This window comes from Schistocerca cancellata, chromosome 12 (assembly GCF_023864275.1).
Source record: "Schistocerca cancellata isolate TAMUIC-IGC-003103 chromosome 12, iqSchCanc2.1, whole genome shotgun sequence".
Classification (NCBI taxonomy): Eukaryota; Metazoa; Arthropoda; class Insecta; order Orthoptera; family Acrididae; genus Schistocerca; species Schistocerca cancellata.
In genome coordinates this window covers 68,768,757-68,912,935 of record NC_064637.1, presented here as the reverse complement: position 1 = coordinate 68,912,935, position 144,179 = coordinate 68,768,757, and positions in this window count along the sequence as shown.

The following is a 144,179-nucleotide window of genomic DNA, read 5'->3' as shown; positions in this document are numbered from 1 at the left end:
TTGTTTTGCTGGTCTGCGTAACATCCAAATGTACACTCCTGGAAATGGAAAAAAGAACACATTGACACCGGTGTGTCAGACCCACCATACTTGCTCCGGACACTGCGAGAGGGCTGTACAAGCAATGATCACACGCACGGCACAGCGGACACACCAGGAACCGCGGTGTTGGCCGTCGAATGGCGCTAGCTGCGCAGCATTTGTGCACCGCCGCCGTCAGTGTCAGCCAGTTTGCCGTGGCATACGGACCTCCATCGCAGTCTTTAACACTGGTAGCATGCCGCGACAGCGTGGACGTGAACCGTATGTGCAGTTGACGGACTTTGAGCGAGGGCGTATAGTGGGCATGCGGGAGGCCGGGTGGACGTACCGCCGAATTGCTCAACACGTGGGGCGTGAGGTCTCCACAGTACATCGATGTTGTCGCCAGTGGTCGGCGGAAGGTGCACGTGCCCGTCGACCTGGGACCGGACCGCAGCGACGCACGGATGCACGCCAAGACCGTAGGATCCTACGCAGTGCCGTAGGGGACCGCGCCGCCACTTCCCAGCAAATTAGGGACACTGTTGCTCCTGGGGTATCGGCGAGGACCATTCGCAACCGTCTCCATGAAGCTGGGCTACGGTCCCGCACACCGTTAGGCCGTCTTCCGCTCACGCCCCAACATCGTGCAGCCCGCCTCCAGTGGTGTCGCGACAGGCGTGAATGGAGGGACGAATGGAGACGTGTCGTCTTCAGCGATGAGAGTCGCTTCTGCCTTGGTGCCAATGATGGTCGTATGCGTGTTTGGCGCCGTGCAGGTGAGCGCCACAATCAGGACTGCATACGACCGAGGCATACAGGGCCAACACCCGGCATCATGGTGTGGGGAGCGATCTCCTACACTGGCCGTACACCACTGGTGATCGTCGAGGGGACACTGAATAGTGCACGGTACATCCAAACCGTCATCGAACCCATCGTTCTACCATTCCTAGACCAGCAAGGGAACTTGCTGTTCCAACAGGACAATGCACGTCCGCATGTATCCCGTGCCACCCAACATGCTCTAGAAGGTGTAAGTCAACTACCCTGGCCAGCAAGATCTCCGATCTGTCCCCCATTGAGCATGTTTGGGACTGGATGAAACGTCGTCTCACGCGGTCTGCCCGTCCAGCGCGAACGCTGATCCAACTGAGGCGCCAGGTGGAAATGGCATGGCAAGCCGTTCCACAGGACTACATCCAGCATCTCTACGATCGTGTCCATGGGAGAATAGCAGCCTGCATTGCTGCGAAAGGTGGATATACACTGTACTAGTGCCGACATTGTGCATGCTCTGTTGCCTGTGTCTATGTGCCTGTGGTTCGGTCAGTGTGATCATGTGATGTATCTGACCCCAGGAATGTGTCAATAAAGTTTCCCCTTCCTGGGACAATGAATTCACGGTGTTCTTATTTCAATTTCCAGGAGTGTAGTTATTTATTTATTTTATTTTATTTAGCGTATGGCTATACATGCAACATTAATACATCAAGTGTTAGACATTAAAATCTTATAACAATCATGAATATAATTTATGTTTATATTGGTCAGTTAAAAGGTTATATCGAGGTTTGAGATCCATTCTAGCGCCGATGGGGATGCCTCCAGGAAGTCGGACCAGTTCCCTGCATATGATCGCAAGGAGCATTCACCGTGGATGTGTTGGATCGTCTGTCTAGGGGCACCGCAGTCGCATTCTGGTGACATCGCTCTTCCCCATTTGTGTAGTGAATCCGCACACCTGCCATGTCCAGTACGTATTCGATTTAATGCGGACCATGTTTTCCGTGTTAGGTCTGTAGTTGGTCATTTGTCTTTTTGTTCCAATCTAGTCTCCATTGTTAGATTGGAGTGTAGTGTAAGTTTATTAGAGGACGGGGAGTATGGAGAGTCGGAGGTGAAACGAACGAGTTGCAGCACGTAGTGTGTCCAGAGATTCTGCGTTACGTGGGAAAGGGAACGAAATTGTGCGAGTAATAACTTTCGCGGGAAGGACACGGCGAACTGGGGCGCTTCGCCATGAGCGTACCGTGATACTGGCCGTGGAAGCGGACGCCTCTCTGTGTGAATAAACGGCCACATCAAAACACGAGAATTCCCTTAAGCCCTTCCCTTCACCCTACTGCACCTGAATGGACGCTCTTGTGTATTCTAGGCTGAAAGGGAGCGGGGCAAAAAAAAAAGAAAAAATTCCCAAGAGGTAATTTTGCGGAGTCGCGGGACCTATTCGCCGGACGCGCAGAGGTCGTGCGGTCTGCGTTTGTGCTACGCATTCTTTTTCAATTTCTTTCTCTCCTTTTTTTTTTTTTAATAGTATTTAGTCTGAAAGAGTTCATGCCCGGCCGCCATGCGTCCTCTTTGATGCCACTAACTGGTCACCGTGGTGGGGCTAACAGTCTCGCTAGTGAGGGACGGAATTGCTCCACACATTTCGACTGTGTGCATTGCAAAAGTGAAAATGTAAATTAATAAATAGGTAAAAAAAAACATTAAAGGGAAATGCAGCTGCCGTTCTGAGAGGTATGGCCTCGCCTGACCGAAGAATGGGGGAGCGGCGATGTTACCAACCATTTAACAACTCTCTCCCCCGACCTGTGACGGACTTCCCTTTGATGAAGACGCTCTTCTGTTTAAGCTCCCCCCCGCCCCCAGGACAACCACTGCCCCAGCAGGACGGATCTGAAACCGCGGATGTTGCGCGAATGGCGCCCTTTTAATGGCTTTCGCTGCAACTCTGCCCAAGGGACGAGAGGGGAACGTAGCATCATACAGACAAGAGCCGAAAAAATACCTCTCGGTAGCCTGTAGCGGTAACCTCCGAACGACTTTTGGAACAGGAAAATCGTATACTGCAGTTTCCAGACGTCAGACGCGTTGCTGGGAAATTGCAAACGGAAAGATAGCTCACGTGGAGGAAGGTTTCGATGAACGCAGAACTACATCTACACTGTATGGTCGCACTGTCCACTCGCATTAAGGGGGGTAGGACGTGAAACGGGCCGACTTGGAGCAGCAGAGGCAGCACGGGACATTTCAATTTCAACTGTCTATACTTTTACAGATAAATTCATGTTCAAAATGTGTGGATATCTTATGGGACTTAATTGCAAAGGTCATCAGTCCCTAAGCTTACACACTACTTAACCTAAATTATCCTAAGAACAAACACACACACACCCATGCCCAAGGGAGGACTCGAGCCGTTCGGGATTAGCCGAGCGGTCTGAGGCGCTGCAGCCATGGACTGTGCGGCTGGTCCCGACGGAGGTTCGAGTGCTCCCTTGGGCATGTGTGTGTGTGTGTGTGTGTGTGTGTGTGTGTGTGTGTGTGTGTGTGTGTGTGTGTGTGTGTGTGTGTGTGTGTCCTTAGAATAATTTAGGTTAAGTAGTGTGTAAGCTTAGGAACTGATGACCTTAGCAGTCCCATAAGATTTCATACACATTTGAATTTTTTTGAGGACTCGAACCTCCGCCGGGACAATAAATTCATAAAACTAGGTCAGCATGATTAGGAAGGATTCAGGATTCACACTCATAGCAATGGAAGTTCAAAAACGTAACAAAGTTTTACGTGTGAAATTTCATCATTTTTTGACTTACTGTTTGCTGCATTTGTTGCTTTAGGTACACATTTCTTCATAAGTAAGAGAGATTCTTCGATGAATTTTGCACAGCATACAAATCATACAAACCATAGTTACAGGTGTCTGAAACTCTAGAATTTATTGATTTTAAGGGAAAATGAATGAACAATTACATTTTAAACTTCGTGTTTAGAAAAACTCAAATTTTATACTTATTTATCTCCATATTTTACCACACTTCAATAGATTTGGAAAATTCTAGAGTTTCATACACCTGAAAGTATGGTTTGCATCCCTCCCGGCTAGCCGAGCGGTCCAAGCACGGCTTTCCGGATTGGGGAGAAGTGCCTGGTCGCCACCACGAATCCGCTCGGTGGACTTGGGTCGAGGTTCGGTGAGCCGGCCAGTCTGTGGATGGTTTTTAGGCGGTTTTCCATTTGCCTCGGCGAATGCGGGCTGGTTCCCCTTATTCCACCCCAGCTACTTTATGTCGGCGATTGCTGTGCAAACAAGTTCTCCACGTACGTGTACACCACCATTACTCTTCCACGCAAACAGGGGTTACACTCTTCTGGTGTGAGACGTTCCGTGGGGGTCCACCGGGGGTCGAACCGCACAATAACCCTGGGTTCGGTGTGGGGCGGCGGAGGGGTGAAGTGGACTGCGGTAGTCGTCGTGGGGTTGTGGACCATTGCGGCTGCGGTGGGGACGGACCCTCTCCGTCGTTTCTAGGTCCTCGGTTAACATACAGTACAATACATACAATGGTTTGCATACTGTGAAAAATCCATTGAAGAATCTCTCTTACTTACGAAGAAATGTGTACCTATAGCAACAAATGCAGGCAATAGTAAGTGAAAAAATGATGCAGTTACACATGTAAAAAAAATTTACTTTGCTATGTTTTTGAACTTCCACTGCTATAAGTGTGAATCCTAAATCCTTCCTGCTCATGCTGACAGTTTCATGATTTTATTTGTAAAAGTATGCCGGCCGGGGTGGCCGAGCGGTTCTAGGCGCTACAGTCTGGAACCGCGCGACCGCTACGGTCGCAGTTTCCAATCGTGCCTCGGGCAGGGATACGTGTGATGTCCTTAGGTTAGTTAGGTTTAAGTAGTTCTAAGTTCTAGGGGACTGATGACCTCAGAAGTTAAGTCCCATAGTGCTCAGAGCCATTTTTTTGTAGAAGTATAGACAGTGGAAATTAAAATCTTCTCTGTTGCCTCTCCTGCTTCAAGTTGACCTGTTTAACGTCCGACCCCCCCTCCCCCCGTTAATGTGACCACCTGTCAAAAGCCTTAATGAACACCTTTTCCAGCACGGGTCTCTAAAGGATGCACAAAAAAATGGCTCTGAGCACTATGGGACTTAACATCTGAGGTCATCAGTACCCTAGAACTTAGAACTACTTAAACCTAACTAACCTAAGGACATCACACACATCCATGCCCGAGGCAGGATTCGAACCTGCGACTGTAGCAAAAGCTCGAGATGACTGGGTGTTTGTGTTGTCCTCATCATTTCATCATCATCCGGGAAAGTGGCGAAATTGGACTGAGCAAAGATTGGGTAATTGTACGGGCGCTGATAACCACGCAGTTGAGCGCCCCACAAACCAAACATCATCATCATCATCACATGTAGCAAAAGGACGCACAGGTAGATTATCATTGCGATATTCTGAGAGGTACCGACAGAAATGTGGAGCCATGCCGACTCCAGTGGCGTGGCAAACTGCGCTAGGTTCCTCAATTGAGGATCCTCGGCGCGAACAGCCCCATCGATGTGCCCCGTACATTCTCGATGGCGCTTAAATCAGGGGAATGTGGTGGACAGAGGAGTACGGTAAAGTCATTCTGGTGCTCCTGGAACCACGCATTATCCTGCTGGAAGATGCCATCGTGTCAAGGTAAATCAAACTGCATGTATGGGTAAGCATCTATACCCAAAGATTGATGCATGCTGGTATTGATCGGTTGTGCCTTCAACAACGACGTGATCACCCAGGGGCGCCCTCTGTCCTGGACCCTTCCGACGATTGATGCGAGGTGTTTGCTTTCTGACCCTTCACGCCGTGTGTGGCAACCGTCATCTGTCACATGGAGCATAAAATGTGATTCATCGGATAATTCCTCCTGTCGACAGTTTGTGAACGTCCAGTTACGGTTGTAACCTCCCAACAGAAAAATTCCGAAACCTCCCAACAGTAAAAAATATAATTATATAACATTGGCATTTAGCGTAACCTCCCAATAAATAAATTCCGTAACCTACCAATAATAAAATGTGACTAATCTCTCAATAAAAAATTGTCGCTCACTTATAACCTTTCAATAATGACTGTGAATGTAAACTGGTGAATTTTGGACGTCAGCAGTGCTGCGTCATGGCCATGAAAAATCATTCTGAATAAATAGAAAATTCTTACCTCAATTAGGTCGCCGGATAACGCGTATATATCTGCTCCTCTTGTTGCGTCTAGACAAGACAGCCTAGACACAATGAGAGGAAGCCGAAAGGCACGCGCTTAAACTCACGCAGGCTGGCGTGAGGTCTGAAACAGGATACGTAATGAATGCTATAAAGAAAAGTACGTAGCTTCTGGAATACTTAACTTTAATCCACATTTGTAGAACATCGCTCTTGATGATACATGAATAGAATCTCAATATCAACTGAATACGGCGCCTTGCTAGGTCGTAGCAAATGTAGCTGAAGGCTATGCTAACTATCGTCTCGGCAAATGAGAGCGTAGTTGTCAGTGAACCGTTCCTTGCAAAGTCGGCTGTACAACTGGGGCGAGTGCTAGTACGTCTTGAAAGGTGGCTACACTGAGCCACAGCGCCAGAAATCGCGCCAGAGAGTATTGTTCCGCCGCCTCCACTGGCAGTGCTTATTGAGACGTAGCGGCAAGCAGTTCTTGCCGAGAAGTTGTGGTGGACACTGCTTGTAGCTGAAGTTGGAGTGAGATGGGGTAGTAATGAGTGTTTGTTCCATGTTTTATGCAGCTATGTGATGGGAGAGATGATTATGTTCTAATGGAGATATTGTAATGGTCAGAGTGCATGTCGTCAATATATATGGAGGTATTTTCTTTTATTCTTTTATTCTTTCAGTGACCTGAATAATGTGTCATTACAGGTTCAGTCAACAAAGCATCTGGCGTGTGTTCTTGTATTAGAGTGTAATTTTGGTTTTCTTGCACAATTATAGTATTTGTAATTTTCTTTTATCACGTCAGTATAATTGGTATTTAAAAATTCTTGTCTTGTTGAAGAAGAACCGTGCCAGATGTGCGTTGAGTCATACTACCACATACAGAACAGCTACACTTGTGTTTGTTGTATCGTAGGTTTTATAGTTGCTGGGGACTTAATTAATTAATTGTATTAACTGAAATTTTCATTTCATTCTTTGTTGTTGTTCTATGCAGTCAGATTGCGTACTAATACTAGTCAGGGCCAGCCGTTTACGAGACTTGCGTAATCGGACATACAGCTACTAAAAATATTTGCATTCATATTTATTTTAATTGAGCCCCCATGCAGTCTCTCTAGACCTGCCGTGTGGTGGCGCTCGGTCTGCAATTACTGACAGTGGCGACAAGCGGGTCCGTCGTATACTAGCGGACCGCGGCCGATTTAAAGGCTACCACCTAGCAAGTGTGGTGTCTGGCGGTGACACCACACCTATAAGAAATTTTTCTGGCGCAGCTCAGTGCAATGCTGGCCGATAGATTTGTCATGTATAAAAGGAAACAACATTTTTTTTCTTTACAATAATGAGGATGACCAAGGATTGGAGAAATTAGTAGAATCTTTAAATTGAGTTGAATGATTGTCGAAAGTTAATTTTTATAATAAAATTATTATTAAGAGATTTCTTTTTAAAAGCATTTACATGGGACTTGATATAACAATACTACATATGCGCGAGGCTGCTTTCACCTTATACTACAACGTTCAGGCTCCGCCATCGCTCCAAAGACAGGACCAGCCAACTCCACGCACAAGACTGCTCGCTACTACTACAGAGTTCCTACTCCATACAACACTGCTCTCTGGTCTGAGATTCTCTTACAGCTTACATATCGCAGGCAGCGCGTGAGCAATCCATCGAAATTACATCTGCTCGAGTGCGCTAGCAACAAATTCTTTAATCATGGACATCTTACACGGTATTCCAGCCTTCGTTGCAGGTAAACAGCGGTCAGCATGGGTGTATGGAGCTGGTGTCCACTGCAGTGGCCCACACGCAGCAATGTTCCTGAACGGTCGTTGACGACAGACTGTTGGTAGCCTCTTGGTTCATCAGGGCGTTCAGTTGTTCAACAGTTGCACGTCTATTCGGCCCTAAAAATCTCCGCAGCTGTCATTCACCCTAGTGATCTATGGCCTGTGGTTCACCACAGTGGACTCAGTGCCGGTTTTGAATAGCGCCACCTTGCCATGCACAGTATAACCATGGCAGCACGCGAACAGTTTGCAGACTTATCCTTTTGGAAATTAATCCATCCTTGGCCGGAAAGCCAGTGGTCATGCCAGTCTGGGCGTCAAATAAATCGCTCAGTTTGTGCGTTACCGCAACGCCTCTATTCTTTTCCGTGAACCCCGCCCCCAGATGCGCTTTATATAATACATTTACATCTGCGTGGATACTCTACAAATCACATTTAAGTGCCTGGCAGATGGTTCATTGAACTACCTTCACAATTCTCTATTACTCTAACCTCATACAGCAGGCGGAAAGAACGAACATCTATATCTTTCGTAGGAGTCCTGATTTCCGTTACTTTATCGTTGTTATCGTTCCTTGCTATGTAGGTCGGTGACCACAAAATATTTTCGCATACGTAGGAGAAAGGTGGTGATAGGAATTTCGTGAGAAGATTCCGTCGTAATGAAAAACACCTTTCTTTTAATGATTTCCAGCCCAAATCCTGTATCATTTCTGTAACACTCTCTCCCATATTTCGCGATAATACAAAACGTGCTGCCTTTCTTTGAATTTTTTCGATGTACTCCGTCAGTCCTATCTGGTAAGGATCACACACCGCGCAGCAGTATTCTAAAAGAGGACGGACAAGCGTGGTGTAGGCAGTCTCCTTAGTAGGTCTGCCACATTTTCTAAGTGTCCTGCCAATAAAACGCAGCGTTTGGTTAGACTTCCCCACAATATTTTCTATGTGTTGTTACCAATATAAGTTGTTCGTAATTGTAATATCTAGGTATTTAGTTGATTTTACACTGCTAGTGCTACCTCCTGCCCCGTGTGATTGGTTATTGCACGTTGCCTTCCAACACTGGCTGTCGTCACATTACTGTGCCTGACCACGTGGGAATTGTTATGCGCCAAGCACCACTTCAAATTTTATCAAATTTTGTGAAGATGTTCATCATATAAGGAATATTAAATGACGTAAGTGCTAGCTACGATGCTATTCTCGCCCTAATTACCTGGAACAATTCTTCGTCTTAGTCCTTAACACAATGGATCGTGTGATGCAGAGACCCCCATGAACATAGTGGTGATTAGTGTTACCCCTAAGGAAACGCTCTCACGTTGGTGAGATGTAAACTGACGATGAAGCAGCAACTCAGATGTGCGGGAGAGTGGTATCACAAGACAGTTGTGAAAAAATCAATGAGGATTTGCAGAAAATAAACGCGTGGTGTAATGACTGGCAGTTATCTCTCAATATAAGTGAGTGTAACCTACTACGTATAACAAGGCAAAAATCCCCATTAATATCCAAGTACAAAATAAGTGCCCAGTTTTTGGAAGCGGTAACATCCGTCAAGTATCTAGGTGTGACTATTCGAAATGATCTCAAAATGGAACGATCAGATTACACAAGTAACGGACAAGGCGAACACCAGATTGCGGTTTATTGGTAGATTCCTGAAGCGATGCAGTCCTTCTCAAAAGGAAATCCTGTCTTGGAGTACTGTTCGTCTGTATGGGACCCTAACCAGTTGGGTCTGATTCAAGAGAATGAGAAGGTCCAAAGAAGAGTGGCAAGATTCGTGACTGGTACATTTAGCCATCGCGACAGCGTTACAGATCTCATAGAAAGTTTGAAGTGGGACACACTTGCAGATAGACGACGCGCTAAACGGAAGGGACTGCTCACTAAATTGAGAAATCAGATCTTCGCCGAGGATGCAGAGCATACATTATTACCTCCAACTATCAAATCGCGCAATCATCACCATTTTTTTTTTCACTAGCTGCTTATATTTTATGACCCACCGTCTAATTTCTTATGGTGGGTCGTATGTTGCCACAAGGCATTTCCGTATCAGTTTTCCTCTGGCAGTGTAGAACCAGCTGTTTTCCTATTAACTCTGTCAGCTACGTTGCAGTCTGTAACCTCAGCAAGCCAAACAACAGAGAGTGAAGATGGACGCCAGATTTCGCATTTGGCACTCCCCTCTGATAAACCAGTTGCGGCGGCTTTCTAAACGCCGTTTGAAAAGCGAAAAGGAGTGATAAGGCAGAGCCGGGGACTATCTCAAAGCGACCCGTGCTTCAATAGGCGCACCTTGCTGTGAAAGCCCCCCCCCCCTCCCCCTCTTAGGCAGGAGTTACAGATAAGTCTGCGGTCGCGTTTTATGAAAGGACAATGCAGATCAAATGAATCCGGAGAGGAGACCAGGCGCTCTGCTTTTCAAAGCAATCTCTCCTACCGATTTTCATCTACGGAGCTGAAACCGTGTTACCTGCGTATTTCACTTCAGACGCGTCGCCGTTCTGAAGCCGCTCTCCGGATGAAACTGGCTTCTGATCTCAAAAGCCCCTACAGTGAACTGTCGCTTATTTCCGCACGTTTCTGAACACGAGATCTTAAAAAAGCGAATACACCTTGTTCACAGATGACCTCGGTACGATAACGCTCTTGTCTACACCTACGCCTAAGTACGCGGTCTGAAAACAATTGCGAAGTGGTCGAAGAGAATATTCATCACGCTACTACATACTGGGGTCTCTATGCGTACATACCGCGCGGGAAGTGCCGGAATATTAGCTGCTAAAATGCCTATGTGAGCGCTGTCTGATATTTTCTTCATTTAAACCTGTCTCCCGAAAATTTCAGTACGCTTTCTGGAGATACTTACCTTGTATGTGTCAGCCTCTGAACCTCCCACACCGTTTGGTATATACCTACCATCGATCGTGTTCAAGTATACCTAATTAACGGAAATTTAATCAGTTCCTTTTTTTTAATTATCGCTACCAGTGACAAACTTTGTCAACTATTGCATTACTTATTTAGCGACATGTTTCGAATAGTACCTCATCTTCAAGCTAAACGGCATTACAAAACCAACTTTACAATAAGGCCATACTGATGTTACATCGTCTTTTCGTAAATGCTGTGGTCATCCTGTGGAAGAAGAGAAAACTTGGTAAGAGGCGGTGTCACTTTGGAAGCTGGACTGATGTTCGCACAAAAATCTTTTGTAACGATCACTAACTTTTTTCTTCAGGCGTGGCAGTCTCTTTGTGATGCACTGAGGTGTTTCCATTTCCGTGGCTCTCTTGGTCACTGTTCACAAATTGTCACTAACATAGCAGGAACTTGGAAACACGATCACAGACACTTCTGAAACACAGTGGACAAGATGACGGTCGAAATACAGCTGGTTTCGATTTGTATTTCGACCAAGACCGCCACGCCTGAAGAAAATAGTGAGTGACCGCTACAAAACGTTTTCGTGCAAACATCAGTCCAGCTTCCAAAGTGACATCGCCTCTTATTAAGTTTTCTCTTCTGCCAAGGATGACCACAGCATTTACGAAAAGACTATGTAACATCAGTATGGTCTTATTGTAAAGTTGTTTTTGTAATGGCATTTAGCCTGAAGATGAGGTGTTACCTCGAAACACGTCGCTAAATAATTAATAGAATAGTTGACAGAGTTTGTCACTGGTAGCGGTAATTTATAAAAATTTTTACATATTTCTTGAGACAGTCACAGTCGAAACATAGTTAAGAGAGCTTCAAATTCAATCGACTCTGTCTGCAGCTCGTGGTCGCGCGGTCGCGTTCTCGCTTTCCGAGCATGGGGTCCCGGGTTCGATTCCCGGCGGGGTCAGGGATTTTCACCTGCCTCGAGATGACTGGGTGTTCGTGTTGTCCTCATCATTTCATCACCATTCATAAAAGCGGCGAGTTGGACTCAGCAAAGATTGGGAAACTGTACGGGCGCTGATAACCGCGCAGTTGAGTGCCCCACAAACCAATAATCATCATCATCATCAATCAGTTGCGAGGAAGTTAACCCAAGATGATGCGGAAAACTGAACATCTAATCGTAATTATGTGACCTGTGGATATGTTGCCCTAATAACAATGGGGTACGAACGAGTGTAATTGTAAAGATTAATTTTCGTCAGATACTCGGGTTAGTTATTAATTTCGAAATTGCAGTTGACTAAAAATTTGATTATTGGGCTAAATAGCACGGTCGCTAGTCGTAAGACGGACAACAGCTTCTTATACCAAGTGAGTTAAACTGAACTGAACTCAATAATTTACAATTTTTACAAAAAATGGCTCTAAGCACTATGGAAGTTAACATCTGAGGTCATCAGTCCCCTACGTCGAACCACTTAAACCTAACTAACCTAAGGACATCACACACATTCATGCCCGAGGCAGGATTGGAACCTGCGACCGTAACGGTCGTGCGGTTCCAGACTGTAGCGCCTGGAACCGCTCGGCCACCCTGGCCGGCCAAATAAAAAGGATTTAATTTACGTAAGATGAGTCAAAATCAGGTACTTTCTCACGTAAAAATAACACAACAAACGTCCTCTCTCAGAATCACGGAAAACAGTGGTAGTGTATATTAGAATCAGTGTGACCACTTCTAAACAGACAGCAGCGCTGTTAGGGACAAAAAAATACGCAATGGCCACTGTTCCCGCCCTGCCATTTTACCTCACTTTACCCTAATTACCGAGCATTATCTCTCAGTAATTTTAACTGTCACTGAATTTAACTAAACATTTCTTCCAAATGAGAAAAATGTGTTGCTTGAAACATAATAATAAAATTTAAATATATGAAGGCAACGTCGAAATCAGATAGACCAGAGATCGAGACATGACATTACTAAAGACATGAAATTGAATAATGTGTGAATAGGAGTATAAATCTCATTATCGTTCACCAGAATCAAAACTTTCAATAGTAAATGAACTTTCAAAAGATTAATTGTTGCTGAACAACAGGTATGTAATGATACTAAAATGTAGACTTTCACGGCCGGAAATATCATGTCCATTATAATTATCCGGGCTGTTATGTCGTGGTCGGTTGATGAATTTTGTCTCAATTCCCAACGTTTCGTCTCCTACTGCGGGAGACATCTTCAAGGGGGTCCGTAGGTCGATGGAAGGTCCAACACACCCACTGGCTCGCTACTGACTCGGTAGCTACTGACTCAGTAGCTACAGGTATTCATTGAAAAAATATATTATACTAGAACTGACACGTCATAACATTTTCACACAATTTGGGTGCATAGATCCTGAGAAATCAGTACCAAGAACAACGAACTCGGCCGTAATAACGGCCTTGATACGCCTGGGCTCGCTACTGACTCAGTAGCTACTGAGTCAGTAGCGAGCCAGTGGGTGTGTTGGACCTTCCATTGACCTACGGACCCCCTTGAAGATGTCTCCCGCAGTCGGAGACGAAACGTTGGGAATTGAGACAAAATTCATCAACCGACCACGGCATAACAGCCCTGATAATTATAATGGACAAGGTATGTAATGACTTTTAAAAATTGTTTCTCTTGTGCATAACCTGGTACCCGATTTTTGGGATGATAGGATATAGACCCCCTGATGCTAATAATGAACTAGGTAAGTAATTAGCCTGGGATTAAGAGTCATTACCTCGCCCTCAACTTTTTGTCCTAAGAAAATGCTGCGTCAGTCGCTTATCTTTCACAGTAGGGGAGACTGTTGTACCTTGAGTATACTGTATCTGAGATCACATGACGGTTCCTAGTTAAGTGTTTCAATCTACTGGCTGATTTTAAAGTTACGTGAAGGACTGCGCACTAGAAAGTGCCATAAGCAGTTTGCGGCGAATTTTACTGGTTTTGTTGTGAGACATGAGGTTGTGTGTCGTGCGGCATTTGTAAATATTTTGATTTCTGCGCATTTAATAACTATAGGACAGGGTTCCCAAACTTTTCCTCTGACTGAGCTCTTCGAGAATCCTGGTATTTCAGTGGAACACCATGATTGCTTTCAAGGTTACCAAAATTTAAAAAAAATTATAAACTTGTTTTATTCAGTGATTACTGCGATGGTGAGTCAAATGAAACCTTAAATATCTTTTTAAATATTATTTATTGTGCAGAAGTGGTACAAAGGTGTATCACCTTCCAACATAATCTCCCCCACGCTCAGTGCACGTCCTCCAGCGCTTAAAAAGTGCATAAATGCCTTTAGCAAAAAATTCTTTTGGTAGTCCGCGCAACCACTCATGCACGGCGTGGCGTACCTCTTCACCAGAACGGAAATTCTTTCCTCCAGTTGCGTCTCTGAGTGGTCCAAACATATGGAAATCACTTCGGGGCAAGGTCTGGTGAGTATGGTGGATGAGGAAGACACTCAAAATGCAGGTCTGTGATTGTTGCAGCTGTTGTACGGGCAGTGTGGGGCCTTGCACTGTCATGTTGCAAAAAGGACACCTGATGACAGCAATCCACGTCGCTTTTATTCAATTGCAGGCTGCAGATGATTTTTTAGGAGATCTGTGTATGATGCACTGGTGACAGTGGTCCCTCTAGGCATGTAATGCTCCAAAATGACGCCTTTTTCGTCCCAAAAGAGTGTCAGCATAACCTTCCCTGCTGATAGTTCTGTCCGAAACTTCTTTGGTTTTGGTGATGAGGAATGGCGCCATTCCTTGCTCGCTCTCTTCGTTTTCGGTTGGTGGAAGTGAACCAAGGTTTCGTCCCCAGTAACGATTCTTGCAAGGAAGCCATCACCTTCTCATTCAAAGCGCTGAAGAAGTTCTTCACAAGCATCAACACATCGTTCTCTCATTTCAGGAGTCAGCTGCCGTGGCACCCATCTTCCAGACACTTTGTAAAACCGGAGCACATCATGCACAATGTGGTGTGCTGACCCGTGACTAATCTTTAAACATGCTGCAATGTCATTCAGTGTCACTCGGCGGTTTTCCTTCACTATGGCTTCAACTGCTGCAATGTTCTGTGGAGTCACAACTCTTTGTGCCTGATTAGGACGAGAAGCATCTTCCACTGAAGTCACGCCATTTGCGAGCTTCTTACTCCATTCGTAGACTTGCTGCTGTGACAAACGTGCATCACCGCACTGAACCTTCATCCGTCGAAGAATTTCAGTAGGTTACACACCTTCACTACGCAAAAACCTAACAACAGAACGCTGTTCTTCCCTGGTGCAAGTTGCAAGTGGGGCGGCCATCTTTATACTGACACTGCGACGGTAGGTGTGCGTCTGCACTGTGCTGCCACCTACAGACCATTCTGCACGCTGTTTGTAGCACGCTTACCAACTTACAGGACAACGGCGCGAAATTGCGATTTGTTGTTACAAATTTAAGGTTTCCATTTCACTCACCCTCGCACAATTTAACATCATAATTAATAAGACAGAATTCATAATAAAGTTCTAAAATAATAAGGAAAGATTTTGAAAAAATGGCATGTTGTTTATTGTTTATCCCGGAGCACTTACTGACTATTCGCGAAACGCTACTGAGAAAATTTAGAGAACCAGTATTTGAAGCTGACTCCAGGCGACTCTGCTCCCTGAAAACGGTACTGACAGAATTCTGTTGAACCTTTCTAATCTCCTCCGCTCTCCACATATTCCGACAATACACTACTGGCCATTAAAATTGCTACTGCAAGAAGAAATGCAGATGATATACGGGTATTCATTGAACAAATATATTATACTAGAACAGACACGTCATAACATTTTCACACAATTTGGGTGCATATATCCTGTGAAATCAGTACCAAGAACAACGAACTCTGGCCGTAAGAACGGCCTTGATACGCTTGGGCATTGAGTCAAACAGAGCTTGGATGGCGTATACAGGTACAGCTGCTCATGCGGCTTCAACACGATACCACAGTTCATCAAGAGTAGTGACTGGTGTATTGTGACGAACCAGTTGCTCGGCCACCATTAACCAGACGTTTTCAATTGGTGAGAGATCTGGAGAATGTGCTGGCCAGGGCAGCAATTGAACATTTTCTGTATCCCGAAAGGCCCGTACAGGACCTGCAACAAGCGGTCGTGCATTATCCTGCTGAAATGTGGGGTTTCGCAGGGATCGAATGAAGGGTAGAAATAATGGTTCAAATGGCTGTGAGTATTGCTGAGGTCATCAGTCCCCTAGAACTTAGAATTTATTAAACCTAACTAACCAAACGACATCACACACATCCATGCCCGAGGCAGGATTCAAAGCTGCGACCGGTAGCGGTCACGCGGTTCCAGACTGTAGCACCTAGAACCGCTCGACCACTCCGGCCGGCTGAAGGGTAGAGTCACGGGTCGTAACACATCTGAAATGTAACGTCCACTGTTCAAAGTGCCGTCAGTGCGAACAAGAGGTGACCGAGACGTTTAAGCAATGGTACCCTATACCATCATGCCGGGTGATATAACAGTATGGCGATGACGAACACACGCTTACAATGTGCGTTCACCGTGATGTCGCCAAACACGGATGCAACCATCATGATGCTGTAAACAGAACCTGGATTCATCCGAAAAAATTACGTTTTTCCATTCGTGCACCCAGGTTCGTCGTTGAGTACACCATCGCATGCGCTCCTGTCTGTGATGCAGCGTCAAGGGTAACCGCAGCCACGGTCTCAGAGCTGATAGTCCGTGCTGCTGCAAACGTCGTCGATCTGTTCGTGCAGATGGTTGTTGTCTTGCACACGTCCCCATTTGTTGACTCAGGGATCGAGACGTGGCTGCACGATCCGTTACAGCCATGAGGATAAGATGCCCGTCATCTCGACTGCTAGTGATACGAGGCCGTTGGGATCGAGCACGGCTTTCCGTATTACCCTCCTGAACCCAGCGATTTCATATTCTGCTAACAGTCATTGGATCTAGACCAACGCGAGCAGCAATGTCGCGATACGATAAACCGCAATCGTTAGAGGCTACAATCAGACCTTTATCAAAGTGGGAAACGTGATGGTACGCATTTCTCCTCCTTACACGAGGCATCACGATAACGTTTCACCAGGCAACGCCGGTCAACTGCTGTTTGTGTATGAGAAATCGGTTGGAAACTATCCTCATGTCAGCGCGTTGTAGGTGTCGTCACCGGCGCCAACCTTTTGTGAATGCTCTGAAAAGCTGATCATTTGCATATCACAGCATCTTCTTCCTGTCGATTAAATTTCGCATCTGTAGCACGTCACCTTCGTGGTGTAGCAGTTATAATGGCCAGTAGTGTATATCAGAGCATACACACCCTCCCTGCAACGAAACGGAAAGAGAAAAACTCAAGGCGACTCTGCTCCCTGGAAAGGGTACTGACATAATTCTGTTAAACCTTTCTAATCTCCTCCGCTCTCCACATACTCCGAAAAATGTCTGGAATAACGTTTCAAAAAGCGTTAGCCTGTTGTTACTTCACCTCCGAATAAGTTGGTGTAAAATTTGTACTAGCTCTGAATATCACACTATAGCCTACCATTTTCTTCATAAATGCGTTATGTGTGTTCTTTCATCCTTACAAGACCTTCACTAAAAATTTATCTCTTTCTTTTTCAGGTAAGTCTGCCTCGTACAGAAAGGACGCGGCCGCTCCTTCCTCCTCGGCAGGTAAATACAGCTAACCAGCGAACATTTTTGTAGCTGCTATTCCATTTTCTAATGCCATCTCCTAATATAATGTTCCCGACTACCATGGTGTACTCTACATCAACATTCATGGTCTGCAAGCCACAGTGAAGTGCATAACAGACGGTACGTAAAGTCGTTTCACGTATTAGGATTCCTTCCCCTTTCATTGGCGTATGGTGCACGTGAAGAAAAACTGCCTACATACCTCCTTGCACGCTACTGTTGATCTAATCTTGTGTCCGCGGTCCCCAAGTGAGTGAAATGTAGGGGCTTGAATTTCATTCCTAGGTGACACATACCCGATGCATCGTGAACCTCTGTAACTTTATCGGAATAATTAGCGTCTTGTTAAAAGTGTGGCAAGTTATATTGCGGACGCTCTTGCATGAGTGCAACAGACCTGCGACCATTCTTCGTGTTCAACTTTCAGCTTTGATGTACTTATTTGTCTTCAGTCGGACGCCTTAAACATTTGACATACTCCGTCACGCATAGTCGTGCAACGGAGTCAAATTGGTCTGGCAGACCAGCAAATGGGCCCAGCTGCACACTGGAATGCACTTGGGTTTCAGAGGCTCATAGTAAAGTATCTGCTTTCAGGATTAACCGAACATGACACAGCGTACTTGCAATATTTCGGGCGCGCGCCATTAATAACAGATTGCTGCCGTCCATGACTTCAGTCGTCGAACGCATCGCAGTGTGACCATCAGAAGGGAAAGCTATTAGCTGCCTCGACGTAGGGCTCCAATAAATGTTTCTCGGCACCCTGTTCTTTCGAACTAAATTTTTCTCCTTGGAATAGTAGAGTACAGACGCTTGGTGGTAGCACAGTTTTTGTGTCATACCCTGAATTCACGTGTTTGAAGTCAGATAAAGCGTTTAGTGTTGTGGATTGGCAAGACAGCCAACCCACTATTACAGGAAGCCGAAAGGCACACGTTAAGCTCACACAGGCTGGCGTGAGGCCTGGAACAGTTAAAGGAATTGAGACTAGTAAAAAAAGTACGTAGCTGCTGGAATACTTGACTTCAATCCACAATTGGTGAACATCGCTCTTGACGGCACATGTTTTACAGCATCAGTAGTAACTGGTAATGGCGCCTTGCTAGGTCGTAGCAAATGACGTAGCTGAAGGCTATGCTAACTATCGACTCGGCAAATGAGAGCGTAATTTGTCAGTGAACCATCGCTAGCAAAGTCGGCTGTACAACTGGGCCGAGTGCTAGGAAGTCTCTCTAGACCTGCCGTGTGGCGGCGCTCGGTCTGCAATCACTGATAGTGGCGACACGCGGGTCCGACGTATACTAACGGACCGCGGCCGATTCAAAGGCTACCACCTAGCAAGTGTGGTGTCTGGCGGTGACACCACAGTTAGTGTTCTGGTTAGTGTTGTGTGTCGACCCCCAGCCGATCACTTTGTCCACCCTAGATCCAATATTAGTGAAAGCGTTTGTCAAATGAATATGTTTGTGATGTTTCTTTCGCCTTTTTTTGTCTTGTTGTCTTGTGATGTCAAGAATGAATAAAGCTATTATTATTTTAGATCACAACTCTTCCCTGTGTTCTGATTAACATTACCTTTGGCATATTTGTTAAAGTCATTATTACAAAAGAATGTAGCAAGCTTGCAACCAGACAACGGTTACCAGAGTCTAGGGGCGTGAAAGACAAGCAGTGGTTGAGTACAGGGCTGTAGCCTATCCCCGATGTTACTCAATCTGTATATTGAGCAGGCAGTAAAGGAAGCAAAAGAAAAATTTGGAATAGGAATTAAAATCCATGGACCAGAAATAAAAACTTCTAGGTTTGCCTATGACATCGTAATTCTGTCTGAGACAGTAAAGGACCATGAAGTGCAGCTGAACGGAATGGACAGTGTCTTGAAAGAAGGATATAAGATGAACATCAACAAAAGCTAAACGAGGATAATGGAATGTAGTAGAATTAAATCAGGTGATGCTGCGATAGTCAGATAAGGAAACGAGATACTGAAAGTAGTAGAAGAGTTTTATTATTGGGGCAACAAAATAACTGATGGTAGCCAATGTAGAGAGGATATAACCTGTAAGCTGGCAATAAGAAGAAAAGAGTTCATGAAGAAGAGTATTTTGTTAACTTTGACCATAGATTTGAGTATTACGAAGGCTCTTCTGAACGTATTTGTATGAAGTATAGCCATGTTTGGAAGAGAAACATGGACGATATACAGTTTAGACAAGAAATGAACTTAAGCTTGTGATTCCACAGAAGAATGCTGAAGATTAGATGTGTAAATCTCGAAACATCTACATCTACATTTATACTCCGCGAGCCAACCAAGGTGTGTGGCGGAGGCCACTTTACGTGCCACTGTCATTGCCTCCCTTTCCTGTTCCAGTCGCGTATGGTTCGTGGGAAGAACGACTGCCGGAAAGCCTCCGTGCGCGCTCGAATCTCTCTAATTTTACATTCGTGATCTCATCGGGAGGTACAAGTAGGGGGAAGCAATATATTCAATACCTCATCCAGAAACGCACCCTCTCGAAACCTGGACAGCAAGTTACACCGCGATGCAGAGCGCCTCTCTTGCAGAGTCTGCCACTTGAGTTTGCTAGACATATCCGTAACGCTATCACGGTTACCAAATAACCCTGTGACGGAACCCGCCGCTCTTCTTTGGATCTTCTCTATCTCCTCCATCAACCCCATTTGGTATGGATCCCACACTGACGAGCAATACTCAAGTATAGGTCGAACGAGTGTTCTGTAAGCCACCTCCTTTGTTCATGTCCTACATTTTCTAAGGAGTCTCCTAATGAATCTCAACCTGGCACCCGCCTTGCGAACAATTAATTTTACATGATCATTCTACTTCAAATCGTTCCGTTCGCTTACTCCCAGATATTTTACAGAAGCAACTGCTACCAGTGTTTGTTCCGCTATCATATAATCATACAATAAAGGATCCTTCTTTCTATGTATTCGTAATACATAACATTTGTCTATGTTAAGGGTCAGTTGCCACTCCCTGCACCAAGTGCCTATCCGCTACAATTTTCTAATGCTGCAACTTCTCTGTATACTACGGCATCATCCGCGAAAGGCCGCATGGAACTCCCGACACTATCTACTAGGTCATTTATATATATTGTGAAAAGCAATGGTCCCATAACACTCCCCTGTGGCACGCCAGAGGTTACTTTAACGTCTGTGGACGTCTCTCCATTGAGACCAACATGCTGTGTTCTGTTTGCTAACAACTCTTCAATCCAGCCACACAGCTACTCTGATATTCCGTAGGCTCTTACTTTATCAGGCGACAGTGCGGAACTGTATCGAACGCCTTCCGGAAGTCAAGGAAAATAGCATCTACCTGGGAGCCTGTATCTAATATTTTCTGGGTCTCATGAACAAATAAAGCGTGTTGGGTCTCACTACGAGATACTGAATAGAATTGGGGAGGAAAAAAAAATGGTGGCGCAACCTGACTAGAAGAAGGGATTGGTTGCTAGGAAGCATTATGAGACGTGAATGGATCACCAATTTAGTACTGGAGGGAAACGTAGAGGTAAATCGTAGAGGTAGACCAAGAGATGAATACACTAAGCAGATTCAGAAGGATGTAGGTTGCAGTAGGTACTGGGAGATGAGGCAACTTGCACAGGATAGAGTAACATGTAGAGCTGCGTCAAGGCAGTTTTCGGACTGAATACCACAACTACTGCCACACATTAGTGTCATGGAATATATGTTTTCAGTTGGTTCATTTATTCTCGTAGTTGAGACTGCTATAAATTTGTTCAGGTCCTTTTTCAGTACGCTCACGTCGTCAGCTAACATGAAATATTCTGAGGAATCTTCCAGTGTCATTATTAAATCATTGATGTTTGTGATGATCCAGAGTGATGTAAGTATCGAACGACACGATACACGGTGTACTTTTCTTCCACGCTCCAAATATTAAATGCCATGAGAGTCCGTCAAAAGCTTTCCAGGACCAGATTTACCTGTCCGTAGCTACGCTTAAAACTAAACCGTTTCTATCGGCCGCGAAAACGTTGTAAAGGGACAGCCTTGTGTATCATAGCTACGCTACCCCATCGCGGCGAGTGGGCAATGTTTGCGGAGGTTTTATAGTGTCCTGAGTAAACGGTTGGAGCGGTCCAGGGAGACATTTTCGTGCGCGAGCGGTCACAGCAAACAGGCCGTCGCTCGACATTTTCCTCTTGACACTGTCGCCTGTCGCAAATTTCTAAAAGCGGCGGAAAACACAGGAGACGATTCCATCCATCGAGGTTTCGAAATAATGTTGTTCGGACGGATAAAAAAGAAAACAAAAATCCTTTTTGTAGCGATCCGGACTGATTTTGACGGCAGTGTCCGTATCCGTTCGGCTTACGTTATAACAATATCAACGGTCTTCCACAAACTGAAATGCCCTTTATGTATTCATACTGGAAGCATTCGCCCTTTTCACAGACTGTATATTCAAGCCGTGTGCCCATAGCGCCCGCGATAATATTTGGCCTTCTCTCTGTTATTTGGGCCAGAGAGACGGATAAAACTGTTCGCTTCGTGGCAAACTGGGATTGTTTCTTGTCCTCTGCTAATACAATTGGAATTTCTGCAGTAATTCATATCGCTATTGCCCATTCATCATGTCTGACAAAAATAAACACTGAAAAACCAACACCTATCATTCATTATGTCCGCAGCTAGCCGGCGCTTCAGTCTGAAACCGCGTGACCCCTAGGGTCGCAGGTTCGAATCCTGCCTCTGGCATGGATGTGTGTGATGTCCTTAGGTTAGTTAGGTTTAATTAGTTCTAAGTTCTAGGCGACTGATGACCTCAGAAGTTAAGTCGCATAGTGCTGAGAGCCATTTGAACCATTTGTCCGCAGCTCGTGGTCGTGCGGTAGCGTTCTCGCATCCCTCGCCCGGGTTCCCGGGTTCGATTCCCGGCGGGGTCAGGGATTTTCTCTGCCTCGTGATGACTGGGTGTTATGTGATGTCCTTAGATTAGTTAGGTTTAAGTACAAGGCTATTACAAATGATTGAAGCGATTTCATAAATTCACTGTAGCTCCATTCATTGACATATGGTCACGACACAATACAGATACGTAGAAAAACTCATAAAGTTTTGTTCGGCTGAAGCCGCACTTCAGGTTTCTGCCGTCAGAGCGCTCGAGAGCGCAGTGAGTCAAAATGGCGACAGTAGCCGAGAAAGCGTATGTCGTGCTTGAAATACACTCACATCAGTCAGTCATAACAGTGCAACGGCACTTCAGGACGAAGTTCAACAAAGATCCACAACTGCTAACTCCATTCGGCGATGGTATGCGCAGTTTAAAGCTTCTGGATTCCTCTGTAAGGGGAAATCAACTGGTCGGCCTGCAGTGAGCGAAGAAACGGTTGAACGCGTGCGGGCAAGTTCCACGTGTAGCCCGCGGAAAATTGGCTCATGCCACAACTGGAGACCGACTGCGCCGACTTCATCTTTCAACAGGATGGTGCTCCACCGCACTTTCATCTTGATGTTCGGCATTTCTTAAACAGGAGATTGGAAAACCGATGGATCGGTCGTGGTGGAGATCATGATCATCAATTCATGTCATGGCCTCCACGCTCTGCCGACTTAACCCCATGCGATTTCTTTCTGTGGGGTTATGTGAAAGATTCAGTGTTTAAACCTCCTCTACCAAGAAACGTGCCAGAACTGCGAGCTCGCATCAACGATGCTTTCGAAGTCATTGATGGGGACATGCTGCGCCGAGTGTGGGAAGAACTTGATTATCGGCTTGATGTCTGCCGAATCACTAAAGGGGCACATATCGAACATTTGTGAATGCCTAAAAAAACTTTTTGAGTTTTTGTATGTGTGTGCAAAGCATTTTGAAAATATCTCAAATAATAAAGTTATTGTAGAGCTGTGAAATCGCTTCAATCATTTGTAATAACCCTGTAGTTCTAAGTTCTAGGGGACTGATGACCATAGATGTTAAGTCCCATAGTGCTCAGAGCAATTTATTATGTATATTACGTCCAGGGTGACAATTATTCAACTTCATGAAAAAGCGTAAATTAGTTGCAAACTACGGCGTGCTCACACTTTATTCGACATGTAAACGTGACTACAGATATTCGGATTTAGGTTATGACATGTTAGATATGCCTCGCATCATTGGCGATGATGTGGGGCAGACGAATAGCGAAACTCTGCACGACCCGCCGAGCTGCCGGAACATCGATGATGTCGGTGACCTCCTGAATGGCTGTTTCCAGCTCAGATACAGTTTTGGGGTTATTGATGTACGTCTTGTCTTCAATACAGCCCAACAAAAGGAGTTGCATGTGTTCAGATCCTGAGAATATGGAGGCCAATCAAGGCCCACGCCAGTGGCCTCTGGCCAGAATGCGGTCCTCAACTGCTCCTCCAGGACATCGAATACTGTCATGCTTGGATGGGGTCGAGCTCCATCTTGCATGAATAACATCTTGTAGAAGTCAGGATCACTTTGGATAATGAGGATGAAATAATTTTCCAAAATCTTCACGTACCGTACGGTAGTCACTGCGCCACCAAGGAATATCGCACCGATTATTCCGTGACTAGACATTGCACACCACAGAGCCATCCGCTGATGGCGAAGAGACATATCGATCCTGAAATGCGGATTCTCAATGCCACAAATGCGTCAGTTTTGCTTACTGACAAACCCATCCAAATGAAAGTGGGCTTCGTCGCTAAACAAATGGTACTAACTCCTATCATGCCCCACGGCCAACTGTGCAATTTGAATGATCTACATCTACATATATACTCCGCTAGCCACCAGGCGGTGTGTGGCGGAGGGCACAGTTCGCTCCAAAGTCATATTTCCCCCCCTCGGTTCCACTAGCGGATCGCGCGAGGGAAAAACGACTGTCTGAACGCCTCAGTACGAGCTCTAATTTCCCTTATCTTTAAATGATGATCATGACGCGATTTGAAAGTTGTAGTAGTAATTTATCATCTACATCCTCTGTGAAGATTGGATTTAGTGAGCAGCCCCTTCTGTTTAGAGCGTCGTCTATCTGCAAGTGTGTCCCACTTCAGACTTTCTGTGAGATTTGTAACGCTCTCGCGATGGCTACTTGAAACAGTCACGAATCTTGCCGCTCTTCTTTGGACTTTCTCAATCTCTTGAATCAGACCCGACTAGTAAGGGTCCCATACAGACGAATAATACTCCAAGACTGGACGAAGTAACGTATTGTAAGCTATTTCCTTTGTTGAAGTATCGCTTCAGGATTCTACCGATAAACCGCAATCTAGAGTTCACTTTACCCATTACTTGCGTAATTTGATCATTACATTTGACATCATTTCCAATGGTCACACCCAGATACTTGACTGATGTTACCGCTTCCAAAGACTGGGCATTTATTTTGTACTCGTTCATGAAGGGGGATTTTCGCCTTGTTATACGCAGTAGGTTACACTCACTAATATTGAGAGAAAAGTGCCAGTCATTACACCACGCATTTATTTTCTGCAAATCCTCATTGATTTGTTCACGACTTTCGTGTGATACTACTTTCCTGTAGACTACAGCATCATCGGCAAACAGTCTAATGCCGCTGTCAATACCATCAACCAGATCGTTCATGTAAGTCGTAAAAAGCAGAGGACCTATTACACTGCCCTGGGGCACAGCTGAAGTTACTCTTGTTTCTGTTGAAGTTACCCCGTTCAGGACTACATACTGCTCCCTGTCAGAAAACTTTCTATCGAATCGCCTATGTCATCGGATAGACCGTAAGCGCGCACTTTTTGTAGCAAGCGACAGTGCGGAACTGATTCGAACGCCTTTCGAAAGTCGAGAAATATGGCATCAACCTGGGAGCCGATATCTAGCGCTTGTTGTATATCATGCACAAAGATGGCCAGCTGTGTCTCGCATGACCGCTGTTCCCTAAAACCGTGCTGGTATCCGCAGATGAGCTTGTCAGAGTCTAGAAGGGTCATTATCTGTGAACACAAAATATGTTGCATGATTCTAAAACAAATCGATATCAGTGAAATTGGCCGGTAATTATGTGCATCCGGTTTTCTACCCTTTTTATAGATTGCTATGACCTGGGCCTTCTTCCACTCCCGTGGAACTTTCCGCCGCTCCAATGATCTCTGATAGATGACGGATAAGAATGGTGCTATATTTGCAGCATAGCCAACATAAAATCTTACGGGGATACCGTCTGAGCCAGATGCCTTTCTAAAGCAAACCGTTCAGAATTTATGGCGATTTTACGTCATATAGTTAAATGACTGTCACCCTGGCAAAGGGAACTCGGTAATATTGCTGTTCTTGCAAGATAGTACGAAAAAAATCAGCTGAACTGTAGGAATGCAGGAAATATGTGTTCAGTATTCCTTGATTGCTCCGGAACAACAGTTGAGTTACTATTGTGACCGCTACGTGAAACTGATTCATTTTTTCAATCATCTCGTGATTAATTTTCATTTAGAAGGTACTGCACACATTTTCTAGGCGGAAAAGTTGGTTGTTTTTCTCACTGGGATGTTCTCCCGGTGTGGTATCTGGCTCCTCGTTGTCAGTAAGAGGAGGTCAGTGAATCTCATGGCTGCTCGGCAGTTTCTGTGGTACGGAGTCTGCGACCTGCTTCAGGCTCTTCTCGGCAGAGCCGATGCCTATCCCAGCCATGAGCGGAAGACACCGTTCTGTCGCTGCCGTCCCCAGAGAATAAGTGAGCACGCCTTTTTTGCCTGTCTGTCTGAATATCGAAGAACGTGGCAGTGTGGGAAGGTCTATTGCTCTCGCTCCAAAATTTGGTGTACCAATTCGAATTGAGTCGCCCCACATCTATAGCTGGCGCGAAGAAGCGAAATAATCGATGTCGCACTGCACCATCGTAGCACCAACTTCTTATTCCTTAAGATTAATTTTGTACGCCAAGAGTGTTAAGTATCTGCAGTGTCCCCCATTTTTGCAGCAAAATAAGGTATATTCTCGTGTGCCGCATTGGCATAAGCTCAAAAAATGGTTTAAATGGCTCTGAGCACTATGGGACTTAACATGTGAGGACATCAGTCCCTTACAACTTAGAACTACCTAAACCTAACTAACCTAAGAACATTACACGTGTGGTGTCACCGCCACACACCACACTTGCTAGGTGGTAGCCTTTAAATCGGCCGCGGTCCGCTAGTATACGTCGGACCCGTGTGTCGCCACTGTCAGTGATTGCAGACCGAGCGCCGCCACACGGCAGGTCTAGAGAGACTTCCTAGCACTCGCCCCAGTTGTACAGCCGACTTTGCTAGCGATGGTTCACTGGCAAATTACGCTCTCATTTGCCGAGACGATAGTTAGCATAGCCTTCAGCTACGTCATTTGCTACGACCTAGCAAGGCGCCATTACCAGTTACTATTGATGCTGTAAAACATGTACCGTCAAGAGCGATGTTCACCAATTATGGATTAAAGTTAAGTATTCCAGCAGCTACGTACTTTTTTTGCTAGTCTCAATTCCTTTAACTGTTCCAGGCCTCACGCCGGCCTGCATGAGCTTAACGCGTGTCTTTCGGCTTCCTGTCATAGTGGGCTGGCTGTCTTGCCAATCCACAACAACGCGCATCCATGCCCGAGGCAGGATTCGAACCTGCGACGGAAGCGGTCGCGCTGTTCCAGACAGAAGCGCCAAGAACCACTCGGTCCCACCAGGCGGGCTTGGCATAAGCATCGAGTCTTCTGCTGCACCTAGTGTTTTCTTGAAAGTAGATAGTTGTGGAGGTATATGTCTCTTCTGATCATTCTATCACTGCCCGCCATCCAAGCCGCTGTTTCGTGTTGATGGGCACACGTTTCTCTGATTTTGGGGAAATGTGTGTTCGCAATTGCAGTTTCGTACCTCCCGACAGTATTATTGTCGTTTTTTTAATTTGATATGAGTTTCAGAGGTCATCATTCTCTGGTAATTTTTGTCGTGATTTTTGTCAGTCCTAAATAACTTGCACTTACTCGTCGCATCCGATCCAGAAATGCGATGTAACTGAAAATCTCACTTGTGTCTCACTGTATGAAAACGTAAAGGGATTGGAAAACTATTTTGTTGTGCCTTGAGTTCTTTGTACACGGCTATAAAGAGTAATAATTGTTGTTTAGATGTTGTCAAGTTACCATGAATTACGAATACAACAACAATGAAAATGGTTTTATTTCTTTTTTGTGTCACCCTTCTTCCTATGCTGACCAGCATCTAATGGGTTTCTAACCTTAAGACGATTTCCCTATTACTCATTTTTCTACCGTGTTATGTTGAAATTATTGCACGTGTTACAGACTCTATTCTTACAGGTCACCTTCTTCTCTTTTCCACATGCTGTGCAACTGCATGGAGCAGATAAGAGTAATGTCTCCATTATTCTGTACATAAGGAAAGATTACGTGGTGGATTTCTCATTTGAAAGTCGGTTAATTGTGAGGGGATCCTGTTACGCCTTGTTATACTTCGTGTCGTGAGGTTCATTGTTCTGTGATATTGGTGTTCGCATTGGCTGGTTCCTAACCTACGAGGATTACCTAATTACTCACGTTTCTACCGTGTTACGTTAAAACTGCTCCAGTACCATACTTAGCCGGTCAGTGTGGCCGAGCGGTTCTAGGCGCTGCAGTCTGGAACCGCGCGCCCGCTACGGTCGCCACTTTGAATCCTGCCTCGGACATGGTTGTGTGTGACGTCCTTAGGTTAATTAGGTTTAAGTAATTTAAGCTCTAGGGGACTGATGCCCACAGATGTTAAGTCCCATAGTGCTCAGAGCCATTTGAACTATTTTAACCATACTTAACGCCATGCAGGATCCCAATAGTATCTACATCTATATCTACATTTATACTCCGCAAGCCACCCAACAGTGTGTGGCGGAGGGCACTTTACGTGCCACTGTCATTACCTCCCTTTTCTGTTCCAGTCGCGTATGGTTCGCGGGAAAAACGACTGTGTGAAAGCCTCCGTGCGCGCTCTAATCTCTCTAATTTTACATTCGTGATCTCCTCGGGAGGTATAAGTAGGGGGAAGCAATATATTCGATACCCCATCCAGAAACGCACCCTCTCGAAACATGGCGAGCAAGCTACACCGCGATGCAGAGCGCCTCTCTTGCAGAGTCTGCCACTTGAGTTTGTTAAACATCTCCGTAACGCTATCACGGTTACCAAATAACCCTGTGACGAAACGCGCCGCTCTTCTTTGGATCTTCTCTATCTCCTCCGTCAACCCGATCTGGTACGGATCCCACACTGATGAGCAATACTCAAGTATAGGTCGAACGAGTGTTTTGTAAGCCACCTCCTTTGTTGATGGACTACATTTTCTAAGGACTCTCCCAGTGAATCTCAACCTGGTACCCGCCTTACCAACAATTAATTTTATATGATCATTCCACTTCAAATTGTTCCGCACTCATACTCCCAGATATTTTACAGATTAACTGCCACCAGTGTTTGTTCCGCTATCATACAATCATACAATAAAGGATCCTTCTTTCTATGTAATCGCAATACATTACATTTGTCTATGTTAAGGGTCAGTTGCCACTCCCTGCACCAAGTGCCTATCCGCTGCAGATCTTCCTGCATTTCGCTACAATTTTCTAATGCTGCAGCTTCTCTGTATACTACAGCATCATCCGCGAAAAGCCGCATGGAACTTCCGACACTATCTACTAGGTCGTTTATATATATTGTGAAAAGCAATGGTCCCATAACACTCCCCTGTGGCGCGCCAGAGGTTACTTTAATGTCTGTAGACGTCTCTCCGTTGATAACAATATGCTGTGTTCTGTTTGCTAAAAACTCTTCAATCCAGCCACACAGCTGGTCTGATATTCCGTAGGCTCTTACTTTGTTTATCAGGCGACAGTGCGGAACTGTATCGAACGCCTTCCGGAAGTCAATAAAAATAGCATCTACCTGGGAGCCTGTATCTAATATTTTCTGGGTCTCCTGAACAAATAAAGCGAGTTGGGTCTCACACGATCGCTGTTTCCGGAATCCATGTTGATTCCTACATAGTAGATTCTGGGTTTCCAAAAACGACATGATACTCGAGCAAATAACATGTTCTAAAATTCTACAACAGATCGACGTCAGAGATATAGGTCTATAGTTTTGCGCATCTGCTCGACGACCCTTCTTGAAGACTGGGACTACCTGTGCGACTAGCGCCCTTGAGAACAGACTTACTGTTCACTCGTCCGTGCAGCATCATGCCGTCAATTTCACATACCTTGAGTAAGGAAATTGACTTTTTCCAACAGGACAAGTTCAAACAGGTATGTCAATTAGAACCGCGTGCCGGACCGAGACTCGAACTCGGAAGTCCGCAGCTAGTGGTTTCGCGGTCGCGTTCTCGCTTCCTGAGCACTGTGTCCCGGGTTCGATTCCCGCCAGGGTCAGGGATTTTCACCTGCCTCGAGATGACTGGATGTCTGTGTTGTCATCATTTCATGATCATTCCTGAAAGTGGCGAGTTTGGACTGAACAAAGGTTGGGAATTTGTACGGTCGCTGATAGCCGTACAGTTGAGCGCCCAACAAACTCATCATCAACATCATCATCATCATCGAACTAGGGACCTTTGCCTTTCGCGCGCAATTGCACTCCATCCAGAGCCTGGAAGGTAGGAGGCGAGGTACTCGCAGAACTGAAGCTGTGAGGACGGGTAGCTCACAAGGTAGAGCACTTGCACGCAAAAGGCAAAGGTCCCGAGTTTAAGTGTCGGTCCGGCACACAGTTCTAATCTGCTAGCAAGTTTCATATCAGCGCACACCCAGCTGCAGAATGAAAATCTCATTCAGGTCAATTAGAGTTTTTCAATTAACTAACGGATTGGTTTAGTTAGTTAGTTAGTTACGTGTTCCACTGATCAATCTCACGGTAATCGTTACGATGTGGAGCGTATCAAATGCATAAGAAATGCACACCTGAATCTAGGTTTTCTTCTTTTTTTTTTCTTTTTAAGCTTAAAATTTTTATTACCTATGCCATTCCATTAAATGGCACAAAACGTGTGTTTTATACCTATAGATTTATTTATTCCTATCCAAGAATTCATCTGTGGTATTGGAAGAGTTGTCAAGGACATATGATGTCAATTTATTTTTGAAACTATTACTGATGTCTGTCGGACATTTTATGTCATTTGCTAATTGATCGAAAAGAGTTACAGCAGCATATTTTATCTCTTTCTGTGCTAAAGATAGGTTAAGAAGTGGATAGTAAAATTCTTTCTTTCTTCTGGTATTATAATTATGAATGTTACTGTTGGTTTTAAACTGGGCCATGTTGTTGAGAATAGATTTCATCAGCGAATAAATGTACTGTGGGCCTGTTGTAAGAATTCCTAATCTTTTCAACAGATGCTTACGAAATGTGCGACTACGAGCAGCACACATTATTCTAACCTCGTTCTTTTGAGCAGTGAATACTTTTTGCCTAAGTGTTGAGTTACCTCAAAATATTATTCCGTATGACAGCAGAGAGTGAAAGTACGAAAAAACACGGTTCAAATGGCTCTGAGCACTATGGGACTTCACATCTGAGGTCATCAGTCCCCTAGAACTTAGAACTACTTAAACCTAACTAACCTATGAACATCACACACATCCATGGCCGAGGCAGTATTCGAACTTACGACAGTACCAGTCGCGCTGTTCCAGATTGAAGCGCCTAGAAACGCTCGGCCACCGCGGCCGGCGAAAGTACGAAAAGTATGTCAGCTTGCTAACTTCTATACTCTCAAAATTAACAATTATTCTGATTGCAAAAGTTGCTGAACCTAATCGTTATAGGAGATCCGGATATGAATTTCATACTACACTACTTACATCACCGTAATAGTGAAATAATGAGAACTGCCGTCATGACTGACGTAAACAGTAGCAAGAGATCGATCAATAGTAGCTCATATGCGGTTGTGAGGCATCACTTAAACAATTTTTATCAAAGTTAAAACAGATTTAGTAAACAATGTGAAACACAATCAAACACTTCAATTTAGATATGGTAAAATAGTCTAGATTAAAACTGAGTGAAAGTCGAAATCCGCGATAGCTTTTCGTGTTTTCACCGTATGACGACTGATTTCGTACCTTGGAGATATCTCTTCAGGTCACGAAATTGAAGCAGTGGTTGGGAATGGTGTTAGACAGGGTTGTAGCCTCTCCCCGATGTTATTCAATCTTTATATTGAGCAAGCAGTAAAGGAAACAAAAGAAAAGTTCGGAGTAGGTATTAAAATCCACGGAGAAGAAATAAAAACTTTGAGGTTCGCCGATGACATTGTAATTCTGTCAGAGACAGCAAAGGATTTGGAAGAGCAGTTGAACGGAATGGACAGTGTCTTGCAAGGAGGATGTAAGATGAACATCAACAAAAGCAAAACGAGGATAATGGAATGTAGTCGAATTAAGTCGGGTGATGCTGAGGGAATTAGATTAGGAAATGAGACACTTATAGTAGTAAAGGAGTTTTGCTATTTGGGGAGCAAAATAACTGATGATGGTCAAAGTAGAGAAGATATAAAATGTAGACTGGCAATGGCAAGGAAAGCGTTTCTGAAGAACAGAAATTTGTTAACATCAAGTATAGATTTAAGTGTCAGGGAGTCGTTTCTGAAAGTATTTGTATAGAGTATAGTCATGTAGGGAAGTGAAACATCAACGATAAATAGTTTGGACAAGAAGAGAATAGAAGCTTTCGAAATTTAGTGATACAGAAGAATGCTGAAGAGCAGATGGGTAGATCACGTAACTAATGAGGAGGTACTGAATAGAATTGGGGAGAAGAGGAGTTTGTGGCACAACTTGAGAAGAAGAAGGGACCGGTTGATAAACAGGGGATCACAAATTTAGCATTAGAGGGCAGCGTGGAGGGTAAAAATCGTAGAGGGAGACTAAGAGACGAATATAGTATGCAGATTTAGGATGATGTAGGTTGCAGTAAGTACTGGGAGATGAAGAAGCTTGCACAGGATAGAGTAGCATTGAGAGCTGCATGAAACCAGTCTCAGGACTGAAAACCACAACAATAACAATACCTGTATACAGAATAAAACTTCCTAAGCACTTGTAGTCAACATACCCTACCGACCGAAGTAGGCAGTGAAGCGAAGTACTCAAAAAACTAATACTTGGTGTGTGACAAATACTAAGGTGCAAGTGCGCAATCTGGGGTCATCGTTTGCTATGTTTCGGAGACGTATTAGTACCCATGCATAGATCTGATTGGTTGCCAGTCTGTCGTTTCATCCAATGCTTTACCGAGGAGTGACACGTGGGGCTTGGTTTGTGGAGGCTGAAGGGTTCGGACTACAAAAGCCATCGGTCCTGGAGTGATATGTTCCTATGCGCACTTCTACTTTGGAATTTGCGGCACACGAAGTATTAGTTTCGTGAGTACATCGATCAGCGGTGTTCCAGTAACAATGTCAACAGAAACGAGCGACAAAAACATGGGATAAGAATTGGTACAGCATTGCTGGACAATGATGTCTGTTGCCGTTGGTCGTGACTGAAGGTACGCAGTGTACATGCAGTGTGCAGGACTTGCCCCCAGCTGGTCTATACGGTAGTTTCTCTCTGTCGTCGTCTGCATCTGTTGTATTTTAGAATGGCAACAACTCTAGCTTGGAAACAATTCTACGAAATGACGTAGCAATGAAGTACAGTGCTTGATCTGCCTTGAAAGGTTAAAGATTTGTCTGCTGTCTCTGTGAAATAATAAGAGGAACTTAGCAGTAAGGTCGCGTCCTACGTGAGCGACAGAAGCGAGCCACAGTGAGCGACTTCTGGATACGCGACACTCCAGCGACAAACAGCAGCAGTGAGCGAAAAGCTCGGGTGTCGTGTATGCGAGCGACCATGTCGCGCTACAAGATGGCTGCTTACAAGGGAAGATTTAGTTATAAGTTGGCACAGTGGCATTGAAAAACTGAACACAGACCAATCGAGAAAACAGGAAGAAGTTGTGTGGAACTGTGAAAAAAAATAAGCAAAATATATAAACTGAGTAGTGCATCCGCAAGATATGCAACATCAAGGGTAATGTGAGCTCAGGAGCGCCGTGGTCCTGTGGTTAGCGTGAGCAACTGCGGAACGAGGGGTCCTTGGTTCAAGTCTTCCCTCGAGTGAAAAGTTTATTTTCTTTATTTTTGCAAAGTTACGATCCGTCCGTTCGTTCATTGACGTCTCTGATCACTGTAATAAGTTTAGTGTCTGTGTTTTGCGACCGCACCGCAAAACCGCGCGATTAGTAGACGAAAGGACGTGCCTCTCCAATGGGAACCGAAAATATTTGATCGCAATGTCATAGATCAACCGATTCCTCCACAGGTAAACACGTCTGATATATTCTATACGACACTGGTGACGGCATGTGCGTCACATGACAGGAATATGTTGTCGCCCCACCTAACTTGTACACTTGGCGAATGGGTAAAAAGATTCTTCTACCATGCCCGATTTAGGTTTTCTTGTGGATGTGATAACCACTCCCAAAAAAGTGATGAAAACATAAGAGTTTGTCACATCAACTGCAACAAATGAATGCAACAGTTTCACAGTCGCACAGTTTTCCCTGTGCTCTGTCAAAATATATGTTTTTAACGTTTTCAAATTTTTTCTCTGTGTAGACTGTCAAATTCTGCATTTGTCCAAGCAAATCTGAACATGTCCTGGAATTTTATAAAGCGAAGTTGATTATACAAAGAATTAAATTTTTCGATCGCGGGAAGACTTGAACCAAGAAGCTCTGGTTCCGCAGCTGCTCACTCTAACCACGGGACCACGGCGCTCCTGAGCTCACATTGTCCTTGATGTTACGTATCTTGCCCATGGACTACTCAGTTTGTATATTTTGCTTATCTTTTTCATAGTTCCACACATCTTCTTCCTGTTTTCTCGATTGATCTGTGTTCAGTTTTTCAAGGCCTATCCACTGTGCCAACTTGTAACTAAATCTGAGTGGGATGCGATAGGGAGGTTCCCTTGTTAGAGCCAAACAGCTGTTTCTACAAAAACGGCGCTCCTAAACTGTATAATACTGTAGCAACAGAATTAGGTTTACTTAAGAAAATAAAACTAAAAGAAATGCTGTGCATGAAATTTACGAAGGGAGGAATGTCCATGGAGAATTTCATAAATATCAACAACTACTAAGATTACCAGACAAATTCTTTGAATACAGTTGAATGACCAGAGGAGCATTTGACTATCTCATCAGTAAATTAAACACGATTTTTTTTTACATGATCAACAACTTTTAACAGCCAAGAAATGCAGAAGAATGACTGACTACATGAATAATAATAAGAATAATCAGCGTATGGCATAGGTGACCGGGGCGATTCGGCCGCCGCTACACGAGTTCTTTAAGGGGCTCCGGAACGCCCTATACTTGCAATGTTAAAATAACGCTTATAAATTACATCTTTCCTCACAAAGTATTTGAGGTATGAAGTTGAACTTTTTACAGATTATTTATTGGAATATGGGCTACGACTTAGCACAGGGATTTTACAAAATTTTAGTTCAGTTATTAAAGATTATTTTTTTTTCAATTGTAATGAAAATTCACAACATTTTTTTGCAATTTTTTATTTATATATTCAAAAATATACAGTTTTTTGGAAAAAGGCTGTGTTAAATTATGCAGAAGGTACTGTGTAACATTCACTGAAAGTTTGAAACAAATACGTCTGGAAGATCCTTAGAAAACATGTAATTAGTATGAGAAAAAAGTTTTGGGAATCGAGCGACAAAGATTGGATTAACTTTTTCGTGCATTCCAGGTCCATAGGATGGATTATCTTCATCCTCTGCAAACTCCTCCTCCAGCTTCCTCTTGTTCCTCCTCCTGTTTACTCTTGCTTGTATTTATAGACTCTTTACAGCCCTGTCTGCAGCCCGAAGGCGTTCCTTGTCTAAAGCAAGCATCGCTCGCACCATGTTAGAACCGATCTTCATTCCCATATTTCTAAATACCTTGCACCTTACAATGTTGCCATCATTGAAAGTCGCAACAGAATCATACACACCAAAGTGAAGTGTTTCTATTCCAACAAATACAGTCTTGGGGATTCTCGACCATATAACACTATTTACACTTTCATTGGGGTTTTGAGTTTTTCCGTGAATACATTTTTTCAACAGTTTAGGTGCTGCTAAGTTTCTGAAAATAGGTTAGCCACAACACATACTTTATCTCACATCACTAAAATGTACCTGATGAACACGGACGTTATTAATAACACCATTTGACAGCAGTTTAACAGCGCCACAGTGGGTCACGCCCATGTAGAACACATTTCAAAAAAAATTTAAAAATAGTTGTAGTATTCGGAATTGAATAAATTATATATCTATTAAAAGGTAATAGTCTGCAGATTCAGAAAACGCAAAAAAGTAAAAATTGAACTTTTCATGATTTTGAGCCTTTCCGGAGCCCCTTAACGCCACTACGGCGACTTGCGAGTTAATGAGGATGAAATGATGGTGAAAGACACACAACATCCAGTCATTTCGAGGCAGAGAAAATCCCTGACCCCGCCGGGAATCGAACCCGGGACCCCGTGCGCGGGAAGCGAGAACGCTACCGTAAGACCACGAGCCGCGGACACGAAATGAATGACTACCCTAAATAGAAACTTAAATACAGACTTGATTTCCCAATACGAATATGGTGTAGCGGTAGTGTTATAGTTTCGTGGCTGAGTACAGCGGGTTTTTTATTGTATTTGAACTGACTCAATTACAATTCCGTATACTAATTTTTGTATATACTCTTTACACTGCATCGTTAAGTACATTTTTAAGGTCTTGCCAAACAACTTTATCTGTAAATGTATACACACTTATCGCAGTTAAACACACACATTAAATTCCTAATAAATTACAATGAACAATGAAATTTCACAGATGTTTGATGTTGCGAACATAATTCATCATCAGTCAGTGTTAATGCCAAGCGTTTCAAGTAATCTAAATAATCTGTAAAAGTAAAGCATGCAAAATTTTTGAAAGGAAAGTCAAGCGTTTTGTCTAATGATTTGTCTAAAATTGTAAAACAAAAAGTATTATGGAAGCGTTTGGTGCACCTCATTTTCTGTTGATGATTTAGAGCATCATTCAGAGGCACGTAGAACGCATCTCTGACTACTTATTTCTTTTACACAGATCATTTCATAAAATATTTGACTGACGTCTTTCTACTTTTATTTTCAAGTTATATTCAGAAAGCATGATCTTACTGACTCCACGTTTGCTTTCCTAACGTACTTAATTCGAAGGAAGCCTTTTTGACGTTTAGTTACCGCACTAATGTATCTTTTTATGTGCAAAGTAGCTAGGCCTTGAACAAATGAAATTTTTGACACTACAGTTACGTAGCTTGGCAGCAGCTTTCCGTGAAATATTTCGATTTTTCCTCTGCTTATTAAGTTTTCGTTAATTACCCTGATTACTTTCAAGCAGGGAAATATTTTCATGCAAAACTAGACGCTGGTCACTTTGATACCCCGTTCACCTGTTTCTTTCCCTTTGTTTGGCTATGAAAATTCGGACGAAACCTCATGGTGTAATGTGTAGCGAGTCTTGTTTTCGCCTGCTCACGCGTTTACGAGCACGTATCGGTTGTTAATCATACGATAAAATAGTCCATTCTTCGTGATTTCATTTCTAAAAATCATCGTTTCGATGTCTTGAACCGTTTATGAGATACGACGATTTTTACGACCACTTGATTCCCGAAACGCAGGAAAGATTCTGACGCGCCGCAACCGACCAGTCCGTGGATATAACAGCCAATATCTCAAGAATGAAAACAGATATCATTCCGGTGTCAACTTTAAACACAATTTAGATATATTGGTTGCATTTCATACGCAGTAATGTATGGCCTTAAATGAACTATACGAAAAGTCTACGCAATGTGATTTCACTACAGCAAATTCTTAAAAGTTTCGTGCAGCCCATCCACTCAATTTCGTGCAGCACGGTAACTATGACGAATAACGAAAATAAATTCAGAGCTTTATCGTTTAAAGATATCAAGCTATGGGTTGCAGAAGAATCAAATTATTTCACCGCATAGTTTTCTTCTTACAATCGGATAATAAGTATTTCATAGCTGCCGTCGCGTCCGCTCCACTGCTTTGCCGAGAAGACACGTGGCTGTCGCTCTCTGTCGCGCTTCAGGCAGCGACAAGATTCAAACACGTTTGAATTCAATGGTCGCCAGTTGCATCGGGAGAAAGGGAGCGACACAGGGTTCGCTCACGTAGGACACTTCTGTAGCCATAACTGAGGTTGTGTTTTGTCGCCTGAAGCTGTCGCTCGCTTCTGTCCCTCACGGAAGACACGGGCTAAGTAACAGCAATAAACTAAAAACACAACAACACTTCATTCGTAGTATACATTAGAAACAGAAAGTAGCTGATTTACTGCCTGTGTATACATAATACGCCTTTTGTCCGCTTGTGGCCCTTCGAAACGGACAAATTAACACGAAAAATAGACTTTCGACAATAGTTTTCACCCTTTAGCATTAACTGTAATGTCCAAACAGTGGTACGGTCCCCGTAAAAACATGAATTTTGAGCCGAGTTTCAAAAAATTTGTATCAAGTTTCCATCCATTTGCCAATTTAATATTTTGATTCTATGCATCTTGAAACGGAGTAAGTCAAATTTTTTCAGTTATCGTTCGATTTCCACGTTTATTACAGGGAATAATAGCAATAAAAGAAACCGAGAAACTGTTATTTCGGAAACCAGTCATTTTAAGCGGTTTCACCAATCAGGTTGAACTGGCGTGAAAAGAAACGATACAATCAGAAACAGGTTGTTCCATTCACAACCGCCACCTCTGTCTCTCACACACTGGACACATCGATGTAGTTTCCGAGAATCGCGCTGTAGTTTCGGATACTGTCGGAGTGAAACAGGAAAGTAAAATAGTTTGACACGGTGTATCCCTAACGAAATACTGTTAAAACAAAATCACAGGGTCTGTGGTTACACCAGGCCCCCACAACCGCTCGAGTGGTCGACTGTGAAGCGCGGACAAATTGAATAGCTGGCCGGCGGCCATTAGAGTGGTAAACTGACGCGCGGAGTTCGAATATTTATACATCGCTTTTGGTTATAAAATGCCTTCCCTTGAGTTAGGTCGCAAACATAATGCCTCATTTAAATACGTTACTACGATATACTTTTTAATTTATGAACAAACAGCAACTAGTCACTGTTTATGAATTTATCTTACGTACTACATGGAATCTGCCGTAGCTAAAAGTTATGTACTGGACCCCTAGCATTTTTCGTAGTTCATTTACGATAGATGTACGCAAAATGCATCAAAATACTCGAAAATTTGCCCAGTATATTAATAGATATTTTCTGATTCTACCTTGCTTTAGATTTTATGACGAGAAGTGCGTTTTATATGGCATAGTGCTTTGGCAACTCACGACCAAATTATCAAGTTTCAACCTAACCTAGACCATGAAAACACTACCGATCAGCGAACTTTCTTCAAAATGATCAGTACATATAAAATGGTATTCTGTCGGTCGGAAATCTTGCCTCCTGACAGCGTGTAACCATTTTTGTAACAGCTGCGGTTTTGAGAAAGGAAACCTGCAAATAGATGCACAGCAAATATGCTAATACCGTGTTACAAAAACATTTATTAAGCAAGTGCACTGACATACAAAACAACTTGAAATATTCACATATCTGTGAAATGTAATATTTTCTCGAATTTATTTGTACAATTAATAGCTTAAAACACTTCACCATTGTACTTCTTTTGATTGGAATGTACAGACAGTAGAATTACGAGTAACAAATACTGTATGTACGCCCCAACAAATATACAACGTTGAATCTGGGTCTTCATAAACAACAATACAACACAACACATCAGACTACAACCACTGTAATGGCGTCCAGCCGAAGGTTCAAATTATCCCGCGACTGCAGCGCCATCAGTGAGTCTAGTTATTTTTTACACGGTCTTTGGGTTACACCGCGCCGAGCACCCGGTACAGTGGTGACCTCGGCCCCGGTGGCAGCTTTGTGTACTAACCTCACGCTAAACAAAACACAAACGCAATGATACACCGGCGCGGCACGCGGCATCGTTGTACGCCCCGTCACACTGTGAAAATATGAATCCTTTTACTGTAACAAGTCATCATGCCCGTGGGCATATATAAATAAGCCGACATGAAAAATTTGCGTCATTTCACCTGCGCTGTTAGAGATTTTTTTTTCTTTTTTGCTCGTTATTTTCCCCCTTTTTTTCCCGTAGTCGGAGGCAGTTCGCCGCGAGCTTTTTGCAGAGCTTTTTAGTGGATTGACTTTCCGTATGGCGGCGCTAACAGCGCATCAGCGTCCACTTAGGTTAATTGGCTGCCGGCAGATTAAACCAAACAAATCTCACAATTATGTGATTAGCGGCGCGCGAGCGCTAACAGCGTGGAACGAGACCCTACTCCAAACTGCCCCACCCAAGCTCCGGTGCGAAGAAACGTAGAGGTGAAAACGATTGTGTATTTATACCGTCCAAGCGCCAATACGAGATAATAGTCACCATCGAGCAGTTACGATTAGTGACGTGAGGCGCAGAACGGTAAACTTGGCACACAAGAGGAAACCTGAATGTTGGGTTTAGAACTGGTTTGCTGGCCAGTCCTAGCGTCCACTGTGTGACTAGAAAGCTATGAGGCACACACTTTTACTATTATTGTTTTCTTCAGTTGGAAATGTGTTTTGATGGAGCTCTACACTCCGCAAACCAACCTGCGGTGTGCGGCGGAGGGTTCTTTATGTACCACGATTGCTGATAAGTCTCCGTGTGACCTCGAATGTCCAATTCTACCTTCATGGCCTTCTCGGTAGATACAGGGTGGTCCATTGATAGTGATAGGGCCAAATATCTCACGAAATAAGCATCAAACGAAAAACCTACAAAGAACGAAACTCATCTACCTTGAAGCGGGAAACCAGATGGCGCTATTTTTGTCCGCCGCTCGTGGTCTCGCGGTAGCGTTCTCGCTTCCCGAGCACGGGGTCCCGGGTTCGCTTCCCGGCGGGGTCAGGGATTTTCACCTGCCTCGAGATGACTGGGTGTTTGTGTTGTCCTCATCATTTCATCATCATCCAGGAAAGTGGCGCAATTGGACTGAGCAAAGATTGGGTAATTGTACGGGCGCTGATAACCACGCAGTTGAGCGCCCCACAAATCAGACATCTCAGATGGCGCTATGGTTGGCCCGCTAGATGCCGCTGCCATAGGGCAAACGGATATCAACTGCGTTTTTTTTTTAAATAGGAACCCCAATTTTTATTACATATTCGTGTACTGCGTAAATAAATATGAATGTTTCAGTTGGACCACTTTTTTCGCTTTGTGGTAGATGGCGCTGTAATAGTCACAAACATATATGTACGTGGTATCACGTTACATTTCGCCAGTGCGGACGGTATTTGCTTCGTGTTAAAAAGGACCATTTACCAATTGCGGAAAAGGTGGATATCGTGTTGATGTATGGCTATTGTGATCAAAATGCCCAAGGGCGTGTGCTATGTATGCTGCTCGGTATCCTGGACGACATTATCCAAGTGTCTGGACCGTTCGCCGGATAGTTACGTTATTCAAGGAAGCGTGAAGTGTTCAGCCACATGTGAAACGTCAACCACGACCTGCAACAAATGATGCCCAAGTGGGTGTTTTAGCTGCTGTCGCGCCTAATCCGCACATCAGCAGCAGACAAATTGCGCGAGAATCGGGAATCTCAAAAACGTCGGTGTTGATAATGCTACATCAATATCAATTCCAGCCGTATAATTTAAAAAAACCTGTTACCAACTGTTCGTCTAAAATTGTCAGCCACATGTTTGTGACTATTACAGCGTCATCTATCACAAAGCGAAAAAAGTGGTCCAACTAAAAAATTCATATTTCCTTACGTACTACACGAATATGTAATAAAAATGGGGGTTACTATTTTTAAAAAAACGCAGTTGATATCCGTTTGACCTATGGCAGCGCCATCTAGCGGGCCAACCATAGCGCTATCTGGTTTCCCCCTTCAAGCTAGACAAGTTTCGTTCTGTGTAGTTTTTTGGTTTGACGCTTATTTCATGAGATATTTGGCCCGGTCACGATCAATGGACCACCCTGTATACGTCGGAGGAATGTAAGCTCTAGGAACTTCGACCGTAAACCCCAATGTGGATCAGAACCTCTCTCTTTCAAACATCTTGGCTGAGCATCTACTGGACGCTTTCGTGCTTACTAAAAAAAAAAATAAAAATAAAAATAAACTTTGACAACTTTGCTCTCCTTTGTAGCTTCTCAATTTCCTCACTTGGTCCTATATGGTGTGCATCCCTCAAGTATCGATCGAATGAGGATATTATAAACTACATGTCTTGTTGACAGACAAAATTTTGAGTATTTTCCCTATGAATTTGCCTGGCATCCGCCGTCCCTGCAATCGTTCCGTACGCATACTCCTCGATACTTGGACTGCATCCAGTAATTGTTCTCCAAGTGTGTCTACATCTACATCGATACTCTGCGAACTACATTTAAGTGTGTGGCAGAGGGTTCATCGAACCACCTCCACAATTCTCTATTATTCCAATCTCATATAGCGCACGGAAAGAACGAACACCTATATCTTTCCGTACGAGCTCTGATTTCCCTTATTTTATCGTGGTGATCGTTCCCCCCTATGTAGGTCGCTGTCAACAAAATATTTTCGCATTCGGAAGAGAAAGCTGGTGATGGGAATTTCGTGAGGAGATTCCGTCGCAACGAAAAACGCCTTTCTTTTAATGATGTCCAGCCCAAATCCTGTATCATTTCTGTGACACTCTCCCATATTTCGCGATAATACAAAACGTGCTGCCTTTCTTTGAAGTTTTTCGATGTATTCCGTCAGTCCTATCTAGTAAGGATCCCACACTGCGCATCAGTATTCTAAAAGAGGACGGACAAGCGTAGTGTAGGCAGTCTCCTTAGTAGATCGATTTCATTTTCTAAGTGTCCTGCCAAGTGTCTTTGGTTAGCCTTCCCCACAACATTTTGTATGCGTTCCTTCCAGTTCATGTTGTTCGTAATTGTAATGCCTAGGTATTTAGTTGCATTTACGGCTTTTAGATTAGACTGATTTATCGTTTAATCGAAATTTAACGAATTCCTTTTAGCACTCATGTGGATGACCTCACACTTTTTGTTGTTTAGGGTCAACTGCCACTTTTCGCACCATTCAGATAGTTTTTCTAAATCGTTTTGCAATTTGTTTTGATCTTCTGATGACTTTATTAGTCGATAAACGACAGCGCCGTCTCCAAAAAAACCGAAACTGGCTGCTCAGATTGTCTCCCAAATAGTTTATATAGATAAGGAACAGCAAAGGGCCTATAACACTACCTTGGGGAACGCCAGAAATCGCTTCTGTTTTACTCGATGACTTTCCGTCAATTACTATGAACTGCGGCACTTCTGACAGGAAATCACAAATCCAGTCCCATAATTGAGACGATTTCTGTCTTTGTATTCGCGATGCGATACGTTTATTTATGTTGAAGTTCAATCGCCTCTTCCTGCACGAAAAGTCGATCCTCTAATGGTCTCCCTGTAATTCGCAGTAATTTCGTAGCGTTGCAATTCCTGTTTATAAAACAGCGTCATCTGTGAAAAACCTCATGGAACTTCCTTTGTTATCCGCCACGACATTTACATAAATTGTGAAAAGTACTGGACCTATAGCACTGCCTTGGTGTACGCCCGATGTCAAGTAAACTTCTGATGACTTCTCTCTGTTGATAATAACGTGCTTTTGCTGGGAACTCCTCATTCCAATCACACAGTTGCTCTGCTCTTTCGTACACTCGTATTTTGTTGAACGTACGGCAGTACGGAACTGCATGGATGCCTTACGGAAGTCAAAGAACACCTCATCTACCTGGTCACCTGTATCTACTGTCTGGTTCTCGTGGACGAATAGAGCGAGCTGGATTTCACACGACCGTTGTTTTCGAAACACATGTTGGTACAAACAGGGGAGATTTTGTGTGTCCAGATGCGACACAATAGGTGGGCATGAATGTTTTTCAAAATCCTACAACGGATAGATGGTCTATCCTGAAAAAGTCATTTCATCTCTACAAAAGCTAACGCAACATAAGTCAATTTGAACTGACTTCGAGAGTCAAGCCTTGTTTCTCCTCATTCGTCTTCACCTGGAACACTTCCGTCCACCACTAAAAAAAAATGTGTGAAATCTTATGGGACTTAACTGCTAAGGTCATCAGTCCATAAACGTACACACAACTTAACCTAAATTATCCTAAGGACAAACATACACACACACACCCATGCCCGAGGGAGGACTCGAACCTCCGCCGGGACCAGCCTCGCAGTCCATGACTGCGGCGCCTAAGACCGCTCGGTTAATCCCGCGCTGCACTACTGAATTAACTGTTCATTTATGCTTCAGAGGTGTCTATGAATCTATCCCTGCTGTCAGTCAGTTTGTACCATAGAGCTGCGTACTGCAGCAAAATCTTCGCGCCGAGCGAGATGGCCCAGTGGCTAGCACACTGGACTCGCATTCGGGAGGACGACGGTTCAAACCCGTGTCCAGCCACCGTGATTCAGATTTTCCGTGATTTCCCTAAATCGTTTCAGGCAAATGCCGCGATGGTTACTTTGAAAAGGCATGGTCGACTTCCTTTCCCATTCTTACCTAATGCGATAGGACCAATGCCCTCGATGACTGGTGCCCTCCCCCAAATCAACAAACCAACGAAGATCTTCGTGTACGCTTACAGTTTTCAACCCGGTATTTCCATTCTTGAGCAAATTAAATTTCTTTCATGCTACAGAACGTGACCTAAAAACTTACTTCTTCGTTTAGTCAAGTTCTACCACAAAAATCTTTAACCTTGCAGTTGGTAGCTACACTTGCTGACAAAAAAAAAATGAACCACCACTGAGGCGGCGCAGTTCTTTTCGTCCCTTTACGACGGACCTGCAGCTACCTGTGAACATTGTCTCAGCATATCATCAGTAGGGAAGCCGAGCGAAACCTACTGTACTTCGACGTGAACCAGGATGCAATTAAAGTCACTAATCTACGTTTCGGGAGAAAGTTTTCACACGAAATGAAAGGTTGGAAATTTTGTCCTTAATTAATATATTCTGCAACTTAGGTGCACAAGTATCTCTGCCAAGCCCGTGCTAGTCTTAACACAGTCACTCGCAATCCCTTTGACGCACGTTAGCAAGTTTATGGTGTTGCATTTCCCGAAAACGTAATAGCTAAAAATACGGATTGTTTTTGATTGAGAATACTCGACAAATACTAAGTCTGTCGGTACCTAATGCAGTCACAGTTTTTAGCCACCGACCTGCCCAATACGCCATTCGGAATTTGTCTTTTCTCGTCACAAAATTCACTTAAAAACTCTGAAATTTCTACACACCCATCGGAATAATTACGCCGTCACTTTACAACACTTTTGATGACGTATGAATGAAACACTGCTAGATCCGGCAACTTATAATTTCCATCGGAAATACTACTACACACGTCCGTATTGTTGCATTTCTAGGCTCCGACTCCTCTCTAGAATGCTGTCTACCAGCCAAGAAAGACGCGCGAAGAATATTGCTTTACCATTGGTCAGTTTACTCAACAGCCAATAGCAAAACAACATTCTCCCGCGTCAGTCAGCGCTTTTCATCAATAACCAATCGCAAAATAGTAAACCTAACGACTGCACAGTTTACCGATGTAATTATCTAATATTCTGAAGTTTTATTTATGCATTTAATGTTACTTATACCTGAATTAACTTTCCCTTTACCATAAACTTACTTTACAAATCTGTTCTACAAAAAATCCCTTTTGTCCACATCCATACTTCTTCGAAATGTTCCCACACTAAATCCCACTACATAACTCGTTAAACAATTATCTTCATATAACCTTAAACCACACTCACGCATCATTCATACTGCTAAAACACATTTATAACATACACAAAAAGACATAACACTTTATGAAAATACTAGAACAGTTTATGAAAAACATTCTACTACTTTAGTGCTCTCTAGTGGGCACAATCGAAACTACATCTCAGTGCACTTACCAATACTGTCCTCTATCGGCTGATGCATAAACTACGTGCGCGTCCAGTCTCGCGTCACCATCTGTCACTATCCAGCTGTGAGACACATCTCCCACTTAACCGCCTCCAAGGCAGGATCGGTATACGGCGCTACGCCTCACCACGAAAACATGGTCGAATGTCGGTTTAACTATGCACTTGCAGACACAGTCGGTGGGCATGTAAATGATTAGTGTTTCTGTTCTCTATGTCACATAGAAACGTCACCAGAGTTTGTGCTATTCGTGCTTAGTGTTATCAAGCCAGGTAGGGTGTACACGGCGTTTCAGAGGTGATGGTCAATATTCAGGAAAACGGCAGGAATAATCATTGGAAACAAAAAAGTCAAACATGGGGCTCTAAAACGCATACCTTAAAGCTGTAAGCACTTGTTCATCTTTGGTATTTGAGTCAAGACTCTTCTAATGAAAAATTCCTCATAACTATTAAGTTAGGAAACTTCCTGGCAGATTAAAACTGTGTGCCCGAACGAGACTCGAACTCGGGACGTTTGCCTTTCGCATTATGCATTGTCCGTAGCTCGTGGTCTTGCGGTAGCGTTCTCGCTTCCCACACACGGGGTCCCTCGTTCGATTCCCGGCGGGGTCAGGGATTTTCTTCGCCTCGAGAAGCCTGGGTGTTGTGTGTCCATCATCATCATCATTGACCCGCAAGTCGCCAAAGTGGCGCCAACTAAAAAGGACTTTCAATACGGCGGCCGAACTCCCCTGCGTGGTGCCTCCCGGCTAACAATGCCATACGATCATTTCATTTCAGGTACGCATTTTAGAGTTCAAAAAATGTTCAAATGTGTGGGAAATGTTATGGGACTTAACTGCTAAGGTCATCAGTCCCTAAGCTTAACACTACTTAACCTAAATTATCCGAAGGACAAACACACACACCCATGCCCGAGGGAGGACTCGAACCTCCGCCGGGACCAGCCGCACAGTCCATGACTGCAGCGCATTAGACTGCTCGGCTAATCCCTCGCGGCCCCCAGTAAGGCCCAATGTATGTCTTTTTTTTTGTGGTTTTAGGGCGCCCAGACTACGTTAGGAATGCACCGCGAGGCACAAGTTTAAAACAGCAACTAAAAGGGAAAACACGATAAAAGACAGATTGACAGGCATAGGATTAAAAAAACAGCATTATCAAATGTCCTTAGACAGGTGTGTCAAGTTGATAAAACGAAGAACGCGAGCAGCTGCTCGTGGGTCATCCGCTAAAATGGCATCTAGAGTACATGGCAGGCCAAGATCAAGACGCAGTGTATTAAAATCCGGACAGGACGTTAAAATGTGGCGGACCGTCAGCAATCGTCCACATGGGCAGAACGGCGCCGGCGCAGCCGTCAGCAGATGGCCCAATTTCTGTGCACTAGCGTGTAAATTACCTCGCAACACGTCGATGTATCTCATATGACCCATTGCACCGTGGATTACAGCTAGATTTCCAACGCCGGACGCCGCCATACACCCCCATACCGCGATACCGCCCCCACCGTACTTGACTGTGGGATGCATGTGTTTGATGTCGAGGTGCATATTCGGCTTGCGCCAAACTTTCTTTCTTGCATCAAATCCAAAAAATGGTTCAAATGGCTCTGAGCATTATGGAATTTAACATCTGTGGTCATGAGTCCCCTAGAACTTAGAACTACTCAAACCTAACTAACCTAAGGACCCCAGAATGAGATTTTCACTCTGCAGCGGAGTGTGCGCTGATATGAAACTTCCTGGCAGATTAAAACTGTGTGCCCCACCGAGACTCGAACTCGGGACCTTTGCCTTTCGCGGGCAAGTGCGAGGTACTGGCACAAGTAAAGCTGTGAGTACCGGGCGTGAGTCGTGTTTCGGTAGCTCAGATGGTAGAGCACTTACCCGCGAAAGGCAAAGGTCCCGAGTTCGAGTCTCGGTCGGGTGCACAGTTTTAATCTGTCAGGAAGTTTCATAACCTAAGGACATCACACACATCCATGCCCGAGGCAGGATTCGAACCTGCGACCGTAGCGGTCACGCGGTTCCAGACTGAAGCGCCTAGAACCGCAGGGCCACACCGGCCGGCCATCAAATCCAAACACATTACTTCGTTTCGTCTCTAAATATCAGTGTTCCAAAACTCCATCGGCTTGCTGATGTAGTCCTTGGCAAACTGCAGGCGTTTTTGCCGGTTGATTTCCGATATGTATGGCTTTTTCCTGGGAGAACGTCCGTGTATGTCAGCCTCATTCAACACATTTCGTATAGTTTGAACACTAACCGTCTTGTCGGACGTTGTCTGAACAACCTCGGCAATAGCTGCTGCACTTGTAGCAGGTTCCTGCCGAGCAAATGAAATGATACGACGATTCTCGCGCGTATAAGCGCTTTTGGACGTCCAGCACGACACTTACTCACTGTTGTTCCACTCTCTTTATATTTACGAATGATGGCTCGTACCTTGGTGTAGCTAACAGACACCTCTGCTCCGGTTTGTCGATAGCTTCTCCCTCGTGAATGGAGGAATACCACTCTCTCACGCAACGCCACTGAATGTTCCTTCTACTTCGGCCCCATGCTGACCACTATCGCGCAATACTAGCACACACTGTCTATAGCAGGCTGTTCCAACCGAGCTCCAGGGAGCCGGAGCGCTCCGGAGCGCTCACTGCGGCAGTTCGGAGCCCGCGTGGAGGGGGAAAGCGAACTCACTGCCCCCTGGCCGCATACAGCCGCAACTGACGCAATAATCCGTGTTCAATGACAGCTATGATTAGCCGCGGGAGCCCTGTACCTCTATTGGAGGATACCTTTCTGTTCATTGAGAGGGGTGCTCGTACGCAGTGTCTTGTATGCCATAAAGTATTTAATTCTGCGAAGAGGTAAAATATACAACGACATTATACACGTCTTCAAGTAGCGCACTACGATCAGGTAGAAGGCGTTGCACGCAGAGAACTGGTAGCCAGGCTTAAGAACGACGTACCAGGAGACCTAAGTCTAAAAACGGTTTCGTAATATGGAGGGTATCAAAACGTGCAACATAGTTCGTGTTCTGTAATGCGTTTATAATTTTCAGGCGAATGAGAGTAGAGAAAACACTACTGAATGTGCCATTCGAGTAAGCTACAGGGTCGCTCACATCACTGCGAGGTCGCTGCAGGAAAAAGGCGGAGAGCTTTGTTGCATTTTCGCTGGCGCTTGACGAAAGCACCGACATATCGGACTGTGCTCAGCTTGCAGTCTTTGTGCGTGATGTCGACATGGAGCTGCAAGTAAATGATGAACTCTTGGATGTGGTACCATCCGATTACAGCGCGACAGGACGTGACATTTTTAAAGCTGTTTATGAATCAGTGGACAATATCAATTTGCCGTGGGATAAGCTCCATTCTGTAGCGAGAGACGGTGCACCAAAAATGATCGGGCGTCACCCAGGTTTTGCTTCTCGTTTGAAAAATAAACTCGGGGACGAACTCGGGAAAGACATTTTGACTCTTCATTGTTTTATTCACCAAGAGGCACTGTGTGCTGAAACAGTAGAGCCTGGTGGCGTAATGAAAGATGTCGTGAAGTGTGTGAATTCTGTGCGGCGTCAAAGTATGAATCATCGCCAATTCAAAGGATTCCTGAAAGATATGGAAGCGGAGTATGGGGATATACCTTACCACAGTACAGTTCGTTAGCTGAGTCGGGGAAAAGTTCTTGATGTTTTCTTTGCCATTTGTGAGGAAGTATCCCTTTTTCTCGAAATGAAAGGCAAAGAAATGCGTTGTCTGGAAGGTATAAAATGGATATCAGACCTGGCGTTCCTAGCTGACATAACTATGCATCTCAGTAATTCAAATCTGTCATTGCAGGGCAAAGGGCAGCTAATCGTTGACATGCACGACCAGATCAAAGCGTTCATGGAAAAGTTACGTTTATTTGAGAGGCAGATGAGTAATGGACATTTAACGTTCTTCAATCGTCATGCTTCTTTAAAACTACCTGAAGGTACTACTTTCGGCGATTACCAAGCAAAGTTAAAGCAGCTCATCACGTCGTTTGAAACACGATTCCGAAACCTCACTAGTTTGGAAATGGAACTTACGGTGTTCAGCACTCCTTTTTCAGTTTCCCCCGATGACTTGTCATCGTCACTTCAATAGGAGATTATTGATTTGCAAAATTCAACTTTGTTGAAAGAGAGGTACTGCAACACGTTGAACTTGTCACGATGGTATCGTACATTACAGCAAAAACCATTTCCCAAGCTTCACAACAATGCCGCTCAGATCATGTGCATGTTTGGATGTATGTATTGTTGTGAGCTGCTTTTCTCAGCAATGAAGAGTAAAAAGTAAGGAACAATCGTTTCTTCAGGATGCAACAATGAAGGCCATCGTCAGCATTAACGCTGCCAACACTTTGACGCCTGATATTTCCGATCTTGTAATGAAAAGAAAATGTCAAGCTAGAGAGGCCCAATAAATGTAGTATGCAATTTCTTGTAAAACAGTTGTTTCTTATTTATTTCGTGAACATCGTATATATTCTGGTGTAGCAAGTCACAACGTCTTAGCAGCTAAGAGTATGAGGTTGTCGGCCTTGTAAGACGCAGCTGGCACATCAGAACGCTTGCCTTGCCGCCTGCCCCAGCCAGCCGTGCCACGTGCAGGCGTGCCGGCCCACTTGAATGGTCACAGCGAGTGACACGGCTCCCTGCAGCAGGGAGCGCTCCGCGGCTCACGACGGAGCCGACGAGCTGGAACAGCCTGGTCTATAGCGTCAGCAGATGGCGTTCCGGTACCTGGAAACCCAGAAATGTACCGAGAAGCCACGCTCTGTGCAGTACTTTTTGTGTGCAGAGGAGATACATGTTTGCACTTAACACTGCATTTCTTTGTTAATGGTGGGCACTGTGGGCAGAATTGTAATGTCTGGTATGTGAGGTAGCACGTACATGTGTTGTGTACCGGAAGATGTGGGGTTTGTAACCAGTGAAACGTCCCCTTAGAAAAATTATAAACGACTGTGCTTAAACTGACACACAGTACTTTTAGCGCAACGCAATCTTGACTTTCAATAATCCCTACAAAAGAATGGCCCTGACTAACAATAACCTGTACCTTTCATGAATCACTTACCCCACAAAAATCTTCGTTACTCAAACTACTGCAATACAACGGGCGCCAATACTGCTAACTAAATAAAAGATTCTAACTAGTGAAGGCACTTCAAATGGTTCAAATGGCTCTGAGCACTATGGGACTTAACATCTATGGTCATCAGTCCCCTAGAACTTAGAACTACTTAAACCTAACTAACCTATGGACATCACACAACACCCAGTCATCACGAGGCAGAGAAAATCCCTGACCCCGCCGGGAATCTAACCCGGGAACCCGGGCGTGGGAAGCGAGAACGCTACCGCACGACCACGAGCTGCGGACACTGAAGGCACTAACTAACTACTGATAGACACAGTTAGCAAATGTGTAGAAAAACAATCCTATAAATACAACAGTGTCCAAAAAAGTTACAGTCACGCACGTACACACATTTCATAACTCCTAAAGTACGATTCTTGGTTTCCAACATCCTTTTTCACAAGTCAGAGTCCCTGACCACTACTCATTATTCCTTACCTTATTACACACATACATATGCGTCGATACTTCTTCAATATTTCATCATAATAAATACATAGCATAATCAAATTCCTCATATAGCATCAGCTTATTGATCATAAACATACCACAGCATAATACGCATCGTCGTCGTAATAATATCGTAAAACCTCAGCCAAATCTCAAAATCGTCGTGACTTCCTCCAATAATTTCAAAACCTTAAAAAAAAATTCTCTGCTCATTTCAGTAGTGTCATCTATCTCAAATGTACTTTAAAAATCATGATCCCTTACCAAATGGGCCATTCAAAGCTCTCAAACTATCACAATGGTTCCGAAAAATATATGAACAGTTCATAAAGTACAGACAAAATGCAATTTCAGAAGTGTGAAGTTATCCAACTGTGTAATTGCATAAACATGTGTCACTGACGTAGTAAAAAAAATGTTTGTCTCTCTCAGTTAAATGGTCAGATAGCTGTGTAATTTATGTGTTAGAGAAATATGGTACCGATGTGTAAAGTTGTATACGCAAATACCGTATTAGCTAGGGCTTCTTGTGCTTGCCAAACACATGGTACACAAAGTAAGTGTGTATCCCCCTGAGGATTAATGTAATTATACCCTCAGGTGTTACAGATTACACCAGCAACGATAAATACGCCCGTGTGCCAATTTTTTTGTGCGATTGTATACCTTCGCCCATACGACAAATGCCAGGAATAATCGTCTTCTGATAATCTGCCGTGAGTATAACTTCGACCCTCCAGTTTCGGGAGACTCTGCACCTGCAGTGCTGCGTGCTGAGGCGACGTACCCCCCCCCCCTTTACCTTCCCCTCCCCTCGCCCTTCCGCTCAAACCCTTCCCCACAGCTGTCGGGTCAGTCGCGTGACGGGACTGCCTAGCGCTCGTGGGGGAGCAGAGCAGGCGTGGTGAATCATGGCCGCGTCGCCATAGCGACGGCGGCGGCGGCGGCGGCGGCACAGAACAAAGGGAGGGCTCTGCTGTGTGTGTGTGTGTGTGTGTGTGTGTGTGTGTGTGTGTGTGTGTGTGTGTCTGGTCGCAGGCTATCGCTGAGTCACTGTCCGCCGTGACACACATACAGCTGTCTGCTGTCTGCACCCCAATGCGAACTGAAACAAGTAACACACTTACAGTGGGGGGGATCCGGCTGAAGGGGAGCCACTAACAGAAACCCGAGTCTGGTAACCAAAAAGGCGGGGGCAGTGGTTGAGAGATAGTACAGCGTGCAAAGTCAGTGGCCACGGTCTTACGTACCTCTTACAGACACGTAGACTGAAGCTCCGATGCGGGTCGTACCTGAGGCAATCTTGCGATATCTGCTCCACAAAGAACACGGAAAACGCAGAAGCCGACACGGAGGAAAATCAGTTTGGGTTTCGGAGAAACGGAGTAACATACGAGCCAAGTGACTGACCTTGCACAGGAAAATAGCGTGACAACGTGGACTTTCTCGACATATTAATAACGATATTCTCCTCTGGACTGCAGCGGATCAAGCAATCTATGTCTACATGGATACTCTGCAAATCACATTTAAGTGCCTGGCAGAGGGTTCATTGAACCACCTTCACAATTCTCTCTTATTCCAATCTCGTACACCGCACGGAAAGCATGAACACTTATATCTTTCCGTACGAGATCTGATTTCCATTATTTTATCGTGGTGATCGTTTCTTCCTTTGTAGGTCGGTATCAACAAAATATTTTCGCATTCGGAGGAAAAAGCTGGTGATAGGAATTTCGTGAGAAGATTCCGTCGCAACGAGAAACGCCTTTCTTTAAATGATGTCCACCCCAATCCTGTATCATTTCTGTGTCACTCTCTCCCATATTTCGCGATAATACAAAACGTGCCGCCTTTCTTTGAACTTTTTCGATGTACTCCGTCAGTCCTATCTGGTAAGGATCCCACACCGCGCAGCAGTATTCTAAAAGAGGACGGACGAACGTAGTGTAGGCAGTCACCGTAGTAGATCTGTTACATTTTGTAAGTCTCCTACCAATAAAACGTAGCCTTAAGTTAACCTTCCCCACTATATTTTGTGTGCGTTCCTTCCAAATTATGATGTTCGTAATTTTAATACCTAGGTATTCAGTTGAATTCACGGCTTTTAGGTTAGACTGATTTATCGTTTAACCGAAGTTTAGCGAATTCCTTTTAGCACTCATGTTGATTACCTACACTTTTCGGTAATTAGGGTCAACTGCCACTTCTCGTACCATTCATACATCTTTTCTACATCGTTTTGCAGTTTGTTTTGATCTTCTGATGACTTTATTAGTCGATAAACGACAGCGTCATCTGCAGACAACCGAAGACGTCTGCTCATATTGTATTACAAATCGTTTATATAGACAAGGAACAGCAAAGGGCCCATACCACTACCTTGGGGAACGCCAGAAATCACTTCTGTTTTATTCGATGACTTTCCGTCAGTTAATACGAACTGTGATCTCTCTGACAGGCAGTCACAAATCCAGTCACATAACTGAGACGGTATTCCATAAGCACGCAATTTCACTACGATCCGCTTGTGTAGTACAGTGTCAAAAGCCTTCCGGAAATCCAGAAATACGCAGTCGATCTGAAATGCCTTGCCAATAGCGCTCAACACTTCATGCGAATAAAGAGCTAGTTGTGTTTCGCGGGAACGGTGTTCTCTAAACCCATGTTGACTGTGTGTCAATAGACTGTTTTCTTCGAGGTAATTCATAATGTTTGAATACAATATATGTTCCAAAATCCTGCTGCATATTGACGTTAAGGATATGGGCCTGTAATTTAGTGGATTACTCCTACTACCTTTCTTGAATATTGGTGTGACCTGTGCAACTTTCCAATCTTTAGATACGGATCTTTCATCGAGCGAACGGTTGTATATGATTATTATGTTGGGAGTTAATGCATCAGCATACTCCGTTAGAACATATCAGTTCCGAGGTCCACCTGGCCGCTATCTTCAGGAGAGAACGCTCTTTGCTAACCTCGCTCTAACTGACAAATAGCGTGAATGGTGGCTCTTTTATGTGCCGCGTAAGCCCAACAGCCAGAGCCTGTGCTACGCTGGCGAGGAGGGCTTATAGTCCGGGAGCCCGTGACAAAAAGGTGCCACTACTTCATACCAACTGGTGTTTTCATATGTTACTGATGACTTAACAAAGAGAAAAAGTTTCTTGATGATTGGGTCTGCAGTGAAATATGTAGGGCGGCCGGTGTGGACGAGCGGTTCTAGGCGCTTCAGTCTAGAACCGCGCCACCGCTACGGTCGCAGGTTTGAATCCTGCCTCGGGCATGGATGTATGTGATGTCCTTAGGTTAGTTAGGTTTAAGTAGATCTAAGTTCTCGGGGAGTGATGGCCTCATATGTTAAGTCCCATAGGGCTCAGAGCTATTTGAACCATTAGAAATATGTATTGAAAGGACATGGTAAGTAAGGTTCCAGAATCACTGAGTAAAATATTAGATTATTACGACAGCTGTTTTGGAAGATTTCCATTTGCAAGTACGTCTACGTTCTTTTGACGTGTATATAATACCTTGTGTTGACTGTATCTGGTGACTGTTCTCGTTGTTTTTCAAGTGAAATTCTAAAATGTCGATTTCACGTCGACTTTGTACCGTTTCATACAGTGCGGCGTAATATTTCGATATAATGTTGTAGATATTTCCTGCAATCTTATACAATTCTCACAAGAGGTGTCTTATATGTACACAGTCCGATACTATGTAAATGTAATGTCTGGGATCTGTGTTATCCCACTAAAAACTGTTCTTATGCATTATTAATGATACAAATTCTTAATAGAAAAAGACAGGAAGCAACTAGCCGGGACGCATGCTATCAGCTACGTTCCGAAGGTATGAAATGTGTATGGTGCAACCATGTTATTATCTTTGAAACCTTTGTCTCTTGCTTCCTTTGTGATACTTTTATATAAAAAAAAAACAGAAAACAAACATTTTTCGTGCGCAGTCAGTTACGCTGGAGGAGGAAATGTGCACACTCTTCGCTTAGCGCATGAGTTTGTTTTTCTTCATTCGAAAATTGTTTATGTATATAGTACCTCTTCAGAAAAATACAGCTATAAAAGTACTTATTACAATAAACGTAATAAATAATAGCTATCTTCCCAAGTAGAATCGCTCTCATTATCACTACACATGCAGAGGGTTTCGCTTTCTGTTTGTGGATCTTCGGCAAAAATATAATTACAAGATAATTAAGAAAATTATCCAACAAATACCTTCATTATGTAAAAATATAAGTGGCGATCAAAGTTTCCAAAGGCCGTACAGTCCACAATCGTCATCGCAATGAACTTACGTCACTGTCCGTCCTGAAGCAGCCAACCCACCGACGCACCAGGCTGGAGATGCCATTTGCTAAACCACCGCGCGCTGATGCGTGAATACATCCGTAACTTGATTGCTACACGTCATCGTCCGACAAGACTCTTCGACAGGTCAAGGCTTTCATTAAGGGACCGAAAGCGTGCTAAGGGAGAAATAAAGACTACAGGGCGGGTGCCGGAATATCCCCCACTCGGAGCTGGCGTAACTTCTGTCTTGTGACATTTGTTGTTTATGGACGTGCTTTATCATTAAGCAGCAGCACTCCTTAGACCTTCCACTATGATCTTTTCCGCCAGAAATGCTGCCCCCGCACACATTCTTCATACTCCGATGGATGCCTACCAGTGTTTGTCCTTCGGAAGTCTACAAAACAACAATAGCACGTTGGTGCTGATTGGACACCTTTGGTAATAACGTCACCATAATTAACTTTCTCGCATTTATCGCACGCGTTTCTGAAAGATACGAATACCACACTAACCTTTCGCCTACATGTCTGTACTTACACACCCGCATCGGAAACGCGCTAAGTTGCCTATACGCTACTGCACAGCCCTGAAACGGAAACTTCTTGATCGTCCCTAATCGCACCTGATGACTTAGCCGGTTCAGTGACGACACTGCTTAGTGAGGTCGGTATTCGATCGCCATCGAACCAGTGGCATTAAAATTCATTCTCACCATCCGTTCGTTAAAGGTAATTTAGGAGTCGATATTTTCAAGTCAGCGTTTCTCAATATAAAGTTGATGTGTGCAGCTCTTTCGTTTTATTGGGTTCTTTCTGACAGTATGGGGAATTTGAAACATGGCTATCCTAGGCTATCATTTCGGAACTTTCGTCGGTTCTTCAGAAATTGTTGGCTTTTGAAAAATTTGGTGATCTTGCATCATTGATGGAACCGAGATTTTTGAAATCGTGCAGATTTCACGTTACATAGATAAATGACCTGTATTTTGAATGCCACGTGATAATCTTCAGAGTTTCTCAGTATGGTGAAGTCCTTTTTTTTGTTTTATTTTCTGCAGACTGCAGCACCAAAATCACACCCGGCGAATGCGTGTGCTACAAAACAACTAACAGTTTTTCGTATAAAATTGTAAATTCGATGGATTTTTGTACGTTTTCCAAGCCCATTTCCATCCAAATTGTGGAATCACTTTCCATGTTGGCTGTGTGAATAAGATTATAAAAATGAGTGTAAGAACGTGTCAAAATATTAGTCACTAATAATGAAGACCTGATACAAATTCTTAGTGTTCTTCTCTTCGTCTGCATTACATTCAAAATTATCTGTCTTAACAATTAGTCCTTCAGACAGGAAACATCCATAGCATTTATCATAGCTGGTTTTCACTCGTTACCTACCTTAAACTGGTACAGAAGCAGTTATGGAAGGACTGACCGATCTCCAAGTAGGGCGGACCGTTGCTGTAATGTATGTTGTTGTTGTTGTTGTGGTCTTCAGTCCTCAGACTGGTTTGATGCAGCTCTCCATGCCACAGTATCCTGTACAAGCTTCTTCATCTTCCAGTAACTACTGCAGTCTACATCCTTCTGAATCTGCATTCATCTCTTGGTCTCCCTCTACGATTTTTACCCTCTGCGTTGCCCTCCAGTACTAAATTCGTGATCCCTTGATGCCTCGGAATATGTCGCACCAACCGATCCCTTCTTCTAGTCAAGTTGTGCCACAAACTCCTCTTCTCCCCAATTCTATTTAGTACCTCCTCATTAGTTATGTGATCTCCCCATCTAATCTCCAGCATTCTTCTATAGCACCAAATTTCGAAAACATCTATACTCTTCTTGTCTAAACTATTTATCGTCCACGTGTCACTTACATACGTGTATTCGAGATCAAAATATGAGCGAAGACACGGTCTATTATGCATCGATGTACCTTCGTCGAAACTTGTCTGTATACTTAGTTTCAAATACTATTCATTTTAACGAATATTGCACTGTAAATGATAAAAGATACAAGTACACTAATAATATGCGTGTCTTTACTATCAAAAATATATTACGTAGTAAAACTCGAAGAAAAAATACTTCAGAAATAAAGAAACCTACAATAAAAAAGCTTTCGTGCGAGTTAATTTTTTAATAATGTGATGAGAAACAAAACAAAAGGCGAAGGTTTGGAAGTGTACAAAATGGTTGCACCATACACATATTTTGACGCGTTTGGAACGTTACTGGCAGCAGTAGTCTCAATTAGGTGCTTGCTGACATTATCTGTCAACAGTTTACGGTATCGAGCTGAAAAACAATACCTCCGAATTTTTTATGAGAAAATTAAGCTTATTCTTCACGTCTGCATACACTACTGGCCGTTACCATTGCTACACCACGAAGATGACGTGCTACAGACGCGAAATTTAACCGACAGGAAGAAGATGCTGCGATATGCAAATGATTAGCTTTTCAGAGCATTCACACAAGGTTGGCGCCGGCGGCAACACCAACAACGTGCTGACATGAGGAAAGTTACCAACCGATTTCTCATACACAAACAGCAGTTGACCGGCGTTGCCTGGTGAAACGTTGTTGTGATGCCTCGTGCAAGGAGGAGAAATGCGTACCAACACGTTTCCGACTTTGATAAAGGTCGGATTGTAGCCTATCGCGATTGCGGTTTATCGTATCGCAACATTGCTGCTCGCGTTGGTCGAGATCCAATGACTGTTAGCCGAATATGGAATCGGTGGGTTCAGGAGGGTAATACGGAAAGCCGTGCTCGATCCCAACGGCCTCGTATCACTAGCAGTCGAGATGACAGGCATCATATCCGCATGGCTGTAACGGATCGTGCAGCCACGTCTCGATCCCTGAGTCAACAGATGGGGACATTTGCAAGACAACAACCGTCTGCACGAACAGAGTTCGACGACGTTCGCAGCAGCATGGACTATCAGCCCCGAGACCATGGCTGCGGTTACACTTGACGCTGCATCACAGACAGGAGCGCCTGCGATGGTGTACTAAACGACGAAACTGGGTGCACGAACAGCAAAACGTGATTTTTCCGGGTGAATCCAGATTCTGTTTACAGCATCATGATAGTAGCATTCGTGTTTGGCGACATCGCGGTGAACGCACATCGGAAGCGTGTATTCGTCACCGCCATGCTGGCGTATCACCCGGCGTTATGGTATGGGATGCCACTGGTTACTCGTCTCTGTCACCTCTTGTTCGCACTGACGGCACTTTGAACAGTGGACGTTACATTTCAGATGCGTTACGACCCGTGGCTCTACCTTTCATTCTATCCCTGCGAAAACTTACATTTCAGCAGGATAATGCACGACCGCATGTTGCAGGTCCTATACGGGCCTTTCTGGATACAGAAAATGTTCGACTGCTGCCCTGGCCAGCACATTCTCCAGATCTCTCACCAATTGAAAACGTCTGGTCAATGGCGGCCGAGCAACTGCCTCGTCACAATACCCCAGTCAGCACTCTTGATGAACTGCGGTATCGTGTTAAAGCTGCATGGACAGCTGTACCTGTACACGCCGTCCAAGCTCTGTTTGACTCAATGCCCAGGCGTATCAAGGCCGTTACTACGTCCAGAGGTGGTTGTTCTGGGTACTGAGTTCTCAGGATCTATGCACCCAAACTGCGTGAAAATGTAATCACATGTCAGTTCTAGTATAATATATTTGTCCAATGAATACCCGTTTATCATCTGCATTTCTTCTTGGTGTAGCAATTTTAATGGCCAGTAGTGTATTTATTTCTCCACATGGTCACCCTGCCGACGAACACATTTCTGCCAACGAGAGACCTTTTTGTTAATACTATTACTGTAGCGGGTTTGACTTTGTCGGTGGAGCCACAACTCACCTCTGCTTGCGCCGCTTCATCGCTATCAACGTGAAGTCTTGAATTGGATTCTTTAAGTATTGAAGGGTGATCGGTGTCACTGAACCCAAGGCGTCGGAGTGTTGCAGATGTCGCTGGGCTCGTGTGTCGACAGGCATTGGCATACTAGAGAAGACGGTGCTCCGTGTGTGGACGAACTCTCCAGTTTCTAAATTTGGTTACAACAAACTGTTCCTCACGAAGTAACATAGACCGTTACACAGTGTCACGCTACTCGCTACAATCTAGAGCCCTTTCTGACGCAGAGGGCTGCGGTTAAAAAATTTGGAGGCATTACTTTCCAGCTAGTCCTCGTATATTGCCAACAACTCATGAAAAAGTTTTAGCTAGCGTAGCGTAGTTCCAGAGCATTACGTTTTATGGCACATTTGGAAGTGCGATGGCGTCACGTATTCCACAATCTAAAGTTTACGATAATGGGCTCTTCTTTGTTAACACTTGCTGCCCTGTGTTCCTACGCCATATGGGCACGTACGTAACAGCGCTGTCGACGGCGTAGGTATAGAGTACCGGTGCAGCTCATCCATTCCCTGAAATGTGTTTTCCTCCATGCTTAACTACTGTCGGCTAAGGATAGCCGCAGTGGTTCGTATTTTGTCTACTAGATGCAACAGGAGTCGATTTAAAAGTCACACACTACATGTTGTAACTGTCATAAAGAACAGAAGGCGCCTGCCAGCAAGCATCAAAACAAGGACGCTGAAGAAAAATTATTATTTTTTTTTAAGATAGGAAACGTGTGCTTTGAGCAACGGAAACGTGATGTATATAGCCTCTCCACAAAACTTCAAACACCAAAGTGTTTTTTGTACTTCCAAAGGGAAGTTTCACAAGAATAATTGAAGACATATACACTACTGGCCATTAAAATTGCTACACCAAGATGAAATGCAGATGATAAACGGGTATTCATACGACAAATATACTAGAACTGACATGTGATTACATTTTCACGCAATTTGGGTGCATAGATCCTGAGAAATCAGTACCCAGAATAACCACCTCTGGCCCTAATAACGGCCTTGATACGCCTGGGCATTGGATGGCGTGTACAGGTGCAGATGCCCATGCAGCTTCAACACGATACCGCAGTTCTTCAAGAGTAGTGACTGGTGTATTGCGACGAGCCAGCTGCTTGGCCACCATTCACCAGACGTTTTCAGTTGGTGAGAGATCTGGAGAATGTGCTGGCCAGGGCAGCAGTCGAACATTTTCTGTATCCAGAAAGGCCCGTACAGGACCTACAACATGCGGTCGTGCATTATCCTGCTGAAATCTAGAGTTTCGCAGGGATCGAATGAAGGGTAGAGCCACGGGTCGTAACACATCTGAAATGTAACGTCCACTGTTCAAACTGCCGTCATCCGAACAAGAGGTGACAGACGAGTAACCAGTGGCACCCCATACCATCACGCCTGGTGATATGCCAGCATGGCGATGACGAATACACGCTTCCAATGTGCGTTCACCGTGATGCCGCCAAACACGGATGCGACCATCGTGATGCTGTGAACAAAACCTGGATTCGTCGGAAAAAATGACGTTTTGCCATTCGTGCACCCAGCTTCGTCGTTGAGTACACCATCGCAGGCGCTCCTGTCTGTGATGGATTTTCAAGGGTAACCGCAACCGTGGTCTCCGAGCTGATAGTCCATGCTGCTGTAAACGTCCTCGAACTGTTAGTGCAGATGATTTTTGTCTTGGAAACGTCTCCATATGTTGACTCAGGGATCGAGACGTTGCTGCACGATCCGTTACAGCCATGCGGATAAGATGCCTGTCATCTCGACTACTAGTGATACGAGGCCGTTGGGATCCAGCACGACGTTCCGTATTACCCTCCTGAACCCACCAATTCCATATTGTGCTAACAGTCATTGGATCTCGACCAACGCTAGCGATACGATAAACCGCAATCGCGATAGGCTGCAATCCGACCTTTATCAAAGTCGGAAACGTGATGGTACTCATTTCTCCTCCTTACACGAGGCATCACAACAACGTTTCACTTGGCAACGCCGGTCAACTGCTGTTTGTGTATGAGAAATCGGTTGGAAACTTCCCTCATGTCAGCACGTTGTAGGTGTCGTCACCGGCGCCAATCTTGTGTGAATGCTCTGAAAAGCTAATCATTTGCATATCGCAGCAATTTCTTCCTGTCGGTTAAATTTCGCGTCTGTAGCACGTCATCTTCGTGGTGTATCAATTGTAATGGCCAGTAGTGTATTATGATAACCTGGCATGAACAACACTAGTATAGACCGCGTCAGTCAGCTCCACAACGACTACCCAATCGCAAGGAAAACAAGTAAGTGGTGTGGAAAAACCAGTCACGACTGTGACTGGTTTTACTTTGTACAAGATTGTCACCAAACAAGAGATACCTCTAGAGGAATTCATATGAAAAAGTTAGCCTGGATAAGGTAGCGACTGGGGGAGGGAGGGGGGGGAAAGGAGGAAAGATGGGGGAAGGGGGGGAGAGGAGGAAAGAGGGAGGAGGAGGAGGAGGAGGCAGATCGGAGGGGGACAGATTTTCCGTCATTGGAACCAACACCAACATAGCCTAGATAGAAATTACAGTCGCCATTTTCCAGAAAAGATATCAGCCACGACCAAGAAAGTAAACGACACGCGCTACTGTAAATTGTTTTCTAGCACAACGGGAAGAAATTGGCGGGCAAGCTGATTAGGAGAGAAAGCAGGTAGTTTTGTAAGGACTGGGAAGTTGGATTTCGTGTACCACAATGCATTACAATTTGAAACTAAATTATGTGTAGGTTATATGCAATCATTTCTTGTCATTAAATATGAAATAAATACGCACTTGCGAAGTTACTTTTGGTTTCCATTTGTGAGGGAATGGAAAACTTTTTCGGGGTGGGTGGAGTTTTTTCATGTTCTTGGAAACGCTAATAAACAGTACTAACTTCGAAAATACAAATAAGAAATCATATTTCGTAATCTATAATGGGGTTCAAAATGATGTGCCCTTTTATATTTGCTAGAAAATTTCCCGTTCACCTGCGCAGTCGAAAAGGAGAGATAGCAGTTTTGAAGGTATTACGACGTCAATAACAGCGTATTAAAATAGCAAGTACTGCAAAACAGTTGCAGATTTTTGTAACAGCTTCCCGTACTGTTACCCTATCTGAGATACAGGGAAGTTAACACAAAAGCTAGATCACCTTTAGCTCAGGTTTAAGCAGGACTGCTACACAAACACAGCCGTCGTGCCTTCGAGTTTGGACCAGCGCCGGAACCACAAAAAGTTCGGTGTAGATCTGTGGCCTTTCTGATATGTGCTGGTGGCATATCTTAGAGCATTTCGTCCGCCAACCAAGGTAATAGCGCTCCTTGGCACTGTAAAAGATGACACAGGTTTAAGAAAGCCCGGTGTTCATCAAACGTGTTGCCGTTGTGGAAAATCAAACATTGGTCAGACAGTACGGACCATCGCCGCACACGTTCTTTGCAGCCTGAGAAAACTTCGGTGACGGAGCGTTACTTTATCGAGAAACATAGAATGTTCGGATGAAAGGCCAAAGAAACTGATACACCTGCCTAATATCGTGTAGATCTCCCGCGAGCACGCAGAAGTGCTGCAACACTACGTGGCATGGACTCGACTAATGTCTGAAGTAGTGCTGGAGGGAATCCTGCACGGACGTCCATAAATTCGTAAGAGACAGATGGGTTGGACATCTCTTCTGAACAGCATGTTGCCAGACATCCCAGATTTGCTCAATAATATTCATATCTGTGGAGTTCGGTGGCCAGCGGAAGTGTTTAAACTCAGAAGAGTGTTTCTGGTGCCACTCCAGCAATTCTTGACGTGTAGGGCGTCGCATTGTCCTGCTGGAATTGCCCAAGTCCGGCGGAACGCACAATGGACATAAATGGATGCAGGTGATCAGACAGGATGCTTACGTACGTGTCACGTGGCAGAGTCGTATCTACACGTATCAGGGGTTCCATATCACTTCAACTGCACGCACCCCACACCATTATAGAGCCTCCACCAGCTCCAACAGTCCCCTGCTGATATGCAGGGTCCATGAAACCATGAGGCTGTCTCCATACCCGTACACTTCCATCCGCTCGATACAATTTGAAACGAGACTCGTCCGAGCAGGCAACGTGTTTCCAGTCATCAAGAGTCCAATGTACACTCCTGGAAATTGAAATAAGAACACCATGAATTCATTGTCCCAGGAAGGGGAAACTTTATTGACACATTCCTGGGGTCAGATACATCACATGATCACACTGACAGATCCACAGGCGCACAGACACAGGCAACAGAGCATGCACAATGTCGGCACTTGTACAGTGTATATCCACCTTTCGCAGCAATGCAGGCTGCTATTCTCCCATGGAGACGATCGTAGAGATGCTGGATGTAGTCCTGTGGAACGGCTTGCCATGCCATTTCCACCTGGCGCCTCAGTTGGACCAGCGTTCGTGCTGGACGTGCAGACCGCGTGAGACGACGCTTCATCCAGTCCCAAACATTCTCAATGGGGGACAGATCCGGAGATCTTGCTGGCCAGGGTAGTTGACTTACACCTTCTAGAGCACGTTGGGTGGCACGGGATACATGCGGACGTGCATTGTCCTGTTGGAACAGCAAGTTCCCTTGCCGGTCTAGGAATGGTAGAACGATGGGTTCGATGACGGTTTGGATGTACCGTGCACTATTCAGTGTCCCCTCGACGATCACCAGTGGTGTACGGCCAGTGTAGGAGATCGCTCCCCACACCATGATGCCGGGTGTTGGCCCTGTGTGCCTCGGTCGTATGCAGTCCTGATTGTGGCGCTCACCTGCACGGCGCCAAACACGCATACGACCATCATTGGCACCAAGGCAGAAGCGACTCTCATCGCTGAGGACGACACGTCTCCATTCGTCCATCCATTCACGCCCGTCACGACACCACTGGAGGCGGGCTGCACGATGTTGGGGCGTGAGCGGAAGACGGCCTAACGGTGTGCGGGACCGTAGCCCAGCTTCATGGAGACGGTTGCGAATGGTCCTCGCCAATACCCCAGGAGCAACAGTGTCCCTAATTTGCTGGGAAGTGGCGGTGCGGTCCCCTACGGCACTGCGTAGGATCCTACGGTCTTGGCGTGCATCCGTGCGTCGCTGCGGTCCGGTCCCAGGTCGACGGGCACGTGCACCTTCCGCTGACCACTGGCGACAACATCGATGTACTGTGGAGACCTCACGCCCCACGTGTTGAGCAATTCGGCGGTACGTCCACCCGGCCTCCCGCATGCCCACTATACGCCCTCGCTCAAAGTCCGTCAACTGCACATACGGTTCACGTCCACGCTGTACTGGCTGACACTGACGGCGGCGGTGCACAACTGCTGCGCAGCTAGCGCCATTCGACGGCGAACACCGCGGTTCCTGGTGTGTCCGCTGTGCCGTGCGTGTGATCATTGCTTGTACAGCCCTCTCGAAGTGTCCGGAGCAAGTATGGTGGGTCTGACACACCGGTGTCAATGTGTTCTTTTTTCCATTTCCAGGAGTGTAGGTGATGACGGGCCCAGACGAGGAGTATAGCCTTCTGTCGTACGCTCGTCAAGGGTACACGAGTGGGCCCTCGGCTGCGAAGGTGCATGGCAATGATTTTTCGTTGAATGGCTCGCACGCTGACACTTACTGATGGCCCAGCATTGAAATCTGCAGCAATTTGCGGAAGGGTTGCACTTCCGTCACGCTGAACGATTCTCTTCAGTCGTCGTTGGTCCCGTTCTTGCAGGATCTTTTTCCGGCCGCAGCGATGTCGGAGATTCGATGTTTTACCTGACACCTGAAATTCACGGTAGACTTCTGAAGTGATCGTACGGGAAAATCCCCAATTCATCGCTACCTCGGAGATGCTTTATGCCACCGTCCATGCGCTGACTACAACAGGACCTTAAACTCACTTAAATGTTGATAATCTGCCACTGTAGCAGCATTGACCGATGTAACAGCGCCAGCCACTTGTCTTACGTAGGCGTTGCCGACCACCGCGCCGTATTCTGCCTCTTTACATATCTCTGTATTTCAATACGCGTGCCTATATCAGATTCTTCGACGCTTCAGTGTTTGACACACAAATGGTAGCGCCTGCTTCCCGCTATTGTGTTTTTCGAAAGGAACTACAGAAAATAGACTAGGAGTCAAGATCATAAATGGCGGAAAAGGTTACCTTAAAAGTTAAATTAGGAATGTTGTTTTATGTTACATTGAAAAACAACGTTAGTTGACTCGATTGGGCCGGCCGCTGTGACCGAGCGGTTCTAGGCGCTTCAGTCCGGAACCGCGCTGGTGCTACGGTCGCAGGTTCGAATCCTGCCTCGGGCATGGATATGTGTGTGATGTCCTTATGTTAGTTAGGTTTAAGTAGTTCTAAGTTCTAGGGGACTGATGACCTCAGTCCCATAGTGCTTAGAGCCATTTTGTACTCGAATGGCAGAATATACAGAGTAGTCAATTGATAGTGACTCGACCAAATATCTCACGAAATAAGCGTCAAACGAAATAACCACAAAGAACGAAACTTGTCTAGCTTTAAGGAGGAAACCAGATGAAGCTCTGGTTGGCCCGCTAGATGGCGCTGCCATAGGTCAAACGGGTATCAACTGCGTTTTTTGTTAAATAGGACCCCCAATTTTTTTAATGTTCGTGTAGTACGTAACCAACCATAGCGCCATCTGGTTTCCCCCTTCAAGCTAGACGAGTTTCATTCTTTGTAGTTTTTTCCTTTGATGCTTATTTCGTGAGATATTTGGCCCGGTCACTATCAATGGACCACCCTGTATTGTTAGTGATGCTCGGTAGCCACTTACCGTTTCCACCAGTTTTCAGCACTTGGACGCTGTACGTTGACGTGCGGTTAGAGGTGCCAGTGGAACTTTGTGGCTCATGCGCTGTTACGTTGTCGGTCGTATAGAACGACCGGCGTTCGTGGTATCAGTCAATCCTCCCAAAAACCTGTAAGAATAGGAGAAACAAGTCTAGAAGAAGGAACACTAACGCACCTCGACCCAGTAGTTAGAGCGTATCGCGATGATCCTTCACAACACAAGAAGTACCACTTGAAACGGGAGCGACGTACGTATGTCAGTTCCGGCGAGCTTAGGACACAGCGTTCTCACCTGAAGATGACAACCAGGTGGACCGCGGAAATATTGTGTCCAGACCAATGCTTGATCCGGCTGCAGACCGCAGAAGAATATCACCTACGTTTACAGCGTTAGTAGATCCAGAGAAAGCTTTCCACTGAGTTGACTAGGCTAAACTTCTTGAAATATTCAAGATAGCAGGCAATAAATATAGATTAGAAACGGCTATTTACAAAGGGTACGTCAACCAGACCGCAGCTATGAGTCTAGAGGGCGTGAAAGGGAAGCAGTCGTTGAGAAGGGAGTGCAAAAGGGGTGTCGACAATCTCCGATATTATTTAATCTGTACTCTGAATAAACAGGAAAGGAAACCAAAGAGAAGCCCGGAAAGGGAGCTAATGTTTAGGGAGAAGTACAAACTTGGAGGTTGTTACATTTAAATGTACCTACATACTCCACAAACCACTGTACGGTGAGTGAGGATGGTACCCTGCGCAAATACCAATAATTCTCTTTCCTCTCCCAGTCGCAAATAGTGTGAGGAGGAAACGACAATTTCTGTCCCTCTGTATGTGCCTAGCACACTGGACTCGCATTCGGGAGGACGGCGGTTCAATCCTGTGTCCGGCTATCCACGTTTAGGTTTTCCGTGATTTCCCTAAATCGCTCCAGGCAAATGTCGGCATGGTTCCTTTGAAAGGGCACGACCGACTTCCTACCACATCCTTCCCTAATCCGATGAGACTGGTGACCTCGCTGTTTGGTCTCTTCCCCAAACAATCAAATCCAGTCCGTATCTGCCCTAATTTCTCGTATCTTATCTTCGTGGTCCTTACGCGATATACACACTCACATTCAGAAAAAATAAAACACCCTGCACCACTAGAGGTAAGTCGTTCATTTTCACAGGACATGTACACTATTATGTTCCGTAGAAATGATTAGCATTTGAACCATGTCGGCCACATAAAGCACTAACTCAAGGCACAGTGTAGGATGTTACTGCGTACGACCACAAATCTCACGTGGTGTGTGTCCAGGGCACTGTGATCAGTGTCTACGTGAATGACATTCTGTGACCCGTGGCCATACCCTTTCTGCACAACACTGCAGTCGCCATTTTTCAGCAAGACAATGCACAACACTGCAGTCGCCATTTTTCAGCAAGACAATGCACGACCACATGGTGCTGCAAGAACACGTGCCGCCTTGGTGTCACAGGATGTCAGCCTTTTTCCCTGGCGCGCCAGCTCACCAGACCTGTCGCCAGTCGAAAATGTGTGGGATATGGTGAAACGAAGGTTGCAGCACTGTGACTCAATGCCGACCACCGAAGATGAACTTTCGAACCAGGTGAATGCTTCATGGATGGTTACACAACAGGACGCTATTCGCACTTTGTACACTTCGATGCCATCACGCATGGAACAAGTTATCAGGGCCCATGGCTGCCCCTGTGTCGACTGGACAACAGGATACATGCTGAACCGAGGTGACTGAAATGCTAATCATTCCTGCATGACATACTAATGTACATGCCGTGTGACTATGAATGTCCCATCCCTAATCAACCAAGCTGTTCGGTTTTTTTTTTTTTTTTTACATAAGTGTACGTTGGCGGCAGTAGAACCGTTCCGTAGTCAGCTTGAAATGCCGGTTATCTAAATTTTCTGAATAGGGATTCCCATTTGGGTCCCTGAAGCGTCTCTGTAACACGTGTTATTCGAAACTGTCGGTAACAAATCTAGCAGCCCGCCTCTGAATTGCTTCGATGGCTTCATTCATTCCGACCTGGTGCGGATCCCAAAGAATCGAGCAGTACTCAAGAATAGGTCGCACTAGCGTTCTATATGCGGTTTCCTTCACAGATGGACCAAGCTTCCGAAAACCTTCTAATACACTCCTGGAAATTGAAATAAGAACACCGTGAATTCATTGTCCCAGGAAGGGGAAACTTTATTGACACATTCCTGGGGTCAGATACATCACATGATCACACTGACAGAACCACAGGCACATAGACACAGGCGACAGAGCATGCACAATGTCGGCACTAGTACAGTGTATATTCACCTTTCGCAGCAATGCAGGCTGCTATTCTCCCATGGAGACGATCGTAGAGACGCTGGATGTAGTCCTGTGGAACGGCTTGCCATGCCATTTCCACCTGGCGCCTCAGTTGGACTAGCGTTCGTGCTGGACGTGCAGACCGCGTGAGACAACGCTTCATCCAGTCCCAAACATGCTCAATGGGGCACAGATCCGGAGATCTTGCTGGCCAGGGTAGTTGACTTACACCTTCTAGAGCACGTTGGGTGGCACGGGATACATGCGGACGTGCATTGTCCTGTTGGAACAGCAAGTTCCCTTGCCGGTGTAGGAATGGTAGAACGATGGGTTCGATGACGGTTTGGATGTACCGTGCACTATTCAGTGTCCCCTCGACGATCACCAGTGGTGTACGGCCAGTGTAGGAGATCGCTCCCCACACCATGATGCCGGGTGTTGGCCCTGTGTGCCTCGGTCGTATGCAGTCCTGATTGTGGCGCTCACCTGCACGGCGCCAAACACGCATACGACCATCATTGGCACCAAGGCAGAAGCGACTCTCATCGCTGAAGACGACACGTCTCCATTCGTCCCTCCATTCACGCCTGTCGCGACACCACTGGAGGCGGGCTGCACGATGTTGGGGCGTGAGCGGAAGACGGCCTAACGGTGTGCGGGACCGTAGCCCAGCTTCATGGAGACGGTTGCGAATGGTCCTCGCCGATACCCCAGGAGCAACAGTGTCCCTAATTTGCTGGGAAGTGGCGGTGCGGTCCCCTACGGCACTGCGTAGGATCCTACGGTCTTGGCGTGCATCCGTGCGTCGCTGCGGTCCGGTCCCAGGTCGACGGGCACGTGCACCTTCCGCCGACCACTGGCGACAACATCGATGTACTGTGGAGACCTCACGCCCCACGTGTTGAGCAATTCGGCGGTACGTCCACCCGGCCTCCCGCATGCCCACTATACGCCCTCGCTCAAAGTCCGTCAACTGCACATACGGTTCACGTCCACGCTGTCGCGGCATGCTACCAGTGTTAAAGACTGCGATGGAGCTCCGTATGCCACGGCAAACTGGCTGATACTGACGGCGGTGGTGCACAAATGCTGCGCAGCTAGCGCCATTCGACGGCCAACACCGCGGTTCCTGGCGTGTCCGCTGTGCCGTGCGTGTGATCATTGCTTGTACAGCCCTCTCGCAGTGTCCGGAGCAAGTATGGTGGGTCTGACACACCGGTGTCAATGTGTTCTTTTTTCCATTTGCAGGAGTGTAAACCGAAGTCGACTATTCACCTGCCCCATCACAGTCCTCATATGCTCGTTCCATTTCGTCCGCAGCTCGTGGTCTCGCGGTCCCGTTCTCACTTCCCAGGCACGGGGTCCCGGGTTCGATTCCTTGGGGGGTTAGGGATTTTCACTTGCCTCGAGATGACTGGGTGTTTGTGTTGTCCTCATCATTTCATCATCATTCATGAAAGTGGCGAGTGTGGACTGAGCAAAGGTTGGGAATTGGTACGGGTGCTGATAATCGCGCAGTTGAGCGCCCCACAAACCAATCATCATCATCCTCATCATTCCATTTAATACTGTTTTGCAACGTTACACCCAGATACTTAAAAGACGTGACTGTGTCAAGCAGGACACTACTAATCTTGTATTCGAACATTACGTGTTTGTTTCCTACTCACCCTCTTTAACATTTTTCTACAATCAGAGCAAGCTGCCATTTATCGCACCAACTAGAAATTTTGGATAAGTCATCTTGTATCCCCTACACTTATTCAATACACCGCAGCATCACCAGCAAACTGCCTCAGATCGCTGCCACTTTGTCCGCTAGAATGTTCATGAATATGCAAAATAATAGCGGTCCCATCACACTTCCCTGAGACATCCTAACGACCCACTTGTCTCCGATGAACACTCGCCATCGAGGACAACATACTGGTTTGTGTTGCTCCAGAAGTCGTATCTGGAATCCTATTCCGTATGATCGTACCTCCGTTAATAGTTTATCGTGGGGTAGCGTGGCAAACTGTTATCGGATATCCAGGAATATCGAATAAGCCTCATGTCCTTCATCCATAGTTCGTAGGTTATCGTGTGGGGAAGAAAGGCAAGGTTAGTTCAGCATCCGCTACGCTTTCTAAAACTTTGCTACTTTGGGGACGTATGCTTCCCGGTCTCAAGAAAATTTATTATATTCGAACTGGGAATATTGTAACCTCCCCGCAAAAATTTAAAGAATAACAATGTCCCAAATGTAAACTCTCCACAAACATTAACAAATGAACATTGCTCATAAAACCCACAATAAAATTAATTAATGAAGCATGAACTGAATGTAACATCTGAACAGCAATAATTAAACCTGACAAAATTTATAGGTACAGCAGCGCTGACCTACGGCCCTGTGAAATAATTAAACCTGATAAATTCTTACTTCAGTAAAAACTGTATGTCTATCTGCTCTTATTTTTGGCGCAGCTTCGTGCAATGCTGGCGTATATTTAATTCTGATTCTTGGAGGAAATGCATAGGAAATATTGTTTGAATTCAAATGAATCATTTTCTTCAAAAGGGTGGAAAAATTCTTTAAACTGAAATGATTACTTTTCTTTAAGAGATTTACTTTATAGAAAATTATTATTGGGGCAATTCTTGAACAAATTAATTACAATTAACATATGTTATTTGTTGTGTCTAGACAAGACAACCTAGACACAATGAGAGGAAGCCGAAAGGCACGCGCTTAAACTCACGCAGGCTGGCGTGAAGTCTGAAACAGGATACGTAATGAATGCTATAAAGAAAAGTACGTAGCTCCTGGAATACTTAACTTTAATCCACATTTGTAGAACATCGCTCTTGATGATACATTAATAGAATCTCAATATCAATTGAATACGGCGACTTGCTAGGTCGTAGCAAATGTAGCTGAAGGCTATGCTAACTATCGTCTCGGCAAATGAGAGCGTAGTTGTCAGTGAACCGTTCCTTGCAAAGTCGGCTGTACAACTGGGGCGAGTGCTGGTACGTCTCTCTAGACCTGCCGTGTGGTGGCGCTCGGTCTGCAATTACTGACAGTGGCGACAAGCGGGTCCGTCGTATACTAGCGGACCACGGCCGATTTAAAAGCTACCACCTAGCAAGTGTGGTGTCTGGCGGTGACACCACATTATTAGCTGAGCGTAATGCTGCTTCATTACCTTCTATACAAAATACCTCGTCCCGAACCGTGACCAGAGATGGAGGGAGAGCACGCCGCCGACCCATGTCGCCGCCCGCTCAGTACAACCGTCCACTCGCTACAACCACTGCCGACAGAGAGCAACTGGCAACTGACTACTCGCTCTGCCGACTCCACACACACTACTGCCCTTGCCGACTCGCAACACGCTACTGCTGTCGTCTCACGCGCGCTACTACTCTCGAACTGAACTCTCGCGCGGTCAAGCGCAGACTAGCAACGATAAATAACTCTCTGGTCAGAGATTCTGTCATGCCTCGCCATCGCTGGTAATGAATACATATGAAACGTACGCGTTTCAATATGTAGAATAATTCTGCAGGAAGCCGATATTAAGGATATTGGTCTGTAATTATGCCCTCAGCGTAATATTGCCATATAGGCATCCCAATGCAGCTGTAAAAGTGACGAAAGAATTGCAAAAAGAATAAAATGTGGAAGGTGCGCATAGTGAATGAGAATGAATCGCACGTGTTTCGTCACCTACTGGCAATAACGGCTAAAGCGATTGGCCACTTGCTAATCACACGTCTCACCATCAGAGACCGCTCCTCGCACTGCCTTGCGAGCAGCAGCTGGTCAGTCGAAACATGTCTAACGCCTCATCCGTGACTGTTGTTCACTTTAAAACTGTCAAAATATCAAACTTGACTCTTTTTGGGCGTCGCTGAATTTTGGCCTCACAATTCTAATGAAGCCTCCATCCCGTTTAGTGTCACGCTGCAGTCTATTTGGTTCGTCTATTCAGTAAAGTTACTTCTGATGTTGCGCACATTAATGAATCGAATGATGTCAGCAACAGGTTGCTGAGGTCACAGCAGTGATGATGCACTCTGTTTTACCCTCCCCCACCCCCACTCGCCCACTCAACACATCGCGAATCCCTTTGCGCCCCATCACACTCGGACGGGAACACGTACGCCCGCACAGTGGAGAGGCGGAAGACAGTCGCTGCGAGAAGAATTAATGGCGAAATCTAATTTGTTTCCAGTGATTCATGAAATGACCGCTAATAGCCGGACCGTACTGGAGGGTTCGATACCTTCGTTCCTCCCCCTCTACCCGGCCCCCACAAACCCACCCCGCCGCTACCACCCATTCACCTCTTTCCAGCACCAGAACACATACTGTGCGGCCTGATCTGAGGGGGATGGGGGGAGGTCGAGTGAGGGATAGTGAGAATGGTGAGTTCGGCGCGGCGAGTGTTATGGAACGGAGAAGGGGGGGGGGGGGCGGGAGAGGGCGAGCGAGAGGGAGGGTAGAGTGGCACGAATCTAGTTAGAAATCTGACAAGAAGAACTGGACAGTGCAATTTGCAATCCACTATCCGTACTTCGACAGCAGGGCACATCAGCGTAGATAGTGATCTATGAAGACATTGAAACTTCCTGGCAGATTAAAACTGTGTGCCCGACCGAGACTCGAACTCGGGACCTTTGCCTTTCGCGGGCAAGTGCTCTACCATCTGAGCTACCGAAGCACGACTCACGCCCGGTACTCACAGCTTTACTTCTGCCAGTACCTCGTCTCCTACCTTCCAAACTGTACAGAAGCTCTCCTGCGAACCTTGCAGAACTAGCGCTCCTGAAAGAAAGGATATTGCGGAGACATGGCTTAGCCACAGCTTGGGGGATGTTTCCAGAATGAGCTTTTCACTCAGCAGCGGAGTGAGCTTCTGTAAAGTTTGGAAGGTAGGAGACGAGGTACTGGCAGAAGTAAAGCTGTGAGTACCGGGCGTGAGTCGTGCTTCGGTAGCTCAGATGGTAGAGCACTTGCCCGCGAAAGGCAAAGGTCCCGAGTTCGAGTCTCGGTCGGGCACACAGTTTTAATCTGCCAGGCAGTTTCATATCAGTGCACACTCCGCTGCAGAGTGAAAAGCTCATTCTATGAAACGTGGCCCACAAACCTCTTCTCTACAGCTCCAGTTGACGGGAAGCCTTGGCATTGAACGGTTGTGTTGTTACAGTGTAAAGTGTGGAACGCTGCGCATACGGTCGGTCAATGCGATTTACGCAACGTGCAGTCATTGAATTTTTCACAGCAGAAGGTGTCACCACAAGGGAGATTCATCAGAGAATGAAAGCAGTTTATGGTGATTGTGTTGATGTGAGTACTGTGCTTCGTTGGGCGAGTAAGTTTTAAAGATGTTGAGGTGGGGACATCTGATCTGCGTGACAAACGAACTGTCCTGTGACAGCAACCACCGATTTTCACAAGCAAATTGTTGACAGATTGATTCAGTTCGAGCGGTATATTGCCAGACGAATTTGTAGCAGTTCTGAAGCGAATACCGTGAAGTGTTTCCATTAGTTTAGAAACCGAGTTGAACTCAAGAGGTCTTAAGTGAGGGGAGTGCAGTAGGTGGTATAGCGCTTAGAAGCCCCATCAGAGATACAAATCAGTAATGATTGTCGGCAATGACAGTCAGGTCCTGCAGAAAGTGTCATTGCTTTTGCCCCTAAGCTGTTCGTAGTTTGTGTTCCAAAAATGAACAGCACAGAGACAGAAGTGATGACATTTTCTGCAGGACCTGACCATCATTTTTCAGGACAGTGCTCAAGCACGTACAGTGCAAGCTGTTACTGATTTGTTTGACTGATGGGGCTGCTAAGTGCTATACCAACTACTGCGCTCCCCTGACTTAAGCCCTCGTTGGTTCAACTCGATTTCTAAACTGAAGGAAACACTTCACAGCATTCGCTTCAGAACTGCTACAAATTAGTCTGGCAATAGACCGCGCCGCTCGAACTGTCAACACAACTGGCACTGCTAGGAGTATCCTACGACTTCCACATCGCTGGCAACGGGTTATACACAATGTTGGTGACTACTTTGAAGGTCAGTAAAACTTTGAAACACGTGTACATTTTGTACCAGCTGTAAATAAATAGTTGCCACTATTAAAGTTCCAATCCTTGTATTTCAGGTGATGCGACAGAGCATAATAGATCATTCAAAATGATGGAACACAGCAGTCAGTCACCCTTCCTTTCAATCTTTATTAAAACAAATCAAGATTTCGGCTACTCCCTAGACATTTTCAATGTAATATTTCATAGTTTGAATACATATCCTAGTACGTCAATCTCTTGTTCTCCGGGCTTCTGCCAAGGCTCATTCCTTCATAATAGAAGGTAACTTGACGTAGTAGATCTTCCAACGAGCAAGTAACATTTGTATTTTTGGGCCATGGCGAGCAGTTATTCTGTGTGTTCTAGGGCAACAGAAAATTTATCCACTTTTGCGTAGTTCCAACGTAAAATCAGTTACGTTCGCCGCGAGTGTGTAGGACTCGAAATTTCTCGTTGCAAAGTTTTAACTGTTGAAAAGCAAGTTACACAGGAATAAATTCCATAGACCGCACTTTCCTTGTTACCCACATACAAACTTCACATGCTACAGCAAGGAAATATAAATCATTAACAGATTTTCACATGAATGATTTCCCGTTGCTAGGTTACCCAAACAACAGCTGTGCTGTTATACAAGGTGTGTGAGAAAAGCAGTGAAACAGATTTTTTATCTACCAAAGTTTTCATATTTTTCAAACAACATTGTACCCTTCAGAGTAGTTCCCTTCGGCAGCTACACATAGGCGAAGCCTTTGTTTCCAGTCTTAGTAGCTGCGCTGAAAAGCTGCAGCCGGTAGGGCCTTTAACATGTCGGTCACATTCTTTTCAATGTTCTCCACAGTCCTAAACGACATCATTTTAAGACATTTTTCAATTTTGTAATAAGAATCTCACAACTCAGATCAGGTTAATACCGGGGTAGGGGTTGTGAAACGACAGGAATGACTTTTCACGCCAAAAATTGAGTTATGGAAGTGCCAGAAGTGACATGGGGAGTTGTCGTGATGGAGCATCCACTTGCCTGCAATGTCCGGTCCCACGAAATGATACACACATCTGCGGAGACAAGTAGAACAACACAGCGTTCCAGACCGTTCCAGTCAGTCTTATTACTTTGATCACACACGTCGAAAGTCCCCGGTTTGTAGAGTAATGTGTTGAGCTACAACACGTCATTTTATACCTGCTACTGGGAATGTCAGCCGCAAGTTTTGTACCGCCAATCTCAAACAAGTGCGCCTCCACAATTTTCACGGTGAATATACATCCGGAAGCGAGGAGGGGTGGGAGGGACCGGGGACGTTAAATTATGAAAGGCGGTCGGACTCTGAGAGTGATACGTCAGTCAAGCTGCCAGAATACGAAAGCCGGTGTCGAGCAGAAATTTGCGCCGCTGAAGGACAGCTACACACGACACATTCCTGATTCAATTCCGCGCGTGTTTGGCGCAGTGCGTGGGTCTATAATTCAGGGATCAGAACCCAATAAAGATTTCTGGCTGCGCGGTGGCTGGCGCCCGGTGATAACGCTGATGGATAAATCTCTGTCAGCCGAGTTCTGTATCACCGGCTTAGGCCGTATCTCCATCGCTGTCTACGGGAATACGGGCACACTGGAAATCTCTGTTTGGGATCCGTTCTGCCAAAGTAATGGCTCAGTGGCACCGTCATAAAGTGCCGGGTCTTTGGTTCGATACCACGGAGGTGCTAGGACCTTTGTCTCCACTTCGCTAGTGGCTTGGTGAACCAGTCCTAATCCTGGAATAGAGTATGTTCAAGGTCTAATAAGTGTATAGAAAACTAAAGGGTCGAGAGAACAGGAATCATGACCTGAATTTCCCACATAACGACCGCTCAGCTATCTGAACAAATTTCCACAATCGAGACCTTGTAAGCAAGATCCTTTCTGTAGACTGAACCTGGCAAAGTGTTAGCAACTGTCCACTAAGTCCCATTACCGACATACAGAGTTAAGTACAGTAATAAAACGGCGTTTCCATACACAGATACGTACTGATTATGCAGTTAGGTGACAAATGGTCGAAGGCACGGTTGTTCGACTACATCTATGTACCGAATTACCATTCTTCACGGAAGATTGGTTGTCCTTTCACTGTAAGCCAAGTGTAATATAGTTGTATTGTTACGATGGCAAAGTAGAAGATGTGTCCTGTCGCTCGGACAGGTGTAATACTTCCGTCCCTGTGTCATCAGTTTGTTGACATTTTTTTGCTGCTATATGACTCTAGTTTGGTGGCTTTACTGAGAGATGGTGCTTCGTTACGAAGTAAGTACGACCATGAGCCTAATACGAAGACGCGTCTGTTAAACTTTTCAAATATTAAGGTTATTAAGTCGAAAAATGTCAATTTGAAATAATAGTAGTAAAAGTCAGGTTATTTTATTATATTGTCCCTTTAGCATGTAACATACTACCCAAACAATGCCTAACTTATATAGTTTCGCATTCGTATTGAGGAAACCATTGAACCATTGCTACTTCACGTTTCCATATGAATTGAGCAAGTAATCATCTATCACGGAAGCCTCTTCATTTACGTTATACCACGTAGCGCATGAAGGTGCTAGCGGAAACTTTCGCAACGATGCAGTAGATATGCACGAGGCAGTAATTATCTATGACATCAAACGGATCTAAATCATAACATTTTTATCGCTTGCTTGCATGTAATACCCTGAATGAAATAACCGCATGAGATGCCTTGGATTTGGCTCTCATACTTAGGACGACATTTACTGAATCAGAGCTTGCGAATTTGCCACAAAGGAAATGTTTCAGCAGTGGAATAAGCAATTTTATTTGTCAGAAAAGCCGGCCGGAGTGGCCGAGCGGTTAAAGGCGCTACAGTCTGGAACCGCACGACCGCAGGTTCGAATCCTGCCTCGGGCATGGATGTGTGTGATGTCCTTAGGTTAGTTAGGTTTAAGTAGTTCTAAGTTCTAGGGGACTGATGACCTCAGATGTTGAGTTCCATAGTGCTCAGAGCCATTTATTTGTCAGAAATCTGGATGTGGCGGACTGTATCACGATTTACACTTTACGTCTTAGAAAAATTATTTCATCACATATGCATAGTTTCCTGCAGTTTGACCTTTTTTTTTGGTTTATAACCGGGATGCAGGATCAGGACCAACAACCGCGAACCGCGAATATGGACCAGTTTCTTTCGAGCTCCATGAGTGCTTCTAAATAAGAAATTAGCGAAATGACTCCTAAAAGTTAGATATTGTTGAAGACAATAACAATGTACGTTCATTGCAAAAAAAGTTTTGCTTGGCTCATAGGTTTTGAACAGTATATGACAGGCATCAAGAGACATGATAATTTTGTTCAGTTACCACGAAAGCAATTCTATACCAATTGTGCTCAGTTCTGTGTATGGCCCAACAAATAACATAATTATCTGCATTTCTTTGTGCAGCATCTACTGCGTCCTTAACTACATCAGTGGCTACATTACATATAGACCAATCATTGACACAAACTGTGAGAGGTTCATGTGCAGGTTTTTCTGTGTAATAAGAAATGCTGCAACGTTAGGTTCAGAGTTACTCCTTTGCCATGGGGACAACAAGTTGTTGGCGCTCAGTTAACTGTGAATCACTACACATTTCTGTATTAGTCTCCTCCGAACTTTAGAATAAGTGATCTTGTGCAGTGTAGGTGGACAGTGACATAACACATTTCAACAAATACTACTTACCGAAATTTGTCCCCTGGTTTCTTTTTTCTTCAGATTTTTGTTGTAGCAAATCAAGCACCAGGCTATTAATACCTGGCTTAACCTCTGAATTTATCAACCAGCTCCTTAGGTAAACAATAATATGTCTGCAAAAACCTATACGACTTCGGTTAACAGAAATGAAGAGCCAAAGCAGCCCTCATGTCTTGTTTTGTATAACTTCTTCCCTTAGGTTTCTTGGGTTATTTTTTTTTATAATTTCATGTAGTCTGATGACCTTGTGTGCCACGTCATGAAAAATGTTTCCTTTGGCAATGCCACATTTCATTACCTTGCGTTTTAAATCACACATATCGAATCAAGGACCGCGAATCCCTCCGTTCTGTCTCGATACTGTTTTCCAGAGCTTTTTGGAAGTTTGGAGCTGGCGTTGTCCTACACTTCAGCCCGAATGACAACGACTGATTCTTGTTTTGTTGCTCCACTTCCTCTTTTCCCCTTATTTTGTTTGGGCTTGGTCTGAAATTGCTTTCCTTTCTATCGGGCAAAACTCAAGGAACAAAGTAATGAGAAAAAAATTCTTTGTAATAGCAAAAGTATAGCGAATCATCGAACAGGTGCTAAAATACATTTTATTTCTTTATAAACAAAACTTACCGCTGGCTTAGTAAATTCTTATTTCTGAAATCCTTTCGTTCAACATGATCGGAACATGCTACATGACTCATATTCAAATGATATGGTACATCTTTTGTAAATATTTCAAAATCTGCTCTTCTACTGCGAATAACCCCCTGTTCACATCTAAAAATAACAAAAACAAAGTTACAAACAATAACGTCCTCTATTATACGAAGTAAAACTCACTGAAACACTAACCTCCATTTTATGTTCATACTTAAACTACTTTATTCCTGTGAACTCCATAGAAAGATTTTCGATCATGTTGTTGACGGTAATTATTGCAGCTACATTAGCACAAATAACACCACTACAGCCATTTTCAGGTGATAAATTGAAGCTGTCATTCAACTAAAGTCCCGTCTGTTTGCTTAAATACACGACGCATATAGTATTTTTTTTCCTACCACCATGGTAAACAGCAATCGCTATTGCACTCTTTCTGACAGAGCTTTTACTATTGTCTTTATACGCTACTTGGTTTTACTACTAATATATTCCACCAAGAAAGTTGCTGATTAAGAAATACAATACTGTTTCATCCATATATCTCAAAATCAATCCTGCACGCCTTCACGTGAAATAACGGATTTACTTACACAATTTCCTCCTAGATCCCCATTGCACGACCGTTCCAAGTGGAATCCCAAGTACTATTAGACTGCCCACACCAAGACGGCGCGTGCAACTAGCTCTGAGGATTTGTTGCCATTAAACGGCAAGACATTGCTTTGTCCAGAATCAAGACCGCTTGGCTTAGAAAATTCCAGATGGCAGCGATAAGTAATGAGTACAATATCGCTACTTCAGGACATCAGCGATATCAGTAATCCTACATCCTGAAAGTGAATTAATTGAAAGCTGTGCGTTAACGAGTATTGCGCTCTCGTTTTAAGATAGGGCCGAAAGAGTCAGCCTACAGGAATTGTGAAACGAACCCTGTCGTCCCGGACCGCGTGCCACAAAAGGCGCAAATTCACCACGAGATGGGGAAATTCACAGGCGTCTATTGTCTATCGAGGATTACGCCCTATAGTGTGCGAGTGAGACAGACGAGAACCTACGTCACAGGGAAACGCAGTAGAAGGCTTTTGTTGCCGAGGAGACGTAGCAGTGTTAAATATGGAGGACCTAAGTTCGGCCATAAAGGGGAACATTTATGAAAATTATTTAATTCTGTAGTAATGCAGGGAATCAAGCCACAGTAATTTTAATCTGCCTTCCTCCACAAATTTTCATGGTGATTCCAATAAAACTTGAATATTGATCATATCTATAATGGCTTAGGATTTGCTGTTAAAGTTAAATTCACAAGTTTTGTAACAAAGACGTGAATGCTAAAATCTGAACACTTTAGTCGAGCTTAACGATAGATATTTCATATAGAAGGGCGTCATTAAAATGATAAATTTTGTAAATACCAGCTCTGTAACTTCATTACTTTAAAAGATATAGTAAATTTAAATTATCAGTATTTTCAGATAGGATCATCATTTGCTCCGCACAAAACACATTGAACGAAGACAGATGACACCTGAAACTTCCTGGCAGATTAAAGCTGTGTGCCGGAACGAGACCCGAAATCGGGACCTTTACCTTCCGCTGCAGAGTGAAATTCTCATTCTGGAGCATGACACCTTATTGAATCATTAGATAATAGAATATTCGTTGTAAATTTTAGTGCATAGTAGTTACTTTTGTTCTTTATTTGTTTATCAGAAAGCATATTGGTGCGAGGCTACTGGCCGTGACGTTAAAAGTTAAGAAGAAAATTGTATTGGTTTTACGTAAAAGAATTTAACGCTTATTATGTGATGGATATTATTGTTACTTTATTTAGAAATTGAAAGTGGACAAACTTTGATTATTTAAATATGTTGAAATGTAAAATAATGTAGAATAGGCCGTAGCCAGTCAGATGGACGGCTTCGGGAGAGGGAACTGCCCTGGTCAGTTGAGAGAGGCTATTCGGCGCTCGGGAAACGCGGCCGGGGACGGGCAGAGGGACATTGCTGGTCGAGACACCAAAGTGAACCGTTCGGATTGAGACGCGTGAGTTGACAGTCGGTCTTTAGGCACCTAGGAAGTGAAACGACTTAGAAAATTTCGCGTTGTGTGGTATCGTGGGACTTACTTAGTCTCAGAGAGGTGAACAGCCGCGAGACTGTTGTGAACTCTGACTTTTCGCATAGTTAACGAGGTGGAGTACTGGACTTTTATTTCGCTACGAGATTGTAAATGGTCGAACTCCGTCAAATGGATATGCGATCGAGCGTGACAGTAACTCTAAATACGACCACTTTTCCTATTACTTTACCTTATGAATAAACATTATTATAGCTAAATCGCAACTGTGTAGCCTACATCATTTATGGGTAGCTAATTTAGTTCCCGATATTTGTTATTACCGTTATTATATGTTCTGTTAACTTTGTATTCCTCCCCCCATGAACCATGGACCTTGCCGTGGGTGGGGAGGCTTGCGTGCCTCAGTGATACAGATGGCCGTACCGTAGGTGCAACCACAACGGGGGTGGGGGGGGGGGGTGTATCTGTTGAGAGGCCAGACAAACGTGTGGTTCCTGAAGAGGGGCAGGAGCCTTTTCAGTAGTTGAAAGGGCAAGTCTGGATGATTGACTGATCTGGCCTTGTAACAATAACCAAAACGGCCTCGCTGTGCTAGTACTGCGAACGGCTGAAAGCAAGGGGAAACTACGGCCGTAATTCTTCCCGAGGGCATGCAGCTTTACTGTATGGTTAAATGATGATGGCGTCCTCTTGGGTAAAATATTCCGGAGGTAAAATAGTCCCCCATTCGGACCTCCGGGCGGGGACTACTCAAGAGGATGTCGTTATCAGAAGAAAGAAAACTGGCGTTCTACGGGTCGGAGCGTGGAATGACAGATCCCTTAATCGGGCAGGTAGGTTAGAAAATTCAAAAAGGGAAATGGATAGGTTAAAGTTAGATATAGTGGGAATTAGTGAAGTTTGGTGGCAGGAGGAACAAGACTTCTGATCAGGCGACTACAGGGTTATAAACACAAAATCAAATAGGGGTAATACAGGAGTAGGTTTAATAATAAATAGGAAAATACGAATGCGGGTAAGCTACTACAAACAGCATAGTGAACGCATTAATGTGGCTAAGACAGATACGATGCCCACACCTACTACAGTAGTACAAGTTTATATGCCAACTAGCTCTGCAGATGACGAAGAAATTGAAGAAATGCATGATGAAATAAAAGAAATTATTCAGATAGTGAAGGGTGACGAAAATTTAATAGTCATGGGTGACTGGAATTCGGTAGTAGGAAAAGGGATAGAAAGAAACGTAGTAGGTGAATATGGATTGGGGATAAGAAATGAGAGGAAGCCGCCTGGTAGAATTTTGCACAGAACACAACTTAATCATAGCTAACACTTGGTTTAAGAATCATGAAAGAAGGTTGTATACATGGAAGAACCCTGTAGATACTAAAAGGTATCAGATAGATTATATAATGGTAAGACAGAGATTTAGGAACCAGGTTTTAAATTGTAAGACATTTCCAGGGGCAGATGTGGATTCTGACCACAATCTATTGGTTATGAACTGTAGATTAAAACTGAAGAAACTGCAAAAAGGTGGGAATTTAAGGAGATGGGACCTGGATAAACCGGAAGAACCAGAGGTTGTACAGAGTTTCAGGAGAGCATAAGGCAACAATTGACGGGAATGGGGGAAAGAAATACAGTAGAAGAAGAATGGGTAGCGTTGAGGGATGAAGTAGTGACGGCAGCAGAGGATCAAGTAGGTAAAAAGATGAGGGCTAGTAGAAATCCTTGGGTAACAGAAGGAATATTGAATTTAATTGATGAAAGGAGAAAATATAAAAATGCACTAAATGAAGCAGGCAAAAAGGAATACAAACGTCTCAAAAATGAGATCGACAGGAAGTGCAAAATGGCTAAGCAGGGATGGCTAGAGGACAAATGTAAGGATGTAGAGGCCTATCTCACTAGGGGTAAGATAGATACTGCCTACAGGAAAATTAAAGAGACCTTTGGAGATAAGAGAACCACTTGTATGAACATCAAGAGCTCAGATCGAAACCCAGTTCTAAGCAAAGAAGGGAAAGCACGAAGGTGGAAGGAGTATATAGAGGGTATATACAAGGGCGATGTACTTGAGGACACTATTATGGAAATGGAAGAGGATGTAGATGAAGATGAAATGGGAGATACGATACTGCGTGAAGAGTTTGACAGAGCACTGAAAGACCTGAGTCGAAACAAGGCCCCCGGAGTAGACAACATTCCATTGGAACTACTGACGGCCTTCGGAGAGCCAGTCCTGACATAACTCTACCATCTGGTGAGCAAGATGTATGAGACAGGCGAAATACCCTCAGACTTCAAGAAGAATATAATAATTCCAATCCCAAAGAAAACAGGTGATGACAGATGTGAAAATTACCGAACAATCAGTTTAATAAGCCACAGCTGCAAAATGCTAACACGAAATCCTTACAGACGAATGGAAAAACTAGTAGATGCCGACCTCGGGGAAGATCAGTTTGGATTCCGTAGAAATACTGGAACACGTGAGGCAGTACTGACCTTACGACTTATCTTAGAAGAAAGATTAAGGAAAGGCATACCTACGTTTCTAGCATTTGTAGACTTAGAGAAAGCTTTTGATAATGTTGACTGGAATACTCTCTTTCAAATTCTAAAGGTGGCAGGGGTAAAATACAGGGAGCGAAAGGCTATTTACAATTTGTACAGAAACCAGATAGCAGTTATAAGAGTCGAGGGACATGAAAGGGAAGCAGTGGTTGGGAAGGGAGTAAGACAGGGCTGTAGCCTCTCCCCGATGATATTCAATCTGTATATTGAGCAAGCAGTAAAGGAAACAAAAGAAAAATTCGGAGTAGGTATTAAAATCCATGGAGAAGAAATAACTTTGAGGTTCGCCGATGACATTGTAATTCTGTCAGACAGCAAAGGACTTGGAAGAACAGCTGAAGGGAATGGACAGTGTCTTGAAAGGAGGATATAAGATGAACATCAACAAAAGAAAAACGAGGATAATGGAATGTAGTCGAATTAAGTCGGGCGATGCTGAGGGAATTAGATTAGGAAATGAGAAACTTAAAGTAGTAAAGGAGTTTTGCTATTTGGGGAGCAAAATAACTGATGATGGTCGTAGTAGAGAAGATATAAAATGTAGACGGGCAATGGCAAGGAAAGCGTTTCTGACGAAGAGAAATTTGTTAACATCGAGTATAGATTTAAGTGTCAGGAAGTCATTTCTGAAAGTATCTGTATGGAGTGTAGCCATGTATGGAAGTGAAACATGGACTATAAATAGTTTGGATAAGAAGAGAATAGAAGTTTTCTAAATGTGGTGCTACAGAAGAATGTTGGATTTTAGGTGGGTAGATCACGTAAATAATGAGGAGGTATTGAATAGGATTGGAGAGAAGAGAAGTTTGTGGCACAACTTGACCAGAAGAACGGATCGGTTGGTAGAACATGTTCTGAGGCATCAAGGGATCACCAATTTAGTATTGGAGGGCAGCGTGGAGGGTAAAAATCGTAGAGGGAGACCAAGAGATGAATACACTAAGCAGATTGAGAAGGATGTAGGTTGCAGTAGGTACTGGGAGATGAAGCTTGCACAGGATAGAGTAGCATGGAGAGCTGCATCAAACCAGTCTCAGGACTGAAGACCACAACAACAACAACAAAAACTTTGTATTTCGCAAACTTGCCATCAGCCAGACAATTTAACTAAAGGGTCACAAGTGGCTACTTTAGGGCGTGTAATGCGACACGTGCGGTTCAACCCCTAGACGAGTTTGAGCCAAGACATTTCGACGAAGAAGAACAGCATGTGAGCCCAAACATCTTTGGTATGTTATCTCGCAAAGCCAGGGACTTTAATCTGTTTATCTATACCTTAAAACTAATTTTCCTCAGTCAGTGGGAGACTCCGATAATTCGCCAATGTCGAAACGTACCAAACTGAAGGACAGTGCAGTTTTCATGACCACCAGTCATTTAGTCCATAATGGACACAAATCAGTAGAAGTTCCAGAGGCCGTTAAGACCAGTTTTGAATAGAGTTGTTGATCTGCCATACAATATCAGAAGTAAGTTCAGACTGCGGTGGTTTTCCTAGTAGCTTTGGAGAGTTAAGATAGTGCCCACGTTACTTGTACGTTAGGTGTGTTGCATATCTATCGGGAATTACCACATAACGATAGCGTTCTTCACGTATGCGATCGGTGTCTCACTAGGTTCCCCTAAACACCGGAAGCCGTGAACGCTGTAGAAAACTAGTGAAGCTACATCAAGGGACAGGGAACCAACGGAACATTTTTGTTCTGCTTAGTTACTTTTCGTAGCAAAAATGAAAGTGTCCATGTTTAATTCAAGGTTTATTCGAAAATGATTTGTACATGAATTAGAGGGACGCAGTATCGAAAATAATCCAAACCATACAAATTTACCTTACAGCACTAGAAAACGGAATTCTACTTAGCAGAATGTAAAACAAACACTGGAAAAGAAAAGCGTATCGAACATCGCTTAAATACTTCTTTGAATTTACTTAAAACTTGTTTCTGTTTTTCGTTAATAACTTTCGCGTTTATCAATAATAACAGGGAACTCTTGCCTTTGAACATGTTGAACGTTCTGTGGAGTACAAAATGACAACTATATATATACACTCCTGGAAATTGAAATAAGAACACCGTGAATTCATTGTCCCAGGAAGGGGAAAGTTTATTGACACATTCCTGGGGTCAGATACATCACATGATCACACTGACAGAACCACAGGCACATAGACACAGGCAACAGAGCATGCACAATGTCGGCACTAGTACAGTGTATATCCACCTTTCGCAGCAATGCAGGCTGCTATTCTCCCATGGAGACGATCGTAGAGATGCTGGATGTAGTCCTGTGGAATGGCTTGCCATGCCATTTCCACCTGGCGCCTCAGTTGGACCAGCGTTCGTGCTGGACGTGCAGACCGCGTGAGACGACGCTGCATCCAGTCCCAAACATGCTCAATGGGGGACAGATCCGGAGATCTTGCTGGCCAGGGTAGTTGACTTAGACCTTCTGGAGCACGTTGGGTGGCACGGGATACATGCGGACATGCATTGTCCTGTTGGAACAGCAAGTTCCCTTGCCGGTCTAGGAATGGTAGAACGATGGGTTCGATGACGGTTTGGATGTACCGTGCACTATTCAGTGTCCCCTCGACGATCGCCAGTGGAGTACGGCCAGTGTAGGAGATCGCTCCCCACACCATGATGCCGGGTATTGGCCCTGTGTGCCTCGGTCGTATGCAGTCTTGATTGTGGCGCTCACCTGCACGGCGCCAAACACGCATACGACCATCATTGGCACCAAGGCAGAAGCGACTCTCATCGCTGAAGACGACACGTCTCCATTCGTCCCTCCATTCACGCCTGTCGCGACACCACTGGAGGCGGGCTGCACGATGTTGGGGCGTGAGCGGAAGACGGCCTAACGGTGTGCGGGACCGTAGCCCAGCTTCATGGAGACGGTTGCGAATGGTCCTCGCCGATACCCCAGGAGCAACAGTGTCCCTAATTTGCTGGGAAGTGGCGGTGCGGTCCCCTACGGCACTGCGTAGGATCCTACGGTCTTGGCGTGCATCCGTGCGTCGCTGCGGTCCGGTCCCAGGTCGACGGGCACGTGCACCTTCCGCCGACCACTGGCGACAACATCGATGTACTGTGGAGACGTCACGCCCCACGTGTTGAGCAAGTCGGCGGTACGTCCACCCGGCCTCCCGCATGCCCACTATACGCCCTCGCTCAAAGTCCGTCAGCTGCACATACGGTTCACGTCCACGCTGTCGCGGCATGCTACCAGTGTTAAAGACTGCGATGGAGCTCCGTATGCCACTGCAAACTGGCTGACACTGACGGCGGCGGTGCACAAATGCTGCGCAGCTAGCGCCGTTCGACGGCCAACACCGCGGTTCCTGGTGTGTCCGCTGTGCCGTGCGTGTGATCATTGCTTGTACAGCCCTCTCGCAGTGTCCGGAGCAAGTATGGTGGGTCTGACACACCGGTGTCAATGTGTTCTTTTTTCCATTTCCAGGAGTGTATATATATATATATATATATATATATATATATATATATATATATATATATATATATATATTTTTGTGTGTGTGTGTGTGTGTGTGCGCGCGCGCCTATGCGCGCGCGCGGGTGTGGCCGACCGGTTCTAGGCGCTTCAGTCTGGAACCGCGCGACCGCTACGGCCGCAGGTTCGAATCCTGCCTCGGGGATGGATTTGTGTGATGTCCTTAGGTTAGTTAGATTGAAGTAGTTGTAAGTTCTAGGGAACTGATGACCTCCGATGTTAAGTCCCACAGTGCTCAGAGCTATTTGAACCAATTTTTGTTTGTGCATGAAAACTGTACTTGCATCAAAAGTGATTGGTTTTGTTGTATAAAAGCGCCAAAGTTCCGCAGTCATCTAATCTTTATTATTTGTGAAACGCAATTTACATTCTTTAATTATGTCCGGCCCTAGTTGAGTTCCAAAATACTGAACAACCAAACAAACAAAAAAGAAACAAAGAAGTCATCGGCTCCCGTTTTCTTCCCACAGAGAGCCAAGAGAAGACACCTCTGGTTGAAGTCAGGATAGCTGTTGGATACCTGTGAAGCATCGACGACGCCAATAAAACAAAGAGTTCAGTTATTTATTCACAATGCTTAGAAGCCGTCGTTCTGCAGCAGACACGGCTGTAGCTAATTCAGCTGAGTGTTGGGTTCCAGCTGACGTCCAGGAGGAGACGTCAGCGACCCTGTGGGCGCGGTGGCTGTCCAGCGCGAAGTGGTTTTCCCGCTAGCTGCTGGAGTGTGCTCGCTTTCACTCAGAATTCTACGATGACCCTTGATGGCCCATCCGCGATGTTTGTGGTGTCGGTAGTCGTGGGGTCGGTTAATATGCTCCCTATCCCTGGTACGTGTCGAGCAGGAGAACCTGCTGCTGGCTTCCGCGTTGAAGCCCGGTATTTGCAGCACTCTGCGATGCCGTGTTGTCGGAAGGCAGTCAGTTTCCCCATCACTAGATGGTAGACGGCGAGCAGCATGAAGTTCATCAGGTAAAGGTCATTTATTTTATTCGTTTTATTTCCGCGTCAAGTTCCATAGGACCAAATTGAGGAGCAAATCTCCAAGGTCATGGAACGTGTCAGTACATGAAATTGCAACATAAAAGTAATAACAGATAAAATAAATGTTCACGAACCTGAAAAAACTCCGTCCATAAGTTTAAGTAAACACTATCAGCAGTACAATAAGAATCAGCCTAATTTTTCAAGGAACTCCTCGACAGAGCAGAACGAGTGGCCCATGAGGAAACTCTTCAGTTTCGATTTGAAAGCGCGTGGATTACTGCTAAGATTTTTGAATTCGAGTGGCAGCTTACTGAAAATGGATGCAGCACTATACTGCACACCTCTTTGCACAAGAGTTCAAGAAGTCCGATCCAAATGCAGGTTTGATTTCTGCCGAGTATTAATCGAGTGAAAGCTACTTATTCTTGGGAACAAACTAACATTGGTAACAAGAAACGACAATAAGGAATATACATATTGAGAGGCCAGTGTCAAAATACCCAGACTCGTGAACAGAGGTCGACAAGAGGTTCGTGAACTCACACCACTTATTGCCCGAAGCGCCAGTTTCTGAGAAAATCCTTGTAGAATCGGAAGAGTTACCCCAAAATATAATACCATACGACATAAGGGAATGAAAATAAGCAAAGTAGACTAATTCCCGTGTCGTAAGACCACTCACTTCATATACCGTTCGAACAGTAAAAACGGCAGTATTAAGTCTTTGAACAAGATCCTGAACGTGGGCTTTACACGACAGCTTACTATCTATCTGAACACCTAGAAATTTCAACTGTTCAGTTGCACTAATCATATGCCCCTTCTGTGAGATTGAAACGTCAGGTTTTGTTGAATTGTGTGTTAGAAACTGTAAAAACTGAGTCTTACTGTGATTTAACATTAGTTTATTTTCTACAAGCCATGAATTGAGGTCATGTACTGCACTACTTGAAACCGAGTCAATGTTGCACACAACATCCTTTACTACCAAGGTAGTGACATCAGCCAACAGAAATATTTTAGAGTTACCTGTAGTACTGGAGGGCACATCATTTATATAAATAAGGAACAGGAGCGGCCCCAACACTGATCCCTGGGGCACCCCCCACTTGACAGTACCCCACTCAGATCCCACATCACAGCCGTTATCAACATTGTGAATAATGACCTTCTGCTGTCTGTTGCTAAAGTAATTGTGAGCTACTCTCCATATTCCATAATGGTCTAACTTCTGGAGCAATATTTTGTGATCAACACTTATCAAATGCCTTAGTTAAATCAAAAAATACGCCAAGTTTTCGAAACTTTTTGTTCAGCCCATCCAGTACCTCACAGAGAAAAGAGAATATAGCATTTTGAGTTGTTAGACGACTTCTAAAGCCGAACTGTACATTTGATAGCAAACTGTATAATATAAAATCAATTATCCTTACATACACAGCCTTTTCAATAACTTTTGCAAACACTGATGGCATAGAAAAATGTCATCATCCGGAGTACATCTCCCGCTATTTCACAGGCTGTGTTGGAGCATCTACGACATGGGTTCAATGGAGTATCGTAATCACGGAATCGAGTGCTATTACTGTGAATGCCATCGATCCCAATCATGTACTCCTGACAAGAGCTGGAGACCTAGAGTGTTTAAAGGGCGATAGTGTGAGGCCAAGACGCAAAGCTTGGTTCGTAATTACCGGATGCGTCTTCATTATTCTGCTACATTCGCTTAACAGGCTGTTAATTGCTGTGTCCGTCCCTCACGACATACTCTTAGAGAATGAAAGTTACTGTACTAGATGAAATAAAATCGTCATAACTTCTGAACGGTTCGTGGGGTATGGTGGGAATTAGTAAGGTCTGATTTACCGATGAACCCCACCTTCATTTCGATGGGTTCGTTCATAACAAAAATTGGCGCATTTGCGGGACTGGGAATCCGCATTCGCGATCGAGAAGTCTCTTCACCCACAACGGCTGATTGTGTGGCGTGCGATGTCCAGTCACGGAATAATAGGTGCAATATTCCTTGATGGCATGGTGAATAGCGAACGGTACGTGAATGTTTTGGAAGACTATTTCATCCCCATTACCGAAAGTGACACTGATTTCGACAAGATGTCGTTCATTCAAGACAGAGCTTGATCCCAGGAAGCAGCAGAGTGTTTGATGTCCTGGAGGAGGACTTCGGGGACCGTATCCTGGCTCTGGGCAACCGAGAGGCCATTGGCGTGGGCCTCGATTGACCGCCGTATTCTCCGGATCTGGGCACATGTGACTCCTTTTTGTGGGGCTATATTAAAGACAAGCCATACAGCAATAACCCCAAAACCATTGCTGAGCTGAAAGCAACCATTCAGGCGATAGTCGACAGTATCGATACTGCGACACTTGAGCGGGTCATGCAGAATCTCGCTATTCGTCTGCGCCACGTCATCGCCAAGGATGGTAGGCATATCTAACACGTCATAACCTACTCGTAAATCTGAACATCTGTAGTGATATTTACATGTTGAATAGTGTGTGCACGCCGCAGTTTGTAAGTAATTTACGTGTTTTCTTCCCATGTATTTCACTGTCACCTTGTATGAAATATACAGTTCCTTGCACCATACCTAATGAGCCAACGAATATGCTTGTCTCGCTTCCTTCCGTTTTCCATCCTCTTTTCTGCATATTCCTTACTGGGCAAAATCGTCGATCCGCCTCACTTGCGACACAATGCGTCGCTCCATGCTTCCAACCTGTCTCTGGCATGACATAAATTTGCCTGAAGCAGTATGAATATTATCCAACAATTTGTTTTCTAATTTCTGTCCCTTACTATTCTGTGCAGTAACATTTCTTACACATTCATTTACGTTACTTTCCCTACCAATGCCACCTGTATGACAACTAATACTACCATTTGCTACATCATCATTGTAGTTCATCAAAACTACTGAAACCTAGTTTCCGTAGACTGCAACTCCTGTTTCACACTAAGACCAAGGTGGGGCGTAGATTCACTGATCTATCCCACGGTCAGTGGTCTGGACCACCAACTTCCGCCTTGAGTGGACCGAATAGCCGTAGGATAGAGGCGTGGTAACTGTTTGCATTGCCACTTCATCTTCGTTACAGGAACTTTTTTCTGTCGGAGGTAAGGCACCTGCTGTCCAGCGTCCGAGGAAACAAAATTACTGATAAGACCTCAGTCCGTTGCAGTTCGTAAACGTCGCTTCGTAACCAGCAGAAGCGCAGTCATTGCAGCGTTTTTCGCAATGCGTGCGTTAGTCTGCGCTACCATGGAAGCACACCCACGCACTGTTACGTTCTGCTGTTGTCAAGACACCGATAGAGTGCTCGTAGCGCAATCTATGCGTGACTAAGCCGCAGATCCGCGATTTACACAACGAGATATTGCCTGCCCTATGTCTATGATGTATCCATAATCTTCGTCGCGCTTTCCCCGTCTGTGTGCTTGCAACTCGTGAAAATTCACAGCCCTTTCTCAAGGTTCTTGTCTGATTTTCTGTACAACACACTGTTTAGGGAGTGACCAGGCTATTTTATCTAATGTGTTTGTGTCTTTCGTGTGTAAGTACGTTGGCTTCACCCATAGCTAGTTTGCAGTCCAGATTTGTGGGCTGGCAAATTCCCCCCACCCCCCCACCCCCCACCCTCTGTAATAAGGCGGCCTCAGTTTCTGTGTTTCAATACGAATATATGATGAGATTTTATTACATTTTTACGGCTGTGACTGGTCTGTTGTCTCACCCTGTACCCTCCGACAGTCTGTTTATCTCGGCAACTGAATCTCGTGTGGCAAGAGGAGATATCTGTTGCCGCCTCCACCTAGGCAGCGAACTTAACCTGACACCATAGGAAACAGTGACAGGCAGAGCTCATATATTTCTTGCAATTCAATTCCTCCAAGTTCAGACAACTACAACCACCGTTTCACAGTGATACCGGAAGGACTTACCTGATTCTGGAGGTGACGTAAAATCGCTGTACACGCACCTTTTGTAACTTTTTTTCCTCTCTCACGCAAAGGAATTCAAGAAAAAACAGTTTGCTGATAAGCCAAGTGAATGCAGGCAATAAGATGGTGATTACTGTTCTTCCGTCAAGGAATCAATTATCAGTCGTGTTGTGTGACAAGTGGTACTACCGTGATGGAGAATGACGTGAAGTTTCCTTTTAATTCCCGGATGTTACCGATAAACTGTGTGGAACGAGCTGGTGTATACCTTCAGAGTTCACTATTCTACGATGCCCTAAAACAAAGTTCGTGACATTTCTAGTGTAACGAAAACTAGAGGCCATCTTTCTCTTGGAAGTTCTCTCCGAACGAACCACATCCCTTGATCTCGTTCATCTACGGACACTGGAACAGTTGACTGCTGCTTAGTTTCCGGTTCGTATCCTGTTACTACGTTTTACACGAATTTACTATTACTTGCACGAGTTTTGTTCAAGCACTTTCCTACACCTATTGACACGAGCCTTATTCGAAATTCGGTTTGTCACATTTCGAACCTCATCAACGGTGGTCTCTGACACAATGACCTAATTTTTTCGACTTCAGATTGGGATTTTACTGTTTAATTATTGTGTTCAATAAAATGTTGAGAACGTGAGCAGACCCGTGTACACAACATCGCATTACAACGAAAATACTGCAGTCACACAGAGTTACGAAATCTTGCTTTTGCGTCTTAGCACAATTTTCAAATCGGAACAAAGGAAATGCATTCTTGTTGATATGACTAAAAGAAACTAGACGTAGGAAATACTGAGGACATACTTTCCTGCCGGGCGCTGCAACCAAGCGGTTCTAGGCACTTCAGTCCGGAACCGCGATGCTGCTACGGTCGGAGGTTCCAGTTCTGCCTCGGGCATGGATGTGTGTGATGTCCTTAGGTTAGTTAGATTTAAGTACACTACTAGCCATAAAAATTGCTACACCAAGAAGAAATGTAGATCATAAACGGGTATTCATTAGAGAAATATATTATACTAGAACTGACATGTGATTACATTTTCACGCAGTTTGGGTGCATAGAACCTGAGAAATCAGTACCCAGAACAACCACCTCTGGCCTTAATAACGACCTTGATACGCCTGTGAATTGAGTCAGAGCTTGGATGGCGTGTACACGTACAGATGCCCATGCACCCTCAACACGATACCACAGATCATCAGGAGTAGTGACTGGCGTATTGTGACGAGACAGTTGCTCGGACATCATTGACCAGACGTTTTCAATTGGTGAGAGATCTGGAGAATGTGCTGGTCAGGGCAGCAGTCGAACATTTTCTGTATCCAGAAAGACCCGTACAGGACATGTAAAACGCGGTCCTGCATTATCCTGCTGAAATATAGGGTTTCGGAGGGATCGAATGAAGGGTAGAGCCACGGGTCGTAACACATCTGAAATGTAACGTCCACTGTTCAAAGTGCCGTCAATACGAATAAGAGCTGATAGAGACGTGTAGCCAATGGCACCCCATACCATCACGCCGGGTGATACGCCAGTATGGCGATGACGAATACACGCTTCCAATGTGCGTTCACCTCGATGTCCCCAAACACGGATGCCACCATCACGATGCTGTAAACAAAACCTGAATTCATCCGAAAATATGACATTTTCCCATTCGTGCACTCTGGTTCGTCACTGAGTACACCATCGCAGCCGCTCCTGTCTGTGATGCAGCGTCAAGGGTAACCGCAGCCATGGTCTCCGAGCTGATAGTCCGTACTGCTGCGAACGTCGTCGGAATGTTCGTGCAGATGGTTGGTGTCTTGGAGACGTCTCCATATGTTGACTCAGGGATCGAGACGTGGCTCCACGATCCGTTACAGCCATGCGGATAAGATACCTGTCATCTCGACTGCTAGTGATACGAGGCCGTTGGGATCCAGCACGGCATTCCGTATTACCATCCTGAACCCACCGATTCCATATTCTGCTAACAGTGTCGACTAACGCGAGTAGTAATGTCGGGATACGATAAACAGCAATCGCGACAGGCTACAATCCGCCCTTTATCAAAGTCGGAAACGTGATGGTGCGCGTTTCTCGTCCTTACACGAGGCATCACAACAGCGTTTCACCAGGCAATGCCGGTCAACTGCTGTTTGTGTATGAGAAATCGGTTGGAAACTTTCCTTATGTCAGCACGTTGTAGGTGTCGTTAGCGGCGCCAATCTTGTGTGAATGCTCTGAAAAGCTAATCATCTGTATATCACAGCATCTTCTTCCTGTCGGTTAAATTTCGCGCCTGTAGCACGTCATCTTCGTGGTGTAGCAGTTTTAATGGCCAGTAGTGTACGTAAGAGACTAACATTTCGAGATCACAGGTTAATGTAACCTTGAGGTAAGCCACTGCAAATGTGAAATGCTGGTACATTAATAAGTGGGTGTAACCGCCAGAATATTCCATGCAAACGTGCGTGCATTGTGTTGTACAGCTGCTGCGCGTCAGTTTGTGGGATGTAGTTCCCTCCCTGTTGCACTTGTTCGTTTAATTCAGGAACGATAAATGCTGTTTGTGGATGACGCTGGAGTTTTTCTCTGATTACGCTCCATGTGGTCGACTGGAGACAAATCTGCCGATCGAGCAGATCAAGGCAACAGTGGTGCAGAATCAGTATGTGGTCGAGCGTTGTGCTGTTGGAAAATACACCCTTGAATGATGTTCATGAATGGCAGCACAACAGATCGAATTACCAGATTCACGTACAAATTTGAGGTCAGGGTGCGTGGCCCAACCATAAGTGTTCTCCTGCTGTCATACGAAATCTCACTGCAGAAGCCTCGCACGGTAGCCCCGCGGTCTGAGGCATCTTGTCATGGTTAGCGCGGCTCCCCCCCCCCCCCCCCCCCCCTCACCTCCGTCGGAGGTTCGAGTCCGTCCTCGGGCATGCGTGTGTGTGTCGCCCTTAGCGTACGTTAGTTTAAGTTAGATTAAGTAGTGTGTAAGCTTAGTAGCCGATGACCTCAGCTGTTTGGTACCATAGGACCTTACGAGAAATTTCCAATTTCGTACCTCAGACCATAATTTAAAGTGTGGGTCCACTGTGTGTAGCAGGCAGACAGGTTGGTTGTAGGCTCTCAGCTGGCTTCGTCCTAACCAATACACAGTCATCACTGGGAACCAGCTGTCATTAGAAAGCAATACTGACTTCCACCCTGGCCTCCAATGAGGTCTCGCATGGCACCACTGAAGTCGCGGATGGCGGTGGTTTGGGGTCAGTGGAATTCACGCTTAAGGACGTACGGATCTGAGCTGTCCTTGATGTAACAGATTTGTGTCCATTAGTTGAGTCGCTGCAGTGCCAACTGCTGCTGATATTGCTGCTGTAGACGCAATACGATGCGCCAAAGCCATACGCCGAACGCGACGTGATTCGCTCTCGGTAGTGTCACGTGGTTGTCCAATGGCTTCCGTTTTTCTGCCGAGAAGACGGTCTGTACTAACTTCTGGCGCTACAAAGAGTTTCTCCCACCGTCCTTACGACTCGGTCCCGTTGCTCTCCCATTCGTGGAGACAACAAAATTTTTAGGTCTTACATTTGACAGGAAACTTAGCTGGTCTCCACATGTGTCATATTTGGCTGCCCTTTGTACCCATTCTCTAAATCTCCTCCGTGTTCTCAGTGGTATGTCGTGGGGAGCGGATCGAACCGTCCTACTTCGCCTATATCGGTCGATCGTCCGGTCCAAGCTGGATTATGGGAGCTTCGTATACTCCTCTGCACGGCCATCCATCTTTCGCCGCCTCAACTCCATACAACATCGGGGTTTACGTCTTGCGGTCGGAGCGTTTTATACTAGTCCCGTCGAGAGTCTTCATGCTGATGCTGGTGAATTGCCACTCACCTACCGGCGTGATATACTGCTTTGTCGGTATGCCTGTCGGCTACTGTCAATGCCCGACCACCCGTCTTATCGTTCCGTTTTTGACGACTCTCTCGACCGTCAATACGGGTTGTATGTCTCTGCCCTGCTACCCCCTGGAGTTCGCTTTCGTCGCCTCCTTCAACACCTTAATTTTTCACTCCCTGCAACCTTTCGAGTGGGCGAGAGCCACACGCCACCTTGGCTCCAGGCTCAGGTTCGCGTTCACCTTGACCTCAGCTTGCTCCCAAAGGAGGTTACCCTCGATTCGGTCTACCACTCCCGTTATGTCGAAATTCGTTCGAAGTTCATTAATGTGATCTTCATTTATACAGATGGCTCTAAGACCAATGACGGGGTCGGGTGTTCTTTTATTGTCGGGGCACAAAGTTTCAAATACCGGCTCCATGGCCATTGTTCGGTCTTCACAGCTGAGCTCTTTGCCCTCTACCAGGCTGTTCTTTACATCTGCCGCCACCGACATTCTGCTTATGTCATCTGCTCCGATTCCCTGAGCGCCATCCAGAGCCTCAGTGATCCGTATCCGGTTCACCCTTTCGTGCACCGGATCCAACGCTCTCTTCAGCAGCTGGTGGACGACGGTTCTCCGGTTAGCTTTATGTGGGTTCCTGGCCATGTCGGTATCCCTGGGAACGAAGCTGCAGATGCCGCGGCCAAGGCTGCGGTCCTCCAGCCTCGGACAGCTTCTTATTGTGTCCCTTCATCAGATTGTAGCGGGGTCGTTTGTCGGCGCATTTTATCGCTGTGGCATGCCGATTGGGCTGCACTTCCGGACAACAAGCTTCGGGACTTGAAACCTCTTCCCGCGGCTTGGACGTCCTCTTCACGCCCTTCTCGGCGGGAGGAGGTCGTTTTGGCCCGGTTACGAGTTGGACACTGCCGGTTCAGCCATCGCCATCTGCTGACGGCTGCGCCGGCGCCGTTCTGCCCATGTGGGCAATTGCTGACGGTCCGCCACATTTTAACGTCCTGCCCGGATTTTAACACACTGCGTCTTGATCTTGGCCTGCCATGTAGTCTAGATGCCATTTTAGCGGATGATCCACGAGCAGCTGCTCGCGTTCTTCGTTTTATCAACTTGACCAACATCTCTAAGGACATTTGATTATGCTGTTTTTTTTTAATCCTATGCCTGTCAGTCTTTTATCGTGTTTTCCCTTTTTGTTGCTGTTTTAAACTTGTGCCTCGCAGTGCATTCCTAACGTAGTCTGGGCGCTAATGACCATTGAAGTTGTGCGCCCTAAAACGACAAAAAAAAAAAAACGTGGTTGTCCGATGTTGCTGCGTGCGTACATTCCCGTAACCACCGCTGCCAGCAATTATGCACAGTGACTACACTCCCACCAGGTCTTTATGCAATATCACGGGAAAAGCATCGAGCTTCTCGTAGCCCTATTACACGAACTCGTTCAAACAGGGTGCGGTGGTGACGACGTTGTCTTCGTCGCCTTTAAGGTATTCTTGACTAACATGAACTCACCATGTCGACGTCCATTCTCTGAGGTAAATTACTCTATCTACCGTCACAGATCATATTTAAAGCATTTGTGATACGCATCCTCGTAGTGGCGCTTGGATACACATCATATTTCAGATACAGACACACGCCTACCAATTTCGATTACGTCGCACAACTCTTTCTTGGTGCTGAGATTTTTTTCCGTCAGTCTATTTACATACGAGGGTCCTTCAGTAAGTAACTCTCAACATTTTTTTTTTTTTTTTTAAATCCATTAATACACACAGACAAACGTCCTTGCTGGTGCTTCACACTTGATGTTAGTTCTCTGCACAAGTGTAATTTCGAACCGTTCTGACACTCGAAGCCGAAGGCCCACTCGTGTATCCTTGATGACTGCCCGACACAAAGCTTTACACCTCGCCTGGGCCCGTCCTCACCGACATTCGACTGTTGATGACTGGAAACATGTTGCCTGGTCGGACGAATCTCGTTTCAAATTGTATCGAACGGATGGGTGTGCACGGGTACGGACACAACCTCATGAATCCATGAACCTTGCATGTGAGCATGGGACTCTTCAAGCTGGTGGAGGCTCTGTAATGGTGTAGGGTGCGTGCAGTTGGAGTAATTTGGACCCCAGATACGACTCTGACAGGTGACACGTACGTAAGCATCCTGTTTGATCACCTGCATCCATTCACGTCCATTGTGTTAAAGTCTTATACCCAATGTGCCACTGTTCTGTACGGCAATTCCGATTTCCCGCACGCCTCCTGAAGACTTTGATGACACTGTCGTGCTGTACGACCTCTGGCACATTCAATCTTGATCCAACTCCGTTGTTCCTGTTTCGAAAACATAGTGACACCGTTACGTTAGACCGCTCGCTGATAAGTGACTGCCGGCCGAAGTGGCCGAGCGGTTCTAGGCGCTACAGTCTGGAACCGCGTGACCGCTACGGTCGCAGGTTCGAATCCTACCTTGGGCATTGGTGTGTGTGATGTCCTTAGGTGAGTTAGGTTTAAGTAGTTCTAAGTTCTAGAGGACTGATGACCTCAGATGTTAAGTCCCATGGTGCTCAGAGCCATCTGAGCACGGTTGCAAACAGCCGCGTCCATTTTCTTTATGCACAGTGGTAGCGGCAGTAACTTTGCAATAGCAGCAGCAGCGGTAGCAACGGCTGTGGCAAGCTCGCCGCAAGCGCACGACAAGCTGTTAGCAGCATCAGTGGCTTCCGCTGATATTTTTGCCCCCCGATTTCATTACGAACACTTAACTTTGTTTTCCGGTCGCAAGTGTATGCCGTTAAATATGCCGCAGCGATTCTGGCGGCATGAGGGGGTGGCTGTGGAGTGGGAGAAACGTTTGACCACTACGGTCCGGTGCGGAATAGGTGGATGCGTGAGGGGTAGGAGGGAAAGGAGGGAGGAGGAGGTTGAGGGTGCAGTGAAAAGTAAAAAACAAAAGTGCTACGTTATTATTTTTAAATTGGGAGTGGCGGTAGAGGCAGAAATACTGCGACGAGAGGGATGGAGCGTTACTGTGACGACGGCAGAGCGTGTGTTTGCAGCAGAGATGGAAATTGTGGATGCGTACAGCGGTTGCGGGTTATTTAATATCGCGGTCCGCGGGACGAATGTAAACGCGACAGATTCACCGGCCGCGCAGTCTCGCAACCTTTTGAACTTTTGTTCGCATCCACACGGCGACGCAGTGTGGGCCGGGACGATTCATTGCGTACACTGCGCGCGCGGATACGGCCTATTCACGCGGTAGGCCCGCCTTTTTTGTACGGCCGCAGACGTGAAAAGCTATCCGTATTATTTCGCTACAAGCTTAGGGTCCGGCATCGCGGGCGATACACGCACGCACACATACGCAATACAAGCTGTTTGTATTGCCATCGCAAACGGAGCTGTGCGGACAGAGAGGAAAAAATATACCGTCTGTTTTTAGCTAACCACACGAAACTGTATCGCGACAAAGAGAAACGATTTTGGCGTTGGATACGTATACAAAAAAAGATAGCTAACTGGATCACGAACTCGTTTGCTCTTCGCAATGAAAATGTAACGCTCGTAATAGAACTGTTAAGTTCTGCCGTCTTACGCGACAGCCATGCCTACAGACAAAGTTCGATAGGTCGCCCCATTGAGGATAGCAAAGGGGACATGAAAAGTACACTACTGGCCATTAATATTGCTACACCACGACGATGACGTGCTACATACGCGAAATTTAACCGACAGGATGAAGATGCTGTGATACGCAAATGATTAGCTTTTCAGAGCATTCACACAAGGTTGGCGCCGGTGGCGACACCTACAACGTGCTGACATGGGGAAAGTTTGCAAGCGATTTCTCATACACAAACAGCAGTTGAACGGCGTTGCCTGGTGAAACGTTGTTGTGATGCCTCGTGTAAGGAGGAGAAATGCGTACCATCACGTTTCCGACTTTGATAAAGGTCGGATTGTAGCCTATCGCGATTGCGGATATATCGTATCGCTATCGAATGACTGTTAGCAGAGTGTGGAATCGGTGGGTTCAGGAGGGTAATACGATACTCCGTGCTGGATCCCAACGGCCTCGTATCACTAGCAGTCGAGATGGCAGGCATCTTATCCGCATGGCTGTAACGGAGCGTGCAGCCACGTCTCGATCCCCGAGTCAACAGATGGGGACGTTTGCAAGACAACAATCACCTGCACGAACAGTTCGACGACGTTTGCAGCAGCATGGACTATCATCTCGGATAACACGGCTGCGGTTACCCTTGACGCTGCATCACAGTCAGGAGCGCCTGCGATGGTGTGCCCAACGCGAACCTGGGTACATGAATGGCAAACGGCATTTTTTCGGATGAATCCAGGTTCTGTTTACAGAATCACGATGGTCGCATGCATGTTTGGCGACATCTCGGTGAACGAACATTGGAAGCGTGTATTCGTCATCGCCATATTGGCGTGTCACCCGGCGTGATGGTATGGGGTGCCATTGGTTACACGTCTCGCTCACCTCTTGTTCACATTGACGGCACTTTGAACAGTGGTCATTGCATTTCAGATGTGTTACGACCCGTGGCTCTACCCTCCATCGATCCCTGCGAAGCCCTACATTTCAGCAGGATAATGCACGACCGCATGTTGCAGGTCCTGTACCGGCCTTCCTGGATACAGAAAATGTTCGACTGCTGCCCTGGCCAGCACATCCTCCAGATCTCTCACCAATTGAAAACGTCTGGTCAGTGGTGGCCGAGCAACTGGCTCGTCACAATGCGCCAATCACTACTCTTGGTGAACTGTGGTATCGTGTTGAAGCTGCATGGGCAGCTGTACCTGTACGCGCCATCCAAGCTCTGTTTGACCCAATGCCCAGGCGTATCAAGGCCGTTACTACGTCCAGAGGTGGTTGTTCAGGGTACTGATTTCTCAGGATGTATGCACCCAAATTTCGTAAAAATGTAATCACATGTCAGTTCCAGCATAGAATATCTGTCCAATGAATACCGGTTTATCATCTGCTATTCTTCTTGGTGTGGCAATTTTTATTGCCAGTAGTGTAGTACATCAGTTACGGCTATGTGGACAGGAAAGTAACTGATAATGCACCGAGTAAAGAGGATATAAATGCATAGTGGTAACAGAAGCAAAACCATTCCTAAATAAGAGAAATTAGTTGTTATCAGATATATACTGATAAGTCAAAACATTACGACCAACTGCTTAATAACTTCCTTCACCGCCTTTGGGATAAAATACACCAATGATTCCGCGTTTCAGGGCTTCGATAGTTTGTTGGTGGGTTTGTGGAGGCATGTGGCATACCTACGCGCAAGATATGTACACTGAAGAGCCAAAGAAACTGGTACACCTGCCTAATATCGTGTAATGTCCCCGCGATCATGCAGAAGTGCCGCAACATGACGTGGCATGGACTCTACTGATGTCTGAAGCAGTGCTGGAGGGAACTGACACCATGAATCCTGCAGGACTGTCCATAAATCCGTAAGGGTACGAGGGGATGAAGATCTATTCTCAACGACAGGTTGCAAGGCATCCCAGGTATGCTCAATAATGTTCATTTCTGGAGAGTCTGGTGGCCAGCGGAACTGTTTAAACTCAGAAGAGAGTGTCTGTAGCAACCCTGTAGTAATTCTGGGTGTGAGGGGTGTCGCGTTGTCCTGCTGGAATTACCCAAGTCCGTCTGAATGCACAATGGACATAAATGGATGCAGGCAGAATGCTTACGTACGGGTCACCTGTCAGAGTCGTATCTAGACGTATCAGAGGTCTGATATCACTCCAATTGCACAAGCCCCAACCATTATAGACCCTCCACCAGCTTTAACAGTTCCCTGCTGATATGCAAGGTCCATGGATTCATGTGGTTGTCTCCATACCCGTACCCGTGAGTCGGCTCGGTACAATTCGAAAGACTCGTCGGACCAGCCAACATTTTTCCAAACGTCACCAGTTCAATGTCGGTGTTCGCGGGCCCTGGCGAGGCGTAAGGCTTCGTGTTTTGCAGCCATCAAAAGTACACGAATGGGCCTCCGTCTCCTAAAGCTCATATCGATTATGTTTAGTTGAATGGTTGGCACTTTGACGCTCGATGATGGACCAGCATTGAAATCTGCCAAAATTTACCGATGGGTTGCCCTTCAGTAACGTTGAACGATTTTCTTCAGTTGTCGTTGGTCCCGTTCTTGTACGATCTCTTTCCGGCCCCAGCGATGTCGGAGATTCGATGTTTTATCGAATTCTTGGTAGTAATGGTACACTTGTGAAAGAGTTGTACTGGAAAATGCACACTTCATCGCTAGGTCGGAGATGCTGTTGGTTGGTTGTTTCGGGGAAGGAGATCAGACAGCGAGGTCATCGGTCTCATCGGATTGGAGAAGGACGGGGAAGGAAGTCGGCCGTGCCCTTTGAAAGGAACCATCGCGGAATTTGCCTGGAGCGATTTAGGGAAATCACGGAAAACCTAAATCAGGATGGCCGGAAGCGGGATTGAACCGTCGTCCTCCCGAATGCGAGGAGATGCTGTGTCTCATCGCTCGTGCGCCGATTATAACACCACGCTCAAACTCACTTAACTCCTGACAACCTGCCATTCTATCAGCAGTAACTGATCTAACAACTGCGTCGCACACCTATTGCTTTATATAGGCGTCGCCGAACACAGCGCCCTATTCTGCCTGTTTGCACAGATCGGTATTTGAATACGCATGCCTATAACAATTCCTTTGGCGCTTCAGTGTAATTCGGGTGGATAGCTGGCCCGTGATTTGCGCACTCGTTGATGGAACCCTAGAGCGATCCCAATGGTTTCTATTGGATTTACAATAGGCGAATTTTTTCGCGGAGACATCAAGGTGTGTTCACTATTATGCTCATGAAAACACTGTAGCACGGATCTGGCTCAGAGACACGGACAATATCGCTGCTGTAGAACGACATAGCCTTCGGGGAGAACATCAAGCATGAAGGCATGCACGTGATTTGTGGCTGTCAGCGTGTCATCGGTTACTATGATGCGTCCCACATAAGCGCAGGAGATTGTCTGCCATAAAATTATTATATGAATTATTGTATGAATACTCTCTTTCAAATTCTGAAGGTGGCAGGGGTAAGATACAGGGAGCGAAAGGCTGTTCACAATTTGTACAGAAACCAGACTGCAGTTCTAAGAGTCAAGGGGCATGAAAGGGAAGCAGTGGTTGGGAAGGGAGTGAGGCAGGGTTGTAGCCTCTTCCCGATGTTATTCAACCTGTATATTGAGCAAGCAGTAAAGGAAACAAAAGAAAAATTTGGAGTAAGAATTAAAATCCATAGAGAAGAAATAAAAACTTTAAGGTTCGCCAATGACATTGTAATTCTGTCACAGACAGCAAAGGACTTGGAAGAGCAGTTGAAAGGAATGGACAGTGTCTTGAAAGGAGGATATAATATGAACATCAACAAAAGCAAAACGAGAATAATGGAATGTAGTCGAATTAAATACGGCGATGCTGCAGGAATTAGATAAGAAAATGAGACGCTTAAAGTAGTAAATGAGTTTTGCTGTTTGGGGAGCAAAATAACCGATGATGGTCGAAGTAGAGAGGATATAAAATGTAGACTGGCAATGGCAAGGAAAGCATTTCTGAAGAAGAGAAATTTATTAACATGGAGTATAGATTTAAGTGTCAGGAAGTTGTTTCTGAAAGTATTTGTATGGAGTGTAGCCATGTATGGAAGTGAAACGTGGACGATAAATAGTTTAGACAAAAAGAGAATAGAAGCTTTCGAAATGTGCTGCTACAGAAGAATGCTGAAAATTAGATGGGTAGATCACATAACTAATGAGGAAGTATTGAATAGAATTGGGGAGAAGAGAAATTTGTGGCACAACTTGACTAGAAGAAGGGATCGTTTGGTAGGGCATATTCTGAGGCATCAAGGGATCACCAATTTAGTATTGGAGGGCAGCGTGGAGGGTAAAAATCGTAGAGGGAGACCAAAAGATGAATACCCAAACAGATTCAGAAAGACGTAGGTGGCAGTAGGTACTGGTAGATGAAGAACCTTGCACAGGATAGAGTAGCATGGGGAGTTGCATCAAACCAGTCTCTGGACTGAAGACCACAACAATAACAACAACAACATTATTATGCCCCTCCCAACCAAAAAAATGGTTCAAATGGCTCTGACCACTATGGGACTCAACATCTATGGTCATCAGTCCCCTAGAACTTAGAACTACTTAAACCTAACTAACATAAGGACAGCACACAACACCCAGTCATCACGAGGCAGAGAAAATCCCTGACCCCACCGGGAATCGAATCCGGGAACCCGGCCGTCCCAACAGCCAGACCCCGTGACGCGCTGCAAGTTTTGAGCCACCGTTCGTCTCGATTTCGGCGTTTGAGGAGACAACCATCGACGTAGTGTGGCAAAAATGTGTTTCGCCCAAAGAGCCGACACACTTTCATTGATCGACGGTCGAATCTCGATGGTCGCGTGCCCAATGCAGTCGTAATTGAGGATGTCGTTGAACCAGCATGTGAACACGTAGCGTGGCCTGTTGAGAAGCTTCATGTCCAACTATGTGCGATGAACGGTGTGCTCCAAAACGCTTGTTGGAGCACAAGCATTGTGCTCTTTCGACACAGATGCCACACATCACCATCTACCATACTTTACAAGGCACAGAAGCCTCTGCACCTCAAGTTCTGTGACGAGTCGTAGACATCCAACCATTTCGGGCCTAGCGGTAGTTTGCTGTCCTACCTCTTTTCGTAGATGCTCACGACAGTAGCACGTGAACATTCGACCAGTTTCGACGTTGTCGAGATACTCGTTTACACTCGCCTCGTGACATAATCTTCCCTTTGTCAGATTAGCTTCTCTCAATAGATTTACCCATTTGCATTCCATATATTCTCTAGGATAATCCCCGTCCATGTCTGCTCTGCTTACATGCTTCAGCTACCGCCTCGCCGCGGCATCCAACAACGCAGTTTGCAATGGTCATAATGTTTTGACTTAGCAGGGCAAAATTTGTGCATAACGAACTATATTATGAAGGCTGTTCCGTATATTGTAGCCTTGAATGGCATACAAATGTGGATGATGAACAGTTCAGAGAAGAAGGGAAAAAGAGGATTTAAAGTAAATTGCTACGAAGCATGCCTAGGATTACGTAGGTATTTAGGTAGGTTTGTCAACTAAATCAGTGGTACTGAAACGAAATGGAGGAAAAATGAACTCAGAGCAGAGCGTTATAGCCTTGTAGACGGTTATTACAGTATATTCCACCTTAAAGTATTACTCTTCTGACGGACATTAATGTTTTCAGTGATAGTCTATGCTAATGGAAAGAAACCGATCTATTACTCTGAAATGTCCGCTTTGAAAAATTGTACATGACTGTGCTTAAACTGACACACAATATTTTTAGCGCAACGCAATCTGACTTTCAAAAATCCCTACAAAAGAATGCCCCTGACTAACATTAACCTATACGTTTCACAAATCACTTACCTCACCAAAAATCTTCGTTACTCGAACTACTGCAATACAGCGAGCGCCACTACTGCCAGCTAAATAAAAGATTCAAACTACGGAAGGCACTAACTACTGATAGGCATATTTAGCAAATGAAAGATTTTAATAGCGAACAATGTATTTACCTCAATAGTGTTCAAAAGTCATAATGTATATAGCAGTTCATGATATCCAGTATTACAAATTTCAAAACTCCGCCATCTCTCTCCTCACATCCACCACTGCTGGCGGCTCACCTCCAACTGCGCAACGCTACGCGCTGTTCACATCCAGCTGCCGCTGCCCAACACTACAATGGCAGACAACAATGCAAACTAGCCACAGACTGCACACAGCACAGCAAGTGATTTTCATACAGAGCGCTACGTAACGTTGCCAATAAGAAAACATAAGCAGCCTACTTACAACTCTTCATCTGAATTTTTAATTCTTGGTATGGTGACAACTCATTCGAGCGAGTATCGAATCCACAGTACGCTGTTTTGTAACTATTTTGTTTGTTTTTGTTACATAAACGTTTCTTATTCTTAACTTTCGTGTGTTTATGTATTGTAATGTGAACGTTCTGTCAATTGAACATTGCAAGTGATATGCGTACGTACATGCTGTCTGATGAAATGAGCCTCCAAACCTGGCTGAAATGGTGTAAACTGATTTTCAATTAACGTTTATTAAAATTATTACAGAGCTTGGATCTGTACATTAAAGAAGCTACCACCTGAGGTTCTGTATCCTGCTACGTCACTGTGTGCGTCTTGCAGTTGCAACGCACGAAACAAACAGTGAAAATTCTGCATAAAATTACGAGCTGAACTTAAGAGGGAATGAATGCCCAAAATGCTTCTGTTAAATACTCTGAAAATTTACTTATCTGAACTGAGCAAGAAAAATTCCAAATGAATAACACACGAATATGTAACACTGCACTGTAACGGTAAGAATATCTAACAAAAATAATTACTTCAGAACTAAATTTTAATGTCACTGACTGACAATAATTTTGAAATGAAATGCTTGACTGTAGATAATTTTATTGTATTCTAACCGAGATGTTAAACTAGTTATAACAAACTTCCGTGCCTTACCTTGTGGAAAGGAAAACTCTAAGTGTTCAGAGGGGGTAACTGTCAAAACGCAGTGCAGCAACAAACCAGCTAAAGAAAACCTTGCCCAAGTGCAGTGCAAGAAAAAGCTGCTACGCTAAGGTCTTCGTACTTACAGCGTTAAGTAAATGCTTTCCGCTAAGTGCAATGCTGTGACACGCGTGTAAGAAACTGAACGTACTGAATGATACAGGTAGAAGAGACTAGCATTTAAAAATTGTATTAGGAAACTGAATGTCATCCATTACTACAATCTTCACAAAATTAACTTCTTACGAAAAATACAATTCTGCCATGTACTTCGTTAATGAAATGGTAAAGGAGTGGTGACTCCTACAGCTTTGGGTCCAAGTCATGAGAGCAGATAATTTTACGTAAGGGGAGGTTTACTATCTTTTGGTTCAAAAAATCGTTTTTTAAATTGCATTTTTGGATCCATAAAAGTGTTCAGAATCCACTCCTGAAACGGTTTTCACGAATACGGAACGGAAATGTTTGTTATTCGCGGTTGAACAAAAAAAAATTCACCTGCATGAAATCGGCCTTTTTCACGCAAAAGTTTTTTTTCTTCCGGAGGACGAGTTATTGTACCGGTGCTTGGGAGGAAACACACAAAATTCAAATGAAAGTTTGAACGCGTGTGTTTGGAAGATAACCCTCAAGCATTTGCATTCTGGTGCGAAGACTGTGGAGATTGAGAATTTTCTGGCAGAATGAGCAGCTTCAACGAAGGGTATTCAGAAATTCTGAAGACCATGGCAACGATGGACTTCACCCTGGGACTCTATTCGACGCAGTTCGCCAAGCATTCGGACGACCACCGGATTCAAGCGGCCGTAAACCCCTTGTCACCGGCCGTACGAGCGGCTCTGGAGCAGCGCAGGATGGACCAGATCGAGCAGAACGCTCTCTGTGAGGAAGGGGAAGGACTAGTTTATGGACCCAGAATAGCAGATTGAACGTACGTTGTATAATATTGCACTTATATGTAGTCAAAACATCGAACGCGTTTTTCTCGAAATGACGTTTGTTTTATCGCGCGGTATGGTAACTTCAAATCTACTGAACCGATTGGCTTGATTCTTTGTTTCCGACGAAGCTAACTAAATTGTACCACTTTTATTCCGATCCAGCAACTATAAATATTTTTACTTTGCCGACGAAGTCGAAAAAGCGATGAAAAAAACCCTTTTGTTTCAAATGTCTGCCATTTTGTTTCGTATGGTCCAAGTAACTTTAGCGAGGTCCAACTCCTAAGGATTCTTAGATACTTCGCTAACGTCAACTCAGTTTTTATTTCAGACGAGCCGGCTGACATATGACATACCACGCGTGGAGGTCTACATCGAAATTCTCTTTCGTTCCGACGGCACTTCCGCCTTTGCTCTTCGACATTTCCCGTCGAAAAAATTCCGGTTTGTAGAGGAAATGACAGTAAACATTTTGACCAAATTTGTCATTGATATCTATAACACATCTCGAGAAACAAATTCTCAAACAACATGGTTTTTTCGGGCGAAAGATAATTAACCTCCCTATAATTTCTCTTCTCTCGACAGCCAAACTAACCAACCGAAATCAATTAAGAGAATTTGCCTTTCTGAAACTCATTGTGAATTATGCGCGGGCAAGCAATGCTGTGGCAACGTTACCTGAAGATCATCATGCTTCTAAAATCAGTATTTGCAAAACCGTATTTCCAAAAACCGATGTCTTCTGTGTTTGCCTCCTTGTGTTCTGCTAATTTTTCCAGACAACGAACACCAGACACTGTCACTTAATATTCGCGAATACCACTGGCAATTAAAGATAACATCGCTTGTACTCACCTCCTCTGCGGCATAACATATAGACTATTAAAGGCTTCTGTCTGCAAAAGCATACAGATTACCAGTACGAAGTATGACTTATCGAATAAAAAGAGAAGTCACATCCCTCTCATTCAATACCAAAAATAAGGTAGAAACCTTAAGGTTCGAAAAGTAAAAGCTATGGTCATGCAAGTAAATACGGTCGCCAACCTAATTAGGCGAACGTAATTTCAAGGAAATACACAGCCAGCAAAGTAAACAGTGTGCTGTACTAAACTTCAGTTCAATTTGAAATCTGTTTCGAAACTGAAAACGGAAAACAATAGAAAAAAATACTGTGTATTAGAAAAGTAACCAATCATGACCAGAGCTGTTACCTGTAATGATGTACAGTTCATGTGTCGTTGATGGTTGAAATCTCCCGCTGATAACCGTTACCAGGCTGGCAAAGAGCATTGGTACATTGATAGAGTAAAATAGAGTAGAAAATTCTCCGGAATCCCTAGCACTGCCTCTGGCATGGATGTGTGTTATGTCCTTAGGTTAGTAAGGTTTAAGTAGTTCTAAGTTATAGGGGATTGATGACCTCAGATGTTAAGTCCCATAGTGCTCAGAGCCATTTGAACCAATCCCTAGCAACAGATACTAACCAGATGAAGAGGGTAAATAAATTTAAATATTTGGTAGAAATTAGCCCAGAAAATGGCTTAGAAAAATTCGCTGTAGAAGAAAGAGTACATAAAATGGAGAGAGCTTATGGAATAACTAGGAATGTCTACAACTAAAGGTGTCTGACTAAACATTCGAAGATAGAGCACTACAGCACAGTATTAAAGCCACAATGTCTTTATGAAAGTGGATGTTTAGCTCTGAACTACAAATTACATGAACTTGAAGTCCTGGAAAGAAAAATCATTCGCAAAATACTTGTCCACCAAAAAATGCAGAGGTATGGAAATTAAGAAGCAATGAAGAAGCTTATCGCAACATAGAAAACATAACTGAAACACTACGAAAGAGGCGACTGCTATTTTTTGGACACTTATGCAGAATAAACAGCAACAGGTTTACCAAACAGATTTTTAAATATCTTTTGGAGAAGGAGTCAACAATAACCTGGATACAAGAAGTTAGGAAAGATTTGGAAAGAAACAACATAAGCGAAAAAGATGCAAAAGAAAGAGTTTCAGGAGGAAGGTGTTAAAAATGGAAAGATTCCAAGGCAAGGAGAGAAAAAGGATGCATAGTGAAAAGATGAAATAATACCGGAGGAAAAAGAAAGAACAACAAAGAAGGAAGCATTGAAATTGGTACGTGGTCCTTAGATGACCCAAAGGGGAGAGTAAATGGACATTGGAATGAATGACCGCCACTTTGCATTATGAAAATAAGAAAATGCTGACCTGTAAAGCGAATGAAGAATATTTATACAACATTTTAGTTAGGACACTGCGTTTGTTAGTTGGTACAGGCGGTCTGTATTCCTCGTATTCATTGGATTACCTATAACGACCGAATATGGTATTAATGGTATGCTGTTTGACGTGTGTATGACACGACGCATTATATTTTCATGTTGTAAAACATTCATCGGAGCCAAATTACGTTAATACCGGAGTTCCTGATGGCTTTTCCAATAGTCAATCGTGGGGGAAAATGCTCTATGCTGATGACTTTTGCATTGTAGCCAGCGATAATAAAATGGAACTCTGCAAGGAAGTTTATTGCTGGTTAATATGCGAGCCAGTTACATAGAATATGAAGGAGGTTCGAGGAATGTCACTTGAAAGTAGTGGGGACACAGAAAGATACCAGCGAACAGAATGTCATCGGCATGATACGCCCTAAGAGTTTCGAAGTCACTTAGATACATTTCGTACGTACGCTTAGTTCTTCCTTCGTTATTATTGCCTTTGTACACACTTCGTTACCAATGGTTCTTCAATAGCATATACCGATTTTTACAATTTCAAATCTCTTGCCCCACTTCAGTTCCATCTTTCACCATTGAAAGAGCGCAACCGCTGGGTACATCAGACTTAAATTTTACCGACACACTTACGGCGCCGCCAGTCAAAAAAGGCTCGATAACATGTTTATAAAAATTAGAGAAATTTTAAGATGGCGATTTTTTATTACTTCAGGTATTAGACACACTGTACCCCCCCTTCTCCCATTAGTACAACGCACAGCACATCCATACGACCATTGAAACTGCATGACAAGTCCTCATTTGGGATGTTGTTTAACTTGGACCCCACATTCACACCTTCTCCGGTTTTATAGAACAATCAGAGACCCATTCTTCACTTTTTCGTTTAGTGGTAGGCTCGTATTGACAACAAAAAGTATCGTATTTTTTTTTCATAAACTCCTGTGTTATTCCTTAACTTGTATTTCTCATTTCCTGATTACTATTTTCTGTTTCACGTAATTGTTTTTTCTATATTTAACGAAGGGCATTCTGAAGTATAAAAGCATTTTGGTTTAATGACAATGACAATGTTGCACTGCCTGAGATTTGCATTTATGAAAACAGATTTTTTACTACACATTGCTTTCCTTAAATATAAATCCACAAAATTAATTGCGTTCTCCAAGACACCAACGAACTGTTCTGCACGTGTTTTGGCCCAACTTCATTCTGCAGTTTCCAAGAGCATGAAGTATATAGTTTTAAGTCGTACATACTCTTCACAGTACGCAAGACGTCCAGTGGATGCTGCAAGGTCAGATGCCAGTTGCCGTACAGTACTAAGCTGGTACCGTCCAGACTTTACAGTCAAATAACACTCCTCTCTTTCTGATGTCACTTGGTCGGCCGTGCGCTGGTCTTCGGGATAAAGTTTCTGTCCCTACAACACGTTATTCGCTCGGGCCACATCAGTTTGTTACTGTCCTGCTTCCTTTCTTTCTCTGGCCCTCCACTGCACTGTGTCTGGTAGACGTCTTTTCTGTGCCGTACTGCACCGTCTGTGCCTGTGTACACAGTGTGGGACTACCCGGACAACACCCAAATGGTTCAAATGGTTCAAATGGCTCTAAGCATTAAGGGAGGTAACATCTGAGGTCATTAGTCCCCTAGACGTAGAACTACTTAACTAACCTAACATTCACACATCCATGCCCGAGGCATGATTCGAACCTGCGACCGTAGCAGCAGCTGAAGCGTCTAGAACCGCTCGGCCACATCGACCGGCCCGTACAACACTACCCCGTTTAATAGGTGCCCTTGTCATCGTTGCCATTGTTGTCCGTTGACCGGAAGACCACCTTCCGTACAGATGATGATCGTACGGACGTCTGTCGACGATTTGTATGATAATATCGTGAATTGGACACAGGACGGAGAAACAGCTGTTTTTTGCTGTAATTTTGAACACCAGTGTATTTCAAAAAAGTGACTGCCTGCTGTTTTGCATTTATATTGAATAAACAGTGATCGGTTCTTAACATCCGTAATGGATAAGCTTAAGGGGCTCCGGAACGCCCTACACTTGCAATGTTAAAATAACGCTTATAAATTACATCTTTCCTCACAAAGTATTTGAGGTAGGAAGTTGAACTTTTTACAGATTATTTATTGGAATATGGGCTACAACTTAACACAGGGATTTTACAAAATTTTAGTTCAGTTATTAAAGATGATTTTTTTTCAATTGTAATGAAAATTCACATTTTTTTGCAATTTTTTATTTATATATTCAAAAATATACAGTTTTTTGGAAAAAGGCTGTGTTAAATTATGCAGAAGGTACTGTGTAACATTTACTGAAAGTTTGAAACAAATATGTTTGGAAGATCCTTAGAAAACATGTAATTAGTATGAGAAAATAAAAGTTTGGGAATCGACCGACAAAGATTGGATTAACTTTTTAGTGCATTCCAGGTCCATAGGATGGATTATCTTCGTCCTCTGCAAACTCCTCCTCCGGCTTCCTCTTATTCCTCCTCCTGTTTACTCTTGCTTGTATTTCTAGACTCTTCACAGCCCTGTCTGCAGCCCGAAGGCGTTCCTTGTCTAAAGCAAGCATCGCTCGTACCATGTTAGAACCTATCGTCATTATTGTTTACAGTAATAACACATACCTTTGGCTTTCCAACATTTCTTCTTTTCTTAAAAGCCTTCAGAGGATTTCTAATAACTTTACTTTTACTCATTATTATACTTCAACAAAACAGAGACTCAAGAAACAGAATTAATTACGAATATTTTCGAGATAACGACAGAGTAAATAAACATGAAACAATCGACAATCACACCAGCGATATATATTGAACCATCACAGGTTAGCCACAACACATACTGTATCTCACATCACTAAAATGTACCTGATGAACACGGACGTTAATAATAACACCATTTGACAGCAGTTCAACAGCGCCACAGTGGGTCACGCCCATGTAGAACACATTTAAAAAAAAATTAAAAATAGTTGCAGTCTTCGGAATTGAATAAATTATATATCTATTAAAAGGTAATAGTCTGCAGATTCAGAAAACGCAAAAAGGTAAAAATTGAACTTTTCATGATTTTGAGCCTTTCCGGAGCCCCTTAACCACTATTTTTATCGTGGAGCAAAGGCATTGACCAACGGACTTGCCGCAGTGGTAACGCCGGTTCCCGTCAGATCACCGAAGTTAAGCGCTGTCGGGCTGGCCCAGCACTTGGATGGGTGACCATCCGGTCTGCCTAGCGCTGTTGGCAAGCGGGGTGCACTCCGCCCTTGCGAGGCAAACTGAGGAGCTGCTTGATTGAGAAGTAGTGACTGTGGTCCCGGAAACTGACGTACGGCCGGGAGAGCGGTGTGCTGACCACATGACCCTCCATATCCGCATCCAGTGACGCCTGTGGACTGAGGGTGACACGGCGGCCAGTCGGTACCTTTGGGCCTTCGTGGCCTGTGCGGGAGGAGTTTAGTTTCGTTTAGTTTAACCCTTTGTGCGTCACATTTAGGAAAAAATTGGGGAAAATTTTTTGTGATGAATTTTTACTGTATATGTTGCACATATGCCTAATCCATTGCAAAAGTTCTTTTGAAGCTATTGGTTAATAAATAAAATAATGATTCCAAATGGCATCACTAGAAATTACATAATAATTACTCAAAAATGCATACGTAGCTGTACTGTAAAATTACTGTATTTCTTTCCCTTGAGGAACTACGTAAAGTTGGTTCCATAACCAAGAATTTCACTATACACAGAATACACTAAACACAACAATTATTGTTCACTCACAAATGCAGTAGCACAACTCACTACACTTCTCTGTTCTGCACTTCAAACAAACGGCGAGTCACGAAACCAAACTTCACTGTGATCTGTTGGCCAAACTTGGAAATACGTGAAGCGATGCCAAACGGTATCATTCAAGCATTGGGAAGCTAAAAAAAGAGCCAGGAATACTTAATGATGCCATTTGGAATCGCAAACGCAGAAAGGGTTAAAGGCACTGACTGCGTCTTGCCGCTGGTGTACTTTACATACGACCAGGATCTCTCTGGATTTTCTGTCAGTGTTTCTCTGAGGAAACACATGGATTCTGACCGCCAGATTTCAGCGGTGTTGATTCTGCGGGCATTAGTTGGGAACCAGGTCAGCTAGCGTGTATGTTACAGCTTGCTTACAAGGGAACCTCCCCATCGCACCCCCTCAGATTTAGTTATAAGTTTGCGCAGTGGATAGGCCTTGAAAAACTGAACACAGATCAATCGAGAAAACAGGAAGAAGTTGTGTGGAACTATGAAAAAAATTAGTAAAATATACCAAGTGAGTAGTCCATGCGAAGATACGCAACATCAAGGACAAGAGGAATCAAGGAGCGCCGTGGTCCCGTGGTTAGCGAGAGCAGTTACAGAACGAGAGGTCCCAGGTTCAAGTCTTCCATCGAGTGAAAAGTTTGATTTTTTATTTTCAGTTTATGTGACAAACTCTTATGTTTTCATCACTTTTTTGGGAGTGATTATCACATCCACAAGAAAACCTAACTCGGGCAAGGTAGAAGAATCTTTTTACCCATTCGCTAAGTGTACAAGTTAGGTGGGCCGACAACATATTCCTGTCATGTGACGCACATGCCGTCACCAGTGTCGTATAGAATATATCAGACGTGTTTTCCTGTGGAGCAATCGGTTGACCTATGACCTTGCGATCAAATGTTTTCGGTTCCCATTGGAGAGGCACGTCCTTTCGTCTACTAATCGCACGGTTATGCGGTGCGGTCGCAAAACACAGACACTAAACTTATTACAGTGAACAGAGACGTCAATGAACGAACGGACAGATCATAACTTTGCAAAAATAAAGAAAGTAAAATTTTCAGTGGAGGGAAGACTTGAACCAGGGACTTTTCGTTCCGCAGCTCTCGCGCTAACCACGGGACCACGGCGCTGCGTGACTCCGATTGTCCTTGATGTTGCCTATCTTCGAATGGACTACTCAGTTTGTATATTTTATTAATTTTTTTCATAGTTCCACACGACTTCTTCCTGTTTTCTCGATTGATTTGTGTTCAGTTTTTCAAGGCCTATCCAGTGTGCCAACTTATAACTAAATCTGAGGGGGTGCGATGGGGAGGTTCCCTTGTTAGAACAGAATAAGAGATGTTCTGCATCTTTAAGCTCTGCACATGTAGGCTACTTAGGCCTCAAATTTCTGTTTATGCGTCTGTTGTTTTTTTTGGAAGGGTAGTCTCACACCTATGGAAGACCCTGCAGATGCAGGTGACGCCACCCCCCCCACCCCCCACCCCCACCCCCACCCCCACCCCCTAACGCACGCACGCGCGTGAGGACCTTCGCCTAATTTCCGAGGCGCCAGCGTGCCGACATGCAAACTCTGCACTGTGGGGCAGGGCTTCTTCGCGAACCTCCCCGCGCGCAGACAAACAAGCGTCCACAACTTGGCGCGTTACTCAAAGTGTCCTAAGAGTCGGCGCTGGCGCTCTCTTGTTTTGTAGCCACCTCTCTCCCAGGGCTCCCCCTGCGCGGCCGTGCATCACCAGTTTACGAGACCCCGGCGGTAATCTGATCAGCTAAAGGAGTCGCCCGCACTGACTCTGCATCTCTGCCGCGAGTTTGTTATAGACGGGGATGTGGCGGACGGGTGGGGAGGGGGGGGCGGGGGGGGGGGGGGGGGAGTGGAGCGTAGGAGGCAGAGGGATTTTTGTTTCCCCTCCGCTCCTCGGCACGAAAAACAACGCGTCCGCCGAGCGAAAACAAACTCCGGCCAATACGGCCGCAGGCTGACTTCTGACTTCGCCGCTGGAGTGAAAACAAATGGTCCCAAGTTCCGCACTAGATATCCGGCCGCTGAGGCTTCGCGCTCCGGTGGGGAAGCGGCGCACCTTCCTCAGGTTCTCCCGCGGCTTTTTGTTTCCACTCCGGGCTTTCTCCGTCGCGTACTCACTTCCACTTCTCTCTGTTACAAACACAGCTGCGCAAGTAATGACTAAATATTATGCCGTATGTTTTCGGTGCTGCACGAGATACCCGTTACAGAATGTTGTTACTGTTGTTACAGAACGTCGTTACAGAACGTCGTTACAGAACGTCGTTACAGAACGTCGTTACAGAACGTCGTTACAGAACGTCGTTACAGAACGTCGTTACAGAACGTCGTTACAGAACGTCGTTACAGATACTGTTGTTTCTTCATTATTTTTTAATTCCTTCGTGCTGTAATCTCTCACTATATTTCTTTCTGTTTGAAATGTGGCCCAGATTTACCTCCCACTCCATAAATGTCTACGTATTACCAACACTATGTACCCACAAAGTGTTATCCAACTTAAAGTCGTATGCTAACTGAAGTGTCGAGACAACATGTAATTACACCTTTTACGCAACGACACAAACTCATCATAATAGGCTGTAATGTGGTACGACTGGACCAAAGTAACACATCAGGCAATTACAATCCACAGTTGCACCTAACGTTTCATTTGGTACCTTTTTAAGTAGGGTGTTTAGGTGTAAGTAGGGTGTTTAGGTGTCGGTAGACTGTTCAGGTTTTTATGTTGGTAACGTCACGTAGCGCTCTGTATGAAAATCACTGGCTGTGCTGTGTGCAGTCTGTGGCTGTTTTGCATTGTTGTAGTATTCGCTATTGTAGTGTTCGACAGTTGGATGTGAACAGAGCGTAGCGTTCCACAGTTGGAGGTGAGCTGCGAGCAGTGGTGGATGTGGGGAGAGAGACGGCAGAATTTTGAGAGCGGACGATCTGGACGTGTGTCCATCAGAAAGAGTAAATTTGTAAGATTGGATATCATGAACTGATACACATGACTTTTGAACATTATTAAGATAAATACATTGTTTGTTCTCTATCAAAATCTTTCATTTGCTAACTATGCCTATCAATAGTTAGTGACTTCAGTAGTTACAATCTTTTATTTAGCTGGCAGTAGTGGCGCTCGCTGTATTGCAGTAGTTCGAGTAACGAAGATTTTTGTGAGGTAAGTGATTTGTGAAAGGTATAGGTTAATGTTAGTCAGGGCCATTCTTTTGTAGGGATTGTTGAAAGTTAAATTGCGTTGCGCTAAAAATGTTATGTGTCAGTTTAGTGTTCATCAGAATAAGTAGAGAGAGAAATGTCTCAGTACGTTCAGTTCTGCTCACCTGTTTGAAACTCAAATAATGTAAAAGGTTTATCAGCACAGTAATTCGTTAAATTATTTAAGTGGACGTTTCACCTTTTAACAAGAGAACTTGATAAATAAAACCATCACATGTTCAAAAGTACCACACATCTTCAAAACCTACCATTGAGGTGAAAATAAATTAGTTCAGTTTTAAACATTCATAAAAACGCGGCACTTACGGCCTATTACATATTTACTGAAATGAGTTAAATTTTATAAGTAGTGTACTCTTTCATTACGACAGGGATTGTTATTACCAAATTAATTCAGTTGATCTAGCATATAACATAGAAAATTTAATGTGAGCAAAGAATCTCGTGAGATTCAACTACGCTCAGAAAACTGACGCTCGCCCATTCAGCTGTTGCCAATACAGGCTCGACATGGACCCCCAGACGGGAGCAGCAACGGTCACAAATGCGCACCAGAAAATCTCCGAACTGGTGGGTATCTACAACAGACTAACATCTGCCTTAAATAACTAGAAAAACAGTAACTCATTACAACACATCAATAAAATTAATACATGAAATTAATTACGAGGTGCATTCAAGTTCTAAGGCCTCCTACTTTTTTTTTCTAATTAACTACTCACCCAAAATCGATGAGCCGGCCGCGGTGGTCTAGCGGTTCTGGCGCTGCAGTCCGGAACCGCGGGACTGCTACGGTCGCAGGTTCGAATCCTGCCTCGGGCATCGGTGTTTGTGATGTCCTTAGGTTAGTTAGGTTTAAGTAGTTCTAAGTTCTAGGGGACTTATGACCTAAGATGTTGAGTCCCATAGTGCTCAGAGCCATTTGAACCAACCAAAATCGATGAAATTGGCGTTACTTCTGGACGTAATCGCCCTGCAGACGTACACATTTTTCACAACGCTGACGCCATGATTCCACGGCAGCAGCGAAGGCTTCTTTAGGAGTCTGTTTTGACCACTGGAAAATCGCTGAGGCAATAGCAGCACGGCTCGTGAATGTGCGGCCACGGAGAGTGTCTTTCATTGTTGGAAAAAGCCAAAAGTCACTAGGAGCCAGGTCAGGTGAGTAGGGAGCATGAGGAATCACTTCAAAGTTGGTATCACGAAGAAACTGTTGCGTAACGTTAGCTCGATGTGCGGGTGCGTTGTCTTGGTGAAACAGCACACGCACAGCCCTTCCCGGACGTTGTTGTTGCAGTGCAGGAAGGAATTTGTTCTTCAAAACATTTTCGTAGGATCCACCTGTTAGCGTAGTGCCCTTTGGAACGCAATGGGTAAGGATTACGCCCTCGCTGTCCCAGAACATGGACATCATCATTTTTTCAGCACTGGCGGTTACCCGAAATTTTGGTGGCGGTGAATCTGTGTGCTTCCATTGACCTGACTGGCGCTTTGTTTCTGGATTGAAAAATGGGATCCACGTCTCATCCATTGTCACAACCGACGAAAATAAAGTCCCATTCATGCTGTCGTTGCACGTCAACATTGCTCGTCAACATGCCACACGGGCAGCCGTGTGGTCGTCCGTCAGCATTCGTGGCACCCACCTGGATGACACTTTTCGCATTTTCAGGTCGTCATGCAGGATTGTGTGCACAGAACCCACAGAAATGCCAACTCTGGAGGCGATCTGTTCAACAGTCATTCGGCGATCCCCCAAAACAATTCCCTCCACTTCCTCGATCATGTCGTCAGACCGGCTTGTGCGAGCCCGAGGGTGTTTCGGTTTGTTGTCACACGATGTTCTGCCTTCATTAAACTGTCGCACCCACGAACGCACTTTCGACACATCCATAATTCCATCACCACATGTCTCCTTCAACTGTCGATGAATTTCAATTGGTTTCACACCACGCAAATTCAGAAAACGAATGACTGCACGCTGTTCAAGTAAGGAAAACGTCGCCATTTTAAGTATTTAAAACAGTTCTCATTCTCGCCGCTGGCAGTAAAATTCAATCTGCCATACGGTGCTGCCATCTCTGGGACTTATTGACAATGAACGCGGCCTCATTTTAAAACAATGCATATGTTTCTATCTCTTTCCTGTCCGGAGAAATGAAATCGGAGGCCTTAGAACTTGAATGCACCTCGTACAATATCGATCTACTGTCATTGTAGGAATTCTAGTACCACTATCAACAGAATCGGTTCTAGGCCATTAAACACACAATAACAACTGGCTTCTCAATAACTGCTAAGAATTTAGGGAATTACTGATATCAAAATTACACACGTGTCTCTCAGACACGATATTAGTTCTAACAGAAACGTTAACAGTAATGTTATTACAAGTCAGAGATAAATATATCCATGGAAAGGATATATTTATCTCTGAATTGTAATAAAATATGTTGTTGTTGTCTTCGGTCCTGAGACTGGTTTGATGCAGCTCTCCATGCTACTCTATCCTGTGCAAGCATCTTCATCTCTCAGTACCTACTGCAGCCTACATCCTTCTAAATCTGCTTAGTGTATTCATCTCTTGGTCTCCCTCTACGATTTTTACTCATTATTCGCGGCTTGTTACCGATTCCCGTAAGAGTTAGGACACTGTTTGTGCATTCGCAACAGAAGAATATAGTCAAATGGCCCGTGAGCCTTAACTACAAATACGGTAAATGAAGATGGTATCTGTTCTGTCGGACATGCCGAAAGACTACGTAGAGGCAAAGACTCGGCCATTCAAGACCAAAGATTGTTCAACAGTAACGCAACTTGCTGTCTCTCTGACGTGCACATCGATAATATACAAGAACGAAAATCCAAAATGATATGATCACCTCACAGTGCCAAACGGATGGGGGGAGGGGGGGAGAAAGAGGGTAAACTCTGCCAGCGGAACAGTTCTTTGCTCTTCAGCCCAAACAGTTCGAAAGTCATATAATGAAATATGCGACCTGCGCGACAGAACTTCTTACTTAAGGTGACATTGTATGTCAAATTAAATGAAATTTGACATTTTTCTGTCCCTTGTTCCATAATGTACTTTAAACACTGCTGAACATTTTTGAATATCATAAATTAAAAACACACAATTTTTAGTTGGTGATACGCCTTCTGGGCTGTGTGCCCTTGGTCGAAGAAAATTTCGGCTTCTGACGTTTCGTCCATAGCTGTGCTGGACATCCTAGGAGGATCTCTTGGTGACGCTCAGTCTCCTCGATTGACGAGTCGGACGTCGAAGGGGCGATATAAATAGTGCGGAAAGTGGGCGTGATCGAGTTTACACAAGTACTTGTGGAAAGGTATACATTGAAACTACCATCTGAAGCACGAATGCGAGACTGAAAGAACGTAAGTCTTGGCCGAATAGCCGGCTGGAGTGGCCGTGCGGTTCTAAGCGCTACAGTCTGGAACCGAGCGACCGCTACGGTCGCAGGTTCGAATCCTGCCTCGGGCATGGATGTGTGTGATGTCCTTAGGTTAGTTAGGTTTAATTAATTCTAAGTTCTAAGCGACTGATGACCTCAGAAGTTATGTCGCATAGTGCTCAGAGCCATTTGAACCATTTGAACTTTGCCGAATAGGGAAAACAGAGAAAGCTGCCGTAGTAGAGCATGCTCTTCAGTCAGAAAAATAATGAAGTAAGGTTTTCCGAAACCAAAATTCTATCTACTACGACAAACTACCGTCAACGACTATATGGAGAAGCACTCGAAATATATAAGCATGGGGATAAGAAAGAGCCATGAAATTCAATAATATATGGACAGCGCCTCGGCAGAATAGGTAAATAAGTTTTTATTTGACAGGCGACAATCGATAGTTAAGTTTAATCTCTGACAAAGATTATAACTGCTGACCACGTGTAAACTGGACCACGCTCACTTTACACAGTATTTATGTCGCTCTCCGACAGCCGACGACCCAGGGAGACTCAAAGTCCTATGGAGCACCTCCGAAGATGTCCAGCGCAGCTCTGTAAGAAACGTCAGGAGCCGAAACGTTTTTTGACCACGGCCACACAGTCCGGAAGACACATCAGCAACTAAGACATCCGGTCGTGAAAGTTTACACTAAAAGACATTTCAAAGAATTTAAAATTTTTAAATTTCAGATGCGACAGACAATTTTTGGCGCCACGCATACACGGTCAGAGTTGAACAATCATATCTCGGTAATTACACACTCCAGAAGACGGTGAATTGTCTGAGACTGGTTTGATGCAGCTCTCCATGCTACTCTATCCTGTGCAAGCTTCATCATCTCCCAGTACCTACTGCAACCTACATCCTTCTGAATCTGCTTAGTGTATTCATCTCTTGGTCTCCCTCTACGATTTTTACCCTCCACGCTGCCCTCCAATACGAAATTCGTGATCCCTTGATGCCTCAGAACATGTCCTACCAACCGGTCCCTTCTTCTTGTCAGGTTGTACCACAAACTCCTCTTCTCCCCAATTCTATTCAATACCTCCTGATTAATTATGTGATCTACCCATCTAATCTTCAGCATTCTTCTGTAGCACCACATTTCGAAAGCCTTCTATTCTCTTCATGTCCAAACTGTTTATCGTCCAAGTTTCACTTCCATACATGGCTACACTCCATACAAATACTTACAGAAACGAATTCCTGACACTTAAATCTATAAATGATATTAACAAATTTCTCTTCTTTAGAAACGCTTTCCTTGCCATTGCCAGTCTACATTTTATATCCTCTCTACTTCGACCATCATCAGTTATTTTGCTCCCCAAATAGCAAAACTCCTTTACTACTTTAAGTGTCTCATTTCCTAATCTAATTCCCTCAGCATCACCCGACTTAATCCGACTACATTCCATTATCCGCGTTTTGCTTTTGTTGATGTTCATCTTATATCCTCCTTTCAAGACACTGTCCATTCCGTTCAACTGCTCTTCCAAGTCCTTTGCTGTCTCTGACAGAATTACAAAGTCATCGGCGAACCTCAAAGTTTTTATTTCTTCTCCATGGGCTTTAATTCTTACTCCAAATTTTTCTTTTGTTTCCTTTACTGCTTGCTCAATATACAGATTGAATAAAATCGGGGAGAGGCTACAACCCTGTCTCACTCCCTTCCCAATCACTGCTTCCCTTTCATGCCCCTCGACTCTTAGAACTGCAGTCTGGTTTCTGTACAAATTGTAAATAGCCTTCCGCTCCCTGTATTTTACCCCTGCCACCTTTAGAATTTGAAAGAGAGTATTCCAGTCAACATTGTCAAATGCTTTCTCTAAGTCCACAAATGCTGGAAATGTGGGTTTGCCTTTCCTTAATCTACACTCCTCGAAATGGAAAAAAGAACACATTGACACCGGTGTGTCAGACCCACCATACTTGCTCCGGACACTGCGAGAGGGCTGTACAAGCAATGATCACACGCACGGCACAGCGGACACACCAGGAACCGCGGTGTTGGCCGTCGAATGGCGCTAGCTGCGCAGCATTTGTGCACCGCCGCCGTCAGTGTCAGCCAGTTTGCCGTGGCATACGGAGCTCCATCGCAGTCTTTAACACTGGTAGCATGCCGCGACAGCGTGGACGTGAACTGTATGTGCAGTTGACGGACTTTGAGCGAGGGCGTACAGTGGGCATGCGGGAGGCCGGGTGGACGTACCACCGAATTGCTCAACACGTGGGGCGTGAGGTCTCCACAGTACATCGATGTTGTCGCCAGTGGTCGGCGGAAGGTGCACGTGCCCGTCGACCTGGGACCGGACCGCAGCGACGCACGGATGCACGCCAAGACCGTAGGATCCTACGCAGTGCCGTAGGGGACCGCACCGCCACTTCCCAGCAAATCAGGGACACTGTTGCTCCTGGGGTATCGGCGAGGACCATTCGCAACCGTCTCCATGAAGCTGGGCTACGGTCCCGCACACCGTTAGGCCGTCTTCCGCTCACGCCCCAACATCGTGCAGCCCGCCTCCAGTGGTGTCGCGACAGGCGTGAATGGAGGGACGAATGGAGACGTGTCGTCTTCAGCGATGAGAGTCGCTTCTGCCTTGGTGCCAATGATGGTCGTATGCGTGTTTGGCGCCGTGCAGGTGAGCGCCACAATCAGGACTGCATACGACCGAGGCACACAGGGCCAACACCCGGCATCATGGTGTGGGGAGCGATCTCCTACACTGGCCGTACACCACTGGTGATCGTCGAGGGGACACTGAATAGTGCACGGTACATCCAAATCGTCATCGAACCCATCGTTCTACCATTCCTAGACCGGCAAGGGAACTTGCTGTTCCAACAGGACAATGCACGTCCGCATGTATCCCGTGCCACCCAACGTGCTCTAGAAGGTGTAAGTCAACTACCCTGGCCAGCAAGGTGGAAATGGCATGGCAAGCCGTTCCACAGGACTACATCCAGAATCTCTACGATCGTCTCCATGGGAGAATAGCAGCCTGCATTGCTGCGAAAGGTGGATATACACTGTACTAGTGCCGACATTGTGCATGGTCTGTTGCCTGTGTCTATGTGCCTGTGGTTCTGTCAGTGTGATCATGTGATGTATCTGACCCCAGGAATGTGTCAATAAAGTTTCCCCTTCCTGGGACAATGAATTCACGGTGTTCTTATTTCGATTTCCAGGAGTGAATTTGCTAAGATAAGTCGTAGGGTCAGTATTGCCTCACGTGTTCCAACATTTCTGCGGAATCCAAACTGATCTTCGTGGAGGTCGGCTTCTACCAGTTTTTCCATTCGTCTGAAAAGAATTCGCGTTAGTATTTTGCAGCTGTGACTTATCAAACTGATAGTTCGGTAATTTTCACATCTGTCAACACCTGCTTTCTTTGGGATTGGAATTATTATATTCTTCTTGAAGTCTGAGGGTGTTTCGCCTGTCTCGTACATCTTGCTCACCAGATGGTAGAGTTTTGTCAGGACTGGCTCTCCCAAGGCCTTCAGTAGTTCCAATGGAATGTTGTCTACTCCCGGGGCCTTGTTTCGACTCAGGTCTTTCAGTGCTCTGTCAAACGCTTCACGTAGTATCGTATCTCCCATTTCATATTCATCTACATCCTCTTCCATTTCCATAATATTGTCGTCAAGTACATCGCTCTTGTATAGATCCTCTATATATAAAATGGTGCAAGCTGTTCGAGATTCTGAGAAAAGTAGGGGTAAGCTATAGGGAGAGACTGGTCATATAAAATATGTACAACAACCAAGAGGGAATAATAAGAGTGGACGATCAAGAACGAAGTGCTCGTATTAAGCAGGGTGTAAGACAAGGCTGTAGCCTTTCGCCCCTACTCTTCAATCTGTATATCGAGGAAGCAATGATAGAAATAAAAGGAAGGTTCAGGACTGGAATTAAAATACAAGGTGAAAGGATATCGATGATACGATTCGCTGATGACATTGCTATCCTGAGTGAAAGTGAAGAAGAATTAAATGATCTGCTGAACGGAATGAACAGTCTAGTGAGTACACAGTATAGTTTGAGAGTAAATCAAAGAAGGACGAAGGTAATGAGAAGTAGTAGAAATGAGAACAGCGAGAAACTTATCAGGATTGATGGTCACGAAGTCAATGAAGTTAAGGAATTCTGCTACCTAGGCAGTAAAATAACCAATGACGGACGGAGCAAGGAGGACATCAAAAGCAGACTCGCTATGGCAAAAAAGGCATTTCTGACCAAGAGAAGTCTACTAATATCAAATACCGGCCTTAATTTGAGGAAGAAATTTCTGAGGATGTACGTCTGGAGTACAGCATTGTATGGTAGTGAAACATGGACTGTGGGACAACCGGAACAGAAGAGAATCGAAGCATTTGAGATGTGGTGCTATAGACGAATGTTGATAATTAGGTGGACTGATAAGGTAAGGAATGAGGAGGTTCTGCGCAGAATCGGAGAGGAAAGGAACCTGTGGAAAACACTGATAAGGAGAAGGGACAGGATGATAGGACATCTGCTAAGACATGAGGGAATGACTTCCATGGTACTAGAGGGAGCTGTAGAGGACAAAAACTGTAGAGAAAGACAGAGATTGGAGTACGTCAAGCAAATAATTGAGGACGTAGGTTGCAAGTGCTACTCTGAGATGAAGAGGTTAGCACAGGAAAGGAATTCGTGGCGGGCCGCATCAAACCAGTCAGTAGACTGATAACAAAAAAAAATTTAGCTCACCATTTTATTACTACTGTTATTATATGTTATATTAACGTTGTATGTTTCATACAGTTTCACAAACTCGCCATCAGCGAGACAATTTAACCATAGGGTCACAAGTGTCCAATTCAGGGCGTGTAATGCTACACGTGCGGTTCAACCCCTAGACGAGTTTGAGACATTACGACGAAGGGGAACCGCATGTGAGCCCGAACATCTGTCGGGTGTTACGTCGCACGGAAAATAAAACGGCCTCATTTCATATGCAAGCAAGGATGCAAGAAGCAATTACAATGTTTTCAAATAACTGCCGGGAGTTCAGCCAGGTAACACTTTCAGCGACCGCCGATATTTCGGCGGGAGAACACCCCGACATTTTCACGGCAAACTGCAACGGACAGGCGGCGTACATGGAAATTTAAACATCAGTTCTCGGTCTGATGCAGGAAAGATAACACACACACTGAGCAATTAGTGCCACCAAAGATGACAAAAGTTAGAGCTATCGATAGTGAGACTACGAACTCGCAAGTGAGGTAGCATTTACTCTGTCCCTCTGTTTTTTGACAAGGGGGAGAGCCGGATTCCAAACAGAGTTTAAACAAAAACCTCAATTATATATGACGGAGTATCTGTTCCCGAAAGAATAGTTACCGTGGATGACCATGCAGCTTTGAGAGAAATGAAATGATAAGTAAATGGACACCCTAGCTGCAGATTAATCTGCCACGAGTAATGAGTATGATGGGCAAACATCTATTAGGCACACTACGAATGTAGTGGTATGGACATGTTGGGAATGTGGATCTCACGGGGAGCGTGCAAGGGATAAGTCCCTGCAGACGCACTATCCTCTATGCCCGCGGTGGCTGAGATGGATAGAGCGTCTGCCATGTAAGCAGGAGATCCCGGGTTCGAGTCCCGGTCGGGGCACCCATTTTCAACTGTCCCCAATGAAGTATATCAACGCCTGTTTGCAGCTAGGGTGTCCATTTAATTATCATTTCATTTAAAAACCTCAATCCCTTTTAACGAGGTTGCTGTTCCAATAGGTGGGCCGGCCGTTGTGGCAGAGTGTTCTGGACGCTTCAGTCCGGAACCGCGCGACTGCTAAGACCGCAGGTTCGAATACTGCCTCGGGCATGGATGTGTGTGAGGTCCTTAGGTTAGTTAGGTTTAAGCAGTTCTAAGTTCTAGGGGACTGCTGACCTCAGATGTTAAGTCCCATAGTGCTCAGAGCCATTAGAAACATTTTTTTTTTAAACTACTTGGCTGCTGTAATTGTGTGTGCCGTTTATGCTCAGTACATCAGTCCTCCACGGTCCTGATAGTTTGACCAATATATGCCATGCCGCAGCTACAAGGAATGCGATTTACACACGCCTTACGCAGACCAAGATCATCCTTAACAGAACTAAAAAGTGCTCTAATTTTAGATGGAGGTCGGAAAAGACATTTCACATCATATTTCCGTAAAATACGACCGATATTGTTGGAAGTATTTCCTTCGTCAGGCAAAAAGGCAATAGATTCGGTGTCGACTCTGAATTATATTCAATCACCTAATGTACAGCTGGTCGATAGCGCAACACACGTTCGATCTATTACTATAATCTTTTTGACGAAACGTAACTTCAAGATGGGACAGCTCAGCTGGCAATGTCTCAGCGTCGGAAACGACATGTGCCCTGTGTACCAAGATACGAAGAACCCCTTTACATGTACAGCTACATCCATACTCCGCAAGCCACCTGGCGGTGTGTGGCGGAGGGTACTTTGAGTAACTCTATCGGGTCTCCCTTCTATTCCAGTCCTGTACTAGTCGTGGTATGCCTCTGTGTGGGCTCTAATCTCTCTGATTTTATCCTCATGGTCTCCTCGCGAGATATACGTAGGAGTGAGCAATATACTGCTTGACTCCTCGGTGAAGGTATGTTCTCGAAACTTCTACAAAAGCCCGTACCGAGCTACTAAGCGTCTCTCCTGCAAAGTCTTCCACTGGAGTTTATTTCTCATCTCCGTAAAGCTTACGCGATTACTAAATGATCGTTTAACGAAACGCGCTGCTCTCCGTTGGATCTTCTGTATCTCATCTATCAACCCTATCTGGAACGGATCCCACGCCGGTAAGCAGTATTCAAGCAGTGGGCGAAAAAGTGTACTGTAACCTACTTCCTTTGTTTTCGGATTGCATTTCCTTAGGATTCTTCCAATGAATCTCAGTCTGGCATCTCCTTTAGCGACGATTAATTTTATGTGGTCATTCTATTTTAAATCACTCGTAATTTCTACTCCCAGATAATTTATAGAATTAACTGCTTCCAGTTGCTGACCTGCTATATTGTAGCTAAATAATAAAGGATCTTTTTTTCTATGTATTCGCAGCACATTACATTTGTCTACTTTGAGATTTGATTGCCGTTCCCCGCACCATGCGTCAATTCGTTGCAGATCCTCCTGCATTTCAGTACAATTTTCCATTGTTAAAACCTCTCGATATAATACAGCATCATCCGCAAAAAGCCTCAGTGAACTTTTGATGTTATCCACAAGGTCATTTATGTATATTGTGAATAGCAACGGTCTTACGACACTCCCCTACGGCACACCTGAAATCACTCTTACTGAGAATGACGTACTGCGTTCTGTTATCTAGGAACTCTTCAATCCAATCACACAATTGGTCTTATAGTCCATATGCTCTTATTTTGTTCATTAAACGACTGTGGGGAACTGTATCGAACGCCTTGTTGAGCCGAGTTCGTAGTTCTACTATCAATAGCACTGACTTTGGTCATCTTTGGTGGCACTAGTGTTCAGTGTGTGAGTTATCTTTCCTGCTTCAGTCCGAGAACCGAGGTATTAAATTTGCATGTCCGTCGCCTGTCCGTTGTAGTTTGCCTTGAAAATGGCGCGGTGTTCTCCCGCCGAAATATCGGCGGTCGCTGAAAGTGTTACCTGGCTGAATTCCCGGAAGCTACTTGAAAGTTGTATACGCCAGGACAAACTCAGGTCTCAAATTGTAATGTATTAAATCACAATAAAAAAAGATTCAACAAAACTTTGAAAATGCCCTTTGTTTGGCATCGCGTGGTCCAGTAGGCCCCAGGTGTGAACAGCAGTAGCAAGTAAACACGAATCGGAAGCACCAGAGAGTATGAACAGCAAGCAAGCGCCGGGCACGAGTGACGCGGAAGTCCGGGCAGGCGCTGGCCGTGAATCTTCGGCGGGGGTTCCCCGTCGCTTCGGCTGTTATCGGCGTGCGCCTCCCATAGATGGGATATATACGGGGAACGAACGCAGCGGATTGACGAGCCACGTTAAACTCGGGTCGTTATCTTCTTGCGGTCGGCAGTAACTCAGCGCCGTCGTCGTCTCGGTTTTGTGTGTGTAGTGGGGGAAGGGGGTGGCAGTCGTGGGTGGGGGTGGTGCAAGGGCTGGATAAAGGTGCTGATAGGTGGAGGGTGGTGAGGGGGGAGGTGACGGGGGAGGAGTGAGGATTGGTGGCGGAGAAAAGGGAGGCGCCAGACAGAGTGCGGCAGTTGAGACAAGAGCAGAGGGCTACAGGGAGAAAGAAGCCTCAGAAGTAGCGGCCAGAGCTGAAGGTTGCGGCGTATCGTCCGTACACGCTGGAGAGGTCGACTGTGGTTATACAGGGTGTTTCAAAAATGACCGGTATATTTGAAACGGCAATAAAAACTAAACGAGCAGCGATAGAAATACACCGTTTGTTGCAATATGCTTGGGACAACAGTACATTTTCAGGCGGACAAACTTTCGAAATTACAGTAGTTACAATTTTCAACAACAGATGGCGCTGCAAGTGATGTGAAAGATATAGAAGACAACGCAGTCTGTGGGTGCGCCATTCTGTACGTCGTCTTTCTGCTGTAAGCGTGTGCTGTTCACAACGTGCAAGTGTGCTGTAGACAACATGGTTTATTCCTTAGAACAGAGGATTTTTCTGGTGTTGGAATTCCACCGCCTAGAACACAGTGTTGTTGCAACAAGACGAAGTTTTCAACAGAGGTTTAATGTAACCAAAGGACCGAAAAGCGATACAATAAAGGATCTGTTTGAAAAATTTCAACGGACTGGGAACGTGACGGATGAACGTGTTGGAAAGGTAGGGCGACCGCGTACGGCAACCACAGAGGGCAACGCGCAGCTAGTGCAGCAGGTGAACCAACAGCGGCCTCGGGTTTCCGTTCGTCGTGTTGCAGCTGCGGTCCAAATGACGCCAAGGTCCACGTATCGTCTCATGCGCCAGAGTTTACACCTCTATCCATACAAAATTCAAACACGGCAACCCCTCAGCGCCGCTACCATTGCTGCACGAGAGACATTCGCTAACGATATAGTGCACAGGATTGATGACGGCGATATGCATGTGGGCAGCTTTGGTTTACTGACGAAGCTTATTTTTACCTGGACGGCTTCGTCAATAAACAGAACTGGCGCATATGGGGAACCGTAAAGCCCCATGTTGCAGTCCCATCGTCCCTGCATCCTCAAAAAGTACTGGTCTGGGCCGCCATTTCTTCCAAAGGAATCATTGGCCCATTTTTCAGATCCGAAACGATTACTTCATCACGCTATCTGGACATTCTTCGTGAATTTGTGGCGGTACAAACCGCCTTAGACGACACTGCGAACACCTCGTGGTTTATGCAAGATGGTGCCCGGCCACATCGCACGGCCGACGTCTTTCATTTCCTGAATGAATATTTCGATGATCGTGTGATTGCTTTGGGCTATCCGATACATACAGGAGGCGGCGTGGATTGGCCTCCCTATTCGCCAGACATGAACCCCTGTGACTTCTTTCTGTGGGGACACTTGAAAGACCAGGTGTACCGCCAGAATCCAGAAACAATTGAACAGCTGAAGCAGTACATCTCATCTGCATGTGAAGCCATTCCGCCAGACACGTTGTCAAAGGTTTCTGGTAATTTCATTCAGAGACTACGCCATATTATTGCTACGCATGGTGGATATGTGGAAAATATCGTACTATAGAGTTTCCCAGACTGCAGCGCCATCTGTTGTTGACAATTGTAACTACTGTAATTTCGAAAGTTTGTCTGCCTGAAAATGTACTGTTGTCCCAAGCATATTGCAACAAACGGTGTATTTCTATCGCTGCTCGTTTAGTTTGTATTGCCGTTTCAAATATACCGGTCATTTTTGAAACACCCTGTACTTCCATATGGGGGAGGAGGCTCAATTCGCACTTGGGCCGATGGGTAGTGTGCGTGAAAGGACGGAATTTACAATTCTGAGACCAGGTTTTCTCAGAGTTTTAAACTTACTTGGTTCACTTTTCTACTTAACCTATATACTCATAATAGTCATCGTACGTACGGTGTGTACATACAGGGTAAAGAAAACTTCGCACACTCGGAGGCGGCAGCGCAATTTTTCACATACTGGCAGTACAAAAATTTCCCGCAGAAAATTTCGCCCCGCACATATCTCGGACAGTAAATGGACGTTGAAGATTAGCAATCTGGAAACACTGTAATCACGTATGCGGTAACTGCCTCTGTCACTAGGTAGAGCAGTCCTGTGGAGTTGGTGCAGTGGATGGTGTTCTGGGTTGGCATGCAGGAGGTCGAGACTTCGATTGTGGGTTGAGGCATATTTGCTGAAAGCAGTCTGCGTGGTATGGTATCTTTGTCTTAGTCGTCACCCAGGCTTTACAGTGGGTCTTCTACAAAACATTTGCAATTACGTACTGCGAACACAGAAATCGAAGTACATACCTTGCTTTTGAACGTCGTGGACGCGAATTGTTTCGCGCCACTGCAGTTGCAAGATTCCAGGCCTGTTTTCTGTTACCCTCTCCCAATTGTCCCATCAAAATCATTTGCGAAGCACGTTGCTTGCCCTACTGGTAACGAAAGACTAACGGGTTGTAGTGAACCTGAACGTGGCAAGAATAATAAAATGGTTCAAATGGCTCTGAGCGCTATGGGACTGAACATCCGAGGTCATCAGTCCCCTAGAACTTGGAACTACTTAAACCTAACTAAGCTAAGGACGTCACACACATCCATGCCCGAGGCAGGATTCGAACCTGCGACTGTAGCGGTCACGCGGTTCCAGAGTGAAGCGCGTAGAACCGCTCGGCCACACCGACCGGCGAAAGAATAATAGTTGGTATTAATCGATGGGACCATTGCGGAATGGTACACAGAAAACAGGTTTTGAATCTAGTAAATGTAGTGGTCCGAAACAATTCGGTTCACGACATGCAACAGGTTTCTTTAAAAGCTGACCAATGGAAACGACTGTATTTCCATTTCTGTGTTCGTAGTACATAACTGCAAATGTTTTGTAGAAGACCCATTGTAATCGCTGTATGACGATTAAGACGCTACGTAGACTACTTTCAGCAAATAAAAACAAATAAACCTTGACTCAGAATCGAACCCTCGAGCTCCCGCATGCTAACCCAAAAGGCTATCCACTGCACAGCATTGTTCTGTTTGCCGAGAGACGTAGTTTCTTCACATGTGATTGCAGTGTTCCCAGATTGTCAATCTTTAACGTCCAGTTAACGCCAGAAATAAGCGCAGAACGGAATTTTGTGACACACATCTTCGTATGGCCAGTATGTAAGTAATTGCGCTGCATGCTACACCCTGTATACTCGTATACACCAGATGATTACAATTAAAGTAGATTTATTCACAAAGGTCCAGCGTGGACTACAGTTATCGCATAGCAGAGGAACGTGGTAGATACTACAACGTGTTAATGCAGAACTCATTTACGCTGAAGAAACATTAGTTCCAGTTTCGGCCACCAGGTGCAACTCTGGCGCTCTTACCGCAAGAAATACAGGGCTATTACAAATGATTGAAGCGATTTCATAAATTCACTGTAGCTCCATTCATTGACATATGGTCACGACACACTACACATACGTAGAAAAACTCATAAAGTTTCGTTCGGCTGAAGCCGCACTTCAGGTTTCTGCCGCCAGAGCCCTCGAGAGCGCAGTGAGACAAAATGGCGACAGGAGCCGAGAAAGCGTATGTCGTGCTTGAAATGCACTCACATCAGTCAGTCATAACAGTGCAACGACACTTCAGGACGAAGTTCAACAAAGATCCACCTACTGCTAACTCCATTCGGCGATGGTATGCGCAGTTTAAAGCTTCTGGATGCCTCTGTAAGGGGAAATCAACGGGTCGGCCTGCAGTGACCGAAGAAACGGTTGAACGCGTGCGGGCAGGTTTCACGCGTAGCCCGCGGAAGTCGACGAATAAAGCAAGCAGGGAGCTAAACGTACCGCAGCCGACGGTTTGGAAAATCTTACGGAAAAGGCTAAAGCAGAAGCCTTACCGTTTACAATTGCTACAAGCCCTGACATCCAATGACAAAGTCAAACGCTTTGAATTTTCGGCGCGGTTGCAACAGCTCATGGAAGAGGATGCGTTCAGTGCGAAACTTGTTTTCAGTGATGAAGCGACATTTTTTCTTAATGGTGAAGTGAACAGACACAATTCGCAATTCACCAAAAGTTAACGTGTTTTGTGCAATCTCACGGTTTAAAGTTTACGGCCCCTTTTTCTTCTGCGAAAAAAACGTTACAGGGCACGTGTATCTGGACATGCTGGAAAATTGGCTCATGCCACAACTGGAGACCGACAGCGCCGACTTCGTCTTTCAACAGGATGGTGCTCCACCGCACTTCCATCATGATGTTCGGCATTTCTTAAAGAGGAGATTGGAAAACCGATGGAACGGTCGTGGTGGAGATCATGATCAGGAATTCATGTCATGGCCTCCAAGCTCTCCCGACTTAACCCCATGCGATTTCTTTCTGTGGGGTTATGTGAAAGATTCAGTGTTTAAACCTCCTCTACCAAGAAACGTGCCAGAACTGCGAGCTCGCATCAACGATGCTTTCGAACTCATTGATGGGGACATGCTGCGCCGAGTGTGGGAGGAACTTGATTATCGGCTTGATGTCTGCCGAATCACTAAAGGGGCACATATCGAACATTTGTGAATGCCTAAAAAAACTATTTGAGTTTTTGTATGTGTGTGCAAAGCATTGTGAAAATATTTCAAATAATAAAGTTATTGTAGAGCTGTGAAATCGCTTCAATCATTTGTAATAACCCTGTATAAGGCATCAAATTCGCACCTGGTACCCAGAATTAGAATTAATTTTTTTTCCATCTTAATCGGTTCCACATAAAAGCAATAACATGTCTACCAAGTTTTGCTGCCATATCGCAAGTACAGCGCACACTGCAGTTGCACTTTAGTTATAACCACCTGGTATATATGTATGCATAAATGCTCCCCAGCTTCTCCTAAACCACTGAATTTATTTCAGCCAAACTTGGTGCACACAATACTTCGTATCTGGAGAGAAGAAATGTGAATGTAAGAATCATCTACCTCACAAATGGGCAGGGGTAGAGCTATAAACGTGGTGATGCAGCGGCGTAACTTAGCTACAACTGTACCAGTTTTAGCAAAATTTTGGTTGTACATTAGACTGTCGATTATCTGGCCTAATGTGGCGAAAGGACAAGCCAGAAAACAAAAGAGCCGGTCAGGCCGAATTTATGTGAATTCTCTCTTCCGACTTCTGCTGTATAATTCGAAACACGCCTTTTTAATACTAAAACCCGATTTTGTGAACATTTTTGACGTCTCACATAGTATGTGCTAGTTACAAGTGATACTGTCATACTGCTTCTTTCAAAACCGATTGCAGAATACACGAAAACATCTGCATTGTAAAGCTTGAACATATTTCACACATGTTCAATGCCAGGCCTAACAAAAAGGATAAAATTTAACAGGTTCGGGGTTTTCAAAAAAGTTTTTGCTGCATGCTGCGAATCTCCCTCCATTACACAGCAAATGATATTAGCTGGCGTTGCTTCCTCTGGCTCCCGTACGTACTGCAGCATTTCTTCAATCGTTCGAATGTGGGATGAAGTTTCACCTCTCATCTGTTAGCCGCCTCCTCTTGTGTTACCTCCCCCTGCGTCACCATTTCCGCAACATTGTTATCAGTTACTTCATCAACTTCATCATTTGTCATCCATATGTGATGCCTTCTGCATCCTCGTCCTCATAACCTTGTACATTTCTGAGCGACGAAGCGATATCATGGTTTCTATGTTTCACTTCGATTTCACATGTGGTTTCAAAGTTACACTCTTCGACAGTTGCCAAGCAACAGAGACACTGGTGGACAGGAATAATCACACGCAATCGCCCATGCCTTGAAACACGGTACATACGTAATATATATATACAGGGTGTTACCAAAAGGTACGGCCAAACTTTCAGGCAACATTCCTCACACACACAGAAAGAAAATATGTTATGTGGACATGTGTCCGGAAACGCTTCCTTTCCATGTTAGAGCTCATTTTATTACTTCTCTTCAAATCACATTAATCATGGAATGGAAAAACACAGCAACAGAACGTACCAGCGGGACTTCAAACACTTTGTTACAGGAAATGTTCAAAATGTCCTCCGTTAACGAGGATACATGCATCCACCCTCCGTCGCATGGAATGCCTGATGTGCTGATGCAGCCCTGGAGAATGGCGTATTGTATCACAGCCGTCCACAATACGAGCACGAAAAGTCTCTACATTTGATACCGGGGTTGGGTAGACAAGAGCTTTCCAATGCCCCCATAAATGAAAGTGAAGAGGGTTGAGGTCAGGAGAGCGTGGAGGCCATGGAATTGGTCCGCCTCTACCAGTCCATCGGTCACCGAATCTGTTGTTGAGAAGCGTACGAACACTTCGACTGAAAGGTGCAGGAGCTCCATCGTGCATGAACCGCATGTTGTGTCGTACTTGTAAAGGAACATGTTCTAGCAGCACAGGTACAGTATCCCGTATGAAATCGTGATAACGTGCTCCATTGAGCGAAGGAGGATGAAACTAAAATGAGCTCTAACATGGAAATAAAGCGTTTCTGGACACATGTCCACATAACATCTTTTCTTTGTGTGTGAGGAATGTTGCCTGAAAGTTTGGCCGTACCTTTTTGTAACACCCTATATATATATAAAGAAAGTCATGTTAGTTACGCTATTTATAACTCAAGAACGGTTGGACCGATTTTTGGTGGAGAGGTAGCTTAGAACCAGGAGACGGACATAGGATACTTTTTATCCCGTTCGATCGCTATAAAACGTGGTATAACAAAAACGCATCTGGCATGGAATAACAAAACACAAATGTCAGCTAAACGTCACTATAAAATGTGGTATAACAAAAACGCATCTGACATTGAATAACGAAACGCAAATGACAGCTAAACGTGTATGGTTAAGTATCAGTATGTATCATTAATTAGAAATTTAAAGAAATAATTTGTATTTTCTTTGAATCATCATTAACAATGCTGCGACCAAGTCGATCGAATATTTCTCGACAAAGCCGTAATGCAAGGAGGATACGAAACATTGCGAATGAAAGGACTGAAGAAGAACAACAAATTGTCCGTGAAGAGCTCCGCGTTAGTATGGCTCGACTTCGTGCTTCTCAATCACAAGAGCAAAGCGAGACAGCCCGTGAAACGGCTCGGTTGCATTGCTTAATGATACATCTGCTTAATGGTCGAGTACCTGTCGAAGAATCGAGCGGATCGATTCCATTTCCTCATAATTTCTGTAACTTCGTCTCATCGAAAGACGAACTTATCAACAAACTATTCCCAAACATCATTACTAACTACAAAAGTAATGAATGGTTGAGTGAGCAAGCAATTTTAGCGGCTAAGAATAAATATGAAGATGACCTTAAACTACATAATTAATTTTTAAACTACCGCACAATTTACGCCTAAAAGTTGGCTCCGTAGCAATCATGCTTCGAAACAAAAAAACCAACCAAACCTGTGCAACGGTACACTTTGGTGGTAAGTAAATTGATGAACAATGTTATTTACTCGACGATACTCAAAGGAAAATTCGAAGGTGAGGAAGTTCTCATCAAAAATGGTTCAAATGGTTCTGAGCACTATGGGACTTAACTTCTGAGGTCATCAGTCTCCTAGAACTTAGAACTAATTAAACCTAACTAACTTAAGGACATCACACACATCCATGCCGGAGGCAGGATTCGAACCTGCGACCGTAGCCGTCACGTGGTTCTAGACTGAAGCGTCTAAACCGCACGGCCACACAGGCCGGCGAAGTTTTCATCCCGATTATCCCAATCGATATGCCGTTTGAGTTTAAAAGACTTCAATTTCCGATCCGTCTTGCATTCACAATGGCCATTAACAAATCACAAGGCCAATCTTTCAAAGTTTGTGGTTTCAGTCTGGAATATCCATGTTTTTCACTTGGTCAGTTACATGTGACATGTTCACGGGTCGATTTTCTCTGCCTCGTGATGCTGGGCGTTGCGTGATGTCCTTAGGTTAGTTAGGTTTAAGTAGTTCTAAGTTCTAGGGGACTGATGACCACAGATGTTAAGTCGCATAGTGCTCAGAGCCATTTGAACCATTTGTTCACGGGTCGGAAGACCATCTGCGTTGTTTGCTCTTGCCCCTCATAACAAAACAAAAAATGTCGTGTATCACAAGGTACTTCATTGAAGAGTGGAAGCTATGCGCCAAAAAACATAAAGAATAAAGAATTGTTAAAATACTTAATTTTTTTTATTTGTATTTCCTGATAAAAATTGAACTTAACATCCAAAATCTGATTATTTATTGGCTTTAAGGCGGAACAGAGTTTGCTCGGTCGGCTAGTAGTGGTACATTTATAACGAAAAATGGTACAGATTTCACCACATGGGAAAGCAGGGTAGTAAACATGTCCAGCGTCCATGTTAGACACAGGTCAGATGTCTACTATAAAATGGAGAGGACCGCCGATTCGATATACCGCTCGAGGTTTGTCGAACTTCGTTCGAGGCTCGCTAATAACGTCTTTATTTACACAGATGGCTCCAAGACTTCCGTTGGTGTCGGATGTGCCTTTGTAGTTGGAGATGATACCTTTAAATACCGGCTCCTTGACCAGTGTTCAAGCTTTACAGCTGAGCTTCTTGCTCTTTTTCAGGCTGTTTAGTATATCCACCGCCATCGTCATTCTCCCTATGCCATCTGCTCTGATTCTTTCAGCGCCATTCAGTGTCTCCGTGACCCGTATTCGGACCACCCTCTCGCGCACCGAATTCAACGGTCCCTTTAGTCGCTAGCTGATTTCGGCGCTCGTGTCATTTTTTATTTTTTTTATTTTTTATTCATAGCCACTTTGGTGTGCCTGGGAACGAAGCTGCTGATGCTGCGGCCAAGGCTGCTGTCCTCCTGCCTCTGACAGCTTCCTTTTGTGTCCCATCAAGTGATGTTAGTGGGGTTCTTTGTCGGCGCGTTTCACCATTGTGGCATGAGGCTTGGTCCTCTCTCCACGGAAATAAGCTTAGGGCAATCAAACCGATACCAACGGCTTAGACGACCCATCACGCCCTTCCTGGCGAGAGGAGATCATTTTGGCCAGGTTGCGGATTGGGCATTGCCTATTTAGCCACCGCTACCTGTTGTCCGGTGACCCCGCCCCGCAGTGGTCATCCATAGACGGTGCGTCATGTTTTATTCTCCTGTCCCCGTTTTCGTCACTCTCGTGTTGTCCTGTGTCTGCCGGCTACCTTCCAGGAACTTTTAGCTGATGACGCTCTAGCAGCTGCTCGTATCCTTAGTTTTATTACACTGACGGACTTGTACAGAAAGATCTCTTTTATTTTGTTTATCTGCGCCTTTGTAAGCACTGTCTGGTGTTGCCCCATTGCGTTTTGTACGCTATTAGTGCACTAACGTTTGTGACTGGGCGCTAATGACCTTAGTAATTGAGCGCACTAAACAAAAACAAAATAAGGTCGACATTGGACTAGCAGTAATGAATACGCCCTTCTCGCGCACTAATGCACATTCTGCACCTGTTACTTATGCTGGCTACCAACTTGTTCAGTAGTCCGTGGGGGATATTGTCGTACTTCCCTCTCAAGGCGCCGGCCGTTGTGACCGAGCGGTTCTAGGCGCTTTAGTCCGGAACCGCGCTGCTGCTACGGCCGCAGGTTCGAATCCTGCCTCGGGCATGGATGTGTGTCATGTCCTTAGGTTAGTTAGGTTTAAGTAGTTCCAAACTCTAGGCGACTGATGACCTCAGATGTTACGTCCCACAGTGCTCGGAGCCATTTGAATCATCTCTCGAGGCTGTTTTCAGAAACTGCACAGTTCGGGTAGAGGGTGTTCGTTGACAAACATGTCTGGCAAGAGCATCCCAGGAGTGCTCTACAGATTTTATGTCTGGGAAGTATGTAGTCATTCCACACGTTCAGTATCTCCGCTTTTTATTGTGTCCGATATCTCAGCGGTCCTTTGTGGGCGGGCATTGTTGTCCATAAACAGAACGTTGGGACCTACCGCCCCCCTAGTCGGGACATACCTTACTCGTAGAAAGACCTCCACGATCCACAATAATTTCCCTGCAATACCACTGTGCTTTGGCGATACCTCGCACGAAGTGGTTTTCGGCCACTATGAATAATGCCTGCCCAAGCAATAATCCCTAAGCCGTACCGATGACGTGAACGAACATTTTGTGGTCTCTAATGTGTTTCCGTCTCTCGTCCGACTAACGTGGTGTCCAGAACCACCCGCCACAGTGAAGCGGGATTCGTCGGAGAACACTTTGGACCTATGTTGCTGGTGCCATCTAACATGCTCCCTACACCAACGAACTCGTTATCGGTGATGGCTTCATTGAAGTGGGATACATTTAAGGGGAGATTTACTATCTTTAGGTTCCAATAATCGATTTTTTTTAAACTGCACTTTTGGATCCATAAAAGTGGTTACAATCCACCCCTAAAACGGTTTTTGCGAATACGGAACTGAAATGTTCGTTATTCGCGGTTGAACAAAAAAATGCATCTGCCTGAAATCGGCCTTTTTCACTCACCAGTTTCTTCTTTTGGAGGAGGAGTTACTGTACCGGTGCTTGGGAGGAAATACACACATTTCAAATGAAAGTTTGAATGCGTGTGTTTGGAAGTTAGCCCCGAAGCGTTTGCATTTTGGTGCGAAGACTGTGGAGATAGCGACTTTCCTGACAATGAGCAGCTTCAACGAACGGTATTCACCAATTTTGAAGACCATGGCAACGATGGACGTCATCCTGAGACACTATTCGACGCAGTTCGCTAAGCATTCGGACGACCACCGGATTCGAGCGGTCGAAAACCGCTTGTCACCGGCCGTACGAGCGGCTCTGGAGCTGCGCAGGATGGACGAGATCGAGCAAAACGCGCCGTACGAGGAAGAGGAAGGACTATTTTATGGACCTGAAATAGCATACTGAGCGTTAGTTGCATAACATTGCATTTATATGCAGTAAAAACTTCAAACGCGTATTTTTCTAAACGACTTTCTTTTATCGCGCGGTATGGTAAGGTCAAACCTACTGAACCGATTGCCATGATTCTTTGTTTCCGACGAAGCCAACTAAATTGTCTAGGAGTTGCACCACTTTCATTCCGATCCATCAACTATAAATATTTTTACGTGGCCCACGAAGTCGAAAAATCGACGAAAAAACCCCTATTTTTATCCAAGCGGCCGCCATTTTGTTTCCTCTGGTTCAAATAACTTAAGCGAGGAACAACTCCTAAAGAATCGTAAATACTTCACTAACGTCAGCTTCAATTTCGATTTCAGACGAGCCGGCTGACCTGTGACATACTGCGCGTGGAGGTCTACATCGTAATTTTATTTCGTTGCGACAGCACTTGCGCCGTTGCTCTTCGACACTTCCGGTCGAAAAAATTCCAGTTTGTAGAGAAAATACCATAAACATTTTGATCAGATTTGACACTGATGTCTATACCAGGTAATTTCCAAGAATGATTCCCTATCGAGGTGCGGTGTCCGAACGATACATATCGAACGTGGGATCGTAAATCGACCATGCGACTCTGGTGTCGGGCGTTGTGATCAGTTACTTGTGATCATTCCCGTCGTTCCCTTAGTTGCTCTAAATTACATACCTCCGCAATTATTTGTGAATTGCTAGGGAATCCCAGACGATTTATGTGGTTAGTGAATGGTGTTCTTGACGTTTCTTCGGCGGATTCTCTCACATGGAAAAATCTAATTCCATGTTTATCCAGCGTAGAAAATTGTTCGAATTTTTGTCGCAAATATGGAGTACTACCGGACGAGGAAGGAAGGGACTGTGTAGACTGTGGCGGTGCGAAGTGCGTAAAACTTTGTAAGCACACTTTCCATGCGGAAATACCGTTTACAATTTCATTGTGGACAGTGTGGAAAACGAACGAATATCAGGAAGAATACATGGTTTGACTCTTCCAAATTATCCATCCAGACCACCGTAATGGACTTTCACATGATTCCAGCACAGACGACGAGTAAGGTAAGTCGTCTCCTTTGCAATTAAAAGTGTCCGCAGCTCGTGGTCGTGCGGTAGCGTTCTCGCTTCCCGCGGCGGGGATCTCGGGTTCGGTTCCCGGCGGGGTCAGGGATTTTCTCTGCCTCGTGATGACTGGGTGTTGTGTGATGTCCTTACGTTAGTTAGATTTAAGTAGTTCTAAGTTCTAGGGGACTGATGACCATAGATGTTAAGTTCCATAGTGCTCAGAGCCATTTGAACCAATTAAAAGTATTTTTGCAACGCTCTTCCTTTGTTGTTGCGACCACCGTCAATATACCCATTACGCCCGCCGCCAGAGTCGCGTGATCGAATTACGATAGCACGTTCGATATCTATCGTTTGCGTCCCGTCACTTCAATAGGCAATCATTGTTGAAAATTACCGTGTAACACATCCCGAGGAACAAATTCTCAGAGAACATGCTTTTTTCGGGCCAAAGGTAGTAAACGTCCTCTTAACAGGCTTCCGAGTTTACAAACCAGCCTTACTTAGTCGCCGCTAAATGGTTCTGACGGACACACGTGTACCGGTAGTGGTTGGAAAGTCTGCAGTGATCTGCCTAGGAGTGAGATGCATGTTTTTTCTCACCACTAGAGCCACGGGTCGATCCTGCTGTGGTGTGGTGGTCTTTCTACGACCCCCGCCCGCACCCAGTAGCTGAGTGGTCGGCGCGACGAAATGTCAATCCTAAGGGCCCGGATTCGATTCCCGGCTGGGTCGGAGATTTTCTCCGCTCAGGGACTGGGTGTCGTGTTGTCCTAATCATCATCATTTCATCCCCATCGACGCGCAAGTCGCCGAAGTGGCGTCAGCTTGAAAGACTTGCACCTGGCGAACGGTCTACCCGACGGGAGGCCCTAGCCACACGACTTTTTTTTTTTTTTTTTTTTTTTTTTTTTTACTACGACCACAGGCATGTTTCACATTGTATTTACACCGTCAGCTGCCTTCTTTAGTGGAAAGATGGGACTTTCGGACACACGCATTACTACGCCTACAGCAGTAACACTTTGACAGGGTTAGAATCGTTCGAGTGCTCGTCTATAATCATGAAACGTCCCCTTTGAACAATTATACATGACTGTCCTTAAACTGACACACAATATTTTTAGCGCAACGCAATCTGACTTTCAATAATCCTTACAAAAGAGTGGCCCTGACTAACATTAACCTATACCTTTCACAAATCACTTACCTCACAAAAATCTTCGCTACTCGGACTACTGCAATAAAGCGAGCGCCACTACTGCCAGCTAAATAAAGGATTCAAACTACGGAAGGCACTAACTACTGATAGGCATAGACAGCAAATGAAAGATTTTAATAGAGAACAAACAATGTATTTACCTTAATAGTGTTGAAAAATCATAATATACATAGCAGTTCATGACATCCAGTCTTACAAATTTCAAAACTCCGCCATTTCTCTCCCCACATCCACAACTGCTGGCGGCTCACCTCCAACTGCGCAACGCTACGCGCTGTTCACGTCCAACTGCCCAACACTACAATGGCATACAACAATGCAAACTAGCCACAGACTGCACACAGCACAGCCAGTGATTTTCATACAGAGCGCTAAGTAACGTTGCCAATAAGAAAACATAAACAGCCCACTTACAATCATAAGCACTCATCTAGTGCCGCACTAATCCTTTCCACAACCACCTTCGTCAACCCGCCACCATAGCCAGCGTCGACCCGGGTGTAAGCCAGTTCGAATGACGGTGGCGGAAAAAATTTCACTGGTCGTCAAGGGGAGGAGAGATGACAGCATAAAGTTGCTAATCACCAGTCTTTGCGCCAGTGTGCTGGTTTAAATACCGAACTTCTCCGCAGTGTGTCTGCAGCTCGTAGTCTAGTGATTAACACTGCTGCCTCTGGATCACGGTGTCCCGGGTTCTATTCCCGGTCGCGTCAGGAATTTACTCCCCCCCCTCCCCCCTCCCTCCCCCTTCCCCCTTCGCCCACCCCTGGGGACTAGGTGTTAGTGTTGTCCTCATCGTTTCATCATCCTTCAGAAATTGGCGAGACAGGAAAGTGGAATGATTGGGAATTTCTACAGGCGCTGATAAGTACGCCGTTGAGCGCCGGGCATATACGAGGTGCATTCAAGTTCTAAGGCCTCCGATTTTTTTTTTCTAATTAACTACTCACCCGAAATCGATGAAACTGGCGTTACTTCTCGACGTAGTCGCCCTGCAGACGTACACATTTTTCACAACGCTGACGCCACGATTCCATGGCAGCGGCGAAGGCTTCTTTAGGAGTCTGTTTGGACCACTGGAAAATCGCTGAGGCAGTAGCAGCACGGCTGGTGAATGTACGGCCACGGAGAGTGTCTTTCATTGTTGGAAAAAGCCAAAAGTCACTAGGAGCCAGGTCAGGTGAGTAGGGAGCATGAGGAATCACTTCAAAGTTGTTATCACGAAGAAACTGTTGCGTAACGTTAGCTCGATGTGCGGGTGCGTTGTCTTGGTGAAACAGCACACGCGCCACACTTCCCGGATGTTTTTGTTGCAGTGCAGGAAGGAATTTCTTCTTCAAAACATTTTCGTAGGATGTACCTGTTACCGTAGTGCCCCTTTGGAACGCAATGGGTAAGGATTACGCCCTCGCTGTCCCAGAACATTGACACCATCATTTTTTCAGCACTGGCGGTTACCCGAAATTTTTTTGGTGGCGATGAATCTGTGTGCTTCCATTGAGCTGACTGGCGCTTTGTTTCTGGATTGAAAAATGGCATCCACGTCTCATCCATTGTCACAACCGACGAAAAGAAAGTCCCATTCAAGCTGTGGTTGTGCGTCAACATTGCTTGGCAACATGCCACACGGGCAGCCATGTGGTCGTCCGTCAGCATTCGTGGCACCCACCTGGATGACGCTTTTCGCATTTTCAGGTCGTCATGCGGGATTGTGTGCACAGAACCCACAGAAATGCCAACTCTGGAGGCGATCTGTTCAACAGTCATTCGGCGATCCCCCAAAACAATTCTCTCCACTTCCTCCATCACGTCGTCAGACCAGTTTGTGCGAGCCCGAGGTTGTTTCGGTTTGTTGTCACACGATGTTCTGCCTTCATTAAACTGTCGCACCCACGAACGCACTTTCGACACATCCATAACTCCATCACCACATGTCTCCTTCAACTGTCGATGAATTTCAATTGGTTTCACACCACGCAAATTCAGAAAACGAATGATTGCACGCTGTTCAAATAAGGAAAACGTCGCCATTTTAAGTATTTAAAACAG